Here is a 144,179-nt window from a genome sequence, read left to right on the forward strand (position 1 = left end):
CTGGGCATTTGGAAGTGTAAAATAATTTGCTGTCAATGCAGGCCTCACTGAGTCATCGGATTTTATCAAAAATGTCTTAATTTGTGTTCCAAAGATGAACAAAGGTCTTACGGGTGTGGAACGACATGAGGGTGAGTATTTAATGACAGAATTTTCATTTTTGGGTGAACTAACCCTTTAAGTTAAATTGATATATAATTGATATAATATAATTAATTGTTATTTTAATACAATTAAATTATATAATTAATTTTGAACTCATTGTATGTATTCATACAATATTTATATTTATAGTTTCAAACATATTTATGATGTCTCAGGGGCTTGGAGATATTCTGGAGAGGACGGTTTTCCCTGAGGAGTAACAGTCAGAGGGCAGTTTTAGGTGAGTGGCTAATTGAGTTCATTTTATCATAATTGCTACTTTTTTTTGGAACAAGAACCCCATACACAGTTTTTAAAGCACAAGTGACAGGAAGTAAATTGCATTTGCACACACTTTATGTTTTTAATGGTTAATAAATTCTGTAGACTTCTATAAATCATAATGACTGGAAATGAAGTGCAGAGATTACAGCTGAACCACTGATTCAAAACAAAAGATTCGTAAAGCTTCGAAGCTTCACGAAGCAGTGTTTTGAAATCGCCTATCACTAGATATTGTTGAATAAAGTCTTTTTGTTTTTTTGGCACACAAAAAGTATTCTCATCGCTTCATAACATTAAGGTTGAACCACTGTAGTCACATGAACTGTTTTAAATATGTCTTTAGTAGCTTTCTGGGCATTTGAAAGTGTAAATTACGTTGCTGTCAATGCAGGCCTCACTGAGCCATCGGATTTTATCAAAAACATCTTAATTTGTGTTCTGAAGATGAACGAAGGTCTTATGGGTGTGGAACGACATGAGGGTGAGTAATTAATGACTGAATTTTCAATTTTCATTTTTGGGTGAACTAACCCTTTAACAATTATATTGATTTTGTATTAAAAATAAAATAAATTATATAATACAAATTTAACAATTGATGATAAAATGTTTTAAAAATAACAGTTATATATTATGAATTATATATCAGTTTAATGTCTTTTGTTAAGTCCAAATAAAAAACCTTTAATTTTACAAGATGCTCCTCTTATTTTATGGTTCTGTTAAGGTAGGAGAAGGAAAGAACAAAACTGAGAATGAAGGTAGAATAATAAAAATGACTTTCAGAGAGCAAAGAGTGAGCCATGCCAATAAAGCATTCCTAGACTGCCTCCATATATCCTAAATACAGAGGCAGTGCATCTCCCAGCCTGATATTTTCATTGAAAGACCCTTTTAAGTCTGCCTCACCATGTGAGATGAAAAGTAAGGAATTTGACAGAACACAAAAAAATTGCTGTCTGTAGGTAAAAGGACATAGCAAATGTATTTTCCCATGTTACTCCCCACACTGTTATAACGTTGCTTTACGTCATTTCACAGCTAGATTGCCACCTATATCAATGCATTTAAAATGCAATTAAAATGTCTGTTGTGATCTGACAAATGTTTCATCTTACTCAGCAAGAATAAATCTCTTTAATGCGTACAGTGATGACAGTAATTTTATGTACGCCCAAAAGAGGAAAGCATGCAAACTAATTTGTTAAAGCCTTCTAGAATGTATTCGATTGACTGTCATTTTTGTTATTAAAAAGGTATATCATTCTGTATATTAAAATACTTTCTCCGAAAAAGTCATTTCTAGGTTGATTTGCTAAAAAAAAACAATTGGTATGCCAATCTGTTTGACTCAGACCAATGGAGAACTGTATTTGCAATAGCTTTGAACATCAAGAAATGATGACCCCTTCTTTAGCTGTTGTAACATTATCAACAGTTTCCTCACCCAGAATGTACAATGCTTAGTTGTTGAGACGAAAAGTCCTATACTGCATTTATTAAAATTAATGATTGTGATACTAGCTATCAGCTGTAATTTCTGCACTTCAATTCCAGTCATTAAAATTTATAGCAGTCTACAGAAATTATTAACCATTATACATAAAGTGTGTGCAAATGCAATTTACTTCCTGTCACTTGTGCTTTAAAAACTGTGTATGGGGTTCTTGTTCCAAAAAAGCAGTAGGCTAATTATGATAAAATGAACTCAATTAGCCACTCACCTAAAACTGCCCTCTGACTGTTACTCCTCAGGGAAAACCATCCTCTCCAGAATATATCTCCAAGCCCCTGAGACATCATAAATATGTTTGAAACTATAAATATAAATATTGTATGAATACATAATCATGTCTGTGTGCATTTCCAGATTTAAACATCTTTTCTAAAATACATCAGATGGTAATCTGCCTTACATCTATGCGTGTTGAATGCTAGTAAGCAAAGATACTGGCGGCTGAATAATTGCCCTTTGGACAGGATATTGTGTTTTACAGGAAATGAAAAACTCAGAACAAAAGATGAAAAATGTACCCTCAAAGATTACGTTTCAACCTTCATATTTTTAAAACAACGTCCACATCCGTTTCTAAAAGCAATAAGGACGACCCTTGCTCCCCATGCAAACAGCCTTTCACAGACATGCGCTGCTGATTATTGGCCACATCTCCGCTCTGTTGACTAACGGGGTGCGGTAATGGAATATCGTCATATCTTTATGAAGTCCCTTTTAAGTTGGCTCCCTTTCTCCAGGTAGAAATTGGGCTTTGACGGCAACAAAATGTAAGGGGAATAGGCTAGCTCTGCTGCTCCTCATTACCGCCAGAGCCTAGCTGTTCTGGCCCGACCGCAGCCCTGTGACTCATTTCTACAGTGAGTGAACGCCACCGCTCCACTCTCCTTCATTAGCATGAAAGCTTTTCTGGCAGATCGCACGCTCTGAAGAGCTCCCTCGCAACGGCATCCATTTGTAGCTTTAGTGACGGCATTATTCGAACACCTCAGGAAGGTAGAGACGTCATTATTAGTAATTGACTGCTCATGCAGTGCATTTTATTTTGATTTTGTGGAGTTAGTGTGTAAGCTGATCAAGAATGTTGTCTCGGAAGGAGAGTGCCACTTGTGCTTGGTATATTGCAGATGTTTAATGTACACTGAATGTTCATAGCTTGAGCTCTGGTCATACCCTGTATCTATATTGTGAGTGTCTAATGAACGAATCATGTCTCAGTCAGGTCCAGATGGCAAGGTGTAAGATTAAAAGGCTAGATGTAAGATGAAAGCTGACCATAAAATACTAAACAACTCATAAACAAAGATATTTCTAGTCTCAAATGTATGTTTGACAGATAACACAAATAGGCTACATGCAACACAAAACAATATCTATTTAGAGATAATCTTGTTTATTTAAATGTATTAACTGATTTATTTTTATTATTTTTTTCCCCCAACGAATTCAACATACAGAATATTAAAAGTCAAAGTAAAACCATTTTTCTAACTTTTTATATAGAGAATGCGAACCGACGTCATGCCGTGTTGCATGCTGGGGCGGCACCGCCATTTTGACAGGATCGCCCCTTATTACTTTTAAGTAATTTTAATCTATTAAGCATTTTCTTCCCTTTATAAAACCATTATGAAGAAAATGCTTAAAATGGCTTATGCATTTTAAGCAATACCGAAAGTTTATATTTTAGTCTCATCTGTTTTTCTGCACATATGTGCTTTATTAGTAAACTATGTACAGAATTTGGTCTCTTTAATATCAGTCTAAGTGCATTAAGCATTTTCTTTACATGAGAGGAAACTGCTTAACATGTAAACGTGTTACGTTCATATTTTGGGCTCATATGCGTATCTCCACACAGTATACTTTAATAGATATGTACAGAATTTTGTGTTTGTCTTTAAGCCACATGAAGCGTTTTTCTTGTTAAGCATTTTAGAATATCCCCGTTCAAGTTCTGCTTATTCACGAGCGGAGTGAGAGTCAGACTCGCAAAAGGTAATAATGTTAATTATTAAACCAAACAAAATCAAAACTTTCAAAAACACTTAGCAATGTGATTCTTTTATTGAGTGATAAGCAGTGGGTTTAATCAGTGCCATTACTAAAAGATTTGCCATCCGGCGTCTTCTCGTCATCTCCTCGACCTGCTTCCCTTGGTGTTTTTACACGTAGAAAAGACGGAAAAACATTTTTCATTGTCCAGTTTTCTCTCAGAACGATGATCTGAGTTACTATTGCCATTATCGATGCAGCATTAATGACATAAAATGGTGACATTTTTCACAATCATGACAGAAAACAAATTACTGCACTAAACTCAACGGAAAGGCTGCGTGATCCTGTCAGTATGGAGGATAAACAAAGATGTTACCCAGAACTCAATGCGGCGTGATGTCAGATTCGCATTCTCTATTAAAGGTGCAGGCGATCTGGGAAATGCTAACGTTAGCCTGCTAGCATTGAAAGCATACGATCCCACTCTCCCTTCAAATTGCCGTCCAAAGCCAACACGAACGCACGCAGCACACACAGCTTTACACAGCGTTAAACTACCTCATGTCTAAAAGCACATAACATTACAATAATAATGAACGTAAACAACTTAGTGGGCTTGAACCAAAGACTATAGAATAACGCAAGACGCGTCACTCGTATTGTTTTCAATGGGAGAAAGTGCAACGCGCAATATGGCAGAATAAGTCACGCCTTCTATATAAGAGCCAATTGCCATTTGGTAAAGTCATTGCGTCACTGCAGCGGCTGTTAGAAGACGCGCACCTCCTAAATGAGACACAAGAGACGCACATTTAGAACTGCGCATGCACATTAGCTTGATCAGATTTCTTTGGTGATTTCAAATATGAAATTTAATTGAAAGCTTGGCAAACAGCTTTAGAGAATCTGATATTTCCCCATTCAAAGTGATAGGAGCTGCACTTGAATGCCCAAAAGCGTTTCAAAGATGGCCGCCGAGTGAAATGACTTGTCTTAAAGGGACTTTGGCTTGTACCTGACTGCTGCAGATTAATTTTGGTGTTGACAGTGTTGACATGGAAACCCATAATTCCGAGTCTGACTGAACAGTGCCCGAGCTCGTGAATCAGTATATCGTGTACACGAATTCGGGCACTGGTAAGGACAGTAAAGGACACTGGTTCAACACACAGGGACACTTATGACTCTATTTCCGGTGACGTGACACCGTCCTCATTGTACAACATCAATACAGCAGAGCTGATATCTTTCTGACATGGTTCTACGCCTTCTACAGATGATATATATTTATAAAAATACATACATGTGAAAAACAGTACGGCAAAAGAGTATTATGTCCGAATACATAGTATTCGAAAACAGTAGGCAGAAAGTCCCCAGATTACCTACTTCTGCCGAGATTCTGAAGTGCGCATTCGATGGACACTTTACTATCCTGTGAGATCATAGGAGAGATTTTATGAATGGCAGTGAAGCGATGCAACTGACGCTGGTAAGTCACATGACAGTAACAACATGGCGGATGTACATCTGAATTTCATTTATACTACCCATATTTATATTATATAGAACATACTTTTTTTAACGGTTGCAAAGTAAATTCAAATGTAGTACCTTGCTCAGACAGTACATGATTTCGGACGCACCCTGACAGCAACATAGTGTCGGCCCAGATTCGGCCCACATCTGGTCCACATGTAATCCACCTGTACAAAGATCTGGGACACACTATGTTGCTGTCTGGGCAGTGTGTCTCAGTCAGCTCCCTAGTTCAGTAATAAGGGCACTGATCAGGGAGACGGCTGTTTTAAGGGCTGTCCTACCAGTGCACTGACACTTTTCGCTCCCTAAAAAGTCCCATAATGCATCATGAAATCCAGGGAGCATCAGTGCTCACTATGTTCCCTTAATGGAAGTTCTGGAGCATGAAACAAATCACATGAGCCAACTCACTTCACATAATGACATGCGATAGATGTTTTTAAAACACAGACCATTATTTCATTATAATTCATCGTAAACATACATCGCTAGACAGGTAATGAACATAATCTAGCTAACATTTATCATTTATTTACAGCTGAAATGTTGCACGTATATGTAACAATCAAAGAAATTAACATTAAAACAAATACTGATTCACAACCTTGGAAGCTAATTGGATTACTCTCTTTTATTTGTTAAAGTACGCTGCATATTAGATCCACTTCACCTTGTCTCATCGTCATCCTCAGCCCTGCAGTAACACCCACATTTTTGCAAAACTCCAAAAATGTACATACATAAAATTCACTGCAGTTTTACAACTTTTATTCTTTTTCACACAAATTATGATTACAGGGGCAGATTGTCATTAGCGAGTGAAACATGCATATAGAATATTTCCAACTCTTTCATTCCTTAAAGGACTAAAATAACAACACACTTTTCTTCTAAAATATAAATATTTCAAAATATAATTTTCCATTTTGGATGCTCATATCTCAGCTATTGTATCTTGAAAAAGTGACTGATGTTTGACTAATACCGCTATGCAAACTAAGTATTGTTGTTCATTTATTTTTAATAGCTTTTCCAATTATGCAAGCAACAATATCCATTAGAAGTTATTGCTGGTGCAATTGGACTTCATGTTGAAATTTATGTTTATTGTTGAAGTTTATGCTGAAGGTGATTTTACCATCTAGTAGATCTGTTATTTTCTTTGCTGGTGTACAGCCAAGACTAGCCGATCCATACATGGACAATTACAGCACCATAAGACACTGGTCTGGCTGCATCCGAAATACTTCCTTATACTATACAGTAGACAAAAAACAGTATGTGACAAAAAAATTCACAGTACTCATAAAAGAATAGACAAAAAGTACCCAGTTTTTGTTGTTTACACTGGGGTGATAGCGATAGTTTTCAAAAGGTTGTTTTCAAAAACCTGCACTTTGAAACCCTTTTTTAAATGTTTGCGTTTTCAGGCCCCCAAAATGCTGTTATCATGTAAATGAACGCTCAAAACGCATAAAAGTCGTGTAAACAGCCCCTATGAGGCTAAATCATTTATAATAATTTAAATACTGCAATATTCCATAAAAAAAGAATTTTGATTTCATGGTGACTTGAATACTCTGATTAGTTATTTGGACTTTCTGATGTCTGTACTCTTTTTAAATAAATACTTGGCCCCTAATCTTAATGAATTAAATTTGTGAGGAAGTCATTTATAGATCATTATGTACACACACACTGTGGATAAAAACAAACAATCAAACAAGCAAGCAAACAAAAAAACAACTATATAATTCTTCACTTAGGCTTTTTTATTGCAGCTGTATGTGTCAAGTATGAATGAGCCTGTAGAGCTGCGTGTGAGTCTGTGTATCCCCATCTGTCAAGGAACGTGCATGAATGAATGTGAGCATGTGTTTACTGAGGAAGGTGTTAAAAATAGGGAAACATTAATCATTGACAGAAGCAGAAACAGATCAGTTCGGATGGGCCGTGGCTGGGCGTCTCTGGCAGACCTCAGTGTCTGAGAGTGAGACTGACAGGCTTTAAATCAGGGCCTGTCTGTGGTTGTCACAGCAGATGGATTCGAGACAGATTTACCACCGGAGCAGACCAGGAGGCTGGAAGGAGGTCAGTAAGCAGAGACAAAAATGCTGAGTGGGACAGAGGGAGAAATCCCAAGGGTAAAATTTTTAAAAATTGCTTTTGAAAGCTCTTGTTTTTCTTCCCATTGGAAAGTGTTTGGAGCAGACTCTTAAACAAACAAGAATCAATGAGCATGCATAATCCCCCTAACCTGTGTGATGCAATGCTGGTCTTCAACACCATGAATATCTTGAATTTCCTATCATAAACATGATCATATTTTACACTGTAAAATATGATAATTGGAGTATGTTTCATAAAAAAAAAAAAAAAACACTATTTCAGTCTTTATATTTCAAATTTTATATTTAATTCAATATTTGCCATTTCTTTGTAGTTTACTAGAAATTTACTAGCAATTTCTGAGTTAAAGGCACAATATGTAATTTTTGCTGCTAGAGGTCGCTTATTCAACACAAAGGCGTAGCTTGATGACGCCTTGATTTTGCAGAATTATGTCTTCACGTCTACAGCTGGTGGAAAGAATCCGACGGGACTCTTGAAGAAATCATATTCATGGATGAGCTAATGTATTAAGGATTTATTAACATTACTGTAGTATGAAGCAGGGTGTGGCTGAAAGCCATTGAAGGACGCTGCGATTGCTAATAAGAGAAAAGCGCGACACACGGCTCGAGAGCAGCAGAACTTTTATTATGCCGCAGATGACCGCTTTTTATCAAATTAGATTAATTGGCTGTTATAATGCTACTCTGTGCATTCGCTCGGTGGCTACTATGGGACTCTTGTTGCATACTGCAATAAGCTAGATTGATATTAGTCATGGTAAAACATGGTACTACTCGCAGTAAATCAAGAAAATAAGATTTAAACAATAAGACTTACTGTGTTGAGCTATATAACATGATCAGTTTTCTGTCGATGAATGTATCCAAATAGTTGCTCACCTGTCTAATAAAACATAATATATTAAAGCGTCTTTGGTGTTTCCATGGTTTCTACAAAATAAAACTCCAGGGTAACGCAGGTATGATATCATTGATAGGCGACGCACGGACACGGTCCGTGTCCTGGTTAAAAATTCTTTATTTCTCTGGATTTAAACATTCTTTGAAACATTTGGGATAATGTAAACACAAGTCAACAAAATATAGAACATTGTTCTAGTGGTTTTGGGATATTTTAATGAAAAAATCTTACATATTGTACCTTTAAATTTGTTTCAAAATAAATCTTACACCTTCACCATTTAACAAAGTTTGGAAGGAGCACATTTAGATAATTAACCTATTTAACATGGGAGGATATATATATATATATATAGAACACTTACCTCTGCATCCACCATCTAACTATTCCTATCCCAACCTGGTATGGGGGAAGTACTCTGGGTGTAGGCCAAATTCCGAGCTTAGAGCCAACCCCTCTGACAGCACGCCAAATACGCATAAACTTTACTCTAATTAATTATATGTAAGTGTGAACTTGTGAATTTCAGTGTAATAGATCTTAATTCAGAGCAGCACCATGACAAATATGAAAGCGAGGCTGTGAGGACTTACCATGTTTTCAATGGCATCCACTGTATAAAGCTTCTAGATCACTTGTAATTTTCCACAGCTCATATTGTCTGTAGTTTTTTGTCTACTGAAATTCTGAGAGATATTTTTGCAGTGTTTCATCAGCAGAACAATCCTACCCACTGAAGAGATGTCGGTCTATCCCTCACAGCCTCGACAGGCTGTAAAAAGCTGTATAAATCTCCTAGATCACACTTATAATTTTCCAAAGCTCATGTTGTCTGGAGTTTTCTTGTCTACTGAAATTTCTTGGAAAGATATTTTTTGCAGTTTTTTCTTTAGCAGAACTATCTAAAAACATTATATACAGTGTTGGGTAAGTTACTTCAAAAAAGTAATTAATTACTAATTACTAATTACATCATCAATGTCGTATTTAAAATACTTTTCTAATTACTCTGTCTGAAAAGTAATTTAATTACTCAATAAGTAACTTACTAATTACTTCTTAAAATCCCTATAAACCTTGACCGGATAGACAATAGAAAGGAAACTCTTTTAATAATTTAGACAAACATGTTAGTTTAGCCTTTTTGACAATAGTTTAGCCTTTTATAGCTTTTAAAAACATTTTAACTTTATTAAAACATATACTGTAATACTTTTATTTACTTTATAATACTTACATTTTTTTAGTAACAAATAGGGATGTCACTATACCAAAAATCTAGTAGTCAGTACCGATACTACCAAAAGTGCACAATACTCGATACCACGGTAAAAATATATAAAACTACAAATAAAACAATACTATATATTTTTTTCCAGGCAGGTCTAATAGTAGTACGTAAAAATACCACAGAAATTGAATAATCAGATATAAAATAACTCTGCATAGTCATAACTGTATAAATGAAATATAGATGAATCCTTATTAAAGCGTTTCTTTTGTTGTTTGATTATCATTTATAATACAGACAGCCAATAGTAGACAGTAGCATGTTTTAAAGGCTGCTGTCACTAAGGCCTAATGGACGGAGACAATATGCTGTTACACATGCTGTTCACATTCACATAACCAACACGAATATACGCCAAGACGGGCATTTTGACATAACTGTGTGTGTATTTGAACATTTGAACAAAACAGCCACTCGCTTCTGCCGACATCTTCAGACAGCAACGACGCAGCCAACTGGTGCGCTAAACTGCACTACAGCTAACGATTTTAAAGAGGCAGTGTTCACTTTTACCTTTAGATGACAAATTTAGATTTTAAATTCAATATTGATTTAAACAGAACTGTACATTATAAGTAACTGTAAGTACATTATAAGTAACTGTAATTAAATTACCTAAAAATGAACAGTAATCCCTTACTTTCACTTTTTCAGTGGATAAGTAATTTAATTATAGTAACGCATTGCACCCAAAACTGATTATATAACAGTACTACTCACTGAAGGGATGTAGGTCTATTCCTCACAGCCTCACTTTCATTCCCATTAGAAATCAAAGATGGCGCTGCTGTGAATAAGGTCTATAGAATAAATATTTATGGTCTTGATGCTATGCCTGAAGTATATATGGCAACCCGACGCAATGTTGAATTTACACTTTGAAAGGGAACATCTAAGGTTATGTGTGTAACTATGAGAAAGGGAACAAGACGCTGCGTTATGTTGCCATACTTAAGGCATATAGCGTCTATATATAGTTCTCAGGGAACCGGGTTCCATATATCACCTAAGACGTAATGATTGCTTCGGTCGAACAAAAAATTAATATATTTATTTTACAAAAACAAGTTGGCTTCAAAGTATTATTTGTTAACAAGCCATTCTATAGACCTTATTCACAGCAGCGCCATCTTGGATTTTTAACGGGATTGAAAGTGAGGCTGTGAGGGATATAGACCTCTTAAGTGGGCTGTACTATTATTTAATGTGTTTTTGAATTGTTCTGCTGACGAAACACTGCAAAAATACCTTTCCAAGACATTTCAGTAGACAAAAAAACACCAGACAACATGAGCTGTGGAAAATTATAAATGATCTAAGAGCTTTATACAGCTTTTTACAGCAGATGCCATTGAAAACACGGTAAGTCTATCCCTCACAGCATCGATTTCATACCTGTAATGGTGCTGCTCTGAATAAGGTCTATTACACTGAAAAATTGGTGTTGAAGTTACACTTCGAATGGGAACCACATATTCCTTCTCCAGCTTCCTGCTTACAAACTCTCAAAACGAATTAATTAAAATATCAGCAGTAGAAACTGCTGAAGAGCTGCATATAAATAGAGGACGATGAAGCTGCAAGTCAATTTTGATACCTTTAGACAGCACCTATCTATTTTTAATAATGCAATTAGATCAGGCTGGTACGCTCATTTCACTAAATTGGTCTCTGAGAACCAGAACACCCCAAGGGTGCTATTCCGGACCATTGACAGGCTTCTAAACGCCTCTCATTGAAGTCATCCTGACATAATCCCAGGCTTTAAATGTGATAAGTTGGCAGTGTTCCCTAGAAAAGTATCAACACTTAGGTTGGATATAAACAGAGCATTTGAAAATAGTACATTTGAGACTGTTATTATATCATTTACCATTGCAAGAAGCTAATTTAGTAGTTTTTAATGTTGTTGATCCGGATGCAATAAGGAAAGTGATTCACTTTGGGCCTTTGCTGCTCATCAGGTTCAAACCAAATACCAAATCTTGCCTTAAAAACTATTTAGTACAGTAACTGCCTTCATTATTTTAGAAATAATGCATGATGTTGGTCACTTTTGGTTCCGAAGTCCAAGACTACATTTTGAAGTTGTAAGAATTTTTAATGTTTTTGAAAAAAGTCTGATATTATGCTCACCATCAAGGCTGCATTTATTTGAACAAAAAGAGTCATTTTGTGAAATATTATTACAATTAAAAAATATCTGTTTTCTATTTTAATATATTTTAAAATGTAATTTATTCCTGTGATGGCAAAGCTGAATTTTCAGCATCATTATTCCAGTCTTCAGTGTCACATGATCCTTCAGAAATCATTGTAATATGCTGAGTTGCTGCTTAAGAAACATTTTTTATTATCATCACTGTTGAAAAAGTTATGCTGCTTAATATTTGTTGTGGATCAATACAGCATTTATTTGAAATCATTTGTAAAATTATACATTTATTTACTGTCACTTTTGATCAATTTAATGCAGCCTTGAATAAAATAAATGCATAAATAGATAAAAAAATAAAAATAAAAATCGTACTGACCCCACTTTTGACTGGTAGTGTACATGTAATTTTTAGTCATTTTAAATGTTAATTATAAGACATAAACGTATAGTGTTATTTATTGATTCATTTCAAATCCCTTTTGGTGTTTGTGAAAGGTGCAATATAAATTTGCATTGATTTTTTGACAGAGTTGCATCAGATGAGAACTAATGAAAATGACAACAGTGAGTGCTTTCCAAGCAAATATTGTCAATTTTACCTGATAAACAAACACATATGGTGCAAAATTTCATGGCTGAAATACTGAAAGTAGCGTTTTCACATAATTGAATCCATATTACATTTAATTAGGCCTCATCTGGCATGACTGAAAGCGCATCCCTGGAACACACACATATGCCTTGTAAAGCTTCAGAAAAGGTAATTTGTCTATCTAGATGTTATATTATGACTTAATGTTATGTACTGAGAAACCCAGAATTTTTTTTTTTTTTTTTTTTTTTTTTACAATTAGTAGTCAGCATCATACGTTTATATGCAGAACCTGATTTCACCAAGTGCAACATGTTCCTGGATCAGCATCTTTGTTGATCCTGGAACAACATTCCAATCAACCAGTCAGATTTGAGGGACAAGTTTACAGTTTATGTCAAGTTTAGGCTTATAAGCAGGGTTAAGTGCTTCTACATCAGTGTTATTCACCTATCATTTCCCTCTGATTTTAGGACTAAATTATGGGTAGGGTTAGGTTTAGGGGTAGGGATATGGTTAGGATTAAATTTTCGGACAGGAATGTTGTTCCAGGATCAACAAAATATGTTGACTAACTCAGCAAAATTAGGATGTGCTGTTCATACGGTGGGCTATACAATGAATGTTGTCCTGCGGTGTGACATCTAAAACTCTAAGGCTTGGTTTCACAGAGAAGGCTTAGATTAAGCCAGGATTAGGCCTTAGTTCAACTAGGGCAATTAAGTACACTGTAAACCTTAATGCTTAAAATAATTAATTGGTTAAGTAGAGTAAACTTAAATTAAGCAAACTAGTTCAATCAAATTAACTTTTATGCGTATTTAAAACTTTGTTTCTTTTGAGTTCACGAAACTGAAAATTTTAAGTAATCGGAATTGTTCTGAATTGTTTTGAGTTTTATGAACTCGTTTCTTTTAATTTAGACAAATTTAACTGAAACTAGGCTGGGATTTCAGTTTCCCAGCATGCTTTGCCATGACACTTGAAAAGGAGAGTAAATGTTAAAATTAAGTGGTACATTTTGTGTGTGTGTGTGTGTGCAAGATTAATGCTAAGTGGGAGATTTAGTAGTGTTTATTGTTTTTCTATGCTAATTTAGAAGAGTTTCTGTTGTGTTGGGTTTCTTGGGGGGTTACCATCAAGGTTGACTAGTGGAGCATGAGCTTGGTTTGGAAAAAAAAAAAAGGTTTATTTGTTGAATTATTAGTTATAGTGCCACACTCATTCAGCAATTGCTGTGTTATGCTAATGCTGTCAAAGCATTGTGTTACCAATTACCAGTTAGCATTTACTGAATTTGCTAATTAAAGCTAACCAAGTTTCCACTTCTAAAAATATTTAAGTTGATATTACATGATAATTTTAAGTTAAAGGTATGAAGGTAACTGATTACCTCAAAATTTTTGAGTTTTGCCAACTTATTTAGATTTACAGTGTAGCTTTTATAAACGTGCCTTGGAAAAAAAACATTACTGGTGTCCATCTTGAGACAAAACAATGGCACTGACATATTTTAAGATATGTTAGTGCAAGTTTCTTTCAGTTAAAACAGCTCAAACATGCATTTTAGTCTAGGACTAGGCTTAAGCGTTGTCTGTGAAACCGGGGATATAACTATTATACAAGATTTATAATTTATAATTATGAGGCAAGTGCCTTTTATGACCTCTTATTAATTGATGTGTGTTTTTTAAAAAATATTTGCCTGACTGCAGGACTGTTTAAAATAAACTAATGTATAAAAGTCAACCCAAATAAAGCAATGTTGCAGAAAACACCATACAGAGCACCAGGTATGGAAGCTTGCTTCCGCCACTGAATACAAAGCAAAAAAGGTAATTGCGACTTTATCTCACAATTCTGGCTTTATTACTCGCAATTGTGAGTTTATATCTCACAATTCTGAGAAATAAAGTCAGAATTGTGAGATAAAAAGTTGCAATTATCTTTTAAATTGTTTTATTCCGTGGCAGAAACAAGCTTCCATACACCAGAGTATATTTTTAAATAATGGCAAGTTAACTGTCAGTTAGCAATATGCAGAAAAACATAACTGTTTGGGAAACATACAGTACACAAAGTCAATGACTGACAGACGGATGGGTGAAAAGCCGTAGTCTATTATCAGTCTTCCCATATTGCTTCACTCCCTGCTGTTTAAAAATGAATCCAGACTTGCATTTAGTTTGTTTACATTTGAATTATCATGTTTTTATTTTGTTGGCCTATTGGATGTTTATGATAAAATGTCAGGCATGCAAGCTGCAGAATTGACTTGTTTGCATGGCTGACATTTACACACACACACACACACACACACACACACACACACACACACACACACACACACACACACACACACACACACACACACAATCAAAGTATCCACCAGGCACTTCCAACTAAATAACCCGAAGCTTCATTACATATAGTGCAACTCATTAGTGCTTATTTAATTAACTGGAGGAATCAAAACATTCCATACGGTTCTGTTCAAATCAGAGGTCAAATTATCACAGCATACAGTCATTTGTCAGAACATGCTTTCTTATGTCCCTGAGATAAACATCCAGCAGTTTGTTGAGTCTCATCTTAACATGCTTCGTTAGCTCAAGGTGTTTAATTAGAAGAATATCATGTTCTCCAGTCACCCGGCAGTTTGTAGCGTATCTCACCAAGCCTTCCAGCTACACAGGTTATAAAAGGTCCTTTTCCATAGCATACACTTCATAAACATCTGAAAGATCTGTTTAGTAGTATTGTAACTAAGCATTAAATAGGCTTCATGGGCTTGTTTATTGGTCTAAACAGCCTGAACTTGATTACTGCACTTCAGTACATGGGAAACTTTGAAAACAGATGTCCTTATGCATTAGTGAACCGAATATAAAAAATTAACGAACACCAATGAGATAAAGCCAGTGGGGTTATGTTCATTAAATTATTACTTTGATATTCCTCTGCTGTTTTTTCTCCTCTCAGCTTCGGTTTGTTGTTTAATTTTGTTTACATGAATCATATATACAGTACAGTATACATGGACCTTGTCTTTTAAAAATAACTGAGTGTGTTTACAAGTGCAATCTTACGATGCACCTTAAATTTCTATAATAATGAGTGCCCACCCAGTGTTTGTAAAGACAAATGTGTTATATTTTTTATATACTATTTATCATATTTTGTTTTTACCTCTATTACTGTAACCTATATATAATGGTCATAATAATTTCTCTCCTCTTTGTCCATTTCTTCTGTTTAATTATTTACAATTTATTTCATATATTATTCATAAACATTACTTGTTGTTGTAGCAGCAGCGGATCTATTAACGGGCATTTTACTAATCTATTTTCTTCAATATTACTCCGTCCATTTTATTGCAACCAGTGATGCATTAAAAAAAAAAGTGTTGAGTAACTAATGCTGACATAATTAGGTTCAGGACACTGGGCCGCTCTGTGGTGGCATGAAATTAATGTCCTCCATTTGCAGCATAGCTACATTTTCCCTCCCACCAGATTCCCATGACTCCAATCCTAATGTATTCTTTTAATTGAATAATAACACACATTTATTATCAGCAGCATTTACAATTAGTTAAATCTTTATCAGTGGATTTATGGGCTCCTCAGATGAAAATGCAAATGTGTTATTTTAGTAATATTTATATACTATTATTGTATTTATTTATTTTATATTTTTAGTTAGTGTTTTTATTCATTTTTGTTTAAAATATTTCTATTTAGCTCTATTTTTTTTTTCAGTTTTAGTTATTTTAATACTTTTATTTCAGTTATTAAATTTGAATTTTTCGTTAGGGGTTTTAAGTTTAAGTTTTTCAACTATTTTTTAATAAATTTGTATTTTCTTTTATTTCATTTTTATTTCAATGAATGAAAATGATTTTAATAGTTTTAGTTAACAATAGCAACACTGACAGAGTGTACAGTAAATTATCTATCGTCTGCTGTCTGTCTTTCTACTATATATCCGTCTCTATCTATCTATCTATCTGTTTTTCTATCATCAATCTGTCTTTCTATATCCATCCATCTATCCATCATCTATCTTACCATCTGTATCTATCTATCCGTCTGTCTTTCCATATCCGTCTGTCTATCCATCTCTATATATCATCTATCTGGCTATCTGTCTTTCTATATTCATCCATCCATCTATCCGTCCGTCCGTCTGTCCATCTATCTATCTATCTATCTATCTATCTATCTATCTATCTATCTATCTATGTCTATCCATAAAGACACAGCAGCCTGTGCAAATTCAAAAACTTTTGAAGCACCATAAATACGACATCTTTCCCTTTATTATATAGATATACTTTTTATTAGAAATATGACACATTCATTTTGTGCTCTGAAAACTGTACAATAACAAAGAAACCCCAGTGAAATTAAAAAAGGAATTGTGGAAAGGCAGGGGGAGGAGGAGGAGGAGGGCAGGGGGTTCATGGTGGAGAATTCAGGCAAGTACGTATCATCTGGAGTGACAGTCAGTGATACCGAAATACACACTGTTACATGATGTTACAGAACACTCATAAAGTCCAGTAACCCGATGAGAGTTGGGTGGGGGATCTCAGAATCGCAATGATATCTATAATAATGATAACAATAGTCCCCAAGCACAGTAAGAAAGATATTTATAGGCTAAAATTCATTTTGTAGAACTCTTCTGGAAATAATTACAATGCTGTACAACAGGACTCTGAGGAGTGAGTCTTGTGCTTTCTCTGTGTGCGACCACAATCTAACCAGAGAATAACACCCCTCTGCAGTTTCATATATAATACTATTTATAATATATATTTATATATTCATATTCATCTCCGTTTTCTCTTTCAAACTTGATTCTGCACATATTCTGAGACACAGCAGTTTGTTTCAGGTCTCTCAGCTCCAGTGATTCTGATGAAAACATCAAGCGAATGAAAACGTGTCCGTTCTCGTGGACCTCGACCTGCTTCCAAACTGAATCTCACACTGATGTCACTTCGGTATTGACCGACTTTCGAAGGATCCGCAGGTTGGTGCGGTGTATGGGACAGCACAGTGGCTAAGTTGTGGGCTGTACTGGTTCAGGAGGGCGTTTGAGACAAATTAACAGTCATATGCAGATGGCTTTGGGCATTCACGTCGCCTCTTGTGCCCCAAGCATACGCATGTGTCACATTGATCAACAACGATGATAATAATACTAAGAATACTCAAGAATTTGATTTTGAATGACGTGTAGCACACCTGATTCCTGCCGGGCAGTTTGAAAGATTTCTGTCGTAGCGATACGTCACTCTCTTCCATAACGCTCTTAAATGTGACATGATCACTAATATGTATCCAGAGGTGTAAGAAATTGAAGGCCACTCACTAAGGCTCATCTGCTCTTAGCCTGAATTCCAGTCCTTCCCTTTAGTCAGTCACTCCCAATGTTCCCATGGCAACATCCCGGGTCACCATTTAACTTGCCCAGTTCAGTCGTTCTTGGTAGTGCCAGCTCATTACCATAGCAACAGGCTCAGACCTGGATTTTCGAAAGTGTTATGATTCGCTTTGACATTAAGGAAAAGGCCATTCCAGGATTACAAAGAAACAAAAAACAAAAAAAACAACACAAATAAAAATTGCACAGCCATGTTGCTTTCACTCTCTTTCAGTGTCCTTCTTGCATACTTTTTTTGCCCGCACTCTTGCTCAAATATTATTCCATCTCCTTATCCTTTTTTTCCCTGCGAGTAGAGTTTGTTCTGTTTCTCTGTATGCTCTGGGGGTCTTTCAGACCTCCGTCTGCAGGTCCATGATCTCTTGGCCCACCAGAGGGATGGTGGCGCTGGCCTTCTCCCACTCCACCGCTTGCATCTCCAGAGGAGAAGCCTGTAGGGGCTCCAGCTCCTTACGCACCCATGATGGTGGGGAGTGGGTCTTCCTGATGCCCTCCCACGCCCGCTTACTGGGGGTCTGCTGCTTGTCCTGCATTATCAAAAAAGAAGAATGTTTCAAATGTGAAATGTATGTAAAATGTCAAGAACTGTTTGGGTCATACTTCAGCGCAAAAAATAAATAAATAATTAAATACAGAAAATGAATATTATTGTTAGGACAATTTTTATTATTATTATTATTGTATTTAATATACACTTAATTGAATACAGAAATATTGTTAGGACAAGTATTATTATTTTATTTAATATCGATTTAATGGAATACAGAAAATCAATATTATTATTAGGACAATTATCATTATTATTATTACTTATTTAATTAATATTACTTTAATGGAACACAGAAAATGAATATTATTGTTAGTAAAATTATGTATTATTAAATACATTTGAATTCATTGCTATATATTATATTTAGTGTGGTCAAATTGATTAATCGCGATTAATTGCATCTAACATAAAAGTTTGTAAATATATAATGTGTGTGTATATATTAGTGTTGTCAAAAGTACCGACTTCGGTACCAAGTCGGTACTGAAATTTTAAAAATGTGACGCTTTGAGTGCTGTTAGGCGGATTCGTAAACACCTCTGATTGGCCATTGTGTTCAAGTGCTCATCAGATATGTCTGTGATTGGCTACAATGATTCTGAAAGCACGCTGCAGACTGCTAACAGCAAACCTTGTCAGGTATTTGAATGTTGAGCAGCAAGCTCATTGGCCGCTGATACCACAGCAACCAATCAGCTGCGCTATGTAGATAATGACGTGACCACTACCAAATGAGTTAAGGACCTATCAGCCAGTGCCATCTAGAGTTTCATGCCAGAACTTTGTATATATATATATATATATATATACAAACTTTTATGTTAGATGCGATTAATCACCGTTAATCGATTTGACAGCACAAATTATGATATTATATTATATACAAAAGGGTAAGATGTGGAGTGATTAATGTAAATTCGTACACTAAGGTTGGTTTTATCGCTGCCTCCTGACGACACACTCCATCTCTTCCCAGGCTTCCCATCCACTGGGGGAGAATCTCTGTCCTTCTCTGCATGCTGCAGCTTCCTGTTTAAGTCCTGGAACATGTCCTGGTGGCGCTTCCGTGTATGCATGATCTTCTGCAAGACAAAACCCGACTTTAAACCTTTGCAGAGATGAATGAATCTGCACCACACAAGACTGCTGTCATTTGTGGAAAGATTTACATTACACTGACCTCAAAGTCCAGCTCTGCATAGCGTGATTTTCGTCTCTAAAAGGACAAATAAGAATAAAGGATGTTATTGTGTGTCCTTCCAGAGTGGTCTTAGGGAAAAGACAGCAAATGGGTCATTCCCAAAATAAAGTGATAAACATGTCCTTAGATATTTTAGTCATAAATAAGATTTCAAATATATATATATATATATATAAACTCTGTATAAAAGACAACATTCTATAACCTAATATTCCAATACATAATATAATGGTTTAATGTTGAACAATCCATGTTGAACAATTTATTCATTTATACTCATTTTTGTGTTTCCAGTTTAAACATTAGTACATGAAGCAAAAAAATTTTTTTTTAATTAACATTTAAAACAAACTAATATAAAAGCAATTAATGCTATAATATAATATAATTTGTTTTTCCAGTTAAAAAAAGTTAACATAAAATAATTCATTAAATTAACTTATTTAATTTGACATTTAAAGCAACTAATATAAAACCAATTAATAATATAAATTATTAACTTCATGTCATTGGCATCAGTATAAAGTTAAACTATTATTTTGATTTTAAAAATACAAAAAGTTTACAAAAAGATTAATATGGGAAAAACTGAACTTCAAACGTTCATATATTATATTTTGTAAGTCAGAAAGTCAGTACTGTTTGAGAATGACCCAAATGCAGTAAGTAGAGAAAAAAATGATTGTAAAAATTTTGGCACTTAGGGCAGACTTTGAGAAAGCATTGTGTCGCTTGTATATTGCACGTTTCCGCCGAGCTCCTGGCATGAGGGTGCAGTAAACAGCTTGTGACCGAATGGCCTTTCTTTAGCCTGTCGGAGAGCGTCTGAGGGCAGTCTGACATTCTGCCTGTGCTGTGCGTGGCTGCAGCTGTGCGCCCGCAATGCATTCTGGGAGCATGTTTGGCCTGAGGTGAGGAGGAATCCACGCTTGTCATCTGCTCCCTTTTAAAGCATGAGCAAAATCTGACCTTTGCAGAGACTCTCTTTTCTAAGCGGGATAATTGCAAATGCAAAAAGGCATAATTTTATGTAGCCTTCTTTCATTTCTTCCTTTTTGAAACGGCAGATCTTTCATACCATTAAGTGTTCCAATGCAGTTTTCATTGAAACCGAGTGCATGTGCATTGGCTGATGTCAGTTGAAATGTAATTCTGAGCCACGTAATGACAGACACTCTCCATAAAACATGCTTTTTTCACTCAGTCCGCACATAAATTAGGACACTCGCTCCCTTGTGGCAGATATGACAAACATTGATGTGAAATCACAGCATCACAGGCATTTCTTTGGACCAGAAACCAAAGTGTCCATCAGTTATCAGGAATAATCACGGCTGAAAAAAGAAAGTGTACAAGACGAAGATGAAAAGACGTGATTTAAAAACAGCATCCACAGAGTTGTAAGATGCACACAGATTTGTTCTGCTAACCATCAAATGTTAATGGATAGTCATTTAGAAAGCAGTTGTGTCACTGGGATTCTGAATAATTTAGGCTGTGAATCTTTCCATACAAACTGTGATGAGCTTTTTCATTATTTAGACAAAATTAAGTCAAACATGCTTGTCTACAATGAGGAAACAGGTCAAGGACATCTATCAGAACGTCTCTATGCAAAAGAATCGGCTTCTGCTTGAGTAATTCCAAACAATCTCAGATATTTTGACTGGAAAAAATACAAGAAAGAACACCATTTACATGTAGTGTGTCAATTCTACATGGTGTGCAAGACTCTCTCGCTTTCTCTCTTTGAGTGCATGTGAGAAAAAGAGCATTCTTAGCAAAGCCACAGAGAGTCTGCGCCTATGCACTAGAGTTTACAGTTCATCAGAATATGCTGCGCATCCATTTATATGAAATCAATAGAAATAGTGTGCTGTAAAGATGACAAGAATAAAACTCGAACGTTCAGTCACTGTTTGTGTAGTGGAGTAAAAATATATCTGAGCTAAACTTATTGTTTAATGTTGAATAATCCTTTTATTTGGTATACCACTTGTTACACAAGCACTGGCTGAGCGAGTCCCTCTCTGGCTCAGTGCCAGCCAAAGCGCGAAAGCTGCACAAATCATACAAAATCAGTGTGATAATACGCTCCAGGGACCGGCCTATTGTGATCACAATTCTGATCTTTGGTTTGAGCAAGTAGGCAATAAAGTCTTTCCAATTCAGAGGGCTCAAGTTCAAGTCAAATCGTCTAAGTCGAGTCGCAAGTCTTCTTTGATTAAAAGTCAGAGGGCTCAAGTCAAAGTTGCAAGTCATTGCTGTCAAATTCTAAGTCAAGCCGCAAGTTTTCTTTCATTATGTTGAGTTGAGTCGCAAGACTCGAGTCCACATCCTTGAAAGATCTATCTATCGTACCTATACTGCATGGGAAACCAGAGCACCTGGAGGAAACACACGCAGAACATGCAAACTCCACACAGAAAGAACTCCAGGCTCAGCCGGGACTTGAACCGGGGACCTTCTTGCTGTGAGGCAACAGTGCTACCCACTGAGCCGCTGTGTACCTGAACGATACCCAACGATAGCATGATTATCATTGTTTCTTACCTCCAAGGAGCTCATAGACAGTGTGGAGATGGTCTCACTCTTAGACATTATGCCGGAGTTCCCAGAGTCCCCTTGCTCACATGTCATTTGGGATTCGCTGGAGATGTTTTGCACTGTCTGCCCCGGGGAGTCCCTCTCCGAACAGGAAACGCTGACTCTGTCGGTGGGCAAGCTCTTTAGCCCAAAGCCTGGCACGGGATCAGTGCCAGCGGGGTTGGCCAGGTGGATGAGCCTGGTCTGGGGTAACTGTTCGATGCTGATGTTGTACTTGGTGGCTTGGTCCTCCTTGCCACCTTTCGAGGGCCTAAGGGTGTTGTTGTTGTTGGGCAAGAGCACATAACCCTGGCCCGACCCTCCTCCTCCTCCGCCTTCAAGACCGCCGCTGTCTCCCGGAGCTCCGTCCAGCTGCTTGAAGAGCTCGCCGTCACAGATGTAAATAGATTTGGCTCCGGGTAGCTCGGTGCTGACCCCGGCAATGCCGCCTTTGTCGCGGCGCATGGTGAGAGTGTGGCTGGCGTAATCGGCAACATTTTGCAGGTGGACCTTTGCCATGCTGGCAGGAAGGGTGTTGAAGTTGGAGCCTTTCTGTACTGTGATCTGCTGTGAAGCTACCTTTTCCTCGCCTTGTTGGGAGGAACGCTTCAGGGTGCCTGCAAATCAAAGGGAAAAAGCCTTAGTAAAAGTGAATAGTGATCTGATAGAGCAATGCTACATTTTACTGCTCTTTCATCAGCTCAAATCATAATTTCTTTAAGTTAAAGGGATAGTTCACCCAAAAATGAAAATTATCTCATAATTTACTCAACCTCAAGTAGGGCTGGTCCGAATACCATTTTTTGAGCTTCGAAGTTCGGTAGTAATCAGCACCGAATATTCGAAGCTTCGGCGGGAGGGGGCTGAAGATATTCTTCTCTCTAATAAAGGCATGTGTAACGAGTAGAAATATGGTGTGGCCCCTTTAAGAGCTGCCTGCTCTCGGTTGAACTGTCTCGAACAACTCGAGCACCACATGTATGCGGGTTATTTCTGTTTTTCTGTTGCTCATTTAAAGTTATTTTCTTTATTAAGTAACGCTGTGGATGGCATAACATTTGCGATGGACAGTTATACGTGTTTCATGGGGAATAAAGCGCCAGTTGTGAAATGTCAATCGCCTCTGTGAAGTCTGTCTTGTATCAATAACTCAAGCTAAGTGAGCTAACGTTATCCCTATTTGCTCCGTACACAACGCGTTACAGCAGGAATCTCTGTGTGTCTGTTTGCATTTTGATTATGTCAAGAACACGTTCAGAATTAATAAACTTTTAATAAACTACAGAACAGCGCGAGCCGGAAAGCGGCGCGCCTCACGTGGACAGGGCTTATATGCTCCGAGAACGGACACTGCACTAGTGATATAAAACACAGGTCTGTTAAGAGCAATACTTTTAAAAAGGTAGCCTAACATTTTTCTGACAAACAAATCGCTCCCAAATCAGAAATTAGCAGCACAGTAATTACTGACACAGTAAAGGGTAGGCTATTTAAATAAAAGATGAACGAAAATTAAATGAACGAACGGTAATAAATAAAGAACACGCCGTCCCAGTAAAATCTCACGTTTGAGTTTTAACAACTATATTTCGCAGTAGATTCATTTATACTGATAATAATGGGTAAAAAGGCTAATACATTTTGTTTCTATTCTATTTTCCACAATGTCAAAGCAATGCAGCTTAACCCAAAATAGTAGCTCGTGCAGTTGTGCGCTTCAGACAGAGAAAACTCCAGTTGCAGGGAACACATTAGTAGTCTAAAAAGCAAATATTTATTAAGTATAACAAGGTTGGGTTCCTTAAACTGTCCATCATATTAAAAACGGCTAGTTACATAAGATAATTGTAAAAAAGAGTATAGTATTTCGCCAGATTATACTGTAAACATATTCAAGCGTGAATGAGAACCGTTTCCAGCACCGGAATGCCAGATGTGCAAAAAAAAAAAAAAAAAAAAAAAAAATTCCCAACATTGAAAATCAAATACCAACCTACCAAACGAATATTCGAATAATTGAATATTCTGGTCCAGCCCTACCCTCCAGCCCTATCCTATCCTGCCCCTTATAAGGTTTATAATGGGAGTGAATGGTGCCATTTTTGAAGCCCAAACAAGAACATCCATCCATCATAAAAGTAATTCATATGGCTCCAGGGATTGATAAAGGCCTTCTGAAGCGAGGCGATGTGTTTTTGTAAGAAAAATATCCATAATAATAACTTTATAAACGGTAATCGCTAGCTTCCGTTAACGGCTGTCCGTGCGTTTAAGAGAGAGTCGAGTTCTGACATATGACGTAGGCGTAGCGTATGCTTATGTGAGAGTAGATGCCTCTCGAGGTTCAAACAAATAGGGCTGGGCAACAAACTCAAACTCCTCCAACATTTTGCTTTAAAAATTCTCATTTTAGATTTCTAATTCATGACTGGTGTTTCATTTTGCTATATCCTCTGCGCTTCTGCGTTCGTCAATATGTCTTATGTTAGGTTAGAGGTCACTTTACGACCAAAAACTAGACTCGCATACAGTTGTTACCAGAAGCCAGTTATTATAGTTTATCAATTTATAAATATGGATATTTTTTCGTACAAAAACACATAGCTTCGCTTCAGAGGGCCTTTATTAACCCTCTGGAGCCATATGGATTACTTTTATGTTGGGTGGATGTGCTTTTTTGGGCTTCAAAAAAATGGTACCATTCACTCCCATTATAAAGCTTGGAAGAGCCAGGATATTTTTTTAATATAACTCTGATTGTGTTTAGCTGAAAGAAGAAAGACATATACACCTAGGATGGCTTGAGGGTAAGTAAATTATGGGAACTATCCTTTCAACAAGACTATTATTTGTGTTGGCAAATTGTCCTGTGAGTATTTTACATATCATGAGTGTCACGTGTGCTTGAGTATGTGTAGTAAACGAAACTACGTCACTCATTCACACAGACACATGCAGAACAAGAAGATTCCATATTTCAGATTCCGTTTTAATAATTACTGATGCTAGTCTATATTGTGAATTTTATTAATTTTACAGGTCTACTTTTGATTTATTAATCCAAAATTTGACAAACTAATACATTTTTATGCCTGGATTCCATGATTCCACCCAAGCTTTCTGCATTGTGGAATTCACAGGGCCCTAACGACAACAGTTTGATCTCAGAGTTTTTTTGTTTTTTTTTTGTTTTTTTTGGTGGGCATTACTTATGTTTATCTGGTGTTTTTTTTATTTATTTTTTTATTTGACCTTGAGTTTGCAATAAAGTCTGATGATGATGATGATAGAAGAACAATTTTATGAGCTACCAAGGTAGCAAGAAAGTTGAATTTGTGGACAGTGAAAATAGGTAACATATTTTAACTTAAAGGTAAACAAATAAAGGTCCTAGTGATTGTTTTGATATGTTGCAAAAAGAAAAAGGAATCGTCAAATACTTTGATTTTCAAAAAAGCATTGACAAGTTAATTATACATTATGCAAATTGTCAGGTAATCATTGGCTACCTTACAAAAGGTCTGCAGAAAACAGGACCAAGCAAAGTTGAAATAGTTTGAACTTTGAGGGTCGCATTACAATGTTTTGCAAAATAGTGTGGCCAAAATTTTAGCTTCAGCAAGTCATGTGAAACAGTCTCTTCTATCAGGGAGGCTGATAGAAGGCTTAATTTTTAGTCCTTCACACTTCAAAAAAAGCAAAAAATATCACATCACAAGTCTCTATTTCCAGATGCTAGCTTGATATGTCGTCTTGACAAATAATCAGAATCCCATTTCCGATAGATATCAGAGAAGAAAGCTGCTATCTGATAATAAAATGTCGGGAGGGACTTAATTAGGACAGGCCGGCAGATCTGAGGCACGGCAAGGGAACAGACAAGTCTATTTATCTGCATTTTGCTGCTCGCCAGCAATCAGATCGTGTTCTGAATCTCCTTGAAGAAAATGCATTATGGGGCCTGTAAAATGGCACTTGTCTTGTCTAAACAACCATCTGCACCTCTCAGAGGGACATCACAGCAAATTTAAATGACCGGAGAGTGTGTTGAGAGACTCACCTGATCGGCAAGCAATGTCGACATCCTTTTCAAAATCAGTCTGGTGAAAACAATGAGAATGAGAGTATTAATCCACAATTTTATGTTTTATGTGTAACAGAAATACAGAAATGTATTTGCAAGTCACCATCAGCTGAGCATGGCCGTTCTGGAAAGATCCACCAGAGTCACCGTTTCCATCTTCTTGACGATCAACAACGCGACACTTTACTGCCTCTTGGACCTGATCGATTGTAAAAATCATGTGTGAGTATTTTCATTTGCATCTAAAATTGGAAAGTCTGCCTTTAAATTTTGAGACAGATTCAGGTATAGGATAAGGTTCACTCACCTCTCTGCGTAGGATGCAATGCACCATCACGATAACAAAGCCCTCGAGAGAGTCAAAGACGGCAAAAAGAATCTGAAACAAGGCTGAGCGGCGGTCAGTGATGGCCAGGACCGCTGACATCCAAGTGAGAGCCAGCAATGGAAGTACAACGCAGGAGCTCCACAGTGACGCCCTACAGGACAGGAGCAGAATTATAGTGAGTGAGGGTTTATATCACCATTGGCATACAAAAAGACAAAGAGGGCAAAACTAAAGGATAAGCCTCTCTTTCAGAGCGACTTTGGTTGATATTTAATAATTTCTCATAAAACTTATTCATATTTATCATGCTTATTATTGATTTCTTGGATGTCTGATGAGTGTTTTAAAGACATGAGTCTGGTATTGCACTAAAGAGCATTAATATGTGAATACACAGATCAATACAGTGCTCAATATGAGCTAGAGTTGCCCTTTTTGTTGATTATACTCTGAACAATATCAATATACTCAAAACATGGTTCAATCACAGTTCAAAACATATGTGAACAGGTGCAACAAATAAAAATAAGCCAAAAGAAGCAATAAAAAAGGAGCAATGGATGATGAAAAAGAGGAAGACAAATGAGAGGGCGAAAGATGAAGGAATGTAGACACATTAGTGGTCTTTAGAGAAAAAAACTCTCCCCTGATCATGGATTTGGAGTAAAGGGCCAGCATGCTCAGCAAGTCCTACATCTCACTATTTTTACTATTTTATTCCTCTCTTTTATTATTTTAAAAATGGATTCTTGATCTGCTTTTTTTAAACACACCAACAAACACACTGCCAATCACACATACACACACACACACACACGTCAAAGAACGCTCATACACCCTTAAAATAAAGGTTCTTTATTGGTATTGATGGTTCCATGAAGAACCTTTGATATCTTTCCATTCCATAAAAGGTTCTTTATAGTGGAAAAAGGTTCTTCACACTTCAAAAAAAAAAAATGGTTCTTTTCAGAACTGTTCACTGAAAGGTTCTTGTTCAGTGGCAACACTTACAGAACACTGTTGTGGGAAATAATCACAATTCATTCATTTCTTTGATATACATATATTAGGGATTTACAATACATTTCTTTTATGAATAGATATGCAGATCCCATAAGCATGTATATAATCATCTTTATGAAGTACTCTGCCCTATTAAGCTTTCACCTGACATCCACAAGCACTGATAAACACAAATGTATTCAACCCCGGACATCTATACACATATACCAACACACACATATTGCAGTAAAACATTATCGACCTTTCACCCTACTTGTCTGCTGAGGTATATTTACAAATTGCTGCAATTCACTGTATTGCAGGTTGCATGATTTTAACCTCTGTTATTGTTTCTTAGCTGCCGCCACATACAAAACCACATCCTGCACATACTCACGTACATTAATAAATGGCTGGTCTGCTTTATCTCTCATTAGAGAGTGAAACACACAGCCAGCTTACCAGCAACAGGCTAATGACAGAGACCAGACCAACATGGCTCATTTCAGTCTCGCAGTCAAAAAAGCCATTCTTGGCACGGCTGCTATTATTAGCCCTTACAAAAATGTCCCATGGCAACCATAGCTTCCATCAAAATATCACAGAGTCCAACCAAAATACCATACGATTAGTGGAAAAACTGTGAAACTTGGCCACCACTGTCATTACAAAAGAAATGAAAAAATAATGACAGAAACATGCAGAAAGATTCCTGTACTGCTTTAAGGATAGCGGTTGACCGATTTGAGGTTTTCAATATTCAATATATACAGTATGCGTTATAGGTTAATTCATTTGAATTATACCAAGTGAAATGTATAAAAATGTGCTAATTTTAAATTTTAACATTTTATCAGAATGTTTTTCATATTATTTATATACTATTATAGTATTTCATTTTTTGATTTAGCTTTTATTTTTATAGTTTTAGTTAATAATTTTGTTGTGCTTTTGTCATTTTGTCAGTTTTTATATTTCTATTTAGCTTTATTTTATATTTTAGTATTCAACTTTAACCTAATTATTTTTAGTTGCCAAAGCAATCATTTTATTTTTTATTTAAGCTTTTTTTTTTCCAAATAAGCCATTTTTAATAGTTTTGGTTAACAATAACAACACTGAATATTACTCAAAATTTATTAAAATATCTGGAAAAAGTGCCAACGCATATGTCAACCGCCTAAGCTGGCATGTCAGATTTCTCAAAATGACCAAATATTGGCAAATTTACCAACTTATTGCCCTGTTGATATATTGACCTTTCTCTTATACAATAATTGGTAAAGCATTATGCTAGCAACACCAAGACAATGGGTTTGAACCCCAGGAAATGCACATACTGAATGCACTGAAAGTCATTTTGGATGAAAGCTTCGGCAAAATGCATAAATGTAATTTATTATAACTAAAACTATGCTACTTTGACAGAAATTATGGTTACCATGGTAATCTTTAGCAAGGAACCGTCTGGTCAACTGCGCACTACAAACACACTTGCACACTCACACAAACATAGCAGGGCTTCAAGATGGGCTCCTACTGCAATCTGCATGATTTAGCATGAAAGCTCCATCTCTGCTAATCACTTCTGACATAACAGCTAAGGAGCAGGGTGAGGGAAATGAATGGGGGAGAAAACCAGAAAAGGAAAAAAAAGGGGTGAGGTAAGAAATATGCAGAAAAAAAGAAAAATAGAACCGAAGGCAGAGCATCAAAGAGTTGGTAAATAATTAGCGGGACTAACATGGCGTTACTGGTAGCTGTGGTGGAAACGTCAGCCGACGAGATAACTCCGCACTTGGCACATTTGAGCGTCATATTGTACAGTGGCACTGTCATCTGACTGCAAAGTCAAATCAACACACTGAAATACACATGTACGCTGATATATAACCACACACGCTCTCGCACACATACACACAGAGACACATACACCTATATACATGTAGATACACAGACCTAGCGGCCACAGAATCCCCTTCCAGCTCTCACTCAGGGCAGATCTCTGTCAAGGCTTTGGGAAGAGTGCAGGAATGATGGAAAAGATGCTGTCACGATAGTTTTATTTCTAAATAGGCCTGATTGAACATGTGGGACAAAGAGCTAGCGAGTAAAAAAAAAAAAGAATCAACTCTATATGTCGTGCATGTATGTATGGATTACCATCATTTATTTCCACTGACAGTCTACGTAAAATACTACATGATAGGATTTTGATTCTGTCATATCAATGACATCAAAATCTTCTTTTGTATTAGTATGCCATATGGAATTTGCTTGATTTAGGCTGCGAGCAGTTTATCCGTCCCACTCTGCATCTGTCTTTGGGCCCTGGAGAGAGACATGGGAACTCGAAAAAGCTGGCTGAAAAACATACACACAAACATTCATGCGTGTTGACAGCCGGAGATCGTGCATTCACAGACTCGAGCTAAATAACGGTCATTTTAGGAGACACATTAAAGTCATCCACAGCCATAACTGCCAATATCCTGCAAGCACGAACTCTGCATATATCTATGCGTGGCTTGTTTTTTTGTATTATTAAATAAACTGCAGTATATAATATTTCAGTCTGTAATGTCTAAAGACTATTTACTTTTATCCTAAAATGTGCTTTTATAGAGAAGCTCAAATGCATTTTAATATCTGCAGACAGCTTATGAAATGTGAAAAATATAACACTATATGCATTTCCTTTTTTAGTTTAAATAAAAAAATAAAAAAAGAGGCTGCATTAATTATTTAACATTGTCCAAAAATACACTACTGTTCAAAATTTTGGGGTCTGAAACAATTTTTGTTTTTTAATGTTTTTGAAAGAAATCTCTTATGCTCACCAAGGCTGCATTTATTTGATTAAAAATACAGTAAAACAGTAATATTGTGAAATATTATTATTATAATATATTTTAAACTAATTTATCCTGTGATGGCAAAGCTGAATTTTCAGCAGCCATTGAACATGAACATTTCTTATCACATGAACATTTCTTATTATTGTCATTATTATTGTTTTTTTCAGGATTCTTTGATGAATAGAAAGTTCAAAAGAACAGAAATAGAAACAAATAGAAATATTTTGTAATATTAAAAATGTCTTTACTGTCACTTTTGATCAATATAATGCTTCTTTGCTAAATACAAGTATTCATTTCTTATATATATATATATATATATATATTTTATTTATTTATTTTTTTTTTACATGACTGACTCCAAACTTTTGAATGGTAGTGTATGTAATGCAACTGTTGCACACAAAATGTCCACCTGCAAAAAATAAAAAAATAAAAATAAAGCCATCAGTTTGGCATGGCTGCCCAAAACGGATAGGAAGTTCATTCTGCTACTGGCAGACCTGTAGATTAAACCCTGCATAATACTACAAATTCAATTCCAAGCAAAAGGCCAATGCGACCAATAAAACCTCACTAGAGGCAGTGATATTAAAAAGCAATCAGAATTTTTTTTTTTAAATATAAGACCATCTTTCTAGTCCTCGTGAAAGAACTTCAAAGACCGAGCTGATATGATCCTATACCAAAAATTAAAATGGTCTCATTTATTTTACCCTCCATTTTTGAAACAGTTCATCTTTTGTTTTGTCTTGCCGCAGGTAGTAAACGAATGTGAAAGCTCTTGATTTAGACCACAGCAATTTATCAAAATAAACTTTGTTATTCTAAAATTGAAGAAAATGTCAGAATTTACAGGTGTACAGAAACTACGCAAAGTGCTGCTGCTGCACTACACATAATTAACAGCACTGCCAATTAATTAGGCTAATGAAAACTGTTTTGTTTAAGAAGAAGGGTGAGGGAGGGAGGAAAAAGTGATACAAATCCTCCCTCTAAATCTAATTCACCCTTCCCATCTATCAGCACCCAACGACGGCAGCCAGCCTTGAGTTAATCTGTTTCTGCAGAGAATGTAATGCGGCTGGAAAATACTCAAGCAAACATGTTGATAAGAGTTTTGGAATTGCAAAAATATTTCCCATTATTACATAGACACAAACAAAACTCTGACTTTCCAAAAAATCCAATCCAATCCAAAATGTCCAACAACAAAATCCACATACTTACTCATACAAGCGTACTTTCGCACACTCCCAAACATACGCACACACAAACTAATTTATGGATCCAAACAAGAATCAGAAAACTGAATATACAGCTATTCTAAATCTAAATTTATAATCTAAAGCACATTTATTCTAACCAGCATGCTTCCATCAGAAAGTTGACAGGGTTGAGTTCTAAAAGATTAAGTTGGGCATCAGGCAAATTTAAGCGCTAACATTGTAGCTGCTAAATTGTGGGAGAGGCTAAATTAGAGAATGGGCGGACCTGCATCTCAGCCAATCAGTGGCGGGCGGGTGGGTGGGGCAGAGAGGAGAGCCCTGAGTGTGAGCGAGGGGATGCTGTGGTAACTCTGATACAATGTCTCAAACAGCACAAAAACAAACACAATCGAGCAGAAAGATCATAGCAGAGGCAAACACAATGTTGTTGAAATGAAATAATCATAATAATAATCTAAAAACACAAAGGAAAGAGAAGGACAAGGGAAAGAAAACACTTGGATGCAAAAATGATGCCAGTAAGGGCACACGTCAGCCTGCAGGCAGTGGAGCACAGCCCAGAAAAGGAAACACAGACAGTCAATCATGAGTCATAACATGAGTAATATTCGTCTTCTTGGTAATAAATCTCAGGCCACATTTCTGCTGTAAAGCCTGATTGGTAGAAGGCATGTGAATCTTGGAAGATTAACAAATCCAGTGTGTAATTGATGGTCAATGGCACAGAGATGGACAGCGTACGATTGAGAAACCCTTTATAATTAGGTCTATAATAACAATTCTCAGTTCATACTTCAGCTTCAATGACATTTAACTCACACGACTGAAAAATTGTCAAAATCAATGGATATAAAATGAGAAATTCGCTCAGCTTGAGTGTTATTGATCAGACGCATGAAGCTGACGCCTTATGTGAGATTTCCTTTGCCGGCTCCTTTGCGACTGCCCCTCAAATAAACATTTCACACACAGAAACATGACTTGGAATCAAGATGCACAGCAACACCTAAAAATCAAGAGAAGCTGGAGAAATGATTAAGCGACACATGGCAAATCACCAACGGAGATGTAAAAGAAATGCAATGAGTGAGCAAAGATGTCATCTTGCTTTTGACGGGACCAATAACCAGTCCTTATCAATCTCATCCCCTCCCTTCGAAAGGAAAAAAATGACTTTTTTTTTTTTCTTCTTTCAAGCGTAAACATTTAAAATTTGTTTGCTAATTTATGAGTAAAACAAGAGAAAACTATTTGGCAATTCAAGATATTTTCTCGGAACACAATCATATTTACTCCTCAAGTAAATCTATTCCATTTTAAAGATGTTTAGATATCTTTTTTAGTGGAAAACGAGACAAAATCATTTGATTTGATGGTAAATTTGATAATAAATGTGATTTTTTTCATGCTAATTTATGTTCTGCTGAAGAAGGGAGAGATGTTATGAAAGGTCTGGCCAATGAATGTCTTTCCCAGAGCTGGTTAGAGGTCAGCCAATGAGATGAATGAATGCTGTGAGGCATACCCGGCCCTCTCCTTGAGTTTCATATCAGTTATGCCATCTTTGGACACCAGTTTGTTAAAAACCAGAATCCCGATAACCATGTTAACCTGGTGAAGAGAGAGGAAAGAGGTGAACACACATGTGCATATCAAAATACAGCCTCACAATAGAAACACGGTACTAGTGACTTCTCCTGTGTGCTACAAAGTGGCTGTTTTTTGTCTTGTTTAGGAGGATTCTGTAAAGCCTTGTTCAACTTGTGATTTTGTTGTATTTTAATAAGAAAATCTTAGATTTTAGAATAAGTAATGTATTAACGGTGCTGTAAATTTGCCTTTAATTTATGACTTTTGCACTGTATCACATATACTAGTTTGCCTACTGCTAACATGTGTTCAAACAAACCCAATGAAGTCAATAAATATATTTTTATGCCAATAAAAATATATGAACATGTTGTTGTTCAAGCTACTTCTGATAATACCAATATTTTAGCAGTCAATTTCCAATTTTATGATTTTGGATATCGATATTTGATACCTCAGCAAATACTGATATGCTACTAAGTTTACACCTTAATTTTTAAATTGTAAAATAATTTTAAAAATGTACAGAATCCTCTGAAACAAGGTTGAAAAACAGCTACTGAGAGATGCTTTGGTTCTAAACAGAAAAATTGCACTAGAATGACATTTTCTTATGAGAATGTGTAGAAAATTTCACTCTCAACGATTATCTCAGTGTCTGACCAAATAACATCTGTCATTTAATAATAAAAGAGATACTGCTGTAATCCATGTTAATATAGTGTAAACCCAAATCAGGTTTAATTAATCTGCAGTGAAGTAATGACCTGACTATTATGATCACACTTAGCATATGATGTGTTTAAACAGATCCACTAAAAAACGTGTTTGCTGGATATTATGTTGTGGAGTTATGAGGGTAAAATCTGGAATTGTCAACATTCTCATTCACTAAAGCTGGAAATGCGGGACAGAAGATTTCTGTGAATAAATCAAACAGAGAGAGAAATTGTACCAAGACAACAGCAGCAGCTGGTCCCACAAATGCGTACAACAGTCCACCTTCCAGAGACAGCCAGCAACTAACACAAAACACAAAAGCAGAAAAGAAAGAGTAAGAATGAGAAAGATGGAAGAAAGAAAAGGATAAAGAGACCAAAAGGAAAAGAGAAATCAGTGACGGGGTTGTCAGATATAATTAGTTTTTTATAACATTTTGAAGTGTCTACTTGAAGGATGCAAGGCAGGGATGGACTGGCCATATAGGGAGCACTAGGACTATCAGAAATATATGATTGTTCAAACTTCATCATGATCATACTTACTAGTTAACAGTGCCATATCCCTTTGCCTTGGTGAATCCAACAGAAATTGCTACAACGAGAGCAGGTAAACCTATAATAAAGGAACAGAAATTAGTGGAGAGCTATCGAGTACTTGACATATATCATGAACGTGAACTTTTTTTATTCAACATCAAGATATTGATTACATTCAGTTAAACTTCATCTAAGAATTTAGATCAATTATAGCATGTGGTACCACACAATGCTGCTAAAACCAACTGAAATGTTATATCAACTCCCCAATTGGGTCATTATTTGCAGAGGAGACAGATTATAATTGAAGATACATTTAGGGCCTATTTACACCTGGCCACTTCATCTGTTTTCTCTGATTGAATAGCTATATGATCGTGAAAAGACCAGGTGTAAACGCCTTCTGAAACGCTTATGAGACAGATTTAAATCCAGTCACCTCAAACCACTTCAGAAGGTGATTTGAGATGCATTCCAGACGAAAATGGACAAGTGTAAATGCATTGAGTTGTGGAAACCACGTATGTAAATTTTACTTTCCAAAGTACCATTTACAATTTCCCAAAATGGTAAAAAAATAAACATGTGAGAGCGTGTTATACCGGCTCCCATTAGCCAGATATGACAGCGCTACTCCAACACGCATCGCCACAGATTTGGCCTGCAGCTGAGTAGCTCAGTATCTCTTCAGCAAGCCGACGCTCAAACTGCCGCAAATGAAACTGAAAGTTCGGCGTCGCATTATGAAGCTTGACAGAAAATAAAAAGTAGGGAGGCTAAATTATCTCACCAGTACTTGATGCCGCTCTCTCTCCTATTGCAGTCTTTGATATTGAAATTAGCTGATGATAAATAAAATGCAGCTCATATCGGTTGCTTTCATTGACGTGAACTCCGCTGAATTTGCTTATAGCGAATATCGGATTTATATTCGTTTTGCGGAGACACATTTATGTGGCCAAGTGTAAATGGAACAGTTTTAACAGTTCGAATAGCTATCCAATCAGTAAAAACGCATGAAGTGAGCAGTTGTAAATATGCCCATAAAGATGGATAGGAAGTCAAAGAGGCAAGCCTCACCCCAACCAAGGCAGAGGAAACGTTTGCGTATGATGCGGTTTCTAAGACGGCCAGTCACAGCCATGTAAGACTGCCACGCCTCCGTGAGAACCCAACAGAAAGAGGACAGGAAGAAGAAGTGCAGAAATGCAGCCACAAGAGTACAAACAACCTGAGAGCAAGAAAATAGAGAAAGAAAGAGAGCCCATCCATCAAAGATAAGGATGGTTATGTAAAAAGGAGATAAACAGAAAGATTAAGAAGCATATTTTGTTGTAGATAAAGGATTTTATCAGTTTATTTGTGTTTGTTTGGCCATACCTTGTTCCGTGTCTGGGTCTGTCCAATAAGTATGAGAGCATTGGAGGAGATGATGGACAGACAAAAGTTGATGAGGATGACAGAGCGTTCTGAGCGGATATACCTGAGGAAAACAAACAGAAACACTGAGCCAATACATCTGAATGACATCTATTGCTCACAATCATTCACTCACAATGCTTTCAATAGATCGGCACATCAATGGAACATGAACTAATGTATAATTGCTAGTGGTGACCAAGATGTGACACTGTGAACGTCTCTGTACAGACTACTGAAGCACAAGATGCTCTTTGGATTATTCTCAAATCAGACTTGATAACATGATCATCAGGTTGCAGACAAACTTTTGGAGTTGATGCAGCTCAAGAGTAGCTGTATTTAAAGCTAAAAGCTGTGAAATTCATTTAGATTTTTATTTTTCAAACTTTTAATTATTTCAAATATAATTTGTATGACAAAAATTTGGTTTTGTAAATGCAAAACATCAGTATTTTGGATGCCTCTGTGTATACACTACAGTTCAAAAGTGCTTTTTATGTTTTTGAAAGAAGTCTATTATGCTCACTATGGCTGCAATATTAGGAAATATTATTACAATTTAAAATAAAATAGTTTTCTATTTTAATATATTTTAAAATGTAATTTATTCCTGTGATGGCATAGCTAAATATTCCGCAATAAGCACATGATCCTTCAGAAATCATTCTAATATTCAGATTTTCTGCTCAAGAAAATGTCTTATCATTATCAATGTTGAAAACATTGAAGCATTGATAACAAATGTTGTGTTGCTTAATATTTTTGTGGAAACCATGATACATTTCTTTCAAGATTCTGTAATGTTCAAGAAAACAGCATTTATTTGATTTTTTAACAAATGTAAAAGTCTCTTTACTGCCACTTTTAATCAATTTAACGTATTCCTGCTAAATAAAAGTATTATTTAAAAAAAAAAAAAAATCTTATTGACCCCACATTCACATTATTTACTCAAAATTCATTTAGAAATAATACAAATCATGAAATGACCGTGGACAAGGCTGTTAATAGCTTTTGGAACTGGCATTAAACAGACTGACCACTGATCAAGCACATCAGTCTATCACCACTAATTACCACACTGAATCATAAATAACAACCCGACTTGTTTAGAAATACATGTCAAATAATTGATTTGAATCTCAAACTCCAAAACATCCCAAAGCTCTTTATACAAAAATGCGTCGCTGTCCATGGTGCTGAAACCCCTGTGGCTTCCCATTAATATCTATGAGTTTCTTTTACTGGTGAACAGCCAAATTGTGTTTTAGCAGTAGAAGATCTTGCTTACCTCCAAACAGACACATAGATGATGATGAGGAGAAGCAGGGTAAGGGACGACACCCCGCAGCCCACGATCAGAGTCACAGATGGAAGCTGGGACTTATCCATGTTCTGTCAACACAAGAAAATAGACTCAGTTAGTGATCACAGATGATAACGGTGCATCAGGCTAGCCGCCTGCCGTCCTCCATGCAATTCTGTGCTGAAGAGAGCTGGGGAGAGTGGGCTGCTGTCCGTGTGGCTCCGGCTAAGGAACAAGGTGAGATGAAGGTCACTCGGCAAAGGGCTGATACTGAGGACTGAGATATCCAGAGGGCACAGCAGAGAGCTATAGTAAAGCAACCTATGACTGGCTCTAATGCCATAAAGACCACCGGAAAAGCTAAATGCTTGATGCTGTGAATTACTCATACAGAGATTATGAACCAAAAGCTTTAAATATATCACATTTGCAGGCTTGCGCAACCATTGTCTTGGTTGCCATGGTGATGTGGTGGAGAAACAGCGGCCACTGCAGTGGTGTACGCAGCATTAACTGTACCATAGGTGTGAGTAGTGCGTGCCTGTGTGCTAGTGAATATCTGCATTCCAAGTCTTAAGCCATTATAATGCATGTCTATAAATACTTGCCTTTCAACATTTTAAATACATTTATGTGGTACTGTGGAGTTAAGGATGTCCACGGGTCCTACGCATTCTCAGAGGTGTGGACCTCTCACCTTAACTCAAAAACACACAGACTTACACTTACACACAAAGATAATTGGTTGAGTTTATAGCCTGTCTTGTCTCCAGGTTTAATGTGCGCACAGGGCCAAGTTAATTAAATCCCTCTGATTAATCTGCACTGCAGTGAGGTCCCCACTGACAATCAAGAAAGAAATGCACCCTCTGAGACTAAGTTTGTCTTCCCCTAGCCAATCAAACACCTGACTAAGCCTAAGCTGTGGAAGACAGGCTAGTACTCAGAGGAATGTGTATTGAACCAAGGGAATTATTTAGTCCATCAGTGCAGACAGAGACCCATAGTAAGCTGGGAACTGAAACTCTAGTGCATCAAGTCCCGTCAATTCTGAAATGTTTGAAGGTTACTTGCGAGACAGCAAGCAAAAGGAGGCTTGGGAAAGTTGTACTGAAGTCAGTTCTGCAATGATAGCAAAGCACATATACTACATCATTTGCACACAATTTGTTCAGTTTTGTAATAATTTAGGCCATTTGTAATTATTATATGCTGCCATAGGTGTCAGGACAATAAGAGGACATTTGCCAACATTTAAAATAGAGACTGATCAATATTGCTTCTTTGATGACCAGTACAGATTATTATTATGTTTAAAGGAGACCTATGATGCCCACTTTACAAGATTTAATAAAAGTCTCTGGTGTCCTCAGAATGTGTCTGTGAAGTTTCAGCTATTATTCATTTATTATTGCTTGTCAAATTTGCCCCTATTTGGGGAGCAAAAACAAGCCATTTTTGTGTGTGTCCCTTTAAATGCAAATGAGCTGCTGCTCCCGGCCCGCTTTACAAAAGATGGTGAAGCTTTACAGCTCGCGCTTCATTTGCTCAACAACAACAAAGGTGGAGAATCTCACGCAGCCAAAATTACAATTGTCAGTAACAGTGTTCAGTCTTACATTGTTCAGAACGGAGTTGGACACTGATGGAGAGACTCAGGAAGAATTTACAACTTTAAGAATGCAACTGGACATTTCTGAATGGTTAGTGGATAAACTAACCTTTGTTGCATGTTCTCTTGGGGCAGGGTTTATGTACATTTTAGGGTTAGTGATGTCACTAACCCGGGAAGAAGCTCGTTGTAGTCCCTACCAGCTGTTTGTTGTAGTCCTTAAACAGAGAATTATTTAAAAGAAAATATCTCCCTTTGCACTGAACTTTGAGCTTCGTAACTCTGCAGATATTGCTTATGCTCTAACAGCAACATTACACACTAAAGTTAAAAAAGTGAAATCATAATCAACCACCCCTTTAAGGGACAGATTTACTTATAGCTTATGCCAGCACAAACCATCTTTTGGCATTAAAAAAACTGCTGTCAGGATTTACTAAAGACACACAGTGAAAAAAATAGCGCTGAAAAGGTGTGGATATAGTTGTTTTTGCGGCTGACCTTATTGCATATGCATTTGTAGGAGTTTCCCTTTCAGACGCAAAATTTATAGGAGGATTTAAATGAATCATGCAAGGTGATTTACTAAGGTTTGCACTGGTCAATTTACTGGTATTTGCGCCATTATTTACCACCCCAAAAAAGCATGTCTTAAATCAGATGCTACTTTGCACTGCTCTTGGTAGATTGCGTTGTGTTATTTAATTTGTGTCAGCAGATCAAACGCAGAACTTTCCACTCCCATTTGCGCTTTTATGGGATTGTGCTTTCACACTAATTTGCCCTGTTTAGTAAATCTGGCCCTAAGTGTCTAATAACCAATATTTAGAACCATATTTATTTCAGATTTTGAAGCAATAATCACTAAATGATACAATGAAAACATAATATGCGGGATAAACAAACCTTCATGATAATGGATCATAAAATGTATACCTTGAATGCAATGTTAGTTCCTTTGGATAAAAGCGCCAAATGCAAAAATGTAAATAAATAAATATAGGCCTAACTGTTAAGCCACAATAAACTTGAAAATGAGTGGGTGTTATTTAAAAAGCTATTATCTAAACAATACATAAGTTACTTTACCTTTGAATACTGTTGTTAAAATATAGACATTGGTTAAACCATAAAACTTGCCAAACTGTATGCAAATGCAGTAAGACTGCGCACACTTTTGTTTAAAGAACATAAAAAATTGACTTGCAAAGGCAATACTGATTCTTGTGCAAGAGACGAGCAAAAAGACAATGGCCTACCTCAGAAGAATGTACTAACATGAAATACCTCAACACAGCGTGCGGTTTCTTGTTCTCGCCATCTTCACTGACCCATATTTGGGAATGATGTATTCAGAGCTTCATCCAAGTACAACTGCAGTGTAACTGTGCATTTCTACAAGCTTTAGCTCATAAATATTCAGTCTGGGCAAAACCACCGCGATTTTCTCACATCAAACTGCTTATAAAGCATAAGACAATCTGACCCATGTAAACCAGAGCCTGGCTCAAAGCTGGAAACATCTGTAGAAAGACTGGGGTGTGATTAAAATAGCTGCAGTGTACTATCTCCCTTTATTTTTTTTTCTCTCTTTTCATGAGCACTGCAGCTGACTGTACATTCAGACTCAGAATGTGGGAGGGAACGAGAGGAAGAGAAGTGTTTCTCTGGCTCTTTATCATTCTGAAGCTGTAGGACGCTAGTTGCCAGCGGAGGGGCCGTTGGATGGGCCATTTTGAGGTGGCAAGTGGAGCTGCAGGAATAATTAGCAGCATAGCAGTGGGGGTCTGGAGCGAGAAGGCTAGAGAAAGAGAGAGACAGACAGGGAGTGGAGCCAAGGGGAGGAGCGGTCCTCCCTTCTGTTGGCACACGGCAACACAAATGAAATCCCCACAATATGCTTCCCATGAGGCATGGAATGAGCGAACTGCGACACTCCCTTAGTCTACGTCCTTATGACCAGGTAGAGTGGGACACGGAGCCATCATAAGGCGAGCGATTAGCATACCGCTATGGCTCTCTGGTTCACTGTGAAGAAACATGCAAATCATGAGTCTTTACACATACACATCCATGAAGGCTAATAGCAGCACATAAATGCACACAGAAGCCCTCTAAATTACAGAAACAAATGTGTATAATGTAAACTGGCTGCAAGAAGGAGCAATATATCAATATGGTCACCGTGATTTTGCCAAGTAATATTTTGTAGATCCTGGAACAATATTCCTGTCTGAAAATTTAGTCCTAACAATTTCCCTAAACTTAACCCAAACTTTACCCATAACTTATCCCTAAAGTCAGAGGGAAAAGATAGGTGAGTAACACTGACGTAGAAGCACCTAACCCTGGTTGTAAGCCTAAACTCGATATAAACTGTAAACTTCTAAAGCCCATATTTCCAATTGATTGCCAAAGCAAAGTATCACAATACATTTTTTTACCTTATATGTCCTCTTTCACTTGGAAACACTTAACATTAAAGGGTTAGTTTACCCAAAATTTCAATTTCATTTCAAACCCGTAAGACCTTCGTTCATCTTCGGAAGACAAATTAATATATTTATGATGAAATCCGAGGATTTCTGAACCACACATAGGCAGCAACATCATTGCACCTTTTGAGGTCCAGAAAGGTAGTAAACACATCGTTAAAATAGTCCACGTGACTGCAGTGGTTCAACCTTAATGTTATGAAGCGACGAGAATACTTTTTGTGCGCAAAAACAAAACAACAACGATTTTATTCTCTCCCCCGTCAGTCTCCTACGCTGTTGACGCAGTGAACGCAGTGCAGCGCTTCCGTGTTCTACGTCAGAATGCTGGCTCCTGCGTCAACATCACACGCATGCGTCGTGGTGCTCACGTGTACAGCGTCGGCCAATACTGAGCCGGCATTCGTACGTAAATACGGAAGCGCTGCACTGCATTCACTGCGTCAACAGCGTAGGAAACTGACAGGGGAGAGAAGAAATTGTTGAATAAAGTCATTATTTTCGTTTTGTTTTTGCACACAAAAAGTATTCTCGTCACTTCATAACATTAATGTTGAACCACTTTAGTCACGTGGACTATTTTAACAATGTCTTTACTACCTTTCTGGACCTCAAAATGTGCAATGAAGTTGCTGCCTATGTGTAGTTCAGAAACCTTCGGATTTCATCAAAAATATCTTAATTTGTGTTCCAAAGATGAAGGTCTTACAGGTTTGGGATGACATGAGGGTGAGTAATTAATGACAGAAATTTCATTTTTGGGTGAACTAACCCAAAAAATTTATGGATTTTTGCACCCCATATTGCAACTTTATGCACCATAGCCTGTGTGTAATGCTGAGATCATAATTCTGTTTTGTTATGATGTCCCTTTTTCGCTTGGTTTCCCAAATCAAAACAGTGTCACAACAGTGACTTCTGTTCTTGTAGCAGCCAATCTGAAACATCTTGGCAGAGCAAATGAGAGAAGACGTGGCCATTGTTTTGGCCAGTAGGGTGTCAAGCTTCCTCTTCCTCTTTTTTTTTTATCTGGGCTCTCTGGCTCATATCTGGGCCAAGCTGCACAAAGAGAGTGTTATAGCGTGTTCTATAGCTTTAAGAACTTCCACTGCCCATGCTGTTTCCACGGCAACTGGTGAATAAACTGCTTCAGAGGCAGTTTCCAGTCTAATAATAACTAATCACACTGAATGAAAATTCCACACAAAGACACGGCCCTTTCCTGCATTAAACCAAACTAAATCCCATCATTTTATAGAAAGATGGCATTTTAAAGGTAGACATATTACACAAAGACAACCCTCTAAGGCCCAAATGATCCAGTGGTGTATAATTAAGACATACGTTTTTACACTCAATAAAAGGCCAACAAAAACCTTCAAATGTATCAAGCATAATGTATTTGAGGTGTCCACAACAGCATAAAATATGAATAAAAATATATATGGGGATTTGTGAGTTGGTGTGTTTTAAACAAAACGTATTTCGTTATAAATAACAGACTGTCTTCTTTAACATGTGTAGTTAGAGATCTATTTTGAACCATTATATTATTAATCACATCCATTTTCTCTGTACAAACATTTAATGTATGCAAATCCAATATGAAAGCCAGCATGTTTCATGCACTGCGTTCTGACATTAAACAAACATAGCAAAACATCATTTTTGTCATAAACATCTGTGCATACACTCAGAACACATTAAAGATGGAAACACGTCTTAGATTGTTTGCATTAAATTTGCTGTATGGCTCTGGCATGTCGTGGAGAGGAGGAGAGGGGGGAGTGAGAGAGAGAGATCTGTTGATACATAATGACAATGACGCCTATGACCAAAAAAGCGCTACATTAAAACCACACAATATCACACAAACGCGTCTTTTTACGTTCTTGGTCATTAAAGGAAACAAAAGAAATGGCTCGACTTACCACATCGGGATTGAGGCGTGCTAAAATGGCGAAGGTGGAGAGTCTGTCACACAAGCATTTGGTTGTGCTGGAGTCGACGGGCACGGCTCTACAGCCTCGCGCAGACCAGGAGCCCAGCAACGACGAGCTGCGGAGCGGAGACAGACAAGAGCGCGGAATGAGATCAAATCCCTGCGCGATAAAACAGCTATTTTCCCTAATCCAGCAGAGCTCGCCGTAAGAGAGCCGGAGCGCGAGAAAAGACAGTGAAAAGACAGATGAATGGACGATGTGATGCAGCGCACACCTCTGCTTTCTGCATGGCCAGGTTAGCTGATGCAAAAACAGCTACAAAATGTAAGAAATAAAATAAATAAAATAAAATGCTGAAATAAAATAAAATAACAAATACTGTTTAAGTAGCAAATAATAATAATAATAATAAGAATAATAATAATAATAAATGTAATACTATTGAATTATTATTATTATTATGTTACATTGAAAAGAAAGCGCATTTTTAACCCCGGGTAAGCATAATCCTGGGTTATCCCGTTTCACACTGCACACATATTATCCAGGCTAATTAATCTTGGTTAGCCAAGTTCCGGTTCACACTATATATTAATAAAAACCTTCCTATCAACTTGTTTATGAAACACTGACATTACTTGACGAGCACGCGATCTGTAAAAAATTGTAAAATGTCGGCATATGAATTCGGTGGCCGAACTGAATTTACGAAACTCTTCTTAACCTGTTAGCATCACAATTCAACGCCATATTTTAGTCAGACACTGAAACTAATAAAACGCGTAAAACTTTCTGCACGCCGTACAAAGAGCTTGCATATTTAATGAGGGAAGCGTTGACTCAGTATATTATTGGTTGTCTGTTGGTGAACAACTCACCATAGTACCGCATCGTTTACACTGTACGCTATCGTTGACACAGGAATTCGGTGTAAGTGCCTACATTTTATAATAATCATACTAATAATAATAATGTTGTTGTTGCTGCACTGGTTCTAGAGCTTGCTGCATTGCAAAACACCAAATACCTCCTAACTACACAGCATCACTTTGAAATCAAAGTTCCCAAAGGACAGTTTGGGTTAGCCTTTTCACACCGTGTTTAGCCCGCAGCAAGTCTTACAAGTGGAGTAAAGAACAGTCTCTTTTACCTGTCAAAACTTGTAAGTTTATAAAGTGTGGAGGAAAAGTGCAGCAGAGCAGAGGATGGATATTACACTGGGACATTGAGACCTGGAGCACAACATGAGGAGAAAAAAAGAAAAAAACCCAACTGAACAGTGAAAAGTGTTTTATGTTTACTATTTACTATCTACAGTTTGTTCATGTTAGATTAGCATTCCATGTCTCACATGTTCAGATACAGAATAATGAACAAACTAATTATGGTAACAATTTACAATAAGGTTCCATTTTTTAACATTAGTTACTAAATTAGCTAACCCTAACAATGAACAATAGTACTTCTAAACCATTTTTAAATCTTAGTTAACATTAATTTCAACATTTAACATGCAGTTAAAATCAAATGTTGTATCTGTTAATAATATTAAATGGACCTGAGCTAACATGAACTAACAATGGACAGTATTTTTATTAACTAACATTAACAAAGATTAATAAATACCGTATCAAATGCATTGTTCATTGTTAGTTAATGTTAACTCGCATGAACTAACTGGACCTTACTGTAAAGTGTAACCCATTTACTCAATGCAGACCAGCATGAATGTTCTTTCTAAATCACTATGTGCTTGACTGGAATAAAAAAAACTGTGAATAATATTAAAATATCACAGAATATTATAATATATGGAGTAATTAAGACATACACTAAAAATAAACGTCATCAAAAAGCTGTCTTTTCATAGGACCCAAAGGAAATTAATCCACATCATTCTATTCTTTGCAAGAAATTGAGTCAGTTTTATGCCTGCCATTAAACCTGCATCAAAGCAGATGACACTAAAAGCATAAATGTCATAAATACAACTAAAGAAACCCTTATGTTGTGGTTGGTGCCCAAAGCCACTAAATAATTAGCCTATTCCGCCACCTACACAATTTTGAATCTCATAATCTTGATGAGGAACCCTCTTGACAGCATGAATCGGCTGTGTCTGATCTGACGCTCAAATAATTGTAACAAAGACCTCATAATGACATCAATGAAAGTGATATGAAAGTCATATCAAAACATACCCACTCCATGCACTACTGATCCAAATAGCAAGCCATCAATCATGTAGTATCCTCTTCATGCAGCTGCAACGTGCAGTCAATATACTCCCTCACACACACACACACACGCTTTTCCACACAAACTCAAGGCTACCGGCACCATTCCAAACCCACTGTGCGGTAGAGCTCTGCAGTCTAGGATACCCACAATGCACTGGGGCTAGAAGAGCGTTGAGGGCCAAACAGTATAGAGCTGGAAGCACAGTGTGTTGCAGCCCCAGGGGAGGGCTCAGTGTTAACATTAGCACATAAACCTGAAACTCAATATATTATCACCCACTGCACAGACACTATGCGTGATACGATTAAGACTTTGTGTCGACCACACAAATACAAAGACAGCACAGCACGGCTGTGTAATTGGATCACCGGGCTTGCAGTCCAGCTGTAGTGTGCATGTCATGTGCAGAGAACATGCCAAGTGCAGATGCATGAGAAAAGCAAGCTTGCATCATGTAAACAATTAAAGATTTTTTTTAAATATATGAATGCATGTAAAATGCCTTAAAGTCACCATGAAATTAAAATTGGCAATTCTTTTTTTTTTTTTTTTTTTTTTTTTTAACAGAATATTGCAGTATTAACTATTTTAACTATTTTTTTTTTTTTTTTTTTTTTTTAATTCAAGTGCCCTCGTAACCTTTAATCAAAATAACTTCCTGTCCCTCTTGCAGCGACATCTCTTCTCTGATGATGTGTTTACTGGTGCGAGGGCAGGAAAAACTGTCACTCACATAAGATCGCATCAATAGCTAATCACAACAATCCAATCAATTCCCGATGGACAAAATGAAGTCCCGCCCTACATTTGTTCTTGTTTGAGAAGCTGTCTCACTTGGATATTCGCATGATAGCGAAGAAATGACTATCACAACTTCCATTTCATGCCGACTTTAAAGCTGACCTAGTATGCTTTTTTTAATTTTCAACTTTCTTTAGTGTGTAATGTTGCTGTTTGAGCATGAAAAAGCTCTGCATAGTTATAAAACACAAAGTCCACTCCAAAGGGAGTTATTCTCTATATCAGTAAGCACTGTTTCTGAATTCTCTGAAATGCCTCGAATGTAGTCTTCAGTTTTCTTCTGGGAATGTCACAGTATTCCTCATTTAAAGGATTAGTTCACTTTCAAATGAAAATTAGCCCAAGCTTTACTCACCCTCAAGCCATCCTAGGTGTATATGACTTTCTTCTTTGTGATGAAAACAATCGGAGAACTATTAATAAATATCATCACACATCTGAGCTTTATAATGGCAGTGAACAGGGGTCATGAGTATGAGCTGAAGAAAGTGCTTCCATCCATCGATGCGTTTGTGTGTAAAAAAAAAAACAAAAAACAAAAAAAAAATCCATATTTAACAAGTTTTGAAGTAAAATATCTAGCTTCCGCCAGACCGCCTTCCGTATTCAAGTTACGAAGAAAGTGTAAAACGTTACACTTTTTCCATAAGTTGAATAGGGAAGGTGTTGGACATAGAGTAAGCGTTTTGAACTGCAAGAGTTTTACACTTTCTTCGTACATTGAATACGGAAGGCGGTCTAGCGGAAGCTAGATATTTTACTTCATAACTTGTTAAATATGGATTTTTATTTTTTTTTACACAAATGCATCGATTTGGTTCAGAAGGACTTTATTAACCCCCCCCCCAGCTGTGTGGAGTACATGTTTATGATGGATGGATGTGGATGGAGGCACTTTCTTCAGCTCATACTCGTGACCCCTGTTCACTGCCATTATAAAGCTCGGATGTGTCAGGATATTTATTAATATTTCTCCGATTGTGTTCATCAGAAAGAAGAAAGTCATATACACCTAGGATGGCTTGAGGGTGAGTAAAGCTTGGGCTAATTTTCATTTGAAAGTGAACTAATACTAACTAATACAAAAAAATAAAATAAATAAGGGGGCCTGGTTGAGTTGCATTAGTAGTGTGTTAAAGCCCAAAGTATAGTTCACTTTTTACACGTATGCAAGGGTCAGCGTAGAGCGCGCATGATGTGAATTTCATCATCAGAACAGTACGCGTGTACTGTACGCGCACTGCCGGATTTTTGTAACCGTGCATACTTGTCGGTTGCGCAAGATCGCAAGATCGCACATGCGCATTTAATTTTTCTTTGCAGTAATTAGTTTATCCACAAGGTGGCATCTGTGCCCTGGGGTCGTCGATTCACAACGTAGTCAAAGAAAAACTGCATAAACAGAACAGACTGGAAAGCATGCAAGCTATGACGACAAAGGAGGCCTACATAGATGAGAGATTGTGCGAAGAGTTTAGAAAGTACCCTCTTTTGTACAACTCTAGCATGAAAGAATACAAAGATGTTTACATTGGTTGTAACTCGTGCCGAGAGATTGCTCAAAACTGTGCATGCGTCAAATGCCTATGTATGCGTAAAAGTCGCGTACAAGTCACAATGCGTACAAGTCACACTGGTTGTGATTGGTCAGCTACTTGTGGTCTGACCAATCAGAGCACATTGCGCTTTTTGGAAGGAGGGGCTTCATAGAGAAAGGAACTAAACAGAGCGTTACTGACAGACTGGGAATAGAGGTGCTGCAGCGATGTGAAATATGTGAAAAATATTGTTTTTCGAACATTCAAGCATGAAAACCTATTCTAGCAGACCCCCAAAACAAAATCAAAACTTTGTAAAAGGGCATAGTATAGCCACTTTAAGTAAATGTATGAATGAGAAGGATCATGTATGAACCAGCAAGAAAAAAATGACTGGCTCGTATCGCTAGGGTGTGATTGAAGTGCGAGTCAACAGAAAGCCCACACTCTTTAAAGCTGTTAAGTAAAAGACAGTCGGTGACAAGGACGCCTACTCGCATTCCAATTTCTCTCCCAAATATGAACTCATTAATCATAGCAGCTGTCCAAGATGGATTTTAATTTCGCTCCGAACACACACCAGCCCCGACTCCTCTGCCTCGCTCAATGCGGGCAGATTACATTTCACTGTCCTCTTCCTGTCTCTCACCCTCTCTCTTTCGCTCCCTTTATCTCACTCCTTCCTCTCTGTCACCCTTCTCCTTGTCTCTCTTCTTTTCGTCTTCTCATTTCTCTGCATTAATGTTTTTTTATTCTTTTGTTATAAGTGGTGCTTGGTGCGCTTTTTACTTTTGTAAGAAATTGAATTTGAAATTGGATTGTTTTTGTCAGCTGAAAGTTAAAATATTTTTTTCTGTAGACTTGTTATTCTTGTCCTTATGGTATGTGGACTTTCTAATGTTTTTGAAAGAAGTCTATCATGCTCACCAAGGCTGCATTTATTTGATCAAAAATACAGTAAAATTGTAAAATATTATTACAAATTTAAATAACTATTTGTGTTTTAATATATGTGATCCGTGCTGGCAAAATGAGTCGCAATGAAAAAAAATTTTTTTTTCACAATCTCTATTAAAAAACCTTTTAATAGAGAATCTGACAAAAAAATGACTGAGCTACACCCGTTTGAAATCGATAGAGTCAGCAAAGTCAATTTTGAGAAAAATGTAGTTTCCAAAACAAAATCACCTAGCAACCATACCTTAAAATTCCTGTTAATAACATCTAATTTGGCACATACCTCGTCAAAACCAAATATCTATAGGAAAATTTATATATACTCAACTTTTGTTTTTCAAAATTTTACTTCAATATTTTGAAGTACTGTAATTCTGTTTATATGTATATCGGGATCGTGCGCTGTCTGAGGCGTCTTTGTGCGCGCACTTCAGATCTGTCAGTCAGCGCGAGTAAGATAGATTTGTTTACATCAGCATGAGTTTGAAAATCACATTTCATTGGTTCAGACTCATGCCATCAAAACTTCGCTATGAATATTCACAAAGTTGGAATGCTGCGCTTTAAAACAATACCAAACTTGGACTAATGAGGAAGTTGCTGAGGGGAAGTGCGAATGGTGAAGCGAGCAGAGAAAAACTGAATTTTTCATGGACAAAGGAAAGGTACCCCTCTCAGAAAACATACAAATAAAGATAGGCCTACTTTTAGATGTTTAATTGCTATTTGAAGAATTTGGATCGCTAGATGAGGGCTTAATGAACAAATTTTTGTGAAAACCTCAAATTCGACATTTTTGACTTGTTTTGCCCGTAGCCCATGCGCATTCCGAACCATTTTGCCAGCACAGGTCACATATTGTAAAATGTAATTTTAGGTTTCAGTGTCACATGATCCTTTAGAAATCATTCTAATATTCCGATTTAGTGCTCAAGAAATATTTCTTATGATCAATGTTGAAAATGGTTGTGCTGCTTAATATTTTTGTGGAAACCATGAGATTTTTTCTTCAGGATTCTTTGATGAACAGAAAGTTCAAACAATCAGTTATTTGAACTAGATTTTTTTTGTAACAATGTAGAAGTCTTTAATGTCACTTTTTAATGTATCCTTGCTGAATAAAAAATGATTGTAAAAAAATTACTGACCCCAAGCTTTTGAATGGTAAGGTGATGCTTTTGACTTGGACCAGCAAGAAACCAAAGAACACCCTAGTAACTGCACAGCAAAGCACTAAAAACCAAATGAAGTACCTTAGCAATGGACAGCAATGCCCTTATAACCAGTAGCAGCACCACTGAGTTTTGCACTCACATTTTCCTTAGATTATTTTTTTTCAATTCTATTGTTATCTGTCTTTTTCCCCTCGAGGCAATGGCAGAAAAACTTTTTATATCTGTAACATATCTATACGTATCCATCTAAATGCAAATGTTCCACCTACACTGCATTAAGTGCTATGGGCACAGACTAGTCTTTCGCAGTTTTAACAGACAAAAGAGAGCACAAGCAGATGAATGTGTAGGGGGTGAAAGTACAAGCATGACCAGGAGGCCCACGGTTCTTTGTTAAAGTACAACATAATTCTGCTGCTCGTCTGTCTGTCTCTTTCAATAGAATCTGGCTTCAGAGACACAGTCTCAATTTTTTTGCTTGCTCTCTCTACAAAGAAAGAAGAAATGTTTCTGTTCATGTTTGCTAATGAATCCGAACTTATTCTCATGGTAATACATAATGAGTCTCCTATTTCAACTCTGCACTGTGTATTTTGAATGTGACAATAATAATTCAGATGTAAATTCAGCAGGTGAAGCACTTAGAGCGACGCTGTCATGATTTACCTGTTATGTTTCTCGACACTGGTAAAGACGAACCAATCATTTTGGTGATAACAGGCTAAGCATTCATTTATTCAGATGACTGAGATGATTATTGAGATGACAGGATGGATTTGAAAGTAAGGTGCCTATCCTTTTACCTAATGATATAAACCTTAATATTTTAAAGTGTATAAAACTTTTTGAGATCTGAATGTAGCTTATAGGAGGATTGTTTTTTTTTTTTTTTTTTTAAGAACATATAATGTGGACATCCAATTCATTTTACATCTGTGTAACTGCTATTTCTTTAACACAGTTAGGAAATACATATGATAACACTTTACAATAAGGTTCAAATTGTTAACAATAGTGAATTTTGTAAGTATAAAGAATTATTAATGAATAATACAATAATTTACAGCATTTATTAATCTAGGTTAATGTTAATGTCTACATATACTAATACGCTTTTAACATATAAAGTTATATAAATTAACATACACTACCATTCAAAAGTTTCAGGTCAGTAAGAATTTTTAAATGTTTTTTTTTTTTTTTTTAATTTCTTATTTTCACCAAGACTGCATTTATTTGATCAAAAATACAATAAAAATAGTAATATTTAAAAAAAAATTATTACAATTTAAAATAACTGTTTTCTTTTATATTTTATATGTTTTTATAAAAAATTATAAATAAACATTTCCTGTGGTAGCTGAGTTTTCAGCATCATTACTCCAGTCTTCAGTGTCACATGATCCTTCAGAAATCATTCTAATTTGCTTATTTGGTGCTCAAGAAACTTTTTTATTATTATCAATACATTTTATCCTAGATTTTTGGATGATTAAAAAGTTTAAAAGAACAACATAGAAATCTTTTATAACATTATAGATGTCTTTACTGTCACTTTTGATCAATTTAATGTGCCCTTGATGAATGAAAGTATTAATTTCTTTCATAAAAATCTTACTGACCCCAAACTTTTGAATGGTACTGTACGTTAACTAATATTTATAAATGAACATTATCCTAGATTAATAAATGCTGTAAAAAATGTTGTGCATTGTTGGTTCATGATACCTAATGCAGTAACAAACCTTTTTGCAAAGTGCTTCCAAGACTTTTTGATGCTCAAATACACAAATTGGTCTTAAATTATTCAAAAACAGTTTTTATGTATGACACTATGACACTGGCAGTCTAACACTTTTTTTGTTTATATATATATATATATATAAACTTATATAACTTATATATACATTTATATGAATGAGATGACACTACTGGTGGCCCTCAAAAGCATCTCAGTTAAATAGTCATGCAAATTTTGCTTAAAACAACACTAGCTGTTTCCTAAATAAATAAAACAACATAAATAGAAAAATAAAATGTCTACATCCACAAAAATACCTTTTGTTAACATGCTAAAACTCTTATACAACATTTACCTTGCATCTTATTTCCGTTCTTTTACAGAGAGCGCATGTGACGTCAAAGGCAGAGTGCATGTCTACTGCCAGACCCTTCTTGTCTCTTTCACTCTCTCTCCTCTTTCTAACTGCTTTTCAATGTAGCTTGCTTTGTGTCTCTCTTCTCTGCTTAAAATGGAAGTGTGATTTCCATAATTGCTGCTGATGTGTACATAGTACAGATAGAACATTGTGTGCAACAATCATCTGGTGTCAGATCAGTTAGTGATCAGTTATCTGCAGCGTTCAGAATCCCCCGTCACCAACGTTCCTTCAGTGTTTTAACATTCTTTAACAGGACGTTGTATCTAACCCTTTATCAACACACCCCTCCTCTAAAGCCATGGGAAATACACCTACTGTGTGACTGAAGATTCCTCGCAAAAGCTCAGCAGACAGCAAAAACAGATTTAAATCAATAAACGGGTTCTCACCTGTCATTCTCATCCCAGGAAATGCAGGTTTGGTTTGTGGTACCCTGTGGAGAGAGTAAGAGGGCGAGAGGCAGAGAAGGATGTCACCTTGTGATTTTGCCTTGCAAATATGTAACGGTGATTCTTCAGTTAGAGGCACCTGAAATCTTAAAATATGAAACTTCTTCAAACCATTTTTCATTTAAAAAGTTTTTACAAGTCCTGGAATAAAGATCTGATCATTGCCATCAGCTTTTAAGTGGGGTTTTTGATGCTGTGTGTGATGCTAATCACATATTAATCTTTTTTTTTTTTTTTTTTTTTTTTTTTTTTTGCCAAAAAGTTGGAGCCTTGGATTTGCTAAGTCAGTTAAGTTACAAACTTTTCTGAAAAAAAAAAAAAAAAAAGAATAGTAATGACAGCAGTATTGAGGACAGTGATTTTAACAATTTTTATTTAAAAAAAAAACAAAAAAAAACAATGTACACATAAATACAAAACTAATTAGAAATAATTAAAACATCTTAATAACAATGGAATAATATCAATAATGGAATATAATAAATTAAATTAAAATAATTAAAACATCTTAATTAAAAATAATTAAAAAATAGTAATTTTATACCAAAAAAGTAAAATTCTGGTAAATGGCTAAACACTTAGGAAAAAAATTAAATAAGCTAAAGCTATTATTAGAATGAATGTTTTTAATAAAGCATTTTAAAAATCATCCTGCAGTATGTGAATAATTATACAAGAATACATTTAAAAATGAATTCATTTTAATGTTTCAGAGTGACAGTTTTCTAGTCATAGTCTGAGTAATATTGAAAAACATATCCCATTTGTTGCAGCACATGGGTTTAAAGGGCAGGCTGACTTACATTGTAAAGGTGTGAGAACTCAATCTCCAGTGGAGTTGAGAGAGAATTGGGAGTGGGTTTGATTGTCACAGAGATCATCTTGGAGTTCAGCACTGTGCTATTTCTGTGAAAATACAGAGAAGGATGAAAGAAAACATGAGGAGGACTGCAAAAAAGCAGAGAGGGAAGAAGAGTGGAGGTCATGACTTTCAGAGAAGCTGCCACTTTCCCATGTGACACATGCGACTCTTCACTTTGTAAATGCGCATGTCATCTGCTAATATCAGCATACGCACATTCATCTATTCATACGCTACAGTCAAACGTGTTTTCATCCATACAAAATAACAAAAAGTGTCACAAGGTATCTGATTCAAAATCACATTTCAGCAAATAAGGACTGCAGTCAGTTTAGGTTGAAAACGAAGTATAAAAACAGAAAGAACAAAAAGTATCAACCTTTCTGCTGAATCTTGAAGACATTTCAATAAATTTAGACATTTTTCAACTATTCAGAAAGGCTATAATAATATTACAAGGCAAACAGTTATTTGCCAGAATTAACATGGCAAATTGATCGCAATTCCACATAAGCACCAATGGAAGCGGAAAGTTCTGCACGTGATCTGACCAACGCAATCTACCAAGAGCAGTGCAAATTAGCATCTAGTTTAGGACATGCTTTTTTGGGGTGGCGCAAAAACCAGTAAATTGACTAGCGCAAACCTTAGTAAATCACCTTGCATGATTCATTTAAATACTCTCCTCCCATAAATTTTGCTTCAGAAAGGGAAACTCCTACAAATGCATATGCAATAAGGTCAGCCGCAAAAATAACTAACTTTCTTTTTATTCACTGCGTCTTTAGTAAATCCTGACTGTAGTTTTTTTAATGCCAAAAGAGGGTTTGCGCTGGTGCAAGCTGTTAGTAAATCTGGCCCAAAGTGTGTGCTTTTACGAAATTATTTTTTCTATTGGAGAGATAACTTTGTGTAAAGTCCCTTTAGGGGAATAGTTCACCCAACAATGAAAATTGTGTCATCATTCACTCACTGTCATGTCGTTCCAAACCTTTTCTTCAACATTAAAGATATTTTGAGAAATGTCAGTGTTTTGTTTGTCCATACAAAGGAAGTCAATGGTAACCAAAACTGTTTGGTTACCAACATTCTATAAAATATCATCTTCTGTGAGAGTCTGGAGCGACATGAGGGGAGAGTAAATGGTAATGATATAAATGATGCTAAATCATTTTTGGAAATTCAGTTCACTTGGTGATAGGCATACAAGTATAGCTCCTATCTGCTTGAAAAATCAAAAGCTCCAACAAAGTTTGTCAAGATAAAACATAAATTTGACAACAATGGTATTAAAAATGTTGCTACTTTAACTCAAATAATGCTATAACTTGAAAAAAAAGCTTAAAAACATGGAGCAGCTGAGGCATATATGCAGTCTAGAGTAAACAAACACTATCAAAAAGGCAGGCAGTCTTACTTTGTGTGCTACCAATTTATCTAAAGTGAGAGAATTTAGTTTGAAATGCACAAAGTCTCACCAAGCGAAAGTGAAGCCTCACCTCTGTAGAGAGAGAATACTGCCCAAGTTTCTGTACAGTACGATGCCCGTCACAAATGCTGAAGCGTCGTCTTCTTCTATAACACAAACACATACACACAAATAACAGATATATCACCTCAGTTCCTGTGAAGTAAACAGTCATAAAGCAAAAGAATTTGGGAAAGAAATGCTATTAAAGATGAGGTAATTGAGATATAGACTTGATTTGTGTGTTATCACACCTTTCATTTATAGGCCTGTACTGTATAGGACTGTATAGTTGAGATTATGGGTGGATAGGTGGGTTTGGTTTGGATGGATGGATTGGTGGATGGGTGGGTGGGTTGGTTTGGATGGACGGATGGATGAAAATTCAGCTTTTGAAATCACAGGGATACATTACATTTTATAATATAATAGATAATAATGAACGGTTGTTTTGAATTGTAATAATATTTCACAATATTACTGTTTTTACTGATAAGATACTTCAAAAACATAAAAAAATCGTACCAAACTAAACTTTTGAACTGTAGTGTATATATAGCAAATCATGGTTGTATCGTAATGACAAGGTGATATTTCCTGTGCTAACAAAGAGACTGATGCCGTTAAAAAGGTAAGTGTGAGGGGAAAGGGCAGCGGTCCAGCCTCTGTCACACTCACACTGCATCACCGTCAGAGAACAGTACCCAGCAGAACCTCCTGAAACAATGCACACACACATACATACACATAAAGTCCATCTGGTCTTCAAGCTACACTGCTCCAGCTCATGCCAAAACATGTGGCAGACTGGCATGCGCGGTAAGGGGGAGAAAGAGAGAGAGTCTGTAGGGGGTGCCAGGCGGCAGACAGAGGCCACAGCTCCAGGGCTGCAGCTGAGGTCCCATGGACAAGAACACAGACTGATGGAGGGGGACAGGGGTTGGGGGCATGACAGTTTTGAGCTCCCTCAGGGGAATCGAGTTTTTGCTCGCCCAACCCTCTTTCCCTCCGACTAATATGCCAAAGCCACAATAATGGGAACAGATGAGACCTGAGGGGGCATTTATGTATAACACGGAGTACTAGAGGAATGTACACTGTAAAAAAAAACAAAAAAAAAAACAAAAGGAGTTTGTAGAACTTCATATTAAGCAAGTGACTTTCATGTTTTTTTTGTTTTCTTAATATTTTAAGTCTGAAAAAATGATGTTGAATTTACTTTGAAACATTTTTCAGACATTGCGAGAATATTTCATAAATAATTACAAAGAAATAGCAAATAACTATGGAAGCTTGTTTCCGCCACTGAATAAAAAATAAAAAAAGGTAATTGTGACTTTTTATTCCATAATTCTGACTTTTTTTCTCGCAATTGCAAGTTTACATCTCATAATTCTGACTTTTTTCAGAATTGCATGATATAAAGTAGCAATTGCATGTTATATTTGTGTTTTTCAGATATTTCTCACAATTCTAACTTCATAACACGCAATTGCGACTTCAAATCACACAATTCTGACTTTATAACTCACAATTGTGACTTTATATCACGCAATTCTGACTTTATAACACACAATTTTCTGAAAAAATTAGTCAGAATTGCAAGATATAAACTCGCAACTGTGAGAAAAAGTTCAGAACTGCAAGATATAGTCAGAATTTATACAGTATCTCGCAATTCTGACTTCATTTCTCGCAACTGCGAGTTTGCCCCACAATTCTGACTTTATAACTCACAGTTGTGAGTTTATATTTCTCAATTCTGACATTATAACTCAAATTGCTTCCATAAACAACACATTGAAATAAACATGAAATTTTTAAGTAGAAAGACTGAAATAGTATTTTCTTTTCAAGTGTATTTCAATAATATTTGCATTATTTACAACTTAGAAAAAACATTTTTTACAGTGCATATTAAGTTCATCTTTACATAATATTTTATGTCCACAAAAGAAATGAACTTTTTTAAAATTTATATAATTTAGTTACATTTAAAATAAAAGCTGACGTGACTTAAAACAACAACAATTAACCATTTAGATGAACTCGATCTACCTGAGTAATTGAGTAACTCAATTTTTTAAGTTGTATCAACTTAAAGAAGTGATGAATTGGTAGTAGCGACAAATCTTTTTTTCCATGTTGTTCCTTGGATGTTGATGTGGGCATTGATGTTTTCTGGACGCTCTTTTTATGACATTTTGATTGAACATTATGAGGTTAAAACATTTTTAAAAATGAAACATATGCACAGATGAATTGTTCACAATAAGATATATAACGTGTTATATAATATAATAGAAATATAACATGGTTTGTAAACCAATCATTTAAGTGTACATATTTAGGTGAATGAATCATACTCGTTTTTTTTTTTTTTTTCTTTTTTCTTTCACTAAAGGGTTCTTTTCTGCTTTAAAGAACCAATAGCATTCAAGTGCAGGCTGTGAAGGCACATATATTGGTTAGACCTACTAAACGAACACACCTCTCCACTGAACGAGTGAGTGAGACATCTTGTTTGACTGACTAAACGAGAACAGATCCGAATGAAAGTGTTTCGTTCCCTCTGTGAGAATGTGTTTCATTGGATTCAGTCTGTTAAATCCCTTTCTCATTTGCCTCATTCTAAAGCAACATTAATATAAAAGCTCATCTCAGCATGTCTAAAGTTTGATGACCTGTCAATCCACCACTGGTGGCATGGCAACAGATCTCCCAATGGGAAGGGGAATTAAACCTAATTGCGCCTGATTGGCTCCTGCCGACTCCTGATTAAGTAGCAACTCCTCTATTAGCATAGTCGCGGGGGAAGGAGCTTCTTTAATGGCCTGTAAAGTCGGACATGGCAAGGATTGAACAGCCTACAGCAATATGCTCTCTAACAAAGGAGAGAAAAAATCCTCAAACAAACAACAAAGATTTTTATTAGCAAAAACAGCAGGAAAGAGACATGAAATTATTATTAATCTAGGCATAAGAATAGAATTTACTTTATAGCGTGAAATGTCACAGTATTTGGCAAATTTTGGAACAATAAATTAAAAGTAACACTGTAGAATTAATCAAATTGTGATCTGAACTAGCATCTGTATTTAATAAACAGCAAAAAGGACTGCTATTTAAATATGTAATCTGATTGTTCTGTGTGTCTCTAAGTGAATAAGTGGCATAGTTTCATCTATGTCGGCCTATGGTGTTTTCAATGTTGGCCATCTTAATATATTATGAGGACACTCCACATGAGCTTCATCTCCAGAGCTGCTTTGGCATTAAACTTCATGAGCATTTCACCATTTCATGAGAAACACAAAGATCTTTATGTCAATCTGCCAAAATAAAAGTTTAAATTGAAAAAAATTATGATAGAAATATATAACTCTAATATAGTAAAATGTACTCCTAAAAGTAATAATAATAATAATATTGAGGTTAGATTATTCTTATTATTATTATAAGGAATATCATAATCAAGAGATTTTTACATTCAAGTTTTATTTATACAGTAAAATTGTGATTCATACACTATGTGATGAAAAAAATGTTTTATTGTAAATTAATTCTCATATTTTTATTTGGTTACATATTAAAGAATGATTCAAATGTTTTCCGATTAAAAACTATAAACATGGAATTTGGGAAAAAAATAAAATGGATTTCATAGGGTTCTAGATGAGCACAAAATGCAGGCCAGATTCAAACCTGTGCTTCCCATATGAGCACCAAGGCTCATTGTATCTGTAGCATGTGCACGTACCACTAGACCACTGTGCTTTCAAGCAAATGTGAGTGCAGTCATGTATTGTGTGTTTTCTTACCTGGTTTTCCAGTGACCAGGATGTTTTTAGCCACTCTGACTTTGTCCTCAGAGTTGCGAGCCCAGTCCACCATCCCCCTCCATCCCTTCATTGGGAAAGTGATATCTGCATTTCCCGCGACAGGCCGCTTGTGAATACTCAACACTGGAGGGAGAATCCAGAGGGAACTGTAAGATCCATGGCAACACCAATATCCTGACTCACTGCACAGCGATCACATCTCAACTAGAGAAAGTGTCATGCTGTCAGACGACTCCGCCATACAAACTCTCTCAGCTCAAACTCTTTTATTCTCTTATGATCTCAGCTTTCTGCTGCCAGCCATAATCTCTGTACCATTTCACACTGACCATATTTCAATCACAGAAAGAATTTACAATACTTGTAAAAAAAAAAAAAAAAAAAAAAAAAAAAATATATATATATATATATATATATATTATTTTATTTTTTTATTATTTATTTATGAAACTCAAAAAATAAATCTGTGAAATAAATCTTTCATAAAGCCATTTGTACTTTATGATTGCAAGATTGAATATTATGCATTGAAAGTTATTACATTCAATGTAATGGAACAATTTACATACAAATGGTTTTACAATTGGTTTACTCAAATTTGCTTTGCTTGTGTTTCATGACTAACTAACCAAACATCCAAGTAACCAACTAATTAATCTCAGCCTCAGAAGTAGTGTTTACAAGAAACCGGGCTGATATAATGACATGTTGGACATGACATTTTTTCTAACTAACTAAATACAGTAACCGAGTCCCCACCCCCCATTTTTATTGACAGAGACAGCAGAGAGGGTTAAAGAAATTATTTTGAACAAGATTGACTTGCAGTGCAGGCCAAACTAGAACCAAACTATGCTGGTTCTCAGCAGCAGAAACTTTTTAGAAAACTTTTAAGCGGACCTATAATGCCCCTTTTACAAGATGTAATGTAAGTCTCTGGTGTCCCCAGAATGTGTCTGTGAAGTTTCAGCTCAAAATACCCCACAGATCATTTATTATAGCTTGTCAAATTTGCCCCTAATTGGGTGTGAGCAAAAAATGCAAATGCAAATGAGCTGCTGCTCCCGGCCCGCTTTCCAGAAGAGGGCGGAGCTTTAACAGCTCGCGCTTCGGTTGCGCAACAACAACAAAGATGGGGAATCTCATGCAGACAAAATGAGGATTGTCAGTAACGGTGTTCATCCTTACATTGTTGAAACCGGAGTCGACACTGATGGAGAGACTCAGGAAGAAGTTACAACTTATAGAATGCATCTGGATGTTTCTGAACGTTTAGTGGATGAATTTATGTAGTTGCTGTGGAGTTGATTCAACTCATCGACTAGCATGTGCCATCATGTTAATCTTTTGTGCAAATCCAGCATTGAATTGACCCTTGTTTGTGACTCTACTACAACAATTTACTCTACTATTCCTCTTCTCAAGCAGCCCAACATTGCCTCACCCCTTTGTTGCATGTTCTCAGGGGAAGGGTTTATGTAAATTTTAAGGGTTTGTTATAGTCCTTAAACAGTGAATTCTTTAAAAGAAAATATCTTCCTTTGCATTGAACTTTGAGTGTGGTAACTTTGCAGATGTTGTTTATGCTCTAACAGCAAAATTACACACTAACTAAAGTTAAAAAATTGAAATCATAATCATAACCGCTCATTTAAAAAATCACATTGACCCCAAACTTTTAAATGATATTGTATGCTGAACATAACCACTAGTCCTCGGCTCGGAAAAAAACATCACATTTTTTGTGTGGAGTAAAAAAGAGACATAAATTTTTTGTGAATAAGAGCGAAAATGAATTGAACTTGCCCTCCCACGCTAGATCCAAGCTTCAATCGATGTGTGTGATAACTGTTACTAACTATCTCTCATGATATAGTTCTATTTTCAGTCTGTTGATTAATGTGTGCTGTTATATATAGATGTATTTGTGTCTTAAAGCTGTGTGTGGGACTGATAGGTCATTGCTGTAGGACAGGTGTTGGCACTATGGGAGAATCAGAGCTCATAGGCAGCTCAGTGATTCAGAGGTAAACAGAACCTAATACCGCCCCTCACACCCCCTTTTAAACTCTACCAGCTGCGGCCCACAACATATGACCATGGCGGTTCATCTTCCCACTGTTCTTGCAAACCCGGGTGCTGAGTAAACCAGAGTGTTCTTTGTGCAGGAAAGATGTGCGTGGTTCAGAGTGTGATTCGAAAGCTATAGAAATGCCTAGAGCTACACATAGTTATTGTGTGTGTGTGTATATATATATATAATAACAATAATATTATATTCTTAACTTCAGGTACTTGATGCTTCACCACTATTGTCAATTGTCAGCCATGTTAAATTTTGCGTTAAAAACGTAAACTCAAAAAAAAAAAAAAAAAAAAATTACAGTCATTTAGAACTATGAGAAAGGGTCAAAGGTAATCATCCATGGAGATTTGAATTTAACGTAGTCCTAAAGACCTTTCCACAGTATTGGACACCATGCATCTAATAATTAATTACTTTACATTCTAATTTGCCTTATGCAAATCTCCAGTTCTTTCTTGGGTTTGTAGCTGCAACTTCTAGGCTGCCTGCCCAAATATTCAACCCCTAAAGTAAATTACCATCATCCTCTGACATTATTGCAGGGGTGTAAACTGAGCTAAATGTCAGCAGAAACTGACCCAGATTGTCGGTGACCTCATAAGTATCCTGGAAGTCCTTCATGCGGAGACTGATGACGTCCACAAAGTCCTCCACTAGACGAAAAAGCTCCTTAACATTGGGCCCCAGCTGCCAGAAAGAAAAACAGAGCTGAATGTTAAAACGTTTGTTAGTTCTTCTTTCACTATGTGATTCTGTAAGTGCATTTTTTTGTAAAAAATAATAATATATTCTTCTAAAAATAACATGATAATCATGCAGTTTTGCCGCTACACAAGCTTAATGATATCCTTCCTTCAGAATGTAAACTGAAGCTTGCGTTAAGACATAAATTGTAAACTAACTAATGATCTAACTAAACAGCAGGAGACAAACAGCTGAAAGAAAGATGTGCAGCGAAGAGAAGAGAATTAGCCAATTAATCACCTTTAGAACCAGCTGAAACTTGCATAATTACTAAGTGAAAGAGAGTGAGACGATACCAACATTAGAAAGACAGAATGAGTGAATGATGAACGAGTTAGTGGAAAAATGAATGAACGAACGAATAAATGAAGGAATGAATGAATGAATGAATGAATGACAGAGACATGGAGAGAAAGGAGAGAGAGTGAAGGCTGACTCACCAGTTGTGCTTCCTCCCACCTGTCCCTGTTTTCCTCCATCAGTAAGTTACTCACTGACTGCACAAAATTCTGTGAACAAAACCACATGAAAGAAACATTCAGGGGCAATCAGGATCAAAATCATCATTTATTTGGAACTAAGCAAATAACACTCCACTAACCCTCATGTCTGCATTACTGGGGCTGTAGTAGGACCTCCTAAATATCTCCGTCATGTTTTTCAGTACATCTATGATAGCCAGAAGGTCTCCGCTGTAGCTTGTTCCATCACTGGACGTCACCCTCAACTTGGTCATGACTTCAGAGACCCCGTCTCCCACAAGCCCTCGTTGAGCCTTGGAAAGATGATCTCTGGTCTGGAGAAGGTACAAAACCAATCTTAGCTTTGGAGACACTTCTGGTGTTAGCCTAGCTAGGGTTTAGTTTGGAGATCGCCTACCATTGTTTGGATACTTCGGTAATCATTTGAGACACACTTCATGTACGTCGGGTTCTCCCAGTATGCAATGCCCTCATCGTCCAACGAACATCGCCGAAGAATTAGTCCTGCATCACAGAAATGGGTCGTCTTTAACAGATCTTGAACAAGGATTGGTTAAAAACTGTATGCTACATGTTGTTTTGGTTGCTTCCTTTTTTAAAACAAGCTTCTGGAGCTGTCCATGGTCCTGAAAATGTCGGTTTAGAAAGTTATTCCAGGTTGTGTTTGCATTAGTCATGTCTTACCTACAGCATTTGGAGGGCAGCGGACAGCCGCCGTGTCCCCTGCAGGTGTTTTCTTCCACACTACGTTAGAGAAATTCTCCTCGTCACAAATCTCATGCGGCTCTGCATAAAACCACAAAAGTCAGAAAAGACTTTCAAATGTGAACAAAACAAAAAATAACTTACAGCGATAAAACATAGTTATTTCTAAAGAAACTTGAAGTCCATAAAGAGTAAAAAACAGGGTTGGGCAATATGACCATAATTTCACAATAACGGTTCTTTTTTTTGGGGGGGGGAATAAGGTTGATACAATGCCAACATTTTAGATGACGTTAAAATTTAGCAATTTTTGATTATTTCAATATCACAGCAAAAATCATTACTGGCCAAATCAATATAAGAAAAAGGTTCTTAAGTTTAAAGAAACTATGGTTTCACTTTATTTTGATCGTCCTTTTAACACATTCTATTGACTATACGTAAAATTGCACCTACATGTCTACTAACTCTCATTAGAGCATTAGTAAAGTATTAGTAGACTGGTAGGGTTAGGGTCAAATGTAAAATCAAACACTGCATACTCTTCAATGTATGAAATTAATACACAATGATTCTTATTAAAGCTACAAAGGGTATCCAGTCAAGAGCAGTGAGTGATTTTCTCTTTTTCTTTTGTTGTTTAACAGGACACAAACAGCAGCAGGTTTATTAGGCTTCTGTCACTTTAAGACCTAATGCCAATATGTAATATATTGACACACTTCCAATTTTCTTCCAACCTTTTACCTTCACTTAAGATAAGCATTTTGATATAACTTTGTGTAGATTTGACAGAAAAAAAAAAGAACGAGGAGCACAATAAGATGCTAAAGAAGTTTCAAGTCGGTATTTGCATGCTGTTCTGACAGATGGTTTTCTGTGCACACAGAAAATTGTCTGCCAGAACAGCAAATTGAGACCCCTTTCGCATCTTACTGTGCATCTTACCTTGCAAAATTTAAAAATGCATAAAAATTATAAACTTATGTGACCCTGCAAATCTGCAACGTCACATGAGCGTAACCGTGATAGATCCAAAATGGATACCAGTTGTCAAATTTCTAACAGTTGTTAATGAATTTTGGCTACAACCACGTGATCGTCTCACCTGGACATCTCTTCTCATTGCAACGCCTAACTTCCTCTCTGTCCCCTGGGCATGGCTCCCCTCCAAAAAAGGGCCCGTAACACACCCTTTGTCTCTGCTGGCTTCCTCCACCACATGTTTTGGTACAACCAGCCCAAGAGCTCCAGAGTTGCCATTGGCCATCCACAGGACACTCCCTGAGGAAGCAGTCACGTGTCTGACGCCACTCGCCCTGACACTCTAGGCCACCATACGAGGGCCCGTTACATTCCCGAGTGCGCTGCATTGTTCCATTCGAACAGGACGAGGAACAAGAGCTCCAGCTGGACCACTCATTCCACACTCCATCCACTACAGAGGAAAAGACATGAACTTTGAAGAAGAAACTGAAGAATATTCTGAATATAGAGGACACAAAGCAACATTAGGGAGACAACAGAAAGGGATTGAAAGTGGAGCATGATAAGGGGACATTATTGAAACATAAATTGCAGGGGAAAGGAAGAGGAGCTTTGGGTTGCCAAACACTAGTTCAGTCCGCAGTAATTTAAAGCCTCACTTAATCACCATCATTTGCTTTGAACTTCACAATGGTTCCTTTCACTCTCCTTCTCCTACAGTGCCTCACATTAGGCTTTAATTGTGCTTCTTGATGGAAGTCATTAAATCTGTATGAGACAGTCTGTATTAAAGACCCAAAGATCACCTGGGCATACAGCAATGTTGCAGAATTTGGTCTGTTTCTCCGGACCCTCACAGGGGTTTCCTCCGAACTGTGGTGGTTTGCAGGAGCGAGTGCGGTCCCTGTAGCCACGTCCGCACGTTGAAGAACACAAGCTCCATGGAGACCACTCGTCCCATGCCCCGTGCACTGCAATCAGAGCGGCTAGGGTATGATTTATAGAGAGAAAAACGCACCTCGACAACACACACACATGCACTAAAGGAAAACTAAAGAGGGGTTCACACTGACAACGATCTGCAGCACTTTTAATTCATTTCAGTTGCCGATTTCCTGATGTCATGAGTGACCGTTTGGGATGAGATAAAGTTGAGAAACGTTTAATGAGAGGCGACATAATGGGGCGACTACCAATAGGAGTGAAGACATTGGAGCAGATTGAGTAGTATACATTGATTGTTGTTCATCTTGTTCATGATATGATGTATTGCTGCAATTTTACGAACATTTTACACTCCATTTTTAGCAGCAAGAAATCTGATTCCCTATCCAAACAGGAGAACATATTATTCTTACCAGCAATACATCACATTTGTGATCAGATATTCAGAAGCTATAGCTGTTTACATAGCCAACCAATAATGGTACAAAAGGAATGCCTACTAGAAAAACACTGTGCTGAAAAGACTGTAAAAGACTCAAAACAGTTCACTTGTATTGCTATGTACTGGAGAAACTGCAACGCGCAAAATGGTGGCTCTAGTCATGGAAGTTCTGCCTTCTAAATAAAAAAGCCAATTAGCAGGTGGTAAGGTCATCATATCAGTGCAGCTATTGTTAGACACTCCAGTTCCCATTGAAAGGACTGCACATGCTAATTAGCTAGAGCTAGAACAATCAGAAATATATGCAATTAAACATCATTTGAGCGTAAGAAACAATGTTTACGAAACAATTTTTTTTTGCTGATTTGAATTCTTGAATGGACGGAGGCGTTGCAAATATGGCCATCAAGTGAACCTACTTTCGTTCCAAAGGGACTTTGCAACTAGCAACCAACAATACCGTACAAAACAGCTGTCAGTGTGAACAGACTATTACAGGGAATGTAAAACACCAACATACATGGAACTCTTAGTGTTCAAAGACTACTACAATTTTCAGCAGCAATTTCTGAATGTTAAAGAGCAAATCATTCACTTTTTTTCTGCATAAAATGATTAGCACTTAATACAACATTGTGGTTGGCTAGACACGTGTTTTTAACTGAATAACATGTTTTGTCTGACCCCCTGAGATGCTGAAATGGTGGAATGAAAAGTGATTGAGAGAGACCGCCCTACATGCAGTGGGAATTATAGGGACTTAGCTGACAATGCTGCACTTAAACCCATTACCATCTTACCACGGCTCTCCAGAATCCAGGATTGAGTGGGGAGTAGCCGTACATGGAAGCCCAGGAAGAGTTAGCCTCAGGTGGGCAGCGACTGGAAGGTGAATTGGCAAAGCTAATGGACCTAAGTGGAGGTGGGACTGGTGATGGGAGGTGGATAAGGAAGATGGTGGGGGTGAGGAGAGGCCTGAGGTGGGCTGTGCTTACCTGGACACACAGCAGTGTTATTGCAGGGTCTCTGTTCGCGCAGCGGCCCGCTGCATTGCGTACTGTACGACACGGAGACGCAGAAGCGTGTGCGGCTCTGCCAGCCCTCACCGCACGTGGCCGAACACACGCTCCACGCAGACCACTCCTCACCCGACGGAGGATCCACTGAGAGGGACGGGGGGAAGTGGGGGCGGGGATGGGATGGGGTAAGGTGCGGAGGAAAGGGCAGGAAAAGGGCCAAAACTAATTAGCATGCAGGATTAGCCACCTCATCTAACAGGGGAGGCTTAAATCATTTCATCGCTGATTCCATATCCTCAGCATTTACCCGCAGTAGAAGTTCATGCTTTCAGTTTTAGGATATGTAAGTCAGCCATCTATATAAGAATTTCACAAGGCTGTCCAATAAATCAGACTTTAATATCTGAGCAACTGGAAAGCAAAGGAATCATGCTATAATCCCAAAGGAATAGGAAGATATTAAATGTCCAATAGGAAACACTGTCCTGACATTCCAATAGATAATATGGGCTGTCATGGATATCCAATAGTAAGAGTTAGGCTATCATTGCCATCCAGCATAACGAAATGGAGAATCAAGAATGTCCAATAGAATGATATTGAATGTCAAAACGAAAAAAACTGGTAAGGAGGGAAAGATTTAACCTGATTCTGACAACATTAGGGGCATTAAACTTTTTAGTTTCCATACTAATACCCTGCATAGGCATACTAAATAGTATACATTTACAGTAGTTGTTACTATCTCCTTCCAAAAGTAAAATAAAAAATTGTAAAACCATGCGCAACATTTTTAAACCTAATATCTGATTAATTAAGAGAAAAGCTAACTTTTAGAAACATTCATAGATTCATTATGAAGAGACTCATATTGTAAATATGATGACAAATTCATGCAGTACTCACAAAGAAAAGACAAAATACAAGGGATTACATCATATTAGGAGCACAATATTTCTTTCATATTAAAGCATGCAAATCAAGCATCACCACCCCCTTGTTCTTGTTTGTTTTGTCGGTTACGACCCTTTCAAAACTCGTTTAGCTTCCTTGTAAGCAATGGTGTCCATGATTCATGGATATCACGATGTTCTGCCATGAACCATGCCATAATACACATGACAAAGACAAACAAAACTTAAATCACACAGGACAGGAGCATAAAAAAACAAGGCCATAGCCACATACGCATCCAGTCTACTCCCCTGTATGTGAACTAGTGAGTGAAACGGTTGCAAGTGTGTGTATGTGTGTGACCCCAAGCTGAAGAGGAGGCTGATGCCACCTGTCTTCTTACCTGTTTGGGAAGACTGCTGTCCACTGCGGGTCTTATCAGAGTCCTCTCGTTTACGGCTGTCCACCGAGCGCAGGGATTGGCTACGAGTGCCAAGTCTGCCTTTGCCTGCAGGATGGGGTGGGGTTAGCAACTACAGTCGACTTCTGATCGGGCAGTGCTGTGCGACCTGAACATCTAGACCAGCATCAGCCATGCTTGGGATTTTGTGTGAAGTTTAAGGTTACATAGCTGAGTAGTGGACCTGTGTTTGGTTTGATAATCTCCATGCGAACACGAGACTCTGAGAGTTTGGACACTTCTGAGTTTACGTGACCTCGAAACATGTGCTTTGAACATCGAAAAGTGTGCTGAAATTGGGCAAGATGGAGCGAGCAGTGGATGGCGGATGAAAAAATAAGCAGACCATGCGGAACAGAGACACAGACAATCGAGGTAAAGACATCTGCAGCCGATGGCCTTGACCATGGAGTGGGTTATTTACTCATGGCCTCCATCCATACTGAGTGAAGATCTACTCACTACAGTCACATTCACACTAACTTGGTCAGTGACGCCCTTACCAAGCATGGCCTCTTGCATTCCTTTGTATTTCACTGGACTTAAACCCTTGCCTTTTGAGGAATACTGCCTGTAGCCTATGGGTCCAATGAAAAGCACACAAAAAGGCTCATTCTATCATCGCTCTATCATTGTATTATCGTTATTGTTCTATCATTATGTCACACAGGAAGCAGAACATCTTTTTTTTTTTTACAGTGAAATGTGAAGAATGTAAAAAAATGAGGTGTCAGATAGTGACAGAGAGAGAAAGCAAGAGAAGTGGATGTGCGAACAGTCACGTGCATACGTGTATGAACATAGAACTTACCAATGCACGACTGAGCGTTGCAGGGACGACCTTCTTCCAGAACACCCTCGCACAGGTACGCCTCCTCAGGAGGTGATTGACAGGTGCGTTTGCGCGTCTGGACTCCGCCCCCACATTCACTGCTGCACTCCGCCCAGTTGCCCCACCCACTCCAGCCACCTGTATTAAACCCACACATAGACACATGAACAATCCGTGTGAGCCATTTTTTAATAAATTTCCATGACACAAATTAAATTTCCATCCCTGCTAAGCAATAATGTTCTGATTTCGTAATCCATTATGATGGCACTAAGATGTAGAAATGGACCCATAAATACCAGTAGGATATGAGTCCCTGTGTTCTGCTCCCTCATGAATGTTTAATAGCAGACATTGCTGCCTGTCTGATCCCGGAGGCCCCGACAAATATGTATTAATCTGCATGAATAGAACATGAAGCTGGACCATGTCCAACTGCAGACATTTTTAATTACTCACAAATCAATTGTACGGGGGAGGGTACGTAATTCTACACTCAGTGCAGCTCTACCGGGAAAATGGGAACTGAAATGAAAGTGAGAAAGAATCAGATATAGCCCATATTTAAAATGTCCATCAGAAGATTTTAGCATATATTACATGGGGAGGGTCCATTTACAGACAATGGACAGATCAGTTAATGGGGTCAATGGTATATGTCGGAGATAAGAAACTTAGTTGAAAAAATAAAACCAAAGACTATAGAATAACATAAGATGCCTCACTCGTATTGTTTTGAATGGGAGAAAGTGCAACGTGCAATATGGCGGAATAAGTCCCGCCTTCTAAATAAGAGCCAACCGCCGATTGGTAAAGTCATTGCGTCACTGCAGCGGCTGTTAGAAGCTCCGGTTCCTATAGAAACAGTTAGACGCGCGCCTCCGAAATGAGACACAAGAGATGCGCACTTAGGACTGCGCATGTGCATTAGCTTGATTCAGCCTGAAAAATACTGTTTTTTGTCATGATTCGACGGTTTAGAATAAAAATTTATGAGACAGTTGTTGTCAGATTTCATTGGTGATTTCAAATATGTAATTTAAAGGAACACTCCACTTTTTTTGAAAATAGGCTCATTTTCCAACTCCCCTAGAGTTAAACAGTTGAGTTTTACCGTTTTCGAATCCATTCAGCCGATCTCCGGGTCTGGCGGTACCACTTTTAGCATAGCTTAGCATAGTTCATTGAATCTGATTAGACCAGATCTGATTGGGTGCAGCAGGCGCAATGATATTACGCAGCGCCTGTGACCCCCTGCTTGCACAGGGAGCGTGCCTTGCAACCATTGAGACATTTGTGAGAGGCGCTGCGTAATATCATTGCGCCTGCTGCACACATGTTACAGCAGCAAAGTTCCTTGATTATTATGCCGGAATGAGAGTATAGTTCCTAGCCATATCGGCCTAGAAAATCGCAACTTTTCATTTTCCGTCAGTCTTAGTACACGATGTAACTACAGAAGAGTCAAGTTTTAAATAGGAAAAATATCGAAACTCTTTGGTCATTTTTGAGCGAGATGCTAACGGTCTAATCAGATTCAATGAACTATGCTAAGCTATGCTAAAAGTGGTACCGCCAGACCCGGAGATTGGCTGAATGGATTCGAAAACGGTAAAACTCAACTGTTTAACTCTAGGGGAGTTGGAAAATTAGCCTATTTTCAAAAAAAAGTGGAGTGTTCCTTTAATCGAAAGCTTGGCAAACAGCTTTGGAGAATTTGATGTTTCCCCATTCAAAGTGATAGGAGCTGCACTTGCATGCCCGAGAGGTGTTTCAAAGATGGCCGCTGAGTGAAATGACTTGTCTTAAAGAGACTTTGATAAAACCTAGTTAAAAAAAAGTTAAAATGATAAAAATGTATTTAAATGAAGTGCAAGCTTCATTTTGGTTTCATATTTTTGAAAATCTTTTTAGAGCATTTTCAAAAACTCATATAAATTTGAATATCAAATTCCACTTAATGACTCTATAAATGCCAAGTGGTGTATATACCTTAATTTCGAGATGGTGAAAATAATGTCAAATATAAGGGTTTTTTTTTTTTTTTTTTTTTTTTTTTTACAATTTTCATGGACTTTTGGATCATGAATAATATGAAGTTTATACATTTTTAAAAAATTATAATAAATATAATACCAAACCATTTATGTCAACATTTTTTATGAATTTATAGAATTTTATAAAACTTAGATTTGTACTGTAGAATATTTATTGAATTTATATTATCTATAGCCAATGAGACTTTTTTACTACAAGAAAAAACAAAACAAAACAAACAAACAAACAAACAAACAAAAAAAAACAGTAGACATCATATACATACATATTTATTTAAACCCCAAACAATATTAAGTAAAGTTAAGTGGCCAAAAGTGTTGTCCGGCCTAGGAAAACTGACATCTTCACCCTTTATTCAAACATAACACAAAATGTGTTAAAGATAATGTAAGAATATTGCATAGTTGTGCTAGGAGTCAATTGTCAATGAAACATGGCAAATTGTGCAGAGATATTTTTTGACCAGGCTGTCATGAAAAGAAATTATGAACACATGCATATTTAAAACATAAATTATTTTCCTCATATTTTGATGGTTTAATCAAACTTGTAGAGTCACTAAAATCAAATATCCCCTCCGGGCATCACTTTTGGCCACTACTGAATGAATAAATATTAGGAATTGCTGTTTAATGTATTTTTTGAAAGCCAGACAAAAAAAAAACAAAAAAAAAAAAACATGACTGCCACATTACTGACCCCATATCAACTGAACCCTTCCTATATTGTTACTCTTGAAACAACCCTCATGCAAAGCCCAAGTTAATACATTATGCTACATAAAGGCCAGATATAAAAACAATTTATGCCTTTTCTCCAGCGCTGATACAAATCTTCCAGCAAGCTTGTGCTGAAAAGCAGAATCAATATCTATTTGTTTGAGCAGGATGAGCGATTAATGGCAAATTGTTTACTTGGGGTGCTGAGATTGGCTTTGCCGCATGTTGTGCGAGACACATTCACCTGATAAAACATAACGGATTCTAATCTTCAGTGCCACGGCCTTGAATATACAATCAAACGTCCTCCTTGCACAGCAAGTGACAATCGCATGCAAAATGAACCGGGACGGCTCTCAGCGCGCTGCCCTGATTAATCCCATCCACCAATCGCGCTTCAAGTCAGATGGCTTCATCAACCAATCGCACGTGGCATAAACAGCATGCTTAACCAATCCCTGCTCCACAGGGGACCGTAAGTGGTGAAAATCAGTCTTAAATAAGCTTCTCGGCTTCTGTGCTGAATGACTTCTATCATACTTAAAACAAATGCGAGCATGAAGGGACAATGAAAATGGCTGAAATGAGTAGAGTGAGAATATTTGTAAGGCAAACAATCTTTAAAAAAGTGAATAAGGCAAAAAGTCCAGATAGGAAAAAAATTATACTCCATTTAGAGATAAGATTTTCTCTCTCTGTGAAAAAGGATGGGAGAGTACGACCTTTTTATTTTTTTTTGGCTTAATAATCACTGGCTGAAGGAGAAAAGGGGGAGCAGAATAATGTAGTGTTTTCTTTCTCTGTCCCCAAGGACATTTTTTTTATGCTTTCAATAATTTAGTGTGCTTCTCTTGTTCGGTGGTAGCTCCCTTACATCCAGACTCTTTGCAGAGAATGCTATATCATCTTTAAACTCTCATATTCGTCCTCTGCTCGGATGTTTCTTTCTATTCATCAGCCCTTCCTCTATCATTCTGTCTTTTCCCCTGTTTTCAAATTGCAGCTGCAGCATGCACCTGTTTTTCAAAGGATGAGTGTGTGGATGTACATCATTCTGCCCATTAGAAGCTAAATATCATCTTGTTGGAAGGCTTAAGAAAACCCCAAAGTGACCTTCACTTTCCCTCAATGGTGGGCAGAAGGTCTAATAATAACTCAGGTGACAGTGATCTGAAATCATCAATATAAGATCTCACCATAATCTCACTCGCCACAGCCCCTTGCATATCTGCTACAAGCCAAGGTCGGTCAGTACATCTAAATTACACCCTACATTCGACTTCATGCATTGTTATCTGGTTGCTTACATGCATTAAAACACAGACTGTGGATCAGTGACGGAAAGCGAAACATGGGAAGTGCTGACACCCAGAGGATGCTACTCGTCATTGGCATCCATGCTGGCAACAAAAGAACATGCAAGCAGAAAAAAAAGGAGCTTAAAAAAATAAAGAAGAAGATTTTAAATTAATATTTGGTTCAGAAAAAAAAAAAATCTTATCTGATCTCTTTAAAAAAGTTTCTTTAAAAGTCTTTTCTTATTGATGTAGAAATGAAATGGATAAAATCTAGATTTCTGAAAGTGTTTGAGCAAAAAGAAATGAGCCATCCATCATATCACACCTTTTTTCTTTCTCTGTCCGTCTCTATCTGTCCCTCTGATGGCTGAAGCTCACAGGTTTAATCCACTGTTCTATGTGTGTGTGCATTTCTGCTGTCAGTATCCTGCTTAGAATAAATATTTGAACAGCTGTGCTTACACATCTCATTGATTAACCTCACTCCAGGGGCAGGAAACACAACTTAGGTTTGCACCCTTGCCGCTTCACATAATCTTTCCTCTCTTGCGCTGCAGTGCCCAAAATGGTCCACGCAAACCAACATTCAATTAAACAACCAAAAATGTCATACCCATGAATTTTAAAGGGTTAGTTCACCCAAAAATGAAATTTCTGTCATTAAGTACTCACCGTCATTTCGTCCCAAACCCGTAAGACCTTTGTTTGTCTTCGGAACACAAATTAAGATATTTTTGATGAAATCCGAGGGTATCTGATCCACACATAGGCAGCAACAACATTGCACCTTTTGAGGTCCAGAAAGGTATTAAAGACATCGATAAAATAGTCAACGTAACTACAGTGGTTCAACCTTAATATTATGAAGTGACGAGAATACTTTTTGTGCGCAAAAACAAAACAAAAATAACGACTTTATTCAATAAATTCATCTGTCCCCTGTCATAATGCTATGCTATTTTCATTGCAGAGCTTCAGTGTTTACGTCCAAAAGGTGGCTCAGTATTGGTCGGATCTGGTCACGTGAGCAGCACGACGCAGGAGCCAACCAATACTGAGCCTGCGTTCAGACCCTATGGTTCAGATATAAACAATGAAGCTCTGCATTGAAAATAGCATAGCAGTATGACAGGGGACAGATGAATTTGTTGAATAAAGTCGTTATTTTTGTTTTGTTTTGGAGCACAAAAAGTATTCTTGTCACTTCATAATATTAAGGTTGAACCACTGTAGTCATGTTGACTATTTTATCGATGTCTTTAATACGTTTCTGGACCTCAAAAGGTGCAATGTCATTGCTGCCTATGTGTGGATCAGATACCCTTGGATTTCATCAAAAATATCTTAATTTGTGTTCTGAAGACAAATGAAGGTCTTACAGGTTTGGGACGACATGATGGTGAGTGTTTAATGGCAGAAATTTCATTTTTTGGGTGAACTAACCCTTTATCACAGTTATCTGACCAACAGGGCGTACCAATTTGCAACGTTTTGCTTTGAGATATTCGTTGACTTTAAACTGTGGAATAATGTTCTTCTGGCATACTTTGACAGATTTAGTTGTCATTACAGGCTGCAAATGATGTATTTGGCTCTTAATTAAACCTTTTGAAGTGCATAGAACTAGCAGCCGATGTTTTGAAGAATCTGATTTGGGCTACTGATAGCCAATGCCTTCACCAGTAGAGATAGAGATTTGTCATGCCTTCACCAGTAGAGATTTGTCATCACGATAGAGATCATGATGACAAATGGTCGATTTAATGCAGATGTAACCATAATACAAGATAAGGGATTAAGGGGCAGTCGTGGCTGGTAACCCGAAGGTTGCAGGTTCGATTCTCAAAACCAGCAGGAAATGACTGAGGTGACCTTGAGCAAGGCACCTAACCCCCAATCACTCCCTGGACGCCACATCAAAATGGCCGCCCACTGCTCTGGGTGTGTTACTCAATACTCCTAATGTGTGTGCACTAACTTGAATGGGTTAGATGTAGAGGACAAACTCCAAGTATGGGTTACCATACTTGGCCTTCACATGACACTTTCACATGTCACAAGGCAGCAAAAGATTATATATATATATATATATATATATATATATATATATATATATGGTGAAATGAAATCAACACTTTTTAATGTACTAATAATACACTGTAACAACGGGTGTGTGTAGACAAGCAGATGAAGACGAATAACGTTCCAACACACAGTTTAATAGCATACTCCAGACAGATTCAAATCCAAACATGTGGCAGGGTACACACACATACCTCAAAACAAGACTGGACAAAGAACTACAGAAAAGCAGGAACTTAAGTATTGCAGATAACAAGCTGATTAATAATGCACAGCTGATACATGTGAACTCATAATGATGGTGACCATGGAGACGGAAGACAGACGGGAACACAAAGACACATGACAAATGAAAACAAAACTGAAAGTCCATGAAAACTGAAACTAAACTGAACTGAATGTGATATACACGTTTAGTACAAATCAGTATTATATTAATAGGTCCCAACATCCCCGTGACCCTATAGAGGAAAAGCAAATTGAAAAATGGATGGATGGTTATTATCATATAAACATTAATAATATTGTTTTTGTTTCAAGTAAATTTTAGACGTTTTTATAAAGATGTACATTTTATAAGTGGCCTATCATGCTACTATTCATTAAACACTCAATTAATTGCTTATCAATGAGCCAATGAGGTTGTGGCTAATTATGTTATCAAGGATAATAATAAATAATTATAATGAATAATGAAAAATTCATTTAATTATTCACCTAAATGAATAGCACTGGATATATCTAGTAAACCAGCATTATTACTGCAGCAAACTACATTTTTTATTCAACGTGATGAACAAAATATACATTCATAATGGCTGGGGGAGTACAAAGGAACAAAGAAGGGTCTTTTCATTCATCTTATAATAACATAAGGTGTCTTATCTTCCCAGCAAATATGTTTACTCTTCATATATTTCAAAGATGGAAAATACCTGAAAACTAAATCTTTTGTAAAAACAGAGAAATAAGGTTCTGTCCTCTGACAATTACATTTATAGATAAAGAATCTACCCAGAACTATAATTATGTTAAGGAAATATTCAGCATTTTTGTCATCCAACAACATTCCAAACACAATATGATGTCTAGACAAAAAGTAGGCAGTGACTGGACCATTGTTTCCAACCAATAAGAAAATATTTGAATGCTGCAGCAAACTACATTAGTCTAATTGATTTCTCAAAACTGGCAACCATCCAGATGAGATTGTATGTGGTGGATTGTTAATCTCAATTAAAACACAATTATTGTTTTTTTTTTAATTATATTTGTATTCTAATAATATTTGTTAAAATTTGTAAATAACAAAAATGGGCTACGTATATTTACTCAAAATTCACACACACGCACGCACACACACACACAAAAACAAAACTCTGCAAGGCTCTTAGTAGATTTGGGAACTGACACAAAGCAAGTCTAAACAAATTAAACAGTTTGTTCTGTTGTTTCTTCTCTGGTGACGCGATTAATCACATTCTTTCATTGGCTCACTAATGAGCAATAGGCCTAAGTCTTTTTCTATCACATAGGTTCATCCTGGTGACCGTGATGATCACCACTTCTGCTGTCTTTCAATGGTCACACAATGACAATAGCAGTGACTTCTCATCAGCAGAGTGCATGCGCTACAGGATTACTGACTGTGTCAGGTGGGGAGCTCAGAGTCTACACTGTTTACTGATGAGCAAGTAGATAAACAGATCAAAAGTACGACAGAGATATGAATAGGGGTTTGGTTGAATGTTCTTTGGTTGCAGGTGCGGGTCAGAGAAGTCGACGTTTCAATTCCGAAGATGGATGCCTCTCCTCAGCAGGAACAAAAGGGGAAAAATCTAGCTCGAATCAAAAACACCTTCGCTAAAAGGATCAGATGGGCCTCCCACTTTTCACAGGCCCACAGATGAGTGGAAAAATAACAGGCTTTTCTTATTTTCCCCTTGCACATCAATCTTCAGCAGAGAAACATCTGCTCATAAGAGCAAAAGGACGTGGGTGCACATGTGAACACACACACAAACATACACATAAACATGCCATCTTGCCCTCACTTCCATGACTTTCAGCTCTTGGATCAGTGACCACCAAAATGGATCATCACACTGGGGCTGAACACCAGAACAGCATCTAACTGTCCAAAACTCCAAGACATTTACAGAGAAATACATGTATCTTAAATAAGTCTATTCTAATTTTAAATGTACAGTATAGGCTGCATATGAAATTGTAATCTTGATACTGATATATATTAAGGTTGATTAAAGTGTCTAAACGAGTACACATAGGGAAATACAGTATTTAAGTCCGCAAAATCGTTAAAAAGACAAATAATGAATAATAGCATAATCGTTAAACCAGTCAACTGTGAGAAACTGTGTTTTGCTTATAAAAAGCTACTTGAAAGATTCACTTATGAATGATTATAATGAATTTCTTGTGGGTGCATCTTGTAAACATGCCTTAATTTTGCAGCAAGTTAATTTAATTGAATTCTCAAAACTGGCAACTGTCCACTGGTACAAAAATGCAGTCGGACATTCAACAATGCTACTATTCATAACCAGATGTGATGATATGTGGAATGCGAAGTCTATTAATTAATCTCAATTAAAACACAATATATGACATTATTGTAAATGGTATTTAAGGCGGCAATCACAAATCATAAAAGGATTTTGATAAATTATTATGAATAACAAACTAAATCAGAACTGTTTACTTTGAAATTTCCCAATGCAATGTGTCTTTAATTGATGAATGTCCTGACATGATGCGCTGCTTCTGACTGAAATAAAATTATTTTATAAATATCATAAATGGCTTGCTATGAATTTAATTCTTTATATATTTACCTTCTGACCATTACAATAAAGCCAGTTCATTTCTGATCTGTGCCCTAAAAACTGAAATTTCTTTCTATGTGTTTCAATTATAATGTCTTTTAATGCTAAAACAGCCCTTAAAAAGTATTTTTTATACCAATGAATTTATGTAAATAAAATTAACACCTGAAGCTATTAACTTGTTGAATATGAGTGGGTCAGTGTCTAGTAAACTAGCCTCTTTACTCCAAAAGCAGTTACACTAATAGAACGATAAAGGCAGTGTTGCCAAGTCCGTGGTTTTCCTGTGTAATTGGACTACTTTAACACTGTTTACACGGGCTGTTTTTCATGTCCGTGGGTTGAAGCAACCCAAAATAACATGATATTTAGCCCCTGGAATGCTAATTTTACCAGGGGAACCCCGCCAAAAATGTGAATTTTACTCTGCGGAATGTGATTTTTACCGGGGGACCCCCTAAAACGCGATTGGGCTAGTTTTGAGTAGCAATTAGGAGTGTTTTGTTGAGAAAACCTGGCAACCCTGGATAAAGGTGCATCGCAATTTTTTTTTTTTTCCACGTACCCTCGTAATGTTTAATCAAAATAACCTTCTCTCCCTCTTGCAGCGACATCTCTTCTCTGGTGACATGTTCTTTGGCGCAACCTGTCAATCACATGAGATCGCAGCTAATAGCAAACCACAATACAATGATCCAATCAATTCCTGGTAGACAAAAACAAGTCCAGTCTTAAATTTTCTCTTGTTTGAAAAGCAGTTTCACTCTGATATATGTCACATAAGAAAGAAAAAACAATCGCAACTTCCATTTAATGTCGACTTTAAGAGAGAGGGAAAAAAATATGCATTATGCATTGGTTAGTAAACTTGATTAAAACAGCTTTCAGACTGGGGATTTGACAGAGTACATACTGAGTGTCTCACTCTGAGTTAATGTTCCTATGGAAACCACTTTGGTGGCACATGTATGTTCCAGAGCCTTAGATGCATTAGGCATTCCTACATGTCCATCTGTGGTGCCTCTCAAAAGCATGTGGCTTTATCAGACAAATAACCCCTAATCCCCCTAATCAAACCATTCATCTCTCCCCTCTCAATCTCTCCTGCTCACTTTCACTGGGTCAATCTCAGCATGTTAGAAGAGATTTTCTATCTTTTATAGATTCTATTTTGTATGGACTGCAGGTTAGATGTGACTCTAGAGATGTGAGAGGGGGTAATCATACAGAGAGGTCGGGGAGCTCTTTACAGCACTGTTGTCTTTCGCTCTCCATCACAGACACACACATACTCCCACGCACAAACACAACAGGTCTATCTGCAGGAGCATGTGTTCACTAATAAGCAGCTCCCTTGGACTTTTTAAAGCTCATCCAGGGTCAGACACCAATCTGAGGTGTGTGTATATGTTTGTGTGAGTAATTTTAAGCATTTTGATATCACAGTTAGATCCTAGATCAACCCAGATCAATCTTGTTCTTTATTAACAACATATTAAATGAAAGTGGGCATAAAAAGGAAGTTCCAATAGTCTTTTTTTCCCTATTGTGATGTATATCTGAGTGAAACAGCTTCTCAAACAAGAAAAAAATGTAGTCTGGGACTTGGTTTTGTCCATCTGGAATTGTTTGGATGGTTGTGGTTTGCTATTGCTGTGATCTTATGTGAGTGACAGGTTGCTCTGCCCTTGCCAGTAAACACGTCACCAAAGAAGGGAAGAGATGTCATTGCAAGAGAGGGGAAATTATTTTGGTTAAAGATTATGAGGGCACATGAATGTTTAAAAAAAAAATATATATAAATAAATAAATTATGTACACGGACAAATTATTTATAATAAATACTGCAATATCAACTGAAAAAAAAAAAAAAAAGATTTGTCGATTTTGATTTCATGGTGGCTTAAAGGTTTAGTTCACCCAAAAATGAAATTTCTGTCATGAATTACTCACCCTCATGCCGTTCCACACCCGTAAGACCTTCATTCATCTTCGGAACACAAATTAAGATATTTTTGTTGAAATCCGATGGCTCAGTGAGGCCTGCATAGCCAGCAATGACATTTCCTCTTTCAAGATACATTAATGTACTAAAAACATATTTAAATCAGTTAATGTGAGTACAGTGGTTCAATATTAATATTATAAAGCGACGAGAATATTTTTGGTGCGCCAAAAAAATAAAATAACGACTTATATAGTGATGGCCGATTTCAAAACACTGCTTCATGAAGCTTCAGAGCGTTATGAATCTTTTGTGTCGAACCATTGGCTAGTGCTCTGCTCACCTTCCACACTCCGCACTTTCCAGTGAATCATTTTAGGCACAGACAATGTGATTATTAATATTCATAAGCCCAACTGTTGACAACCTCCCCCTTGAAGGAAGATGTGTTTGACTCTTGTAAGTTAATGTTGTATAGATGAAAATATTTTACATTTAAGTAACTTTAAGAGAGTTCTTAATTGTTGGACCTTTGCATTATTATTTCACATATTGTCTTTTTCACAGAAACACTGAATGATCAATAATGTCTCAAGCATCACCTGCATCCTGGAGGCCCACTGCCCTGCAAAGTTTATATCCAACCTGCTTCAGTTTTGATTTTCAAGCGATCCTTAAGAGCTTGATTAGCTGTTTCAGGTGTGTTTGATTAGGGCTGGAGCTAAACTCTGCAGGACAGTGGCCCTCCAGGAGCAGGATTTAATGAGATGATAAAGTTCTGTTTAAGTATGAAAAATGTGCATTTTCATATGCATTTTACTTTTAATTATTAAGGTTCATAAAAAAGTAATTGATTAACTGGTGTGAAAAAATTCAGTTGTTAGGCTTTTCAAATGAGATCATATATAAATGTATCTTAAAAAAAAGAATGTTAAAGTTGTGGTTAACTAACGTCTAAGTTGCATATGTAGCCCCAGGAAAATGCCATTAGTGTGACCGGTGTGTGAAGCATGTGTACCAAACCCCAATTTCATTGGCTGAAGACAGTCCACAACATCACATGTGGAGCACCTGCGAGTATAAAAGGGTATCTGTAGTACTTTGCATCACGGAGTTAACGCTATGGGGAAACAATACCCGCTACGCCCTACGCCATGCTAGCATAGTGCTAGCGCCACTAATGCTGCGTTCCAGGCAGGTTTTTGAGCCCGTAAGTCACGACTTCAAACCACGACTCACGACTTTGTAGCGTTCCAGGCAAGTCATGCCAAACTGCCTGAGTGTAAACAAACCAGCATGGCGGACAATACGGGGCTTATGCTCATTTACAATTATTTCTATCGCCAAGGGTGCTTACTCCTTACTTATTCGAGGGAAACGGAGGAGGAAAAACGGCGCATAAGGCAAGAGAAGCTGTTATACCTTTTTATTTTACGTTATTTTACCATGCACTTGCATAAACACCACATCCGTAGGGGCCGCCATTGTTTTCGCGGGCTATGTGACGTCAGAGCGCGGAACTGGGAGTACATCGATCTAGTATGAGTTCACGGGTGGGAAGTCACGGTTTTGACTGCCGTTCCAGTGCACTTTCACGGGTAGAAGGTTGGAAAAACACAGTAATGTTGATGGCATTCCCCATAGTGTCAACTCTATGATGCAGCATCAAAGTTCCACTTCCAAAGGGAACACACATTTACCAGCTCACTCTTTATGCTGCTCTAGAATAAGTTGTTTGAGATGATTGAAGTGAATGTGAATTTATTTCAGTCTCAAGCTGAGCACACAGTGCGTGAGATTAAACAGCAGTTTGAGAAGCTTCATCAGTTTCTCAGAAATGAAGAAGAAGCTACAATCACTGCACTGAGGGAGAAAGAGGAGCAGAAGAAGCAGATGATGAAGGAGAAGCTGGAGGAGATATACAAACATATCTCAGACCTTTCACGCACAATCAAAGACATGGGGGAGATGATGAAAGCCAATGACATCTGCTTTCTGAAGGTCTGATTTCAGATCATTGGTTGATCACTGATTCATTGATTGAGTTCTTGATGATAAATTGTGTGTTTGTTCTGCAGAAGTTTCCAGTCTCAATGGAAAGGTGAGTGATCTGATCCTATCTCTGGTCTCTCTGGTTCTGATCTAAAGCCACTGCAGTTATGACTCCTGAATGTTCTTCCAGAGTCCAGAGCTCACAGCCGGATCCACAGATGGTTTCTGGAGCTTTGATTCATGTGTCATGTTACTTGGGAAACCTGCCGTTCAGAGTCTGGAAGAAGATGCAGGACATTGTCCAAAACAGTGAGTCTGGAGAAGAGCTGTGCTCTTACACATACAGTGGAAATGACGGATGGGGCTTATATTAAAAATCTTAGCATTAAGTGTGAATAATAATAACTAGGTATTTTATGTTGGCTTGAGAAAGTTTAAATAGTTTTAAAAGCATGAAGTTTGTAGGTTTTAAGGCCATGCTGTCGCTCAGAAACAGATTGCTATGCATTTGCTATGGTGTAATGCTAGCATGTTTTTACATGATCCTGGCATGTTTTAGTATTTTGCTAACATGTTTATAGCATGCAAGCATACTTTAGCAATGTTGCTAGACTTTTCTATTGTTTTAACATGTAGCTAGCCTGTCCTAAGTTAGCTAGTTCATATTTGATACAGACAGACAGACAAAAAGACAAGAGTTACAGTTGAAATGTAGTCACAGAATAATAATAATAATAATAAAGAAAATGTTAATACTAATATTAATAATAATTTCTCAAGCCAACATAATTAGTTAATAAGTCAGACACAATCAATGGTAACAAACTATTTTAAAACAAAATACAGACTATAAGACCCAATAAAATGTAGATGATCAGATGCTGCTGCATATCAGACACATACCTTCATCTACAGCATAAATCTCAACAGATTGAATTGATTTTTTTATTTTAACTTTCCCAAATTTCATTTTCTCTTGATGGGACACAACTGTCTGAATCACATATTTAATGTTTGTAGTTGGTATGATGTACTGTTAAACACTGATAATAAAAATTTATGTGAAACTAATAATAACACTGACAGAGATCAGAGGAAAATGTCTGATATGTTTGATTAATATTAGGAGTGTAATTAATTCATAATAATCTGATTGTGTCTCATCAGCTCCTGTGATTCTGGATCCAAACACAGCTCATCCAGATCTTGTCTTGTCTGATGATCTGACCAGTGTGAGATGGAGTGGGAACAGACAACCACCTCCTGATAATCCAGAGAGATTTGACCTCTATTCCTGTGTGCTGGGTTCAGAGGGTTTCAACTCAGGAACACACTGCTGGGATGTGGAAGTTAAAGAGGGAGTCTTGGAGTAACTACAGCATCAAACCAAAGGAAGGGACGTGAATTCTTCAACACTGATGTCTGGAGTGTGCAGTACGGACTGTCTGAACAGTTTGGCTGTCGTGTTAGACGGAAGCTTGAGAGGGTGAGAGTGTATCTGGACTATGACAGAGGAACGGTGTCATTCTCTGATCCTGTAACTAACACACATCTACACACATTCACAACCACCTTCACTGACACACTCTTTCCATTCTGTCGTTGTTTTGACCCTCTGAGGATCTTACCATTCGATAGTCAGTAAACGTTACTACTGTAGCTCTGGATCTTCCTGCTTTTAATATTTAATCCATATCACATGAATAGCGCTGGGTTTTAATTTTGTGTACCATATGTATTTTTCAAATACCACCATACCGGTCCGTAGCTGAAACTTTTTAACAACAATAAATAACCCACACAACTTACTCTCTTTAACATGGCAAATATCATATAGCCCTATGATTTTCTTGCTGCAGAAAACGTGTACGGAATAAATTAAAAGCAGAGCTGTGCAATGAATCACATCACAATATGGACTAGTGTCTGTGAATACAACCCGAATTCCGGAAAAGTTGGGGCGTTTTTTAAATTTGAATAAAATGAAAACTAAAAGACTTTAAAAACACATGAGCCAATATTTTATTCACAATAGAACATGGATAACATAACAAATAATTAAACTGAGAAATTTTACAATTTTATGCACAAAATGAGCTCATTTCAAATTTGATGCCTGCTACAGGTCTCAAAATAGTTGGGACGGGGGCATGTTTACCATGGTGTAGCATCTCCTCTTCTTTTCAAAACAGTTTGAAGACGTCTGGGCATTGAGGTTATGGAGTTTCTGGAGTTTTGGTGTTAAAATTTGGTCCCATTCTTGCCTGATATAGGTTTCCAGCTGCTGAAGAGTTTGTGGTTGTCTTTGTTTAATGTTGCTCTAAAACCTTTATATACCTTTTAGCATTCATAGTGCCATAGTGCCATGCAAGCTGCCCATACCGTATGCACTTATGCACCCCCATACCATCAGAGATGCTGGCTTTTGAACTGAACGCTGATGACATGCTGGAAGGTCTCCCTCCTCTTTAGCCCGGAGGACACGGTGTCCTTGATTTCCAACAAGAATGTCACGTCTGACCATAGAACTCTTTTCCACTTTGAAACTGTCCATTTTAAATGAGCCTTGGCCCACAGGACACAACGCGTTTCTGGACCATGTTCACATATGACTTCCTTTTTGCATGATAGAGCTTTAGTTGGCATCTGCAGATGGCACGGCAGATTGTGTTTACCAACAGTGGTTTCTGGAAGTATTCCTTTTAGTAATGTCATTGACACAATCATGCCGATAAGTGATGCAGTGTCATCTGAGGGCCGAAGACCACAGGCATCCAATAAAGGTCTCCGGCCTTGTCCCTTAGGCAGAGAGATTTCTCCAGTTTCTCTGAATCTTTTGATGATGTTATTCACTGTAGATGATGAGATTTGCAAAGCCTTTGCAATTTGATGTTGAGTAACATTGTTTTTAAAGTATTCCACAATCTTTTTACGCACTCTTTCACAGCTCTGCCCATCTTTACTTCTGAGAGACTGCCTCTCTATGGGGGCTTTCACACTGGCAGTTTAGTTTGAAACGGGGCACGGTTCGCATGAAAAATCGCTCATGTGAAAGCTGTCATCCTAACCCGGATGCTGACAAGCCAACCGCAGAGGAATGGATGCAACCGCCACAACCGCGATGTTCACGTTTTTTCTGTTTTTTTCATAAAGCCCTTCTTGTTTTACACTTCATGCACATGTACTGAATGTTAAACAAGTTAATAATGATAACAAAAGTAAAGAATGTAATTTTTTCCCACCAAATGGCTCTTTTTTTGTGATTTGCATTGTGATTTGTACAGAGGCTCCGTAGAATGCATTAAACAAGCCTGAACAGACAGTGAGTGATAGAGAGATTGACTGAAGGCCTGTGATTACCTGCGTCTGTCCTTTTTCAGGTAAAGTTTCCTCTCCATGTCTGAAGAGGAAAGCGATATCTTTGTAGTATCATTTAAACGTTTAAGGGTATTTCCCATGAATGGTGTCAGCGCTGGTCAATGCATTGAATCAGTGCCATGGACGTCACTTGGACACACCCCAGTTTCTTGACTCCACCCCAATGTCAAAACAATGCCATAAAGTGAAACGCACAGAAAAGTGAAGCCAAAGAGAAAACGGTATTGTGAACTCACACCTGACTAAAACGCTGATTAAAAGGAGCGTTGTAAATTAATTAGTAGGTGTGACCGTGGAAAATATGTCAAAAATACAATTCGGCTTGAGTTGCTAATGGTCGCCCCAGGTGATGTCCATGCATGTCCTCTCACCAAATCATGTCCAAGTCGCAATATCAAAAGAAAGATATTTTATAAATAATATATTTTGTACAAAGAAAATGAAGTGTATAAAATTAAATTGTCATCATTTACTTACTCATGTTATTCCAAAACTGTATGGCTTTCGTGGAACACGAAAGGAGAGTTCTGAAGGCTTTGCTGTATGGCTGCATGAGTTGAACTCAAAAACGAATCATTATTAGCACCGTTTTTGTGAACCAGATCAAATGATTCATAAAAAAGGAAAGTTATATGTGGCTACAGGAAAGTTATATGGGTGGAACGTCATGAGGGTGAGTATATTGACAGCAGTACTTTTTTTTTTTTTTTTTGCATTGTGACATTAATTTCTTGTCAAAGCATTAATTTCTTCACAATTTTCTTCCAAATAAACATGCCTGGACATTTAACCTTTTTTGTAATTCTATTATACTCAGTGCTAATACTCTCTTTATTGTAATACAGTAATTTTTAATTGCCACAAAACACCTGTTTTCTACAGATATAGAGCTATTAAGATAGTATTAGCCTATTGCTTTTACAAACATGAGGCAGTGTCATTGTAAACAGAGATGATATAGCTGAAACAACTTAAGTCATAAAAGTAAACAATGAAAAACTGATATTCTCCTGAAGACAATGTAACACCCTCTTGGAACAAACACTCTCAAAAATCCCCTGGTAAAAGTGTTCATGAAATAGCGATGAACCCCTAAAGCAAGACAGATGTCTGACAAATTTCTTCTCCCCCATCCCCTGCGAGTGTTTACAATGGACTAGTCACAGTCTCATAGCTAACATACATTCCTAAAACACATATACACACCCAAATGCACACCCAACCCGGGGCGTTTTTTATTATCAAGCATAGAAGCAGTAAAACTGCTTAATTAAACCATTAATATTTCATGAGCTCTGGAGAGCTGTGGAGGGGCCATGATCTAGCATTGGCAACGTTAAGAGAACGAGAGCGAGAGGGTGAAAAAGACAGACCATCCGTCCAGTAGAGATAAGCACTGTGCTTATCCCTCTCACAGCAGTGGGAGCAGTTTTATAAGCTGCACATCTATAAACGATTGTGCCCCTGGTGGCCATACATGCTCATAACACATATACCCCCACACGCAGTGACAGAGTGCCGCCCGCACAACCGTTTACAGCCATCCGCAATGAAATGGCTCAGCATGAAACGGCTCACTAGCGTGCAGGACTATGTGTGTGTATGTGTGTGTGAGAGAGAGAGAGAGAAAAGAAACACAACTATAACAAAACATTGATAAGTTAAATCTTGTTATTGTGCCTGATGAAGAACTGCCGACTATGGGGGCAGTCCATTTAAATTCCTTCGTTTAGCAACATTACAGCCAAGCTATTATGAGCTCCGCTCTCACTTCAAAGCACCTCGCTGAGAAATAACAAGTATGTGCTTTCATCTTGCTTAACCAAAGCTCTCTGAGACACATCGGTCTCGAATAGTGAAAAAGTGCAAGTCATGAGGACAGGATTTTCTTCTCTCTGTTGTTGTCACCTCACACCTCTTTCTCACTTGACTCCTCTTCCATTCTGTCTCTCGAATCCAGCCCATAATCTGTCACTGCTCTGAGCTGCGAGAGATGAATCTACTCATCTCCCATGATGCCTTGCCTCTGAGCAATGGGTCACATTCACACAATAGTCACGCCTTTGGCATTTTAAGATGGAATGCACACTCTCTCCCTCGTGAGTCCCTCTATTTAACTCTCCACTTTCCCTCTTAGGAATCAGAGGGAGGTGGGCCACTTCCACCTAAGGAGGATGTGGGAGGAAGCACATCTCCAAATTGGCCGCACATAAAACGGACAGCCTGCCATTAAGACTGAGCTGGGGATATCCATGAAGCGATAGGTCTTAGAGAGTAGCATCGTAATGATGCACAGCCTGTCTTTCAAAAGTCATCTTTCATTTGCCTTTATATCCTGGCTCCATCCAGTGGGCTCAGCCGGACATTCCTGGCTTGCCTCCCAAGCTCATGATCAATTTATGAGATGTTCACTCTTTATCATGCCCTCCGTCCATCTATTCATCTGCCTTGCTTGTCTTAGGGTCCATTCACATAAGTTCTTGCTGTACATGATTTAGACAGTGTCTTTGACTGTTGTGATGTCACTAAATATATACTGCAGAGCTCAACAATGTGGATGGGTCACTGGCCGCTGAGAATTTTACATACATTGATCTTGTTCATTCATTTTTATGCCTTGCAAGTTTAAATTTTTGGTTTTCTGTTTGACACTTCATGCATTCAGCTGTCACAGCTTTATGTAGTGGAGGGGGAGGGGTTATCAGACTCTGATGTTAAATGACAAAATAACCTTATAAAAATTATACACTACACGGTTGAGTACATAGTGCATAATTAAGTAAATAGTGTATAAGTGATTAGTATAGTGCATCATTTGAGCCATAACTAATGTTATCTAGCTGGCTAACAGATGCGGTTTTGTTGAAATTACAAAAATAATTTGTGATAAGTATCAAGAATGTTGGTAAAAACACATCGGAAGCATCAAGAATGTGTTGTTGAAAATTACAAACAAATATGTAATGTTTTGCATCGGATGCCATCATTTTCCAGCAAAAGTGTGTTTATGCATTTATGGAGTTACATTTAAACACTTTAAAAAATATTTTCATGATTTATCACAACATTTTTTCTTTTGTCAAATCAACTTCAATAATTGAAGTGTGATTCAGATAACATAATATTTTGAGTTTCTGTTAATTAAACCAATCACCTTCATTGTATTAACTCAAATTTTTAATTTCAATGAACTCATAACTTTTACTTTTTACTTTTACTTCATACTTTTTTATGTTAAACCAACAATTCTTTTTTACAGTGTAGCTGTACAATTTTATTAAACAAAAAACTTCATATTCAATGAAAAATATAAATATTTCTACTGAATATATACACTGCTGTTCAAAAGTTTGGGGTTGATAAGATTTTTTAATGTTTTTTTGAATTAAGTCTCTTATACTCACACATGTAGGCTGCATTTATTTGGTGAAACATTTAGTAAAAACTGTAATGTTGTGAAATATTACTACAAATTAAAATAACTCTTGTAATTAACAAGATGTAATGTAATTGTAATTAACTCCTGGAATGGCAAAGTTGAATTTTCAGTAGCCATTTGCAAGCTTCCATGTCACGTGATCCTTCAGAAATCATTCTAATATGCTGATTTGGTGCTCAATAAACATTTCTTATTATCAATGTTGAAAAATATATATTTTTTCTGGATTCTTTGATGATGAAAGTTCAAAAGAACAGCATTTATCTTTTGTAACATTATAAGTGTCTTTACTGATGAATTTAATGTATCCTTGCTGAAGTGTTGCTCATTCAAAAAATCTTACTGACCCCAATCTTTTAAATGGTAGAGTAAATGCCTTGCTAATCTATTAAATTGATCATTCGTTTGTGGTGAGTCCAGTGAAAATGTTGACAGGGCAAGTAAAAATCTGAACTGCTGACTAGTTAGAATGTTCTCTGTATCAGTGTTTCTATATATTATGTATAATGTCAATTTTACTTACATATTCTATATTTGTAAGCAAAATGGACATTATAACGAAAATACACCTACATTAATCTCCATTTCTTTTTTGGAAGGCAAGAACATATCCTGTGAGAATGGCTCTTTTATCATCTTGATCAACTGTTTAACAATCACTCATATCATCCATTACATGCCTTTAGTGCTTTATTTTTTTCAGCCAGTTTTGGACACTGTAAGGTGTGGAAATCCGTCACCCCCTTATGTTTTTTAACTAGCAGAAAAAAGGAAGGCATATAAGGGAAGAAGAAGAAGAAAAAGAAGGAGGAGGAGGACAAAGGTCACAGTGCGATGGGGTGAGTGATCTTCCACACCAATGGCTGTAGGGGTTGAGTTTCTGTGCCACATCTACTCTTGGAAAAGAGATCACATCATAGCTCTGAACTCAGTAACCGGCCCCATTCCCTTCCTAATAATCAATCTCCAAGCGCAGCACTACTGCTATCCCGTGTCACTCCCAGAGCATGTCTGCCGCATCAACTGTCCCACGGGCCGATCCGATATCCCTATCTGAACCCTCACAGGATCACACATGGCGCCAAGAAGCCAAGGTCACCCAGCTAGGACACATCAGCTGAAACATAAAACTCCTTTTTTCTCTCTTCTCTTTTTTTAACCTCCATCAGTTCTCTCTGAGCTCTCATTTCTTCAGCCTCGATTGTTCTGTTGCTTTGCAACTATATATGACAAGCTACCAACTCCACAGTGGTAGAACAACATTTTTTAATTCAATAACCATTGAACCACGCTGAATTATAAGAGATAAAAACTGTTAGCTCACCACTTGTGTCAGCGGTTCCTTCTTTCACAACAGGGATGCAGTTCTCCAAGTAGACCCCATCTCTGTAGCATCCACTGGTTTCTTTGTCTGGTGGAGGCTGGTCCCAACATTGGCATGGCGTCTGCATGATGCCACAGGGCCGGTTGGAGGTACTGTAGGTCAGGCAGTCCTCCAACCATTGGCACAACATTTGACAGGCAGCCATGCTGGGGTTACGCTTCCCAACCACAAGATACTCCACCTTAAATTCCCCATCCCCATTCCTGGAGCCGGCACCTGCTCTGGGCAGCCCTTTCCGGATCTGCAAGAATTGTTTCCCAGCTTCCAGGAAGGCAACGTGGGTAGAGGCATCACACAGCTTCACCACCTCGTCGAAGCTCTCCATTCCAAGGAAGGTTCGTGTCGTCTCCAAGAAGGAGTCAAACTGGAAGGTTCGGTGTTGTCGGGGAATGCAGTCTCTGGTTGGTTTTGTGACCTTGATGAAGATGGTGTAGCGTCGTGGGTCGGGGTTCTGCAGGGTCCAGGAGCAGGGCGTGCTGGGAAATACCGAAGACGAGAGGAAGAATCCAAAAAAGCGACTCTGGACCAGTGTGGAGCAGGTGTCAGACTCCGGACCAGAGGGGGCAGCGTTGAGCATGTCCAACCGCAGCAGTTGAAGAAGAGGTATCAGCAGCACCAACGATGAACAGTTCCGTAAAAATTTTGATATCATGGCTGTAAACGACAGAACGGTTTGCAGAAAAGGGTGAGGCTGAAGATATCTGAACTCTTTTTTCCTGCGTCTTTTCTTGTGAACGTAGGATCAACAGCCTTGTTTTGTTGACAAGCCAATATTCTCAGATGTTTGCAGGACCATCTGAACCGACTGCTCGGGATGAGAGGGAACCTTGGCTCATTGATCCAGTTTGCTGTCCATGATGCCAGACGCCCTCAGAGAGATCTGCAGGATTAGAGAAGACAGAAAAAAGACTGTATGAGCCAGATGGGAAAACAACAGCAATTATCTATTGACCAGATAAGAGTGAACATAATAACTTCAAAAGTGTGTAGACACACGACATGGCTGACTATGGTACTTAGGAATTACCACGCTGGGCTTTATCGATCGAGAAGTGCCACACCTGTGTTTCACATTCAAAAAGAACTCTTTGTTCCCTGTAAAGCAGTTACTTTCTAGAAAAACGTCATCCTCAATCTTGTATTTCATCATTGAGCTCAATAATTTGTCCAATTATGGGGCAATCAATTACAAAAATATGAACACCTGCTGTCATTCATTATTTCCAGTGCATTTGCTTCATGCCAAAATGATCAATAGCCTCAGTCCTCAGCGAATCATTAGGCTAAAAGCGGCTGGATCATCTCTCAGACGGGCCTGATTGTCATTTTTTTTCCTGACAATTGAGTGTCTCGTGCAGCTTTACAGCACTTAAAGACAAGAAATATGTGAGGTCATATGCAAGAGCAGTAGACAGACATCTTGGAGACTATTCTGATGTAATCGCAACATTTCCATGTGTCATTAGTCACTTTACAAAGTGAGCACCCCGGCACCAGGCTCACCCCAAGAGCCATATACTATACAGGAAGATACCATGCAGATTTTATTCTAGGTTAATCATCCTTATCTAAAGGCATTAGCTTTGTTCCTCATATTCAGCATGCAAAGAAATGAGACGAACCCAGACGGGGAAAAAAGTGCACTGAGTCATATGGGTTTTAAATACGCTAAATACTGGCGGATTTTGGAAATGGATGAAGAAAAATGGGAAGCTTCACATTAAGTGATGTGATATTTATAATAATCATTGTTTTTTAAATATGTGAAATGAATATGTTCAGCAAACTTAGTACGTTCCTTCCTCTCAGTATTGTTAATAAATATAGCAGTCGCTATCGCCATATATAGCAGAGTATTGTCTGAGATTAGGAGTTTCCACATCCTGGATAATGCTGTTATGAATGTGTGTGGGTGAGATCGATGTGTGTGTCTATGAAAGTGTGCATTCTTTAGCAAATGAATGAAACCAAAAGATGTGTGTTTGTGTGTCTGTGTGTATTACAAGTACAAAACTGAATCCATTTTTGTGAATGTGCAAGAGTGAGTGTGTGTAATTCACTGTTAATTTTATTTTGTTTAAGTCTTACTTTTTGTCTTTCGATGAAAATGCCCTTTCAGTCAGTAATTTATTCATTAATTTTAGTTAATTTTACTTTACCTGAAATAGCATATACATTTGAGTGAGCTAAAATACCCCTTTTGCAGCTCAAGCTGGGCAATCCCATTATGACTGGATTATTTAAAATAATTCAGTATACATTTTTCTTCTCTTAAAAACTTTGTTTGTGCATTGTTCTTGCAGCAATGTTCCCCATAGAAAATTGCTATTATGTATATTAAACATACAATATTGTATGTTGTCTTATGATATTCATTCAAGTTTCACAAACCTGTTTCACAAAAGTTTTCATGAAGTAATGTCAACTTGCTGTTCAATGAGTCAGATTCAGTTTGGACACCCTTGGTTTAAGAGTTTGCAGACTAAGACTAACCCCTAAACCTTAACCTCTTTCACTACAGATTGCATGCTGGAGTCCCAGTGACAGCCTAGAGTAAAAAAAAAAAAAAAAAAAAAAAAAAACCACAGACCAAAATACGTGGATGTGACTGACTGCACAGGTGGTTTGGTTTTTTATGGGCAGATAAAGCTCCAATTGATCTCAGCATGACCTCAAACATTGCCTTACACAGACACACACACACAATGGCACATATCTGTTTGGTCCAAGATAAGCTGTTTTCAGGATGCTCAGAGCAAAAGTCTTCAAGTGAAAGAGTGGGTGTTTTTTGAACAGAATAAACAGTGCTTTTTATGCCGGTGGTATCCGTAATGAAGCTGGAGGGTGTAATCATCTAATCCATGGCTTAACTTAGCCTTGATGTTAACCAGGACATTCGCAAGGCTGAACAGGGGCGGTTCTAGACCTTTTTTAGGGGGGCTTTGTCTGTCGTCTCAGCACCCTTAAAACTATAATCACATATCTGAAAGATCGGGCCAGTATTTCTTCAAGAAAATGTATCATTTTCACGTGTTTTTAAGTGTTATCAGTTTAAACATTCAAGTGATTTTCAAGCACAAGACACTGTGAAAGTAACTTAATTCAGTACTCGCACACTGTGATAGATCGTTTCTGTGCACGCACACAAAAACCCGCCTCTTAGACAGCACACGGGTACACATAAAATGATGTCAAAATGCCTGTCTTCACGAGTATCCACATAAACACAGTCGGTTTTGTCTTAAGTGAACAAAAATATCGGATGTGTGTCAATATAACGGATGTGTGCATTTGGTCTTAAAGTGACAGCAGCCTCATAAACCTTCTGTTTCCTATGTTAACAACGTCAATCAAACAACAAAAGAAAAAGAAACACTGCGCATAACTAAATAACTTCTGTATCTGTGTATATTTACCTCATACAGTAATACCATTTTCACAAACACTGTAAAGTACTGTTTATTTTATTTCTATCTTTGTTCTCTTGCATTTATTTGTGTTATTATTGCTTGTAATTTGTTTATTTGTTATTATTTCATTACTTTCTTTATCTTTAATGTTTGAACTATGTTAGTTAGGCTAATATTAATTTTTGCTGTGATCCAACCAGGCCAGAAGAAAAAATCCTTAGTGTAGAGCCCTGAGTCCATATTTTTGTTTTTTTTTACCTAGTTAACAGTAATACTTGTTAATAATAATGATACGATGACAATTTTCTGTTGGTCAAACAGTAGCCTAAACATGTACTGGTTTGAACTGTACTGCAGAAAGACTGGTATCATTATATAATTTATAAAGTTTTTGTATTGACTTGGTACCAATTTAAGTACCGGTTGGGTACTTTTGACTTACTATATAGCAGGGGTGGGGAATGTTGATCCTAGAGGGTTGTCCTGCAGTGTTTAGCTCCAACCCTAATTAAACACACCTGAAGTGAATGTTTTTTTCAGGGTTGGAGCTAAACTCTGCAGGACACTGGCCCTCCAGGATCAACATTCCCCACCCCTGCTATATAGTAATATATTAGTGCCAATTTACAAAGAGACACCACTTGCCTTTTGGTAGACAATGGTCTCTTGCTATACATTCTCACTGAGGGCTAAGCCCCCCTGAAGATCAAATCCTAGAATCGCCCCTAAGGCTGAACCACATGAAACACCTCTACTGATGCAGAGATGAGCACTTATCCATTCTTCTCTTCCCCAAGAAATGTTACTATCCCAGCATGTCCTGCATGGGGTCGGCAAGTGTTGCGCAGTGGCCAGCTCATTACAGACATGTCTTGTTTATTGATCGGCAGCAGTGACACAACAAAAACTGCTATTCGGTTATTTGAGCCCAAGCTTTTCTCCCAAGTCACTCTGGGAGAAAAGCTGTAAAACTTACATTTTGGATACAAAAGAGCCCGGTAAAAAAACAGATGAGTCTTGACTGGTTTTAGCTTTAAGGCAAATTCACACTGAACCGACAGACACAGACCAACGGCGACAGTCACCAGATTACAGCACGTCACTTCTCAGACATTCCAAGACCGACAAACGCCGATTCAGCATGTTTAATCGGCGAAAACATGCTTTGACAGACGCCAACAGACTCCGACAGGGGTAACACACTGATCCAATCTGACGAAGTGTCTGTTGCCGTTTGTCGGTGTAGTGTGAATTGGCCTTTAAATGGATAGTTCATTCCAAAATGACCATTTCATCATTTACTCACACATGTCATTTAGCTGAATGTTGCAACTGTTGCTCATAAAATGAAAGTCAATGAGGTCCAAAACAACATTGGACTCCATTAACTTTCATTGTATGGACAACTGAAACATATTTCTCAATATCCTCTTTTGTGTCCACAGAAAAAGGAAAGTCATATAGATTTGAACCGATATGAGGGTGAGTGAATAACAAAATTCTCATTTTTTGATGAACTAACCTGCCATTTGCAGATATACCTATAGATAATCATTGGCGTTCATAGTCAAATACATTTCCTAATCTGTCAAGTATCTACATGTCAAGTAGGGGGTGTGCAGCGGAGCCAATATCTGTATCTGTAATAGTCCCAAAATTATTTGTGTCTGTATTTGGATAAATCCGGAAGTGGGCGTTATGGCATTATGGAAACATAGGCTGCTTCTCACATACTATTAGCAGCCTTGGATTCTGAATATGCCAGAAAAATTGCTCAAGCAGAAAGGGTTCATGTACAGCCACTAGCTTCTGGGAAAGTGGGTAGATAAAAAAGAGAGACAGTACAGAAAATACAGGTATTTTCTCATAGCAGGATTATGCCATGATGGGGCCTGCTTTCCACATTCATTGGGCAGAAAAGAAGCCGTTGAGGATTATTGTGATGTCTCCAAATTCTTGGAAAATACAACTACCTTCATTCAATTAGACTTCTGCCCTGTTACACTGTGTTGAGTTCTCCATGCCATTTCATTATCCCTTTCACTGTCTGTCATGGACAGCATGTAATCATAGCATATCATGGAAATGATGCTTAAAGTATCGTTGTTAGTTTGTGTAAAAAAAACTTAGGTGGAAAAGGAGTTAGAGGACAAACTGACAAGAAAGAGAGCGACAGATAAAGCGAAAGATAGAGGGACAGAGAAGGGAGAGAAGACAGGCTGTCATGTCTCATGGGTGCTCTCGTTCATCGCCGTCACTTTCCGCACTCCGCCCCTTATTTATTTTTTCTTCCTCTCAAATTAAAGAGCTACAATGACACCCCAGCGAACAAGGTTATTTGAGCAAACAGAAGGCAACAAGCATCGCAGCCTCTTTCAAGACCAACCTCATTCTCCTCTATTTGCGCTCCAACGTCTGTGACAACAAGCGCTAGGCCTCACGCGGTCGTGGAATTAAAGAGATAATTATCTGTCTCTGGTGATGAATGTGTTTACCGTACTAAATGCCAGGCCTTCTTTCATCAACTTATAAACCGTTGATTTTCCTATCAGACAAAGTACAGGATGAGGAGGGATCTTGCATAAGAAAATAGTTAATGTCAAACAGAGGTTCTTTTGTTCTTAAAAAGTCCTTTTGAGTCCCTCTTATAGGGTTAGTTCACCCCAAAAGTGATCATTTACTCAACCTCGTTCCAAACCTGAATTCTCTTTGTTCCATTGAAGAAGATAAAAATGGTTTGCAAATTATGTAAGGTTGAATAGACTTTTCTCTGAACTATTACTTTAATTTCAATGTTCAGTGCTTCCTGGGTTAACCTTAAGCTAGGGAAACAGATCAGAGGTTGCAGTATTTTTGCTCTGGAAAGGGGTGTGGAGCAGACTTATCACTGCCGTCTCAAGCTCTCTGTGAACTAAAGGATCAGAGCTTGTCTGGGAGATTTACTGAACAAAGCTAAAATCGTCTTTAAATCTAAAATTAGGTGAGGGGTTAAGGAAAGAGATCTGCACAACCTTAAAAACACACTACTGTATAGTATTTGTGCGATTTTGTACTACTTTTGTACAGAATTGTACAGCTCTTACAAATTGTATCTCATTCAGTGACCTTCTTGTTCTTCTCCATAATTTTTCAGCTCATACCCATTTGTTATAGATGTGATTCTTATGGAAGACATTCCTAACTGTTAACCAAAACCAAAGGGTCAAGGTCAAACTGGGTAACATGATACATTACTGTATAGGGAAAACCTGTACCCTCAGGGGTACAATATAGTTTTTCACTGGGACAGTACCTTCAAAATGCACATCTCTGCACCTTATACCTTAAAGGGTGCATAATAATACTTTATGGATGCATGTTAATGTATAAAATTACATTTTACCTTTTGAGGGTACTGCTCCAGTGACAAGCTGTACACCTAAAAGTATAGTGCCCTTTGTGGGTGGATGCATTGACTACACCATTTGGAACCATAGTAATATTTTATTATTATTATTATTTCAATTCATTTTATTTTATTTTATATTAGAGGGCTCTTAAAAGCATGAAATTGCCAGTTTTTTTTCCAGCTTCTTGCTTTTATCACAGCTCACGGTCATTGCCATCAGCCAAATCAGTGTTTTTTCAACAATTTCCTTCTGGCTCCAGAGTGATTAGTCACATGGCATTTATGGCTCAGGTGCTTGACTCAAAAGCTTCTGTGGTAGCAAAGAATTTAAATGATGCAGTTTCAAGGGATCCTGCACCAGCAGAACCATTGAATGGGAATGCTAAGAGATAGCTTTCGCTATGTATTATAGACCTACTTGACCTAAACCAAACCTGTTGTTTCCTAACGCAAAACTCAGATGGACGTATCGCACGGAGGTTGCTCAGAGACAGACAGCGGTCGCCATCATGCTTTGACAAGACAAAAAGGAGGAGATGGACAAACTGGCAGGGGATGGATAGTGTTAGATGGACAAATGTTGAGGGGAAAGAGAGAAAACTGAACATCTGTTTGTGTGATGATCTAACAGGCTGCGTCTGCATGCTCTCTTTCCCCTGGCACGCCTGCTCCGGCACTGTTTGTTTTCTCTGTCATCTCTGCCACAGACTAGCGCTTACCTGACGCTAATTTCAATTAGGCGTCTAACTGTCTGAAGAAATGAATAAAGCTGAAGAGCAACATCAGAGACAGACTGTAGGAGACAGATAAAATATAAACAAATGGGCACAACATCAAGTATTTAGTACGTACTGTGCTTTTTAAAAATGTCCTTTACGATTGTTGTGGTTCAAACTGTATGATATGAGATCTTGTGTAAAAGCCAAGGAAGACATAAGCATTTTTATGTCAGACAATTTATCTTAGGATGCTTTCAAGGTACTAAACAAAAACTTAAAAACCAACTGAAATGCTACCAATTGTCCCCAACAACCCCCCAACCCCCTCTGTGAAAATTGCATTCTAGGGGGTAAAATCTATGTTTTTGTCGGGGTTCCCCTGGTAAAAATTCGCATTCCAGGGTCGCGTCAACCCACAGACATGAAAAACAACCCGTGGCAACAGTGTTACACCGTGTCCTAACCAGACGCGACGCCACGACACGCGATAAAAGGTATCTTTTCCATGTTAATCTGAGTTTTGTCCTAACCAGCCGCGACGGTGACACGCGATGATTCTATTCGGTTTCTATTTCTCTGCGACGTCGCGGCTGAAACAGCAACACAAAGTATGTCAATGATAATATCAGGTACTGTTTATGTGCTTTATTTAATGTTAAAAGCGTCTAACGTGAGTTTAAATATCGTTCTGTGTTCCCAGCTTTTCAGCTGTAATGAAAACAACTGGCTAATTCACCTCAGATCTTGAAAATAAATAAATGGGCACAAGAACGTTCAAACTGTCAACTCAATGCGAACAAACAAGTGTATTCTATGACAAAGATTGGTTCAGTCACTTTGTATATTTAAAGGGTTAGTTCACCCAAAAACAAAAAAAATAATGTAATTTATTACTCACCCTCATGCCGTTCCACACCCATAAGACCTTCGTTAATCTTCGAAAGACAAATTAAGATATTTTTGTTGAAATCCGATGGCTCAGTGAGGCCTCCATAGCCAGCAATGACATTTCCTCTCTCAAAATCCATTAATGTACTAAAAACATATTTAAATCAGTTCATGTGAGTACAGTGGCTTAATATTAATATTATAAAGCGACGAGAATATTTTTGGTGCACCAAAAAAAACAAAATAACGACTTATATAGTGATGGCCGATTTCAAAACACTGCTTCAGGAAGCTTCAGAGCATTATGAATCAGCGTATCGAATCATGATTCGGATCACGTGTCAAACCGCCAAACTGCTGAAATCACGTGACTTTGGCGCTCCGAACCGCTGATCCGACACGCTGATTCATTATGCTCCGAAGCTTCCTGATGCAGTGTTTTGAAATCGGCCATCACTATGTAAGTTGTTATTTTGTTTTTTCTGGTGCACCAAAAATATTCTCGTCGCTTTATAATATTAATATTGAACCACTGTACTCACATGACTTGATTTAAATATGTTTTTAGTACATTAATGGATCTTGAGAGAGGAAATGTCATTGCTGGCTATGCAGGCCTCACTGAGCCATCGGATTTAATCAAAAAATATCTTAATTTGTGTTCCGAAGTTAACAAAGGTCTTACGGGTGTGGAACGCCATGAGGGTGAGTAATAAATGACATTATTTTCATTTTTGGGTGAACTAACACTTTAAATAATGTTTAAATGGTGTAATATTTATTAATTTTACTATGTACTTGCCTATTTCATTGTGTCTGCTGTGCTCTTGCCGAGAGAGCCCGCCCACACTCTCTTCTGATTGGCTGTGGTTTTTGATTGATTTTATCGCTTCTCACTGTCGTGTCGTGTCTAATTGTCGCTGGGATCTTATCGCATCGCGTCTGGTTAGGACATGGTGTTAAAGTAGCCCAATTCCGTGAGAAAACTGTGGACTTGGCAACACTGAATCACACATCAGTCATTTTAATGACATTTGATAGTAACTCTACCACCCCCTTAAGTTCAGTACTGGACTGCACTTTTGCATTTGTGTGAAATATATTTTGAACAATGGCTAAACAGGAGAAATTGAGCGGAAAGTCCCAATATGGAGATGTTTTGGACATGTATTATGCTAATTACTAACTGTGGACTCCCTCGTATAGAATAATCCAGATTCATCAACATTAGAATGAGGATAAGAACAAACCGAAGTGCATATGTACCTATTGTGAATCTGAAGATTTTGCATGAGAATCATTTCTGCATGTGTAAGACTTAGTGAATGAAACCTAATGACTCTAATGAATCTATGTTAAGCTCTTTTCATTTCTGGCTAACATACATGATGCCTCAGCCACTTCGTTACCTTCACCGATTTATATATATATGAACCAACAGTTAATTAAATAAATAATTCCTCCTCTTATCCAGCTTCCACATCTGTGTGCGCTTTGTCCATCCGTCCAGAAGATACCCAGAGGCATCATCCCTTCACATGAAAGAAAGCAATTATCTCCTCCCGTATACTACACCCGTGCAGGGGCTTGGAAAGGATACGGCGTTGAATACTACCCTAATTGGGTTTCATGCTGGCAGAATTTACAACATCTGTAACTCGGATTATAGTGGTGCCAAACAAAGAAAATTACAAAAGTGGTTTTACAAACACTTTTATGGGCTGTTAATGATAAACGCATTCATTGCTGCAGTGGTTCGTCACAAACATTTACAATCAGGGGCTCAGTTAGCTTAAAAGGGGTCCTTTATTTCCGGAAGCAGGGTGACAAAATGAATCAAGCGTGGCTGGGAAAAACACTGGCCTCTGTGTGTGTGTGTGTGTGAGTGAGCGCATTTCAGCGTGCAGACAGTGTTTGGGAGAGTTCGGGAGATGAAATGGCTAATCGCTCATAATTCACACATCTCACAGTGGGGCTGTTGCAGATGGCGCCGAGACTGTCCTCTTTTCTCTCCATCAGAATCAATCCCACAGATAATGAGTGCTTTGTGCCTGAACATAATCAGATACATATGAGAGGGAATTGTAGTGAATATCAAATCCAATCAAGCCATATCACGTCCACTGCAAATGAGCCAGACAGAGCATTTGGGTTTTAAGAGCAGGTTTTGTACCCTGAGGTGTTATGTTTCCTGACTGAACCCACTTGTTCAGGGACCACATCCCATCATCTTCCCTCATGTTTCTTTATTTCTTTTTTCATAATCTTTGTTATGTATTTATCTATTTATCATCCAGATATTATTTTATAAAGGTCCATCCGTAATTCTTTCTTTCTTTCTAGATCCATCCATCCATCCATCCTTCTTTTCATTATTCCAGTTCATTTCTTTCTTTCGTCCGTCTTTCTTTCTTTCTTTCTTTATTTCTTTCTAGGTCCATCCGTCCATCCATCCATCCTCCTTTCCTTCTTTTCACTATTCCAATTCCTTTCTTTCGTCCATCCATCCTTCTTTCTTTCTTTTTTTAGGTCCATCCATCCATCCTCCTTTCCTTCTTTTCACTATTCCAGTTCCTGTCTTTCATCCGTCATTCTTTCTTTCTTTCTAGGTCCATCCATCCATCCATCCATCCATCCATCCTCCTTTCCTTCTTTTCACTATTCCAGTTTCTTTCTTTCTTTCTTTCTTTCTTTCTTTCTTTCTTTCTTTCTTTCATCCATCTTTCTTTCTTTCTTTCTTTCTTTCTTGGTCCATCCATCCATACATCCATCCTCCTTTCCTTCTTTCCACAAATCCAATTACTTTTGTACATCCACCCATCTTTTTTCTTTCTTTCTGTCTTTCTTTCTTTCTTTCTTTCTTTCTTTCTTTCTTTCTTTCTTTCTTTCTTTCTTTCAAGATCAATTCATTCATCCATCCATCCATCCTCTCCTTTTCACTATCCAGTTCCTTTCTTTTGTCTTTCTTTCTTTCTTTCTTTCTTTCTTTCTCTTTCTTTCTATCTTTTTTCTTGGTCCATCCATCAGTTCATCCATCCATACATCCATCCTCCTTTCCTTCTTTTCACAACTCCAGTTCCTTACTTTCGTACATCCATCCATCCATCCATCCATCCATCTTTCTTTCTTTCTTTCAAGATCGATCCATCCATCCATCCATCCATCCATACATCCATCCTCCTTTCCTTCTTTTCACAACTCCAGTTCCTTACTTTCGTACATCCATCCATCCATCCATCCATCCATCTTTCTTTCTTTCTTTCAAGATCGATCCATCCATCCATCCATCCATCCATCCATCCTCTCCTTTTCACTATCCAGTTCCTTTCTTTTGTCTGTCCTTCTTTCTTTCTTTCTTTCTTTCTTTCTTTCTTTCTTTCTTTCTTTCTAGGTCCATCCATCCATCCATCTTCCTTTATTTCACTTTTCCAGTTCCTTTATTTCATCCATCCTTCCTTTCTTCCTTCTTTCCTTCTACAGTGGACTATTACACAACAGCTCATGCGACAATGTTTAGACTCAGAGGAAGACCGCAAGGGCTGAGGTTGCCATTTGGGAAAGAGCCTAAAAAGACACGCTCTGGCTAATTAAAAATTAAAAGCATCCACTCGGTCAGTATTATTGTACAAAGCTCTGATAGCACATAATGCAGAACTAAGGTCTTGACCCCAGCAGCTGAGAAACTAAATGACCTCACATCATCCACAGGGTGACATTGACGCCAAACATTGCATGCTTCTTCTTATACACACACAGACACAGTATTTCTCTCATCAGCTCCATAACAGAACTAACAATCCCACTCTGTCAGTTCTCACCCAATGACTATAGGGGACATCTGCGGCGAGAGACAAAAGGGGGAATTAGTTTGCTAAGGACAACAATAACCAGGAGCATTGCATCATAGTTCTATGACGCACAAAAAAAAAAATATATCTGAACTGTTTTTGTCTTAGATGGATGACTCTGTTTTTTGTTTATCCAGAATAACATGTCCTACGTTTAAATGGCACTCTTTTAGGGAGAAAGGGAGAGCTGTCACACATAATCGGGCTTTAATGTTGCAGATAATAGCCTTTGTTAATGCATTAGTCAGAGACTGTATTATCATTCCATATTTTTTTCCAGGTTCCTTCACTTCAACCACTTATAAATGATATAGGATAAGACAGAAGAAGACGTCCCCTTAAGAACATTGCTCATTTACTTAAAAACTGTAACATAGATATGAGTTCAGCATATACATATAGTATATTAGTAGGGAAAATTAAAGGAAAACATTTGCTAATTTAGTAATTCAGTACTGCATAAAATTGAAAACCATGTGCCACTATGGTACATCTAAAATATTTTAAAATATTTTTATGTAATGTAAAACACTAAATGCAATATTCTATGTAAAATTAATTATTATGATAATTTCTTCAATGGTTTCATAAATGTATTCTTTTAATAATATTATGTAAAAAATTACCCCATTAATCTAAATGAAAATACTGTCAAAATCCCCCATTAACTGGCAATTTTTTATATATCATAAATACACTATTATTCTATAATTTTTTTTAAAAATCATTTAACCTCAAAAACTTTCTGGTGTAAAATCTGAATTAAAAGTAAAATCTAAATTTAGCCCTAAATATTTTTAATATGTAAAATAATTTATAATATAATATAAGTTATAATATAATATATGTATAATAAAGAATATTTTGTATCTTTCACTCACCTTGACTTGATCTCACTCAACCACATGTAACCCATCCCATACTTTGTGTCTTTCTGTCTCTCTTTCTTTTTCTGTCTATAGCCTACTGACCTCACGGCTGCTCTAGAGAAACAAGCACACGAGTGTGTTTGTAGATATGTGGGACTGAGGGTGCTCTGGGCGTACAATGCCCATCCAGTGATAGAGAGCCGTGGCAGACCTCGAGAGAGAGAGAGTTCGGGTGTGGGAGTGTGTGTGCGTGAGAGAGAGTGTGGGAGCTGAAGGGACCCATTGAGCCAGAGTCCCTCGCCTCTGCCTTCATTAACATGCAGATGGGAACAGCTGTCGACACTTTGCCATGACGGCTGAAATATTTACGACTCGCTGTTTGCTGAAAGACTCTCGGACTGACTTGCCACAAGTCCATCCCTCGCCTTTTCTCCACCTCTGCTGTTTCTCTTTGTCTCCAAGTTATCTGGGCCTCTCTTCTCACATCCATTCTGAACCCGGCGCTCTCGTTTGGTTTGATAATGGAATGTTTGAGTGACAGCTTTTAATTCGGCCTCCTCTCTAATCATATTTGCTTTTTTTTCCAGTACATCTCCAGCTATCAAAATGTCACAGGCAGATTTACACAAGGCCGGTCCACCAAACAAAGCTTATTTCACCCCACCACTTTAAAGAGAGAGAGGAAATCCATATCTACTACAAATCAATGGCAGGAAGTTTACGAGTTTTTCCTACAGACCAACGCAGCTAACATTTCACTACACGGGCAGGAATAAATGAATACATAAACAAGGCGAATGGGTATCGAGAAGCGAACGGCGGATATGGAGGGGGAGCTCTGTCACGGGGTCAATGGCACTGGCACGCAGATGTCTTGCAAACAAACAAAAAGTCAATGAGTGTGTTAACATTACGCTCAGTGGCTAATTACATTAAATGCTTGCTGAGTTGATCGCAGTGCCATTGAAGCAATAAAAGTTTAAAGAATTATCCCTTCTTTGTCTCTTCCCTTTTCTCTTTTGCTATTTGTCTCCATTCTGCCCTGCACAGCCTGAGGGGCCTGCCGTGGTTGCTCATCACGAAACTAAATAAAACACAACAGACCTTCAGGGCACAATTACCCAATGTCAACAATTAGCTCTCCATGCAGACACTTCACAGAGGGGTCTCTGAAGGCACGCACGCGTCCATATGGAGCCCAAAGGAACTTATGTGTATCCTTAACCTCACTTAAAAAAATGTACTGAGGTTATGTCTTTTTTTGTTTGTTTGTTTGTGACATGTAACATATGTACCATCATTCAGTATATATTATCTTTGGCTGTGTGCACTTTTGAGGATGTGCACTTAATTTTCTAAAACAAACAACAAACTTTCACTAATTTTTCACTGAACATAGTTTATCATTGCACTGTAAACCCGAATAAGTTAGCAAAACTCAAAAAATTTGAGGTAATCAGTTACATAAATTTTTTAAAGTTAAGAAATTCAAAGTTTAAGCAAGCAGAACTCAATTTTGTACTCATACATTTTAATTGCTCTTAACTTGAAATTTTGTGGGAAAGTTACTTCATACATTTAACTTAAAATTATCATGTAATCTCAACTTATATTTTTAGCAGTGGAAATTTAGCCTGCTATAACTAGCTAATTCAGCAAATGCTAGTTGGTGACACAATGATTTTATAACTTTAGCATAACATAGCAATCGTACGGCAAAAGTACGGCGATATAGATCTTTTATCATATACCGTTTCTCAAACTAAGCTCATGCTCCACTCGTCACCATGATTATAACCCCTCAAAAAAACCCACATGACAGACACTCTTCTAAATTGGGATAGCAAAGCATTAAACACTACTAAATCCCCTTCTTATCATTAATATTGCAAAAAAAAAATATATATATTAAAAAAAAAAAACATTATACAACACTTAATTTGAGCATTTATTCTCCCTTTCGAGTGTCATGGCCAAGCATGCTGGGAAATAGAAATCCCTGCCCAATTTCAGGTAAATTGAAGTTTGTCTAAATTAAAAGAAACAAGTTTGTAAAACTCAAAACAATGAAACAATGTGTTAGTTTCGCAAATTAAAAAGAAAAAAGAAAGTTCTAAATACTCATAAAAGTCAATTTGATTGAACCAATTTGTTTAATTTGAGTTTGCACTAATCAAACCAATTAATTATTTTGAGTGTTAGGGTTTAACACTGTAAACCCTAACACTCAATGTATGTACATGTATTGTACATGCATCACATTTTTTGTTTGTTTGTTTGTTTGCTTGCTTGTTTTTTCCCCCTTTCCCCGGAAGTCATGACCATTTCCACCACATCTGAAATTATATATTGGATATTTTAGACTTTTTTTTTTCTTTAATTTTGGAATAAGATGGCCAACATTTCTTGGTCTCAATAAAGCTAGTTTCATAGCTAGCATTGAAAATGATATATTCACAGTTTTTGCATAATTTATACAAGTGATATTTACATTTTTATTTCACGTTTCGTATTTCCTTTCAGTCATTCTCTTCACTTGACACCTTTTAAAAACTTTATTAGGGGCAAAATTGGACATTATGGTGGAAATTACTTGATTTTTTAAAATATTTTTTTTACACAAAATATATTGAAATGGTTTGTTTATTTAAGTTATAAATAATATAAAATATAAATACAAAAATATAAATAATATTATCAATGATTTTTTGATTGAATAAAGATTAAAAATCTCGAGACCTTGCTTTTTTCCTCATTCCACTGCCCTTGTATTGCAGTTTTCAATGCATAAGCCATTATGTGTGAATGGCCCCTAAAAATATTAGTTTAAAGCAGAAGAAACACACTGTATAAAGGCACTGTTACTGTTTTTTGTAAATAACATCCAGCTAGAACCAGATTTGTATAGATCTGTGTTTTGGAACTGGTTTCATTTGGTTTCTAGCTGGTCCAAGCTGTTGGTTCAAGCTGGTTTAGCTGGTTGACCAACTGCACTACCAGCTGGTGAGGACCTGGCTGGGTTGGTAAAACATCTTGAACCAGCAAATATAAAAAAATAAAAACATTCACCATGTTCCAAAAACCAGCTTGACCACCTTATGCTAGTATGACCTGGTTTCCCAGCAGGGTTGTGAGTGAGAAGCCAAGTCACGCAGACTCCACAGGGAGATATGGATGATTACACGCATTGACAGTACCGGTGGGACACTATTTCATGCCAGCAAAGACATACAGAGTAATCCAAACCTCTTTCTGAGGTAACCCCACCCCATCTGTCCTCAGTACAGTACAGTAATGATAATACTAAAAGAGCAGGAGGATGACAGGAGGAGGGAACGAGAGCAACTGAGCCATGTCACTATCTGAGGGCTGACACAGGCTATCACTGTCAGCGCCTGAGAGATGACCTCCTCCATCCATCAAACTGTCCAGACCTGAGAGCGAGAGAAAGACGAAGAGAGATTGCAGCCTGTTTAATCTCTTGTTCTCTCTCATTAGAAAAGATATATAGTCCTATTATAAGAATCTGTGTGGACAATGTGGACAGATTGACATTTGCAAGACAGAGTGAAGTGGGGAATAAGTCTTTTAGAAGCAAGCTACACAAAAAAATGTGGGTATAAAACAGGCATGTTTTAGCCAACCTTGAATAGCATATTAATCTGAATTCTTAAAGAACGGTGCAGTCACAGACAGGTACTCAATATGTGTTACTGCAAAAACTGACATGAATTTTGCCTACATATGAAAAAATCATCTATCTGCTACATTTGTAAATGATGGTAAAGGTCATTGTCTCAGACTGATTTGGAACTGGTAATTTGTCTTTTTGCTACTATTCATTAAAAGAAGCAACTCTGTATATATACATAAGACACTGTATATTTTTGATTCACTACAAAGAAAACAGTTCATACGAGTCATTTGATTGTGAATTGGTGCTACGCTGGTCATGCTGTATGTTTTTGATTAACTAAAAAGAAAAAAAAGAAAAAAAAAACATTTATATACTTTTTAACCACAAATACTCATCTTGCACTGCTCTGCGATGCACCACGTAATTACGTAATCACATTGGAAAGGTCACTTGTGATGTCGAATGGTCAAACGGTCTTTACAAAAAAAGGTAAAACAATGATGGTTTTACAGATGATTTTGAAGTTGGAGGAGAAAATGAGATGAGTTTTTCGCCCAACCTCCGTACTTCCGCCTACCTTTCCAACATGATTACGTAATGCGTGGCACATCGCAGAGCAGTGCAAAACGTTTTTTTTTTTTTTTAGAAAATGATTTTTTCGCTAGACAACACCCTTATTCCTCGGCTGGGATCGTGTAGAGCCCTTTGAAGCTACACTGAAACTGCAATTTGGACCTTCAACCCGTTGGTAGCCGTTGAAGTCCACTATATGGAGAAAAATCCTAGAATGTTTTCCTCAAAAACCATAATTTATTTTCAACTAAAGAAAGAAAGACATAAACATCTCAGATGACGTGGGGGTGAGTAAATTATCAGGAAATTTAAATTTCGAAGTAAACTAATCCTTTAATGGGATTAATGTGAATTTCAGAAAAGACACATGACCCCTTCAAATCTGGGCCTGTATATGACACAAGGCATCATATGTGCAGTAAACAGAAATGCAGCTGCAGTTTGCCTGAGGAAAACCACATTTGTGCAGAATTCGGAAATTAATGGGATGGAAAGAAAGAGTTTTCACTGCCACAGATAAACGCTCTACTTCACCAGAGTCTACAAAAAGGCTGACATGGCCAGATTGGACAGTCTGCACTTCCGGGAGCAGATGTTTTCACTTTTCTTCTGCTTTTCTCATCCATGTGCTTGTTTATCGAAGGAGGAAAAAATACAAAATACTTTTATGATAAACACAGAGAGAAAAAAGCAATTACTTGCAGATGTTCAAAAGACAGATTTGGTTACAGCATGTTAGCCAGTAAAAAGAATCACAGATGAGGAACACTGGGGTTTATCTGTTCTTGTTGCTTTTTATGTGTACACAGTCATAAAAAGCAACGAGAGAAGCGCTGTCAGCCGCGATATGTTGAAAGGCCACTATGAACTCAGAACTAAAAAACGAACGACGACAGAAAAAAAAATACGAACGCTGCGCCCTTAGAACAGTGACGCACAGTGACTTAAAGTCACAAACATGTCTTCAGGTTACAAACAGTTACAGTGATGGAGTCAGGTATATCACAATAGCAAACACGCAGCGCTGACAGCTATTCAAGCGCTACAACGGTGCCGAGAGTGACACACGGCGCAGTGGGGGAGTTAACGACACTGCTCCGGAGACGCAGGCCTTCCGAGATTTGAGGGGGCTTTACTCCGCGACAGAGATGCAATGTCAGATACAGAGGATTATGCATGCACTTCACATCAAAGACAGCTTTGTTCTCACAAGAGAACATAGACAGGCGGAAAAAGAGCGACTACATTCATTCATTCGCTATTACAGACCCCTTTGATTGAAGTTTGTACACAAAATGGCCTTAAACCGGCACGGCACAAAGCCCCGAAAAGTCTTTAAAAGAGCTTTCTTGTACGAAATTGCGTAGGCACTCCAGGATGTAACGATTTTGAGCTATTCAGTCTTGCACACATTGCTGTAGACAGGGACTCCCTTTGTGTCAACAGTTTTAGCATGAATAACACTCTGTCTTTTCAGAAAACAAATGACTAAAGAGTAAAGGAAAAAAAAAAGAATTATAAAAAGTGAGTCAGAGATAAAAGCACGTCGCTTTGCCTTCTTTTGTCTTTTTTTCCCTAAATGTTCTTGGTTGCTGCAAATGAAGGGTCAAACAAATATTTGAAATGAAATCAGAGAGATACAGAACGCTCACCATCTGTGATATGTATCATAGCTTTCTCCTTCACTCTGTAGTTTTCTTTCTCTCTTTTCACCTTTAACTGACTCATTTTATGTGTTTAAAGGCGGCATGAAATGGAAATTGCGATCTTTTCTTCTCTATTGTGACATAAATGAGTGAAACAGATTCTCAAAAGAGATTGATATTGTCCAATATGTGTGTGTGTGTATATATATATATATATATAATTTCCCATAAAGTATTGTGACTCATGAATGTCATTGCTATTTTTAAAGGAATGGTTGCACAAGCATACTTTCCAAGGAAAATAATTCTGTAATTTCTGAAAGTTTCAATCATAAAACAAAACTGTGGTAACACTTTATTTTAGGGTCTTTTAACTAGTTTCTTATTAGCATGCATATTACTAGAATATTGGCTGTTTATTAGTAATTATTAAGCGCCTTATTTTGCATGACCTTATTCTACATTCTTAATCCTATCCAATACCTAAACTTAACAACTACCTTACTAACTATTAATAAGCAGTAAATTAAGAGTTTATTGAGGGAAAAGTCGTAGTTAATAGTGAATATGTGTTCCCTATACTAAAGTGTTACCAAAAATGCGATTTCATGCCTCCACTAAGACCTGTTGTTAAAAGTAATTGAAAAAATGGCTTGAAAAAGAGATGCTAGGCCTGAAAAAAATACTTTTTGCTTTTATGTGCCCACTGTAAATATGAATGGAAGATCACTATCTCACTTTTCACTAAACATGCTCAGCAACATAGCATTGGAAGTCGCTCCAATTCAATTATGTATCAAATCGACAACAATAAATCTCTGCACAGTCCTGCAAGTGTCTGCCAGGCTAATTTTCACTTCTTAAATAGTGAGAAATAGTGCTGAAAGGACACATGCTACGTTATCTTCACATTAGAAGAACAGTGGCCTAATTTGACGCTTTGCTTAGAGGAGAGAAGACAAATAATATTTACAGTGTGTAGGGGTATTTGATTGTGGCATCCACACGGATGCCAATGAAACAATGAAACGCCTCATGTGCACATGCATTTGACATTTAAAAATATGAATACTCGCATAGCCAAGAAAAAGCTTTCTGTCATCAAGCTCTAGTCGTACTCTGCCATCTATAATTAGCTGACAAAGGTGTCATACAGCTCCGGTGTCCTCACACATTGTGTCATCTGCCATCCTTCCACTCACGGAGTTTCACTGCATAATTTAGGTTAAAAAAAACACACACACAGAGATAGATGTATGTATGTGTGTGAGAAAAGCATTCTCAAACAAGGTGTTTCCCTCCCTGGAGCAATCACAGGTTTATTTTGAGCTCAGATCTGTGAGATCGCTGCTTCATTTCATTATTTTCCATGTACTTCACCTTTATGTGGGGCGACGACCGGTAAACGAGTCATTGGTCCTGTTTACACCTTAAGATGTGTTTTGTTCGATCAGATCACAAGTGGACGACGCTAAATACAGGTGTAAACAGGGTCTAAAATGATTTGAGCTTGTCCACTTTCGACCACTTCCAGAGGTATTCGAAAACGCATTCGACCGGATTGCTTTCATAATGTAAACACTCATGAGATCGAATGTGTTCAAACAGCCACAAAAGACTGCCTACTCTTTGCCTACTGACCCAATGCGTAAAAATTATGGGAAGCACGCTAGCCAGACAGGGTTTAAACTTTGTCGGCCGAAGACCCAAGTTTGGTTTGAAGACGAAATACATACCAAGCACAATGTTCTCTCACCATTCCTGATTTCTAACTCACGCTCAGCATTCAGCGTCGTCTTGCGGCTGTCAGAGCAGAAATGAAAGCTGCTGCTCTCCATATGTTTTTCCGTTGTCTTCGCTCACGTTCACATGTAAATTGCATGAGCTTATTTCTTCTATTAGATCCGAAAAAGCCCTGCCTTTTATAATATACACTTTTCAGAAATGCTAGAATAATGACTTTAAACAATTGGTGATTTTTGCATTTTTTTGAAATATAAATAATATTAATTATTATTTTAATACAAAAAGGTTAGACTGATTTTCCAACAAGCACAAGGATAAAGTGATATTTTAACGACTATATCTATCATTACAAAGCAAAGGTAAGTCTGTGAAGCCAATGATTGGAAATGTGCACAGTGTGATTTCAAGTTCAAATTGGATGGCTGCGTTTCAATCTCCATTTTTTCTGCAGGTCTCAGAAACTTGAACTTTCCAAGAGTGACATTGAACTGAGATACAATGGTGTGCATATTTTACACTTTTTAAAATGTCTTTTAATGTATTTTAATATTTTTAAATACTATTTCATGTATTCTGACTTATTTACACTGTTAAAGAGTTGGATTCTCATGCTAAACATGGCCAAAGTTTCAAAACACGAGTTGGACGTATGACGGAGTATTTCTGTGCCAAAAATACTCTTCCAAATCCTCATAAACTTTGCGGTGATTTTTCTGAGTATGGGGCTGTGTGACGTCATATAGGTCGGAATTCCTTGTACGGGCACTTCTCCTGGAGGAGCACGTGCGCACATGTCGACCAGAGCGAGAGAGCAAGAGTACGCCCATGAACGCGCGTTTGGCTTTGCGGAAGTTGTCAGCAGTGCTGCACAGGACTTGCTCGAGAAAGATCTGTCACTTTGTTTTTATACCACGAAATCAACAATGTCACCAAAGAAGTGTGTTTTTGGTTGTGAGGGAAAGAAAACCTTGCTTCCCAAAGAACCCAGTGTTAAGTAGAGCTGAGAGTTTTGCGCTCACGCATTACATTGATGCGCTCTCGATATTTGTAATTAAATTAACCATAGAAACTGATAGTTGCAATCACTTTTTATTGGTTAAAATGAATGGAGAATATCTCGTGTTTTCCATGGCTGCTCGAGCCCTCAGGATCGGCGTTTATGGTTTCATAAACAAGGCCCAGTTCTATGCTGGATTTACAGATCGTTTGAAACTGAAAGATGAAGCGGTCACAGCAGTAATGATCCCGGTCATGTGTCGGAACCGCAGGTGGTGAGTAAAACTGCTTCAAATGTCTGTTTTGTTGGCAGTAGGCGCCTAAGTGCATATAATGTAAACAACACGAACGTAGTGAATTCATAAATTCATTATTCATCATTCACTATACGCTATATTCATTATAGTGATTCAAAAGTTATCCAGGGATAATGCGATGGTGTATTGCGTGCGTTTAAATACATTTGTTTAGCTGACCATTGATAGGTTGCAGACGATCGCTACGCAAAAGCTGCGCGTGCTCGTCACTCTTTAGCTCCGCTCACACGGCACGCCTCCAGGTGCTCGGCTGTTTTCGGAAAGACTCGGTACAGCGTATGTATCTTTTATAAATGTGATAAAACTAAAGAGTTTTTGGAGATATGAACGATGCACTACTACTCTATAGGTACTCAAGAATAACATGAGATTGGCAGAAACTGTGTGTGATACCCCCCCTTTAACCTTCTGAGCGAGTGTCTCTAGCACACAGCATGTATTTTCTGATCAATAAGCGTTTTTCCTTCCTTTTTCCTTTCTTTTATTATATTATACAATAAATATTTGATACATAGAAACTGTTAATGGAATAGCTACATCTAAATTTGGGCACTTCTGGTTTAAGCCCCACCCACATCTGGATTTATCCAAATCAGATATGCCTCATTTTGTCATTGCATCAGATACATCATGGCTTCACTGCATTACACACACATTTACTCTTTTACACTTAAGCGACCAAAGTTGCATCATGCACACCAGAACAAACACACACAGTGGCAAAGCCATCTGTGCAGCGTTTGAAAACCAGCCATTAATACACTTTCATGGCAAGGACCTCAGATGGGATGCTGGAATCTGTGTTCTCCTCACCACCTCATTCCAAGCCTGCTCTCCCTGTCTCTCATCTCTCTGTCTAAGATTCATTAGGCAGGAGCACAGGCTCTGATTTAGACCCTAATTAGAGAGCGAATGGCCAAATGCGCGGTGTTCCAGCCCTGATCATTGTGCTCAACGAGGATGGCCAGGGGCCACAGGCTCCTGTGCACAATCATACCACTAATCGGTTAGCACCTTGCAAACATACCGACCTCATTCGCACAACACCTGCCTCCCTCTCTGTACCAACTCCATCATTAGAGGTCAAAATAGTCAGCAACATAGTTTAAGGGATGTATGCAGCATCACAGAGTCTTAATTGAACTCATAGTATAGGTTGTAGAGCCATAGTACGGCCACAATAAGTGTGGTGCTCATGTTGGCAGCGTAGGTTCGAGTTTGGCCTGTAATGTGTCAAAATCTTATCCCCCATTTCTTAACCAAATCATTTCCAGTCTACTGTATATCTACACTACCAGTCAAAAGATTGGAATAATTAAGATTATTTAATGTTTTTGAAATTCTCTTATGCTCACAAGGCTGAATTTATATGATGAAAAATACAGTAAAAACAGTAATATTGTGAAATGTTATTACAATTTAAAATAATTGCTTTCTATTTTAATATATTTTAAAATATAATTTATTCCTGTGATGTCAAAGCTGAATTTTCAGCATCATTCTCAGTCTTCAGTGTCACATGATCCTTCGGAAATCATTCTAATATGCTGATTTGGTGCTCAGTTATTAATAATGGTCCTTTTTAATATTGGATGGAAACAATGATGCAGTTTTTCAGGATTCTTCAATGAATAAACAGTTCAATGAACAGCATTTATTTGAAATAGAAATATTTCAATATAATGTTATGAATCTTTCACTTTTGATCAATTTAATGCATCCTTGCTGAATAAAAGTGTATGTATATATATATATATATATATATATATATATATATATATACACACTTACTTAATTACTCAAAGCTGCAAAAGCAACATTGAAAATAATAAGAAATGTTTCTTGAGCACCAAATCAGCATATTAGAATAGTTTCTGAAGGATCATTTGACACTGAAGACTGGAGTAATGATGCTGAAAATTCAGCTTTGCCATCATATGAAAAATTTTAATATTTTAAAATATATTAAAATAGAAAGTTCTTTTAGTAATAATAGTAAAATATTGATAATATTTCACAATATTACTGTTTTGCTGCATTGTATTTATAATCAAATAAATGCAGCCTGGCATAAGAGTCTTCTTTCAAAAGCATTTTTCAAAAAGGTTTATTGTGGCTTATTAAATGAGACATCAGTAGAAAGCATTTTTTCTTTGCTGATTGACTGTCATTAAACTCTGTACTGAATTCCCTTCCAAGTTTCTCTACTATGAAAAGCCACAAACACTATTTTCAGACCATGAGGTGTTGTGTAAACCAAGGAAGAGAGCGTGAGAAGTGTTTCTGTGTATGTTGAGAACAGGAACCTGTCACAAACAGACTAGTCGAGAGGCTTGTTCATGCACAAATCTGGTGTGATAGTGCATGTATGATTGTGCTTAATAATTTGGCTCTTTTTGAATCTTGTTCCTGTTTGGATTTGTGGTCTACACACTTCATTAGGACGATAAGGAAATGAGAGACAAAGTGAACGACAGAATAAGGATGTACAGGAGAAAGACAAAAGCGGGACATCTAGGTTAAAAGGCATGCATGGCTGCCCTCCAAGAAAGCCAATAATGCCAGCTTGCCCAATTTCACCCCAGCTTGTGATTCAGAACTATGCTGTCAGCCTGATCTATTTTTATTCTCAATGTATCATCCCTTCTCCTTTTCCTCAGATGAAGAAAACACAGGCGTCCAAATATCTGTGTCCACAGGGCAAGCGCTGCATTCTATGTGTGCCTCTTAAGCTCAAAACTCCCCGGAGACTCACGGAAGACATGTATCTAAAAGAGGCAGTCGGGCAGAACTGATATGACTGTGCCATTTAGATTTAACACAAAGATTGTGACTTGCATATTTCACCAAAAATATTAAGAATGATGACGTATTTTCTGTGATGATACCGAAAGAAATGCAAAAGCAATGTTTTATTATTATTATTAATAATAATTTTCAGCACCCATTACTCCAGTCTTCAGTCACATGATCCTTCAGAAATCATTCTAATATGCTGATTTGTAATAATAATAATAATAATGTGAGCTCAAATCATGTAGCTTATTGTAGAGCGATCAGGCATGCAAAAAAAAGAAAAGAAAAAAAAGGCTAAAATCCCATAGAGTTGCATTAAAAAAGAGAAAATGAGACGGATCATATTCAGATCATAGTGTAATAAAAACTTGGAGGCGGGGTTTTTCACTAACACACTAGCAACTTCCTAGCCACACCCTAACAACCAGCCAGAACACCCTAGCAACCGTATAGCACCAGAATATCACAGACACATCGAGGTGGGCTCTTTTGACTTGGGCCAATGTACTAAGGACCCTCAGTGTACCACAGAGAGGCGCATATAAGATTTTGGCAGCAAGTTTCACCGCAACAAATCTAGCTGTTATTATTATTTTATTTTTAAATTGTATTTCCTATAATTCATATCCTTGTTGCTATTATTGGTGATGCTGATAAAATATATATTATAAATATTTTTTATAGATATTTGTAAAATAGTTTTGACATAGGTCGAGCACATCATAACCTGTTGTTGTGGAGCTTGGCTGTGTGCTTCAGACGGGCACAACTCGCGCGTGCTGCAGTCAGAGGCTCTCGTGAGTCTCAAAGTGCGCAGTGAGGCATCTCCTGCTCCGTGATCGCCGTTTATTCCCCTATTCCCACGGAGGGAATTGAGCGCTGGCACAGTCCCCCCTACTGTACAAACACGGAACTTCTACTCACTCACCGTCAGTAACTCTCCGCCAAACACCAGCAAACCACATCTATTATTACCCAAACGAGAAGTTTCCATACTGTCGGTGTGTAATGGCGCATGCTTTCGACATTGCAAGCAGCATGAGGTAAGACAGTTTAACAGAAAGAGAGAGAAGAAGGAGCCAGTACTGTAGTTATTGTTCATTAATGTTTTGCTGTATCCTACTTTATATTGTATATATTGCAAATATTAGACTATTTTAATAAAATTACTGGCATCTTATTATTATTATTTTGTATATATTGTGTGATTTTACAACAGCCGGCAAATTAAGTACTCGAAAAATTGAGAGAGAGGGAGAGAGAACAACAACAGAGAGTTTGCCTTTTATTCTCATTGTTAAAGAGGGACATCACTGAACCGGACAAAACACGAGCTCTTAACCTTTTTTTCTTTCCATGTGCTGCTGAACGCTGTACTGGCTCTGCATCACAAGTGTTTTGCTCTTAATATCAAGTGACATACGGGTTCTGTAATAATATTTAGAGCAGACTATATGTCACGTATGTTATCTCACATAAAATGCTTAAATACAAGATTCCATCTCACTGGAATTGCAAAATAGACAACGTGTTGTTGCAATTATAATAGTAAATCGATTTAAAATGTGACCAATACGATTAAAAACAGACAAAGTTGTGAAAAAAACAACTGTCTTATGTCGTAAAAATCTTAACTTGAGGAAAACTTTGTTCCTGGTTTATGTTGGAAACAGTTTTGCAAATAGCATAAAGTATTAGACCGTCCATTTATGTTGTATAGGGGAAGCGAAGGAGACACGAGACGGGAAGGTGTATTCCCATTCCACAAGGGAGATACGAGCAGCAACTATTGCGCACAATGGAAAACCAGTGGAAAAGACATAGACATCGCCTGCTTAAATGCTTCTAGCGAAGCTAAAATGGTCAAATGTTGTTTGTTCTGAATCATGTTCTCATGTCAAAACTATTTTGTCCTCTGGACACTGGACTGGTCAACAACGCAGTTTGGTACCCTGGACAGCGAAAGCTCTCTGACGAGAACCGCAAGCACAGCATAATGCTCTTCAAACTGAATTATACAGATTTGTCATGTGATTATCTGATGTAGCACTTATAAAGCGACAAAAGATGCAACAGAGTTGATGAGAATAACCCTAGCCTCCGTAAAAGGAGATATCACTCAATTATTGTTTACAAGGCATAATTGATACGAGTCTATATTTAGATAAATGCATTATATGTAAGCAAACGCATTTCATTCAATTACCATGTCATGTGGGGTCTCTAATCACATTATAGATATCAGCAATCATAACCAGGGTTTACCTCCAAAAAGTTGGCATGTCCCATCTGTTTTTCTGCACATAAAAAGCCTTCGACTATTCCTCCAACTTGTTCAGAATAAGTTCGGTGTATTCATTCTTTCAACAGGCAATATCTGCTTGAACAATGACACAAAAGGAGGTCTGTTTGCTCCAGTGGAAGAGAGGTGCTCAAAGGACCGAAAAAAGCAACAAGCATCCATAAATTCACAGTGGATCCTGTTAATGTGTGTTTCTGTTCTGTCACTTCTGATAATGTTACTCTTTTCCCCAAATGTTTATTATTTAATCCAGAGCGCAAGCCGTAATGGTTCTCCCGTTTTCCGGATAAAAAAGTCCTCAGGTGGTGTGGGAAGGCTCCAGGGAAGTGTGCGGTGAGTGTAGCCCAGGCTGGGGTCGGGTGTTCTCTCGGTGCGTGTCGAGGCAGTAGGAGTCTTCCTCTCCTCGCCCGCTCTGTCCACACAAACTGGATTCAGTGTTTGAAAGCAGGGAGTTGGGCACTAAAGCATATATCCAGCAGCCCCCCCTTGTGGAGCAACAGCATTGCGTGGGTCACACAAGAATGAAGGAGACACAACGATGAGAAAGTGAAAATGAAGCGCACAGAGAGAAAGAAAGGGAGAGAGAGAAAGAGAGAGAGCGCGCACGGAGGTAGTTGTTTAACCCATTCAAAGCCGATTATAAAAATAATAACTGTATATTACAAAAAATATATATTTTTTATAAAATATATAAATGTGTCTATTTAATAATTAATTAATTCATTTATAAGCAAGTATTTATATATCTAAGTATGTTTTCCATTCTGTGAGACTTATTTTAAATAGTAGTTCTACCGCACTAGTTACACAAATGTTTTTTTGTGGATAAATATTGAATTGTAGAGGGGAAAAAGTGATACACAACAATATGCGACGTCAATTTCAATGTAAATTGTGCTCGCACAGATATTTGGCGCCAAACCACCGGAGGTGAGCTTGGAAAACGCGCTTCGGCTTCTCGCGGTTTCTCCAGCGTTTGGCTCGTGGGCGGCCACCTGCTCACCGCGCGCGCTCGAGCTGGAGACTCTGGGTTCTCCAGCTCGAGGGCGGGGAGTGGGAGGCTTCTGATGCTAAAGCTGTTTCTCATGGAAGCGATCAGAATCTGACAGAAGCGGGGAGAGCAATATTACGCAAAAAAACATGTCGTCATGGCACCAGACGCCACTTTCTTCCGCTCAAAGGATGCAAATCTGGATCAGCATTTGGCGTCCTGGGCTACCTGTGCCATGTAAACATGGGGAAGTGTGAAATCTTTGCAACATAATGTGTATAAGATCAGAATTACAGAATACTGAAACGATGAATTATGTGTAGGCTATTTCTAAACCATGCGCTCTGCATGTTTGTTTACAGAAAAACAATTAGTACAAATAGCCATAAATACTGTTTTTTTTTTTTTTTTTTTTGGTCCATACATCTACATTACATCTACATGCTTTGAGTTGTCTCAGCTTGGAGCATTTCTCCATTTGTGTTACCCAGAAAAAAGGTTTGGAATGACATGAGGGTGATTAAATACTGAAAGAATTTTCATTTTGGGGTAAATAATTCCTATAAGTTCCTCCCTGGGGTGTACATATCACTATTTTGGGTTTCACTGATCTATTTTAACTTTCAGATAATGCTAACATCTTTTCCACTGCATATTGAGATGTCAGGCACAAATGTGTCGCCTGTATGTTCAAATAACTTGTATTTATTTCAGTTTTGCCCTTGGCTTGGACATCACAGCAGGGAAAACCCTCTGATGTGAGATTGAAGGAGAAAAATGTGTTTCCAAGCAGGAGCATGAGCAAAGGTTTCCAGTTATTTTCTCACATATCCACATGAAATACAGGGCTGCACATGAGAAGCACATTTGTAATGTCAACTTCAATCCCTTACCCCAACCCACACAAATCTTTATACACTCTCAGCTAACAGCATCTGCATTTTCAGCCATTATAAGTTATGATTTATTCACAATATTACCATAAATTTCTCTGTAAATTATTTAACCGAACATAACTGCAAATACAGTCATTACAGATGGGCTTCAGATTTATTCTTTCACATGCATATTTGACAGAAAAATGAATGTCCACATGTATGACAGATGCCTAAAGTAGCTCAAAGTAAGCAATGATGCTGATGTTGTGTCTCAACAATAAAACTCTATCCTCTCATCCTGTCGACAGTTTCAGTTAAATTGGAGTTATTGTTTTGCTCCTTACTGTATTTAGTCTCAGTTATAAATGGAAGTGTACTGTGAAAAACATACACTTCGGCAAGGTTTCACCTTGGAAGTTCCTGTAAATGGATCTAATGTTAGATGAGAATCACTGATTTGGTGGAAGTATTCTAATAATAATCTGGAGGATACAAGAACGATCTGACATCTATAGAACAGATGAAGAGTTATATTACTTAGTTGCCTGGTGGTTGAAGCAAAGGTCCTCCCTGCTGAAAAGACCAGCTAAGTTTATGCTGGGTAGTTCTGGTTTGATGTAGGCATAGCTGTGCATCTATCTATCTATCTATCTATCTATATATATATATATATATATATATATAGCCTATAATTCAAACTTTAAGGCCCGGTTTCACAGACAGGGATTAGACTAAGACAGGATTAGGCCTTAGTTAAATTAGGGTATTTAAGTATCTTTTATAAATGTACCCTAGAAACAAAAACATTATTGGTGTGCATCTTGTGACAAAACAATAACACTGGCATATTTTAAGATATGTCAGTGCAAGTTGCTTTCAGTTGAAACAGCTCAAACATGCATTTTAACATACACACGCTGTTTTTGCGTGTGTCCCTTTAAATGCAAATGAGCTGCCGCTTTCCAGAAGAGGGCGGAGCTTTAACAGTTCCGCTTCGGTTGTTCAACAACAAAGCTGGAGAATTACACACGCAGCCAAAATGAAGATTGTCAGTAACGGTGTTCAGCCTTACATCGAACTGGAATCAGACACTAATGGAGAGACTCAGGAAGAAGTTACAACTCATAGAATGCATCTGGACGTTTCTGAACGGTTAGTGGATAAATGTATGTAGTTGCTGTGGAGTTTATTCAACTCCTCGACTAGCATGTGCCGTCATGTTAATCTTTTGTTGAATTGTAAATCCAGCATTGAATTGACCCTCGTTTGTGAAGCAGTCCGGGGTAAAATTACAACATGGTAACAACACTCTACTACAGCAACTCTTCCTCTTCTCTAAAGCAGCCCAACATGGCCTCACCCCCTTTGTTGCATGGTCGTTGGCAGGGTTTATGTAAATTTTAGGGTTAGTGATGTCACTAACCAAGGAAGAAGTTCGTTGTAATCCCTACCAGCCATTTGTTGCAGTCCTTTAACAGTGAATTCTTTAAAAGAAAATATCTCCCTTTGCATTGAACTTTGAGCATCATAACTTTGTAACAGACATTGTTTAAGCTCTAATAGCAACATTAAACTAACTAAAGTTAAAAAAGTGAAATCATAAACAAAAACCCCCTTAAAAAAACTTTCAAACAGGGCTTTTCTTTTTATTTATGCTTTTTTTTTTTTTTGCTTGAGCATAAACAGTATCTGCAAAGCGCTGAAAGTTCAATGCTATATTGTCTTTTAAAGTTATGGCAGTTTAATGCCTACAAAAACGACCGGTTTGGACTACAACGAGCTTCTTCCTGGGTTGGTGACATCATAAACCCTGCAATTAACATAAACACTGTCCACAGGAACACGCAACAAAGTGGGTGAGGCCATGTCGCGCGGCATTATGGAAGTGTTGTCTAGACCGGATGCACGTGGCGCAATGCGATGTGTCAAAAGATAATAGAACCCATTATAATGAGTGATATTGTCTACGCTGGATGCGGCACGGAAGACAGCTTCCAGAATCTCAGTGCTGGATTTGCACAAAGGCTATTACTGAAAGATGAAGCAGTTCCCACTTTAAAAGCAGAAGCTGCTGTTTATAGGCCCCTAACAGTAAGTACGTTTTATTGTTTGTACATGTCTTTTAAATGTATTATATTGCTATTTTTTGGTTGCATCAAGGACTTAAACAAAGACCAATATGTTTTTGCTTCGCTAGCCAGTTAGCTAAATTCTATTGCATACTTCAACAAATGCCAACAAACACCAACAAACTTCTATGTTCATAGACAAACTGTTTTTCATGCTATGAATTAAACGATACCTTTACAAAAATGCTACTACTCAGTCATGTATTCGGCTACAGTAAAGCTTTAATCAGGATAAAACCGTATATTGAAAGCTAATAAACAGCAGTAACATTTACAAGTGACAGCATATCTAAACACTTTGACACAAATACAAACGGAATACTTACCATTCATAAACGTCCTTTAAAAACCGTGCTTGCAGAGGTTCTGCTTGACCCTCTTCATCATTACTGCTATCTGGGTCTGATTCGGGCTCAATTTGATACTGCAATATAGACGCCATTATTTACATTTCCACTGAAGCACATGTAACACCTAATGGTAAGGGGCGTGGCGTTTCCGGATGCTTCAGCGAATCACAATACACTGGGACAGCTAACCAATCTGAGCACATTGCGTATTTCGGAGGGAGTGGTATCATAGAATCAGGAAGTTCTAATGACAATGGAAACAGCAGTGTAGAATAAAGGTAAAATATATGAAAAATACAGCGTTTTTAAAAAAAACGAAGCATTAAGACATGTTAAACTGCGCCCCATAAACACGATCAAGCCTAGAAAAAAAAAACACTGAACCACCCCTTTAAAGTTGGCACAAAACAAGTTGTGATAATCTTTCTTTCTTATTGCGATCTTATCATATGAATCAAGTGGTTAAGTCCAAATTTTCTGAAAAGATTCAATGGCTTTATATGATGAACAGATTGAATTTAGGCTTTTATTCACATTTTGGCAGTGAGTTGTTGTTTGATTGATTTTGGGAGGTCATTCTCACATTGAAGAGCAATATTCAGTGGATCACAGCTGCACGGGAGGCCAGAAAAGCTGTATTGAGTCTTACTCCTGCCACAAAGGCATAGCGTGTGAAAATTTCTGCAGATTGAATACAAGTCAGACAGTGTTTTGGTTGTGCTCAAGGGGGCAAATGACGGATGCAGGCCAACCAGAAACGGGTGAGCTGCAATAATCTAGTGGAGAGATAACTAAGGCCTGGGTGAGGCAGGAATGAACAAAGGGCATCATTTTTGAATTATGTCTTATCTGTGTTAGTACCGTCTAACTTGTCATTTTCACAGCCCCATCTTGTTAGAAATCCTATTACAGACATTAAAGGCACGTCTGCTGGCATACTTGCATAAAATTCCCTCAGCCATACCCTGAGGTTTTTCAGTCGTTTGGATTCAGATTAGGGTGCATGGAAACTGTGGCAAGATGTGGGGATAAACAAATACTGTATAGAAATGTGAATAATATATACGTACAAAACAAAATATTGTCGGTTACCATCAGCATAATGTTCATACCACAAGCTTTATGTGCAACATGGCTCGGTATCTATGGAGTATACCAAAAAATGGTTTAATCATGCCTTATTTATGAAGCAAGTGGTTTTGTTGGTTTGCTGACTTGTTTGTTTGTTTGTCTTATACCCAAGGTGTTTGTTTTTTTCACTGGTGTGGCTGCTGCAAAGATGGTGAGGCTTTAGGACAGCAGTCCCTGTTCTATCTAAGCGTCTCGTCTTGCTGGAATACGGGGGAGGTTTGGACGTGTGAACGCACAGCACTGTGGGCCGCGATTCTGCTGAGAAAGGAAGAAGGAGAGGGGGATGAAAATATGTGTCAGTTTTAGAGTCTCAGATGAGTAATGCAACCATCTGCCTCTGCCTGTGAGTGTTTGCATGCGCAATCTCGTATATGGACCATCAGATGCAAAAACACACACGTAAACACCTTGTTAGAGAAGTAGTTAAAGGAATAGCTAAACAAACAAACAAAAAAAGAGTTCTTTAAAGCACCATAAAAGTACACCACAAGTCTTGAAGCTGCACAATATTTGTATCAAAATTTCATTCACACTTACAGACACAGCCAGATCATTGAATCACTTGAATTTGAGAACCAGATCAGTGAATAAATCATCATCATGTGAAGAATTATTTTAGAAACAACCAGTTCACAAACTGGACTGAACAAATTTGACTGAACCGACTGGTTTGTTCAAGATTCAGAATTCAGTTTACTGATTCAATAAACCAGTTGATTTGGTTAAAAAAAAATTGAACTGTTCAATTGAACAAACTGATTTGTACAAGAATCGCAGTTCAGCTCACTGACTCAACGAACTCGTGATTTGGTTTGCAAATTGGATTGAACAGTTTATTTAAACAGATTCAGGAATTAGAGTTCAGCTTACAGATTTAATGACTCATTTGATTTGTATCACAAATTGGATTAAGCAGTTCGATTTAATGGACTGATTTGTTCAAGAACTGGAAATTTATCTCATGCTGATTTGGTTAACGAATTCGATTAAATTATTTAGTTTAACAGAGCCAATTAAACAGTTGATTTGGTTAAAAAATGGATTGAACTATTCAATTGATTGGACTGATGTGTGCAAGAATTAGAGTTGACTTGATAAGTCTGTTGATTTGATTAATAAATTGGATTAAGCAGTTCGATTGAATGGAATGATTTGTTCAAGAATCAGAATTCAGCTCATTGAATCAATAAACTGGCTGATTTGGTTCACAAATTGGATTGAACAGTTAAAGTGAACAGGAGTGCGTTTCCTAAAAGCATTGTTCACCAATTATGGTCAGCTGACTTCATAAATCGGTTGATATGGTTAACAAACTAAATTGAACAGTTTGATTGAACTGACTGATTTGTTCAAGAATCAGAATTCAGCTCACTGATTCAAGGAATCAACTGATTTGGTTTACAAATGGGATTGAATGATTCAGTTAAACAGACTGATTTGTTAAAAATAATTGAATTCAGTTTACTGACTCATTAAAACAGTTGATTTAAAAAAATGGATTGAACTATTCCATTAATCAGACTGATTTGTTCAAAAATTAGAGCTCACTGATTTCATGAATCGGCTTATTTGTTTCGCAAATTGGATAGAACAGCTCAGTTGAATGGACTGATTTGTTCAAGAATCAGAAATCAGCTCACTGACTCAATGAATCAAAGTTCAAGTCACACTGACTCACTGAACCAGTTAACTTGGTTCACAAACTGATTTGTTCAACCGAGAGTGCGCGATTTAGGTGGGGGCTGTGATGATGGTTTTGTCCAAACCCCAAGAATCACTAACTGCAGCCCTGATTTGATGTAACAAGAAATGAAAAACAATCTCTAAAGAGAAAAAAAAATCCTCCTTCTGAGTCCAGCATGTTATAGAGGGGTCAGATGCAACTTGGCAGGGTGTAGCTCTGTTTCTGTGCTGAAATGTGCTGTGCTAGTCATTCAGCTGAATGCTCGCTCTGCTCTATTTGGTTTAGCATCCCTTCCTGACTGTTTTCCCTCCAAAGAGAGCGAGAGAAGAGAATCTCCATGTTTGGATGAGTGTCAGACAGTTTGACCTCAGGCTAGAAAGGTCATGGTCATGGAAACAGAGTAAGCATTTCATGTGCTATTGTGAAAGCCTGGAGATCATTACAATCTTCCCTTCTCTCAGGGAAAACCTGTGCACACACAGATATAAACAAACAGCCGGCCCATATGCTGTCACAGCTGAAAATAACAAACACTTTCACACCATGCATATGGACGCTTCTCAGGGTTAAACCCACCGGACTTCCTTTTTATGGATGGATATTATCAATCTTGCTGATCTACTATTCCCAACACACAAGAAAACTTCAAAAGCTAGCATATTTCACATGAAAGACAACCAGCAATTTCAACAGACTCAACGAATCAGTTCCACATGAAACAATCTGATAGCTTTGAATATGAGAATAATCCAGATGAGATGAACTTGCAGACTTGAAACGGCAACCATATGGTGGCACTAAATTCAGCAAGTAGACACATCCACTGTTCAGCTCAGAGGAACAGTGTTTGATGTGGTGTGTTAATAATTGTTTCCCTTCTTTGCTCACTTCATCTCCTTTCATTTTTCCTACACATCTCTTATCTGTTTTCCTCATCTACCTATAGCCTTTGATTCTGTAAAACTTGCTGATTAATTTGGAACAGAGACACTGTTTAGTTTAACTCCTCTGAGATATTATATATATATATATATATATATATATATATATATATAACATCTGTTTTCTATTTTAAATATATTTTAAAATGCAATTTTCAGCATCCATTACTACAATCTTCAGTGTCACACGATCCTTCAGAAGAAATTCTAAAATGCTGATTTGTTGCTTTAGATACATTTATTATTATTTAGTATTATTATCAATTTTGACAGCAGATGTGTTTAATTTTGTGGAAACCATGATGCATTTTTTTTTTTTTTTTCAGGATTCTTCAATAAATGTAAAGCTGAAAAGAACAGCATTTATTTGAAATAGATTTTTTTGTAATAATGTAAAAGTGTTTAATGTCACTTAAATTTAATGCATTCTTGCTAAATAAAAATATTAATTTATAAAAAAAAAAAACTTAAAGAAACCTAATAAAAATGTCATTAAAATCATATGTTGCTCCTCATGTGGCGATCAAAGTTTAGTTCTATAATGTTTTTTAAAAATTTGTATTTTTAGGGGATTTATGCTACTAAATTATATTTATGCGTTATAATGCAATAATTAACTTTTTTGAGCATAGACCTGAAAATGAAATTTCCAGCTTGAACTGTAATATTTTGAATGCTTTGGAGACTTAAGTTTGGTCTCTTTTTAAAGAAGACACTTGGCAGATTATTGCTGAAGTGAAAAACTGTTAAAAAAAAATGAACTTTAAGAAAGTTATAGAAGTTTAAATATATTGTTATGAAAATTTTGTTTGGGTGCAGTACTAAATGTTTCCACTAGATAAAATTCATTTCCCATTCATTTCCAATGCGGTCATTTTTGACCACAAGGAGTACAAGTGTGACTATTTTTTTCAGGACTACCTTTTCAAATCATGTCCATGATTTTTTCATTGTTTTTTTTTTTTTTTTCACATAGCAAGTGCAAAAAGCTTTACCAAGGTTCGTACCATTCAAATGAAGTAAAAAATTCTAAAAAAAATTCTAAAAAAAAAAAAAAAATCAGTCTAAAATAACTGAAGAGCGCCCGAGGTTAAGACATTTTGTTATTAAACTATTTTTTTCATTTTTGGAATATAACAGCATCTGTTCCTATTCACTTTCATTATACTGAACGGCACAGAGCAGCATACACTTCTGTGTTCCACTGAACAGATACAAGTTTGGAATGGCATCAGTAAACAGACAGAATTTTCATTTTTGGCTTAACTATTCCTTTAGTTAAGTTTCCATTGAACTCACTGCACCTAGGTGAAACAACTTAGATATTAAAAAGATCTCATAAATGATTCAAAATTTAGAAGAGTGGTGCTGTTTCATTTGACCATAAAACAGCTTGATAAACGTGAGAACAAGGAGACTCTTTTAAAAAAAATCTGTTCTGTCTCTCTTTAGCTCTTCAGGAGGGATTTTCTCACCCTGTTCTCTCCTATTCTTGGTGTTCGGTGAGTGATGGATGCAGTGAGAGGCTGGTATGGAACCTATCCACACCTTTAATTAACAACATATCTTAAACAGGATCAGTCAGTTAAAGCTAATTCACAGGACACTGCTTTTGTACTGCATGTGTGCAATTCCTTAACCTTCAAAACTCAAGCTTTAGCACCTCTCACATTTCCACGTCCACTTCCATTTCATAGACACACAGCAGAAAAAAAGAAAACTTTTCATGCTTTTCTAAATTTGATCATTTAGAAACCTCTGTGTAAGGTTATTTGACTGTGACCTACGCTTTTGGTTTTTTGGACGTGGACATTTTATCTAATGAGAAGCTAGTCTGCAATTCACAAAGCTCTTAATGGAAATTGGTCTGTTCATTGAGTGAAACTGTGATGATATCAGGTTCCTCCTACTTTAATGCAGCAGTCCAAGGGAAATTAAGTAGTTGTCCAGAAGCACAGTGCAGAAATGAAGATCAAGGGAGAGTGTTTTTGAAATATTAAAGGGATACCCTGCTGAAAAATCCCTGATTTCATGTTGGTCCAGTCTAATTTATGCTGGTTAGAGCTGGGATAGTGCTGGTCTAGCTGGTGGACCAGCATAATCATACTGTTCTCAAGCAAAACAGAGCTAGTCCCAAAGCATACATTATGCTGGTGACCAGCAATGCTGAATTTTTCAACAGGGCAGTTCATCCAAAAATTAAAATTCCTCATGTTCAAAAAAGCATCATAAAATGATTTCATTCACTTTGTGCACTAGTCTTCTGAAGCTATATGATAGCTCTATGTGAGCAACAGATTTTAATTGTTATTCAATTCTACATTCTGGTATAAAAACTCCTTTGAATGATTTCTGAAGGATCATGTGACACTGAAGACTGAGTAATGGCTGATGAAAATTCAGCCTTGCCATCACAGGAATGAATTACATTAAAAAAAAAAAAAAAAAAGTTAAAATAGAAAACATTTATTTAAAATAATATTTTGCAATATTTTTTGATTTTACTGTATGGGTGAGCATAAAGGCCTGTTCACACCAAGAGCGATAACTATAAGGATAACTATATTTGCGTCCACACCAACGAACGATAATGGTCTGTTTATTCTAATCTCACACGCTGCGGTTTCAAAGTGTACGTTTTTGCTGTTTTTGTTGCATTTACATGGCTTTAACCAGCAGATGTCTCATGCTATGTTTCGAATGAACTAGTGTAATCGATATAATCTAATGGTAAATTTAGCTGACGAAGTCAATATATAGTGGAATAAAAACAATGCCTAGTCTTTTTCACTGCAACTTCAAGGATGAAGAAGCAAGACAACTTGTTGTCGAAACTAGCGCTGGATACCTGAGGTAATTTTATGTTACACTGTTTGCTAGCCTGGCATAATGATTTAATGATCATCATTCATAAGCCATTTATTCCAAGGGTAGGGTTTTCCATATATCCATTTTCTTTAAAGTATCCTTGAAAAGGGGCTTTTACTTGTCAAACAGTGGTGGCTTTTTCTGGACCTCAGCGATTAACTTCTCCACAATGACGTCTGGCATTTTAAATGTGCGAGCCCTTAAATTAGAACGGATTCTGATTGGCTGTCAGTGTTTTATCATTCAACAGCTGGGAAAAAATTGTTCTGAAAGTGATATTGTATCTCTATATCGTTATCGTTATAGCTGTGGTGTTGACAGTGCTATTCTTTTATATTTAGAATGATTTTTAAAACTATATCTTTTTCGTTATCTTTATAGTTATCGTTCTTGGTGTGAACGGGCCTTAAGGCACTTCTTTCAAAAACGTACAAATCTTACCAACCCCAAACTTAGGAACGGTCTAAATGAAATGTGTTATTTGCATGATTAAGGTTAACTGGGTTCACGAGTGAGGAAAACAAATGCATTCAAGTCACTCCTGACAAGGACAACAGTCAGAGGTTATGAGCAGTTGCACACAGCAGGATGAGGAAGAAGACAAGGAAGCAATGTTGTCTCATGGCAGCAGGTGGAAAAATCTCCTGGAGGGTTTCTTACAACACTGTGGTAGAATAAATCAGTTTTTAAAGGTACAGATCATTATAGAGAAGAGCTGTGTTTGTAATGTTCAGTTTCATCATCTTCTCTGCCACTCCCTCCAGGGAGTCCAGTGCTAGACCATTATGACACATATCCTTCCTCAGGTATACAGTATGAAATTGCAACCCCTCCACATTATCTCATAGAACAATCACCGTAAACGGGTCTCTTGCAACAAGATCTCTTCTCTTTTCTTATGACGTTTACTGGTGAGAGGGCGGGACAACCTGTCACTCACATGAGATCACAGCAATAGTAAACAACAATGATCCAATCAATTCCTGATGGACAAAATCAAGTCCCGCCCTACATTTTTTTCTAGTTAATAATTCCACTTTGATACATAAGAAAGAAAAAATATCACAACTTCTGTTGCATGACGACATTAATGAATACTTAATGAACATACTAATTTAAATGCATATTTAATCATTTATTCAAATACTTAAATAATATTTAGATATTAATTTTGTAATATATTATTAATATTAATGGTTCAAAAATAATATTCATTTAAAGTAAATAATAAAATATCCTGATCTCAATTTTATATCCCATAGTAAAATTGGGAGTTTTTAATTAACAGATACTGTAATATTGTCGATCTCAACTAAAATTATAATCAGCTGAAGTTTTAATAGTTGTTATGATCTGTCTACAAACAACAGCTTTCAAAATAAATTTGACATGATTAAAACTGCTGCTTTCTCAATGTCATTATAGTGGTCTGTGATCCAAGATAAATACCTCTCTCACACACACACACACACACACACACACACACAGCTTTCTGCTTCTGATGACAAGTGGAGCCAGTTTGCGATGTCATCCATTCAGGCAAGGTGAAGCCGCCTGGGGAGAATTGGACTGCACATTGCATAATTCACTACAAGATGCTCAAAACTGATAAAAGATTAATGTTTATAGAGTCTTTGTGGAGGCAAACAAAAAAGAGTGACGTCAAAAGAAAAGCGTACACTTAGATTTGGAACACAGATAAAGTAATATGAAAAAACTCAGAAGACAATTATAGTGCTCAAAGGTCAAAGCATAGGAGATATTTCTCCTAAGTTTGTAAGGAGGAATAAAAATATAAACAAATGAGACTATTGTTGTCATACAGTATAAATTTGCATATACTCTATATAATTTGGTCTTGAAAGAATTGGATGAGAAATGTTTACATTTGAGATCTGAGAAGGGCTAAAGCAATACAATAGAGAAAATAAAGATCTTCTTTGAGATTTGTTTGTGTTATTTATTTTATTATTTACAGAGTACTACTAAATTTTGAGCGGAGGATAATGGCTTTAGAAACACAGCAAGCAGTCAATAAAAAAAGAAAGCAAATGCATCAATATATTTTTAGTAGCACTCTTGCTGTTAGAATCAAAGCTGTTTTTATGAGAAATAGACAGTGTATAATCCTAATAGCCAATCGAAACCTCTGCAGTGAGTCCCATTCATAGATGCATATGATTCAGCATTGTGTCCCTGGGCATCATCAAACCAATCAGGGAACCCAGCAGACCATGTTTATAAGCTACCAATCAGACACGCCTCGCCAGCAGCTCTAACCCCTCAGTCGCTGTGATTTTGCCAAGCAAGACATGTTCCAACATCTTTTGTTGATCCTGGAACAACATACCTGTCCAAAAACATCGTCCTAACCCTATCCCACCCCTAAATCTAACCCTACCCATAACTTATCCCTAAAATCAAAGGGAAATGATAGGTGAATAAGAATGGTATAGATAGAAGACCCTAACCCTTGTTATAAGCTTAAACTTGACATTAACTGTAAACCTGTCCTTTTAAATCAGATTGGTTAATTGGAATGTTGTTCCAGGATCAACAAGGATGTTGATCCAAGCACATGTTCTACTTGGTGAAATCACATTCACCCCACTCCCTTCTCTTTCCTGCCTCTTTGACCTGCCAATCAGAGCCCCCACTAATGATCCTCACATTAATGAAATCATCTACCTGTGCAATTCCACAGCAAGCCATTTTTGCTGCATCACAGGCACTCTAATTATATAGACATGATTCAGTAAACACCTGCAACAAGAATGTCCCAAAATATAATTCAAAAGGATGATTTCTTCATAGTGTTACAGCACGAGAAACCGGGCCAGGAAAATCTAGAGGTAACAGGAGCATTGATGTAGGCCTATAATTTGTGGTGGGTTAAATGTTAATATTCAAATGATACATAAATCTAGATAAATCCAAAATAATCAGCAATAAGCTGAATTGTTGTTTTTAAATAACCTAATGACATTCGGTTCTCACGCACACACATTTTTTCCTCCTATGCGAATGGAACACTACTGTAGTTTTTACAAAAAGCATTTTTCAACCATCAGACCGAACGGTGAGTATCACTTTGGAATGATTCTTTTTAGCGGTTCAGAACTGCAACCTGGATATTACAATTCCCAATCTAATATCTTAGGAGCTGGTTGTTTTTAGTGAAAAAAACAAATGACTCATTTAAGTCAGTTCGTTTTACTGAATCACAAACATACAGACGTTGTAGTCTATTACCTTGTTTCCACCGAGCGGTACAGGACAGTACAGTACAGTACAGTACAGTTCAGTACGATTCGGGAAGGTGAACTCTGATCCGGCTTGCGTTTCCACCACCAACAGTACCCTTACTTGATAGGCGGGGTGTATGCCGGAAAGTAGAAATCGATGTCATTCTCGCACGAAGTAGAAAGCGACACAGTAAACAACAATGGAGGACATACAGCAGATCTTGTTCTTGCTTTTCGGCATGTGGCTGTTTATCACAAGAAGAAACGGTATTGCGTTTGAACTTTATTAAAAAATGGCGCATCTTGTGTTGTCATTCTCTTTGTAGCATGCACAAGTGACGATTCTCTGTCACCCAATCAACGCTTTGCAGTGAGTCTAGTTCCACAAAAGAATGGTACGGTACGGTTCGGAATTAGGGCACCATTCACAACTTCTGACAATGGAAACGGCAAAAAAATTGTGTACCGTACTGTACTGTACTAAACCGTACCACTTGGTGGAAACGAGCCATAATTATCATCCCTAACCATGTGACTAACCAGCCATCCTTACAATACCAGTAAAGTTCTGCTTTAGCTATGTTTTTGGGATAAAATTTGTTGCATATTGATGTGTTTGCTTGTTCTCCTTGCTTGGCTTTTTCACTAATATTTTAATGTTTCTTAATAATTGCTGTGCTCATCAACACTCGGATCCAAGTCAAGTAAGGCGTGCATTAATTTAGCAAATTATTACATTACAATCTGTCCAAAGGAAACAAATTATTGGCAGACATGGTGCACACACAAGAACTAACAGAATTATTATTGAATAGCTATTATTCAAGATTTTATTGGACACTTTATGTGTAGGGCTGCCAATGTGTAATTTCAGCCTTTCAGTTCACTTTATTTCCTCTGCAAGTGTGTGTGTGTGGGACTGACTCAGGGCTGATTAGATGGGCGTTTTTGCTGTGTTTAGTGATAATAATTACGAAGGCCCATCCAGATTGATCAGGTCCACAGAGCATCTGAGCAGGCCACCCATAGGGACGCATGGTAGCGTATGGGCACACGCTGTGATGTGAGGAAAAAAAAAAAAAACCTGGACAGGATTCCCAGAGCCTCTTCATAAACCCAGGGACCGACAGGAAATCCATTTCTGTCGCATGCAATTACAGCCATGCTGATTCTGTGAAAAAAGCTCCTTTTTTATTTATCATCAAGGCCATGGAAGAGCTGAGGTGGTCCGTACCCTGACAGCCAGGTTCACGGGGCAATCCAATTGTTTCTCACTGAAGCACGCCATCACGGTGACACATTCACACTACTGCGCTTGTATGTGTACACAGATACCCACATACACAGTCTCCACACTGTCACAAGAAAGACATAAATACAAGCAGTTTCTTGACAATAATACACGCACACACAATCTGGTCAAGGATGCATATTAAACTGGATTCAATTATAATGAAAGACTCAAAATCTGGTGTATCTCACAGGCATACAGGACACTTCCACAGCCCCTGTGGTGATATTAGCCAATTATTTTATGGTTAAATTTGCCTGTCTAAAGCTATTTAATCAAGTGGAAAATATACAGACTTTAATGTCTCACAGAGGCATACATATATTCAAATTATTTAAACAATGTAGATTGCATTTCAGTGACTCTGATTACATCATTACACCAGTAGGAGGCTGTTTTTATGAGAAAGTGAGTCACTGAATTACCCATTCAACCTATTCGTTCAAACGCAATGATTAAAAGGATAGTTCACCCAAAAATGGAAATAAATAAATAAATAAATAAATACTCACCCTCAAGTCATTCTAAACCTGTAAGACTTTCATTCATCTTCGAAACACAAATGAAGATACACTATATTGCCAAAAGTTTTGGGACGCCTGCCTTTAAGTGCACATGAACTTTAATGACATCCCATTCTTAATCCGTAGGGTTTAATATGGAGTGGGCCCACCCTTTGCAGCTATAACAGCTTCAACTCTTCTGGGAAGGCTTTCCACAAAGTTTAGGAGTGTGTTTAATTTTTGACCATTCTTTTAGAAGCGCATTTGTGAGGTCAGGCAGTGATGTTGGTGAGACGGCCTGGCTCGCAGTCTCCGCTCTAATTCATCCCAAAGGTGTTCTATCGGGTTGAGGTCAGGACTCTGTGCAGGCCAGTCAAGTTCCTCCACACCAAACTCACTCATCCATGTTTTTATGGACCTTGCTTTGTGCACTGGTGCGCAGTCATGTTGGAACAGGAAGGGGCCATACCCAAACTGTTCCCACAAAGTTGGGAGCATGAAATAGTCCAAAATGTCTTGGTATGCTGAAGCATTAAGAGTTCCTTTCACTGGAACTAAGGGGCCAAGCCCAGCCCCTAAAAAACAACTCCACACCATAATCCCCCCTCCACCAAACTTTACACTTGGCACAATGCAGTCAGACAAGTACCGTTCTCCTGGAAACTGCCAAACCCAGACTTGTCCATCAGATTGCCAGACAGAAAAGCGTGATTGGTCACTACAGAGAACACGTCTCCACTGCATAGACATATTGTTCCAAATATAGTGTCACAGTGTTTACACTTTTCAGAAGAATCAACAATTGTCTTTCTTATAGTTGGCCTACTAGTTCTCTCTGCATATTAAGCTGGAATAGGAAAAGTTTTTATTACTTAAAAAAATAGTTAAGACTGTTCATAATTAAGCTTATGTTAAATTATCTCACCAATAGTAACACACACTGTCTAGGCTGAATCATGAAGTCATCTTCTTTAACTCAAGACTGTACCCCCGGCCGGGCGGATTCCATGCCGACCAGGAAGCAGAAAACAGCCCAGATGACATACATTTTCCCCAGTCCCTTTGCCAGCCCCCCTTCTCAGTTAGTCACACACCACCACGCCAACACTGCCTCTGGCACACAGGAGCTGGAGCAGTACCAAATGATTATATACGCTTATTTTCATACAAACTCACACACACACACACACACACATTGTCCCTCTCTCACGTACACCCGTAGACAGGGAGACTGTCACATTGAATACGACGCAGCATTATCATTAACATGCAATATAGCTGAGGGAGGGATGTATCAATTATATGGATTTATCATAAATGGATTCCGTGTTGTGCACACAATAGTCTCACTTGCTGACCATGTTTTATGCGCACAGCCTCTTGTTACCGATTGCACCTGGTTTGCCAGAACAGAAGCAGGAAAAAAATCCACCCAGCCTAATTAATGTACCGTGTCAGTAAAGCCTCTTTGCTTGTAGCCTGAAATCTTTCACTGCTTAATACAGGATAATTATGCTGAATTCTCCCTCTCTAATAAAGAAGAATGCTTTGAAAGCACTGGCAGGCTGAGCATCAGCCCTCTGATGAGAGAATAAGAGATATCTGTGTAATTATTCACTTCTCTTTGTGCAAAAGGCACGATTACTGTACCGATCAGACTAATGCACCTGAACAGACAGTACAGATACATGAGTACAATACACAAAAGATTTCCTACAAATGCACACACCTGTGCAGATGCACACACTGGGGTAAGAGGTTCCGATTTGGGGTGGAGCGAGGTTTTGCCTTTTTGTGTGATTTTGTCTGGGGCAAGGAACTTTTAAAAAAAATCAAAACATCTGTGTTTGATTATGCCGTCTCTCTCAAAAACTGCTCCATCTTGTAACATGTCAGCAAAAAAATACCACAGTGATAATATTAATGATGGCACAAAGCAAAGCTGGAGCAAAGAAAACGGTCCTCTGCCAAATTTGGTAAATTTCACATCGACCTCTTGATTATTGAACAATTGTATAAATGCAATATCTATCTAATACTATTAGATAGATTGAAATACAATATACTTTGTGAAATAATTTTGGAAAGATTATGTGTTTAAAACACAGAATTTTAGTGACAATTAATTATGGATAAATGTAAAGGGGATGACCAAAAATTTGTTAAGAACAACATGACACAGTATTTCTTTTCATTAACGAAACAATATCTTAAGTTACGTCAATATCTTCCTTCACAACTGCACAGAAATTGCACAAACAAGATTTCTCATTTTTGTCTAGAGTTAGTATCACCCTGGTTCCGTTGACAAAAAGCCAATAGGATTTTTCCCATTAGCTTTTGGATTACTGTAGAACATAAGCTCTCTCACCAACAAAAGTTTGTGATTACACATTTTATAATCTTCACAAATAAACTTTTATGAAATGTTGAAGCCTAAATACAATTGGCAGTAGTAAAATGCTAAAGTCTATAAATGAACTTCGGTCCACAGCTGCATGGCATCACCATGACAAAGTTTCTGATAACTTTCAATTTTTTCTTTTTAAATCTACAGGTTGGAATGTTTGAGTTAGAATAGTTTGTAAAACTTTATTTTGATGGTCAACTTTAGACATTTTTCAAAATAAATAGTTCTGGCATGAAACGGCTGGCATGAACGAACGCAGATTGGTTCTTTCAACGCCGCGGTATGAACCAATCAGAAGTACTTCCAAATCCACATAATCATATATATCGTACCCTAGCCTGTGATCGGCACGCTGTGCGATATGAAAGCTTCTGTTATTCCTCCTCCTCCACAGCGCCACCTGTACAGATCTGCTACGGGGGTCTACCATTTCTTGCAGCAGCCTTTCCTTTGTTTGTTATTTTGACTAAGCTGAACAAATTATTGTATTTGCTCAGCAGCAGCAGCAGCAGCAGATCTCGTCCACCAAAATCAAACCTATGTATATTCCATGGTCCATGCCAATAAATGTTGTTGAAATTTATCCACTCCGAGAGTTGTCATAACTGAACTAGAAGTAACTTTGCAACTATATGTCAGCTAACTTTTACTAGAGTATTAGTAGACTGTCTCCTTAATATCTGCTATCACTTTATTTTGATGCTCCCCCAGCAGACATTCTACTGCCTATAAGTAACTTTGTAATTAAATGTCAGCTTATTCTACTAACCCGAACCCTAACACCTAATGCTAACATTACAGTCTACTTATACCCTAATGAGAGTTATTTGACATGTTTTTTGAATTTACTTAGTAGAATGTCTAAAGTGGACCATCTAAATAAAGTATAACCGAATAGAGCACAAATATAAACATGGCTGTAAAAGCGGACTAGTGAGTTGATGAGTTTACCTGTAAAACGCTTTGGCGTTTAATGTCCTAATAAACCTCTTTAGTCCCATTTAGAGTGGGGTTTTACTGATGCAGTTTATATTATAAAATAAAATGGGAAGCTTGTGTTAACCACAGACCTTATTTCAGGCATTTAATCAACTGGAACCAGAAGTTCAAAAAGTATTTTCTTTCACCTGGCATGAAGTCAGCATTGCTTCACTCTTAAAAATAAAGGTTCTTTATTGACATCTATGGTACCTTTAACATCCATGGAACATTTCCATTACACAAAAGGTTCTTTACAGTGTAAAAAACTGTTCTTTTTCATAGTAAAAAAAATTATTCTTTTTAGAACCTTTTACTGAAAGGTTCTTTGGAGAACCAAAATTGTTCTTCTATAGAACAAGAGTGTTTAATCGCAGTTTATAAACTGCAAATTATATACAGTAGGCTCCATGAACAACATGAATGCCATGTTATGTTCAATGTCTTTGCGTTTTAATCAAATAACCATGAAATTGAGTGTGACTGTTTTACTAAGTGAAAGTGTCACTTCCCTGGATTTTCTCAGCACCAAACTCTCCACGCCCCGACAGGTCTATCCCCACTCCTGCTAGGTGAGAAGGAGATGACAAAGAAGCAGAAATTGAAGTTTCTCAGCAGGTGGGAGCCCACGCAGCCACGCTTTGACACTTGTCTGGAGGCTAAATATAACCGCTTGTTAGCTGAGCATAGATATATCGATCCTTTGGGCTCCTGGCACCTGTCAGGGTGCTTTCTTTCTTCACGTGGTTGACGTGTCACCCTTTGCCCAGTCACTCTTATTCACTGTGTGTTTATTGTATGGTCCTTCCCCAGCCCTTGCTAAGGCGCTGATATAGATGTTGTCAGCTCAGTCATCTGATCATATGCTGAACGATTCAATAATACAGAGCCTGATAAGTGTGACAAGGCATCAGCATTTCTGCACAGACTTGAAAGACGTCTGTAAAAGGATGTCTTCACAGTCTGAGGTGTGATACACAGGTCAGCATGTCTGGCTGTTGCTAGTTTCTTGCTTACCTACTTTGAAACTGCTAAGCTACATGATACTAATCAAGCTTGTCATTTTACTGACACTCTTTGGCTTAATTTAATTATATAATGACTCCACACATTGGAAACAAGTTTTCTTAAATACTTTGTGGTAACTAACTGATTTGAATAAACCTAGATAAAGTTAAATGTGTATACAACCTGAATTCCGGAACTATTGGGAGGTTTTTAAATTTGAATAAAATGAAAACTAAAAGACTTTCAAATCACATGAGCCAATATTTTATTCACAATAGAACATAGATAACATAACAAATGCTTAAACTGAGAAATTTTACAATTTTATGCACAAAATGAGCTTATTTCAAATTTGATGCCTTCTACAGTTCTCAAAATAGTTGGGACAGGGGCATGTTTACCATGGTGTAGTATCTCCTCTTCTTTTCAAAAGACGTCTGGGCATCGAGGTTATGAGTTTCTGGAGTTTTAATGTTGAAATTTGGTCCCATTCTTGCCTGATATAGGTTTCCAGCTGCTGAAGAGTTGGTGGTCGTCTTTGACGTATTTTTCGTTTAATGATGCGCCAAATGTTCTCTATAGGTGAAAGATCTGGACTGCAGGCAGGCCAATTCAGCACCCGGACTCTTCTACGATGAAGCCATGCTGTTGTAATAGCTGCAGTATGTGGTTTTGCATTGTCCTGATGATGAGAGATTTGAGATTTGCAAAGCCTTTGCAATTTGACGTTGAGGAACATTGTTTTTAAAGTATTCCACAATCTTTTTACGCACTCTTTCACAGATTGCCCATCTTTACTTCTGAGAGACTCTGCCTCTCTAAGACATCCTTTTATAGCCAATCATGTTACAGACCTGATATCAATTAACTTAATTAGTTGCTAGATGTTCTCCCAGCTGAATCTTTTCAAAATTTCTCGCTTTTTCAGCCATTTGTTGCCCCATGCCTGTAGCAGGCATCAAATTTGAAATGAGCTCATTTAGTGGATAGAAGTGTAAAATTGTACAATTTTATGCACAAAATGAGCTCATTTCAAATTTGATGCCTTCTACAGGTCTCAAAATAGTTGGGACGGGGGCATGTTTACCATGGTGTAGCATCTCCTTTTCAAAACAGTTTGAAGACGTCTGGGCATTGAGGTTATGAGTTTCTGGAGTTTTGGTGTTGGAATTTGGTCCCATTCTTGCCTGATATTGGTTTCCAGCTTTTGCAGAGTTTGTGGTCGTCTTTTGTTTAATGATGCGCCAAATGTTCTCTATAGGTGAAAGATCTGGACTGCAGGCAGGCCAATTCAGCACCCGGACTCTTCTACTACTCTTTCTTTTAAGAGCTGCTGTGCAGCCAAATAATGTGCCAGTTATCAATGTAAAGCTGCTTTGACACAATCTACATTGTAAAAAGCGCTATATAAATAAAGGTGACTTGACTTGACTACGAATCCATGCTGTTGTAATAGCTGCAGTATGTGGTTTTGCATTGTCCTGCTGAAATACAAACAGTCCATTTTAAACAGTCCATTTTAAATGAGCCTTGGCCCACAGGACACGACGTCGCTTCTGGATCATGTTCACATACGGCTTCCTTTTTGCATGATAGAGCTTTAGTTGGCATCTGCAGATGGCACGGTGGATTGTGTTTACCGACAGTGGTTTCTGGAAGTATTCCTGAACCCATTTAGTAACGTCATTGACACAATCATGCCGATGAGTGATGCAGTGTCGTCTGAGGGCCCGGAGACCACAGGCATCCAATAAAGGTCTTCGGCCTTGTCCCTTACGCACAGAGATTTCTCCAGTTTCTCTAAATCTTTTGATGATGTTATGCACTGTAGATGATGAGATTTGCAAAGCCTTTCATCCATCAATTTGACATTGAGGAATATTGTTTTTAAAGTATTCCACAATCTTTTTATGCACTCTTTCACAGATTGGAGAGCTTCTGCCCATATTTACTTCTGAGAGACTCTCCTCTCTAAGACATCCCTTTTATAGCTAATCATGTTACAGACCTGATATCAATTAATCTTTTCAGAATTTCTTGCTTTTTCAGCCATTTGTTGCAATGCCAACTTTTTTGAGACCTGTAGCAGGCATCAAATTTGAAATGAGCTCATTTAGTAGATAAAAGTGTAAAATTTCTCCCTTTAAACATTTTTTTATGTTTTCTATGTTCTATTGTGAATAAAATATTGGCTCATGTGATTTGAAAGTCTTTTAGTTTTCATTTTATTCAAACTTAAAAAACATCCCAGCATTTCCGGAATTCGGGTTGTATTATTCACCTACATTAACCAACACATCATTTAAAATATGAATGTGTGTTGTAGCCACTTCCTGTAAATCTGGAAACGCAGTGCATAACAGGGTGGAGAGATTTCCAATACAGCCCCGCTCCTCTGAAGGTCCCCTTCAGCCTGTAGCTCGCCACACGAGATCAAAGCAGCAAATCGATACGCAAAACACAGGAATACCAGCAAGACGAATGGGCTTTGAATGGGGAAGTGAAGTGGGAAATGGATTTTTAAGTTGGCCTGGAAAGCATTTGCAAGTGGCATTTAAAACAGAGGAGGACTATAAGGGAGAGGTCGCTCGGGCAGTAAAGAACCTCTCCGCCAAAGTGCTGCATGTCCATTATGATCACATTCATTACACAAGCTTAAGCACCAACACACGCCCTGGCTTGTTGATTCCCAACTAAAGAGAGTAATTGTAGAACTGTGTTTAATGTCAAATGTCAAGCTTTTATTGAAAGTAATAAATAAGCTTGATAATTGAACCTGCACTGATGGGACTACAAGGTTGTAACCAAATCACAATGCCAATTGCCTTATAACAAATTAGCCTCAACCTTGAGAGGATTTAGTGTATAAAAAAAAAAAAAAAAAAAGTCCTATAAACTTCCAGAACAAACCTGAAGAATCTCAAAGACATATAAGCTAATGAGACCAATGATTTCACTCACAGTTCTTTAAAATGATTGAAGTGATCTGGAATCTAGTGGCATATAGATTTATTCTCCTCTCAGGGACAAACGTTTGGTTTCATTAGAGCAGGACCCTTTACTTCAATATTGATGCTACTGATAAAAGTTGTATTGATGCTTTCCCCCACTCATTAGCCCTCTAGGATAGAATGCTAATAGTGTGCTATCCTGTTTTTCCACTTTGACATTGGTGAGTGAGAAAATTAAGTTTCTAGTTGTTTCTTCAACTATGGGCACTTTTGACCCTGTGGACTTTAAGAAAGTAAGCTCTCTTAAAACACTTTTCACAGTCTCAATGGTTTTTTTTACCCTACTTTGTCTACTAACAATGTCCAACATATAGGCTACAGGAGAATTCCTATTTTTTCTTTCTTTTTTTCTGAACGTAATGGCAATCCCTTTCTGAAAATAATGACAAATTCAGTATCATTCCTGATTATATGATGTAGTGTTGGAGAGTGTTCTGTGGTGGAAATGGTGTTTTTTTGTTTGCTTTTTTTTTTTTTTTTTAAGATAAAATGGTTTACTCCTTATCCTACTTAAGGTTTTATTGTTATATTTTCACTTTCCAGGAGGATATGTATCTCCCCCCCCCCCCCTTTTCATATTTTAGACAGCTTTAAATGCTTTGCCAAGAATGTGATCGACCTGTCACGTGTGATGTGTATGAAACGCGTAGCACCATAATGACAAGGTGCGAACGCGAGAGACATTGAAGATGGGCAGCGGGACAACTATCACGTCCAGGTGTACATCCAAGCATGCAGTCCCGGACCATTATTTCAACCTTCAAATTTATCCAGAGGTAATTTAACTTTTCATTGTCGCTTTGAGTGCTCACGCAGAGCGAGGACTGAATGTAGTCGACGCCGAAAAGCTGAAAATTACAAACAGTGTGCGAGTGCCAATACCCAACCGGCGTTCCCAATGAATAAAGTCTTTTGGATTACACCAAGCTCCTGCTGTTCACATTTGCAATTCCAACTCAAATCTCTTTCCACTTCCTCCGTGCCCTTGTTTTGAAATACACATGTTTGTAGCCAGATGAGCGCAAGTGTGTATGTGGAACACGAAAATATATGCTAAAGGCGCTTCTTAAGTGATATACGCACCCCTAATTTCAAAACGCAAGCGTGAGACTCGACGCGAAAGTGCTCAGAGTGCTGACTCAGATGCAAATGTTGTTATGGCATAAGTGGGAAAAGATGGCCTTCTTCGTAAAAAGCATTTTAGTAACATTCCATAAATGTGCTGAGCTTCTTCTCATAGTCCGGTCTGCGTATTTGCTGAGGAGGTTTGAGGAAAATGTGCCCCCGTAAGAGGTTTTCTATGCATCTGTGTCTTGGTGAGAAATGATAATGCGATATGTGGCATGTGATTTGAACAGTTTCAGTGCAGCATCAATAAGAATAAATGCCCGGGCAAAACATCTCACTCCTTTATTATCAGAACTCTCAAAGAGCATGCGGGATTCATTAAGTTTTCATTTTCATTCACTTAACGGACGTTGGAAGCTAAGAACAGTATTATTAAATCTTAACCATGACAAAGTCTGCCGTTAAAAAGTGAAGTCAAATAGAAAAACAATCCACGCACACTCCTCCACCTTTCGTGGAATCACAAAATATTTTTACCGCCACCTCGAACTGCCTCGTGTCACCTCATTCATCTCTCCACAAAATTCCCTCTTGGCCTCTTGCTGGACCTAATCCATTATCTTTCACCCACAGAAACAATATCCCAGACTGCCGAGCGGCAGACATGCTTCTCTCCGCAGGATGCGAGTGGAAGACGGGGACCTCGGCATTAACCTTTCAGCCGGCTCCTCACAGAAACGCTTAAGTCCACAATTCATGTAAATCACCGCACCACTGTTGGCAGCTCACAGAATAGACTGGTGCCGATTTCATTTCAGTCCTTTTAATTAATGTCATCTAATTCCTTCCCCCCATTTCTTAATTGTGTCAGCATTCTTTGAAGGAAATCACAATGTGTAATAGCAGCCGGTGAGAGCGCCTGACCTGGTTGCTTATTGAAACTTTAAACCCAATAAGGAGACATTGTCCATAGGGTGCAGTTAAAACGAACGTTACGTGCCGCCAGAGGCGACTGGATCATAAAAGCCGCTTTAGAACTATCCTAACAACGTTTAAGATGTTATACCATTGGAACAAAATCTCCCCGATTCTCACGGCTAAAACTCATTAAGATTATCTTTATCTTTGTTTTCATCTCTCTGCCCAGACGTTGCCTACAGTGACTGCTGATTTCCTGAGTTTTATCCATACTTTATTTAAAGGAACTGTATAGAGAGGGCACTACTGGTTACCCAGCATGCTTTGCGAAAAGGATCAAATTGATCTGATTACTCTCTAGAACAGTGGTTCTCAACTGATCTGGCCATGAGACCCACATTTTTCCATGGTCATGAAGCTGCAACACAAATTTTTAGGAATTTCAACCAAGAAAATGTATTTCTCCAAAATGGTTGACACAGACAAGTAGGCCAGACCTCTTAGGAGGAATGTGTAACGCCTCTCTCAGTTCAAAACGCTTACGCTGCATCCTACACCTTCCTTATTCAACTTACGAAAAACATGTAACTGACGCGACGTTGAATACGTAAGGCAGTCTGGTGGAAGTTACTGTAGATATTTTACTTTATAACTTGTTAAATATGAATATTTTTTTTACACAAATGCATCACTTCACTTCAGAAGGACTTTATTAACCCCCCGTAGCCGTGTGAAGTACGTTTATGATGGATGGATGCACTTTCTTCAGCTTCATATTCGTTGCTTCCCATTTGCTGCCATTATAAAGCTTGGATGCATCAGGATATTTATTAATATAACTCCGATTGTGTTCATCAGAAAGAAGAAAGTCATATACACCTAGGATGGCTTGAGGGTGAGGAAAGCTTGGGGTAATTTTCATTTTAAAGTGAACTAACATATAGAAAATAGCACAAAGTAAAATAAAGTGGTATTTTGGGTCAAGGTTTCGGAAACTACAGTTACCAAGGTAAATACACAATACTAGCATGAACTGTTAATAAAACATAAGAACACTGATGCTGATTAATAAAATGAACATCATATCCTATGCATGCAGTTCCTTCCCAGCTAACACACAACGTACCAGTTACATAATTTATTGGTACTTTTTAGAAATTTCATGACTTACTAATTGACAACGTAACTGCAACGTTGCATGCTCTTAATTTCATTTGCCCAAAAATGTAGTGCTGGCTTGGCACTGTATTTATGTTCTAATGTAATGATATTAAGTTTTTTTTTTGAAACTTTGAACAAATTAAACCAATTGGTTCACAAAATGATTCACTCTTTCGAAGAACTCAAAAGGAGTTTTACAAACCAATTTCGAATGTTTAATGAAAGTGTAATCTATTAAATGCAGTTAACAAATCATCTAATACCATTAAATACGAAGTGTCTGTATAATTTATTTTATTAAATTGTAAGGCTTGTTTGTTTTATGGAGAGCTTGTGGCGAATTATTACAATTTTGAAACGTTTTGAAACAGTTTTGACGTAACAAAGCCTTGTGTACATAGTGGACTCACTTATGTTTCTCGACAGTTTTCTACATCCCTCCTCCACCCCGACTCCTCACTCTCGGCTGCTTCCTATCAGCAAAGGGATATGGGGGAGTACACTGGGTTCGGGCCAAATTCTGAGCTCAGAGCCCTCCCCTCGGACAGTACGCCAAATACGCGTACTCTTTTACTCTATCCGATTATTTGCAAGTGTGAACTCGTGAATTGTTATAATCATTTAAATGTTGGCTGTCACAAAAATGTTACAATTTTTTTTTTGCTCAAGTACATCTGGTGTGGGATTCAAACCTACAACCTTCAGTTATGAGGTAAGCTACTAAATGTATTGCAATATATTTTATTTCTCACCTTGAATTATTCTC

General features: G+C 37.5%; 1 protein-coding gene across 15 annotated transcripts; it reads right to left on the minus strand.

Moving 5' to 3' along the window:
- Nucleotides 1-16,874: 16,874 nt before the first annotated feature.
- adgrb1a (adhesion G protein-coupled receptor B1a) lies at nucleotides 16,875-117,394 on the minus strand. Of its 15 annotated transcripts, none has more exons than XM_051864820.1 (32): nucleotides 116,812-117,394; nucleotides 89,654-90,593; nucleotides 68,552-68,710; nucleotides 68,244-68,318; nucleotides 67,684-67,788; nucleotides 66,363-66,530; nucleotides 64,787-64,951; nucleotides 64,102-64,431; nucleotides 62,973-63,074; nucleotides 62,686-62,792; nucleotides 62,408-62,602; nucleotides 62,247-62,315; nucleotides 61,641-61,749; nucleotides 58,956-59,099; nucleotides 55,166-55,241; nucleotides 53,608-53,710; nucleotides 52,745-52,788; nucleotides 43,470-43,596; nucleotides 37,417-37,520; nucleotides 36,084-36,186; nucleotides 35,784-35,934; nucleotides 34,710-34,779; nucleotides 34,400-34,466; nucleotides 33,380-33,465; nucleotides 29,512-29,610; nucleotides 26,745-26,916; nucleotides 26,541-26,636; nucleotides 26,414-26,453; nucleotides 22,321-22,970; nucleotides 19,747-19,782; nucleotides 19,490-19,648; nucleotides 16,875-18,543 (listed from the first exon to the last, which is right to left on the minus strand). In XM_051864820.1, the coding sequence occupies exons 2-32, from the start codon at nucleotides 90,363-90,365 to the stop codon at nucleotides 18,349-18,351; spliced, it is 4,818 nt and encodes a 1,605-aa protein (XP_051720780.1). In that variant the 5' UTR covers nucleotides 90,366-90,593; nucleotides 116,812-117,394; the 3' UTR covers nucleotides 16,875-18,348. The 15 variants fall into 15 exon arrangements, with proteins under 15 accessions (XP_051720780.1, XP_051720778.1, XP_051720779.1 ...); XM_051864818.1 differs by having other exon boundaries at nucleotides 64,787-64,966; XM_051864819.1 differs by lacking the exon at nucleotides 116,812-117,394 and adding an exon at nucleotides 102,848-103,497 and having other exon boundaries at nucleotides 64,787-64,966.
- Nucleotides 117,395-144,179: the final 26,785 nt, after the last annotated feature.

Source organism: Ctenopharyngodon idella, chromosome 16 (genome assembly GCF_019924925.1).
Source record: "Ctenopharyngodon idella isolate HZGC_01 chromosome 16, HZGC01, whole genome shotgun sequence".
In the NCBI taxonomy this organism is placed as follows: domain Eukaryota; kingdom Metazoa; phylum Chordata; class Actinopteri; order Cypriniformes; family Xenocyprididae; genus Ctenopharyngodon; species Ctenopharyngodon idella.

What these genes read in the sequence shown, in the direction of transcription:
- adgrb1a (XM_051864818.1), bottom strand. Translation starts at nt 90,365, where the DNA reads ATGATATCAAAATTTTTACGGAACTGTTCATCGTTGGTGCTGCTGATA. An exon ending in CCTGGTCACTGGAAAACCAG is followed by an intron (nt 55,242 to 58,955) that starts GTAAGAAAACAC and finishes TTTGTGTTATAG; the next exon opens with AAGAAGACGACGCTTCAGCA. An exon ending in GCGATAAAACCAACCTTAGT is followed by an intron (nt 18,544 to 19,489) that starts GTACGAATTTAC and finishes TTGATAATGCAG; the next exon opens with GACAAGCAGCAGACCCCCAG.